The following is a 120790-nucleotide window of genomic DNA, read 5'->3' as shown; positions in this document are numbered from 1 at the left end:
CATTTTGCTGAGTCATTGCCAATGCTTCTTTTCAAAGGTGAATAAAATCTAAGCCATTTGATGCAGCATCACAAACCTCGGCATGCTCCATCTGGCCATGGCCTTGATTCAGCTTTGGCGGAACCACAGCATAGCCAAAAACAGTGCAAAGGGCTGAAATGATCATACCTTTGATGTTAAGGCCTCTCAAGAATGCCTAAGAGTGCTTAGCATGTGGAAGGTCACAACGAGCAGTGGGGTCTATCAGATGTCTATTTTTACAGTGAAATGCACAGTGTCACCCAACCAGCAACTTTAAAGCTAGGGCTTTTAAACTGAATGTCATCCATCTGTCCAATGCCTGGATTAAAGTCCTTGATTTTTGTAAGGCTAGGTCAAATCATTGATGCACATGCATTGTCGGGTTTTATTTTTTAAGTCTGTTTTGCCATGTCATTGCCAGTGTGGTTTTCACAGGCTAAGCAACTCACTGGGCTCTATGAGACTAAGACCTAGTTTATAGCCAGTGAGTTTGCTGGAGAAAGGTTAAAGGGTTGGCATGCAGGCTTCGAGAGTGATTTTTAAAAAGTGCATTTTGCTGAGTTAAAGTATTAGTGCGCTAGACTTAGGAGTGTTTTTTAACAGGCTATTTAAATATGCTGTCTTAACTGTAACAATCAAATTAGATTAGGCTTGCGACTAAACTTTGTAGGGTGGAAAATCTAAGGGACCGGAAATGGCTTGAGCGTCGGTAAATATTAGAGACACATATTTTAGTACCATGTGTGGTGAAGTTGGAAAATCAGCTCTGGCGGAACCACAGCATAGCCAAAAACATTGCAAAGCGCTGAAATGATCATCCGCCAGATCTGATTTTCCAACTTCCCCACATCTGGTACTAAAATATGTTTCTCAAATATTTACCAATTTACTAGAGCTTTCAAACTTAATGTCAACCATCTGTCCAATGCCTGTATTAATGTCCTTGAGATTTGTACGGCTAGGTCAACTCATCGATGCATATGCATTGTGGGGTTTTTTTTTTAAAGTGTGTTTTGCCATGTCATTGCCAGTGTGGTTTTCACAGGCTAAGCAACTCACTGGGCTCTATGAGACTAAGTCCTAGTTTATAGCTAGTGAGTTTGCTGGAGATAGGTTAAAGGGTTGGCACGGAGGCTTCGAGAGTGATTTTTAAAATGTGCATTTTGCTTATTCAAAGTATTAGTGCGCTAGACTTAGGAGTGTTTTTTCACAGGCTATTTAAATATGCTGTCTTAACTGTAACAATCAAATTAGATTAGCCTTGCGACTAAACTTTGTAGGGTGGAAGATTTAAGGGACCAGAACTGGCTTGAGCTTTGGTAAATATTAGAGACACATATTTTAGTACCATGTGTGGTGAAGTTGGAAAATCAGCTCTGGCGGAACCACAGCATAGCCAAAAACATTGCAAAGCGCTGAAATGATCATCCGCCAGAGCTGATTTTCCAACTTCCCCACACATGGTACTAAAATATGTGTCTCTAATATGTACCAAATATTTACCAATTTACTAGAACTTTCAAACTTAATGTCAACCATCTGTCCAATGCCTGTATTAATGTCCTTGAGATTTGTACGGCTAGCTCTACTCATTGATGCACATGCATTGTGGGGTTTTTATTAAGTGTGTTTTCCCATGTCATTGCCAGTGTGGTTTTCACAGGCTAAGCAACTCAGTGGGCTCTATCAGATCAAGGCCTAGTTTATAGCCAGTGAATTTGATAGAGATAGGTTAAAGGGCTGGCGCGCCCCGGCTTCGACAGTGATTTTTAAAAAGTGCATTTTGCTGAGTCATTGCCAATGCTTCTTTTCAAAGGTGAATAAAATCTAAGCCATTTGATGCAGCATCACAAACCTCGGCATGCTCCATCTGGCCATGGCCTTGATTCAGCTTTGGCGGAACCACAGCATAGCCAAAAACAGTGCAAAGGGCTGAAATGATCATACCTTTGATGTTAAGGCCTCTCAAGAATGCCTAAGAGCGCTTAGCATGTGGAAGGTCACAACGAGCAGTGGGGTCTATCAGATGTCTATTTTTACAGTGAAATGCACAGTGTCACCCAACCAGCAACTTTAAAGCTAGGGCTTTTAAACTGAATGTCATCCATCTGTCCAATGCCTGGATTAAAGTCCTTGATTTTTGTAAGGCTAGGTCAAATCATTGATGCACATGCATTGTCGGGTTTTATTTTTTAAGTCTGTTTTGCCATGTCATTGCCAGTGTGGTTTTCACAGGCTAAGCAACTCACTGGGCTCTATGAGACTAAGACTTAGTTTATAGCCAGTGAGTTTGCTGGAGAAAGGTTAAAAGGTTGGCATGCAGGCTTCAAGAGTGATTTTTAAAAAGTGCATTTTGCTGAGTCAAAGTATTAGTGCGCTAGACTTAGGAGTGTTTTTTCACAGGCTATTTAAATATGCTGTCTTAACTGTAACAATCAAATTAGATTAGCCTTGCGACTAAACTTTGTAGGGTGGAAGATTTAAGGGACCAGACCTGGCTTGAGCTTTGGTAAATATTAGAGACACATATTTTAGTACCATGTGTGGTGAAGTTGGAAAATCAGCTCTGGCGGAACCACAGCATAGCCAAAAACATTGCAAAGCGCTGAAATGATCATCCGCCAGAGCTGATTTTCCAACTTCCCCACACATGGTACTAAAATATGTGTCTCTAATATGTACCAAATATTTACCAATTTACTAGAACTTTCAAACTTAATGTCAACCATCTGTCCAATGCCTGTATTAATGTCCTTGAGATTTGTACGGCTAGCTCTACTCATTGATGCACATGCATTGTGGGGTTTTTATTAAGTGTGTTTTCCCATGTCATTGCCAGTGTGGTTTTCACAGGCTAAGCAACTCAGTGGGCTCTATCAGATCAAGGCCTAGTTTATAGCCAGTGAATTTGATAGAGATAGGTTAAAGGGCTGGCGCGCCCCGGCTTCCACAGTGATTTTTAAAAAGTGCATTTTGCTGAGTCATTGCCAATGCTTCTTTTCAAAGGTGAATAAAATCTAAGCCATTTGATGCAGCATCACAAACCTCGGCATGCTCCATCTGGCCATGGCCTTGATTCAGCTTTGGCGGAACCACAGCATAGCCAAAAACAGTGCAAAGGGCTGAAATGATCATACCTTTGATGTTAAGGCCTCTCAAGAATGCCTAAGAGCGCTTAGCATGTGGAAGGTCACAACGAGCAGTGGGGTCTATCAGATGTCTATTTTTACAGTGAAATGCACAGTGTCACCCAACCAGCAACTTTAAAGCTAGGGCTTTTAAACTGAATGTCATCCATCTGTCCAATGCCTGGATTAAAGTCCTTGATTTTTGTAAGGCTAGGTCAAATCATTGATGCACATGCATTGTCGGGTTTTATTTTTTAAGTCTGTTTTGCCATGTCATTGCCAGTGTGGTTTTCACAGGCTAAGCAACTCACTGGGCTCTATGAGACTAAGACCTAGTTTATAGCCAGTGAGTTTGCTGGAGAAAGGTTAAAGGGTTGGCATGCAGGCTTCGAGAGTGATTTTTAAAAAGTGCATTTTGCTGAGTTAAAGTATTAGTGCGCTAGACTTAGGAGTGTTTTTTAACAGGCTATTTAAATATGCTGTCTTAACTGTAACAATCAAATTAGATTAGGCTTGCGACTAAACTTTGTAGGGTGGAAAATCTAAGGGACCGGAAATGGCTTGAGCGTCGGTAAATATTAGAGACACATATTTTAGTACCATGTGTGGTGAAGTTGGAAAATCAGCTCTGGCGGAACCACAGCATAGCCAAAAACATTGCAAAGCGCTGAAATGATCATCCGCCAGATCTGATTTTCCAACTTCCCCACATCTGGTACTAAAATATGTTTCTCAAATATTTACCAATTTACTAGAGCTTTCAAACTTAATGTCAACCATCTGTCCAATGCCTGTATTAATGTCCTTGAGATTTGTACGGCTAGCTCTACTCATTGATGCACATGCATTGTGGGGGGTTTTTTAAGTGTGTTTTCCCATGTCATTGCCAGTGTGGTTTTCACAGGCTAAGCAACTCAGTGGGCTCTATCAGACCAAGGCCTAGTTTATAGCCAGTGAATTTGCTAGAGATAGGTTAAAGGGCTGGCGCGCCCCGGCTTCCACAGCGATTTTTAAAAAGTGCATTTTGATGAGTCATTGCCAATGCTTCTTTTCAAAGGTGAATAAAATCTAAGCCATTTGATGCAGCATCACAAATCTCGGCATGCTCCATCTGGCCATGGCCTTGATTCAGCTTTGGCGGAACCACAGCATAGCCAAAAACAATGCAATGGGCTGAAATTATTATACCTTTGATGTTAAGGCCTCTCAAGAATGCCTAAGGGATATCAGCATATGGAAGGTCACAACGAGCAGATGGCTTGCATTCTTTCGGCCTTCAATGGCGTGCCGGCTAGCAGAAGGTGTCCAAATGTGGACTTCAGCCAGAAATCGAAAAATCAATCAATGGAAACTGCCAACACGGGCTGGTTGGTCTAGGCGTATGATTCTTGGTTAGGGTGCGAGAGGTCCCGGTTTCAAATCCCGGACGAGCCCCATTTCCTTACTTTAGATCCACAGGTGTCTGGCACCATTTATTAGTGGCCCTTTCTGAAAAGTGCTGGGCCCCTGACTTCTGTTTCTTTCAAATGTCTAGTAAAAAGGGGACTATAGGGGGGTGTGAAAATGCTTGTTGGTCTAGAGGTGTGATTCTCGCTTCGGGTGTGAGAGGTCCCGGGTTCAATTCCCGGACAAGCCCGCCTTCACCTCAAATCTCTGACTGATGTTAGAGCGAGGAAACTCCTTTAAGATTATGCTAAGTAGTGTCCAACTTCAGACAATACAAGAGTGCACACTTCCTGTCCTGGTGATCTAAGCCAGAATTTGCTTGTTAGGTTTTAAGGAATTTACTTAGGTAACAATCACCTAAACCTGACGTCTGTTTTTACAGAGAAATGCACAGTGTCACCCAACCAGCAACTTTAAAGCTAGGGATTTCAAACTTAATATCATCCATCTGTCCAATGCCTGGATTAAAGTCCTTGAGTTTTGTACGGCTAGGTCAACTCACTGATGCACATGCATTGTGTGGGGTTTTTTTTAATGTGTGTTTTGCCATGTCATTGCCAGTAAGGTTTTCACAGGCTAAGCAACTCAGTGGGCTCTATGAGACTAAGGACTAGTTTATAGCCAATGAGTTTGCTGGAGATAGGTTAAAGGGTTGGCACGGAGGCTTCGAGAGTGATTTTTAAAAAGTGAATTTTGCTGAGTCAAAGTATTAGTGCGCTAGACTTAGGAGTGTTTTTTAACAGGCTATTTAAATATGCTGTCTTAACTGTAACAATCAAATTAGATTAGCCTTGCGACTAACCTTTGTATGGTGGAAGATCTAAGGGACCGGAACTGGCTTGAGCTTTGGTAAATATTAGAGACACATATTTTAGTACCATGTGTGGTGAAGTTGGAAAATTAGCTCTGGCGGGACCACAACATAGCCAAAAACAGTGCAAAGGGCTGAAATGATCATACCTTTGATGTTAAGGCCTCCCAAGAATGCCTAAGTGAGCTTAACACGTGGAAGGTCACAACGAGCAGTGGGCTGTATCAGACATCTATTTTTATAGAGAAATGCACAGTGTCACCCAACCAGCAACTTTAAAGCTAGGGCTTTCAAACTTAATGTCATCCATCTGTCCAATGCCTGGATTAAAGTCCTTGATTTTTGTACGGCTAGGTCAACTCATCGATGCATATGCATTATGGGTTTTTTTTTTTAAAGTGTGTTTTGCCATGTCATTGCCAGTGTGGTTTTCACAGGCTAAGCAACTCACTGGGCTCTATGAGACTAAGTCCTAGTTTATAGCTAGTGAGTTTGCTGGAGATAGGTTAAAGGGTTGGCACGGAGGCTTCGAGAGTGATTTTTAAAATGTGCATTTTGCTTATTCAAAGTATTAGTGCGCTAGACTTAGGAGTGTTTTTTCACAGGCTATTTAAATATGCTGTCTTAACTGTAACAATCAAATTAGATTAGCCTTGCGACTAAACTTTGTAGGGTGGAAGATTTAAGGGACCAGAACTGGCTTGAGCTTTGGTAAATATTAGAGACACATATTTTAGTACCATGTGTGGTGAAGTTGGAAAATCAGCTCTGGCGGAACCACAGCATAGCCAAAAACATTGCAAAGCGCTGAAATGATCATCCGCCAGAGCTGATTTTCCAACTTCCCCACACATGGTACTAAAATATGTGTCTCTAATATGTACCAAATATTTACCAATTTACTAGAACTTTCAAACTTAATGTCAACCATCTGTCCAATGCCTGTATTAATGTCCTTGAGATTTGTACGGCTAGCTCTACTCATTGATGCGCATGCATTGTGGGGTTTTTATTAAGTGTGTTTTCCCATGTCATTGCCAGTGTGGTTTTCACAGGCTAAGCAACTCAGTGGGCTCTATCAGATCAAGGCCTAGTTTATAGCCAGTGAATTTGATAGAGATAGGTTAAAGGGCTGGCGCGCCCCGGCTTCCACAGTGATTTTTAAAAAGTGCATTTTGCTGAGTCATTGCCAATGCTTCTTTTCAAAGGTGAATAAAATCTAAGCCATTTGATGCAGCATCACAAACCTCGGCATGCTCCATCTGGCCATGGCCTTGATTCAGCTTTGGCGGAACCACAGCATAGCCAAAAACAGTGCAAAGGGCTGAAATGATCATACCTTTGATGTTAAGGCCTCTCAAGAATGCCTAAGAGCGCTTAGCATGTGGAAGGTCACAACGAGCAGTGGGGTCTATCAGATGTCTATTTTTACAGTGAAATGCACAGTGTCACCCAACCAGCAACTTTAAAGCTAGGGCTTTTAAACTGAATGTCATCCATCTGTCCAATGCCTGGATTAAAGTCCTTGATTTTTGTAAGGCTAGGTCAAATCATTGATGCACATGCATTGTCGGGTTTTATTTTTTAAGTCTGTTTTGCCATGTCATTGCCAGTGTGGTTTTCACAGGCTAAGCAACTCACTGGGCTCTATGAGACTAAGACTTAGTTTATAGCCAGTGAGTTTGCTGGAGAAAGGTTAAAAGGTTGGCATGCAGGCTTCAAGAGTGATTTTTAAAAAGTGCATTTTGCTGAGTCAAAGTATTAGTGCGCTAGACTTAGGAGTGTTTTTTCACAGGCTATTTAAATATGCTGTCTTAACTGTAACAATCAAATTAGATTAGCCTTGCGACTAAACTTTGTAGGGTGGAAGATTTAAGGGACCAGACCTGGCTTGAGCTTTGGTAAATATTAGAGACACATATTTTAGTACCATGTGTGGTGAAGTTGGAAAATCAGCTCTGGCGGAACCACAGCATAGCCAAAAACATTGCAAAGCGCTGAAATGATCATCCGCCAGAGCTGATTTTCCAACTTCCCCACACATGGTACTAAAATATGTGTCTCTAATATGTACCAAATATTTACCAATTTACTAGAACTTTCAAACTTAATGTCAACCATCTGTCCAATGCCTGTATTAATGTCCTTGAGATTTGTACGGCTAGCTCTACTCATTGATGCACATGCATTGTGGGGTTTTTATTAAGTGTGTTTTCCCATGTCATTGCCAGTGTGGTTTTCACAGGCTAAGCAACTCAGTGGGCTCTATCAGATCAAGGCCTAGTTTATAGCCAGTGAATTTGATAGAGATAGGTTAAAGGGCTGGCGCGCCCCGGCTTCCACAGTGATTTTTAAAAAGTGCATTTTGCTGAGTCATTGCCAATGCTTCTTTTCAAAGGTGAATAAAATCTAAGCCATTTGATGCAGCATCACAAACCTCGGCATGCTCCATCTGGCCATGGCCTTGATTCAGCTTTGGCGGAACCACAGCATAGCCAAAAACAGTGCAAAGGGCTGAAATGATCATACCTTTGATGTTAAGGCCTCTCAAGAATGCCTAAGAGCGCTTAGCATGTGGAAGGTCACAACGAGCAGTGGGGTCTATCAGATGTCTATTTTTACAGTGAAATGCACAGTGTCACCCAACCAGAAACTTTAAAGCTAGGGCTTTTAAACTGAATGTCATCCATCTGTCCAATGCCTGGATTAAAGTCCTTGATTTTTGTAAGGCTAGGTCAAATCATTGATGCACATGCATTGTCGGGTTTTATTTTTTAAGTCTGTTTTGCCATGTCATTGCCAGTGTGGTTTTCACAGGCTAAGCAACTCACTGGGCTCTATGAGACTAAGACCTAGTTTATAGCCAGTGAGTTTGCTGGAGAAAGGTTAAAGGGTTGGCATGCAGGCTTCGAGAGTGATTTTTAAAAAGTGCATTTTGCTGAGTTAAAGTATTAGTGCGCTAGACTTAGGAGTGTTTTTTAACAGGCTATTTAAATATGCTGTCTTAACTGTAACAATCAAATTAGATTAGGCTTGCGACTAAACTTTGTAGGGTGGAAAATCTAAGGGACCGGAAATGGCTTGAGCGTCGGTAAATATTAGAGACACATATTTTAGTACCATGTGTGGTGAAGTTGGAAAATCAGCTCTGGCGGAACCACAGCATAGCCAAAAACATTGCAAAGCGCTGAAATGATCATCCGCCAGATCTGATTTTCCAACTTCCCCACATCTGGTACTAAAATATGTTTCTCAAATATTTACCAATTTACTAGAGCTTTCAAACTTAATGTCAACCATCTGTCCAATGCCTGTATTAATGTCCTTGAGATTTGTACGGCTAGCTCTACTCATTGATGCACATGCATTGTGGGGGGTTTTTTAAGTGTGTTTTCCCATGTCATTGCCAGTGTGGTTTTCACAGGCTAAGCAACTCAGTGGGCTCCATCAGACCAAGGCCTAGTTTATAGCCAGTGAATTTGCTAGAGATAGGTTAAAGGGCTGGCGCGCCCCGGCTTCCACAGCGATTTTTAAAAAGTGCATTTTGATGAGTCATTGCCAATGCTTCTTTTCAAAGGTGAATAAAATCTAAGCCATTTGATGCAGCATCACAAATCTCGGCATGCTCCATCTGGCCATGGCCTTGATTCAGCTTTGGCGGAACCACAGCATAGCCAAAAACAATGCAATGGGCTGAAATTATTATACCTTTGATGTTAAGGCCTCTCAAGAATGCCTAAGGGATATCAGCATATGGAAGGTCACAACGAGCAGATGGCTTGCATTCTTTCGGCCTTCAATGGCGTGCCGGCTAGCAGAAGGTGTCCAAATGTGGACTTCAGCCAGAAATCGAAAAATCAATCAATGGAAACTGCCAACACGGGCTGGTTGGTCTAGGCGTATGATTCTTGGTTAGGGTGCGAGAGGTCCCGGTTTCAAATCCCGGACGAGCCCCATTTCCTTACTTTAGATCCACAGGTGTCTGGCACCATTTATTAGTGGCCCTTTCTGAAAAGTGCTGGGCCCCTGACTTCTGTTTCTTTCAAATGTCCAGTAAAAAGGGGACTATAGGGGGGTGTGAAAAGGCTTGTTGGTCTAGAGGTATGATTCTCGCTTCGGGTGTGAGAGGTCCCGGGTTCAATTCCCGGACAAGCCCGCCTTCACCTCAAATCTCTGACTGATGTTAGAGCGAGGAAACTCCTTTAAGATTATGCTAAGTAGTGTCCAACTTCAGACAATACAAGAGTGCACACTTCCTGTCCTGGTGATCTAAGCCAGAATTTGCTTGTTAGGTTTTAAGGAATTTACTTAGGTAACAATCACCTAAACCTGACGTCTGTTTTTACAGAGAAATGCACAGTGTCACCCAACCAGCAACTTTAAAGCTAGGGATTTCAAACTTAATATCATCCATCTGTCCAATGCCTGGATTAAAGTCCTTGAGTTTTGTACGGCTAGGTCAACTCACTGATGCACATGCATTGTGTGGGGTTTTTTTTAATGTGTGTTTTGCCATGTCATTGCCAGTAAGGTTTTCACAGGCTAAGCAACTCAGTGGGCTCTATGAGACTAAGGACTAGTTTATAGCCAATGAGTTTGCTGGAGATAGGTTAAAGGGTTGGCACGGAGGCTTCGAGAGTGATTTTTAAAAAGTGAATTTTGCTGAGTCAAAGTATTAGTGCGCTAGACTTAGGAGTGTTTTTTAACAGGCTATTTAAATATGCTGTCTTAACTGTAACAATCAAATTAGATTAGCCTTGCGACTAACCTTTGTATGGTGGAAGATCTAAGGGACCGGAACTGGCTTGAGCTTTGGTAAATATTAGAGACACATATTTTAGTACCATGTGTGGTGAAGTTGGAAAATTAGCTCTGGCGGGACCACAACATAGCCAAAAACAGTGCAAAGGGCTGAAATGATCATACCTTTGATGTTAAGGCCTCCCAAGAATGCCTAAGTGAGCTTAACACGTGGAAGGTCACAACGAGCAGTGGGCTGTATCAGACATCTATTTTTATAGAGAAATGCACAGTGTCACCCAACCAGCAACTTTAAAGCTAGGGCTTTCAAACTTAATGTCATCCATCTGTCCAATGCCTGGATTAAAGTCCTTGATTTTTGTACGGCTAGGTCAACTCATCGATGCATATGCATTGTGGGTTTTTTTTTTTAAAGTGTGTTTTGCCATGTCATTGCCAGTGTGGTTTTCACAGGCTAAGCAACTCACTGGGCTCTATGAGACTAAGTCCTAGTTTATAGCTAGTGAGTTTGCTGGAGATAGGTTAAAGGGTTGGCACGGAGGCTTCGAGAGTGATTTTTAAAATGTGCATTTTGCTTATTCAAAGTATTAGTGCGCTAGACTTAGGAGTGTTTTTTCACAGGCTATTTAAATATGCTGTCTTAACTGTAACAATCAAATTAGATTAGCCTTGCGACTAAACTTTGTAGGGTGGAAGATTTAAGGGACCAGAACTGGCTTGAGCTTTGGTAAATATTAGAGACACATATTTTAGTACCATGTGTGGTGAAGTTGGAAAATCAGCTCTGGCGGAACCACAGCATAGCCAAAAACATTGCAAAGCGCTGAAATGATCATCCGCCAGAGCTGATTTTCCAACTTCCCCACACATGGTACTAAAATATGTGTCTCTAATATGTACCAAATATTTACCAATTTACTAGAACTTTCAAACTTAATGTCAACCATCTGTCCAATGCCTGTATTAATGTCCTTGAGATTTGTACGGCTAGCTCTACTCATTGATGCGCATGCATTGTGGGGTTTTTATTAAGTGTGTTTTCCCATGTCATTGCCAGTGTGGTTTTCACAGGCTAAGCAACTCAGTGGGCTCTATCAGATCAAGGCCTAGTTTATAGCCAGTGAATTTGATAGAGATAGGTTAAAGGGCTGGCGCGCCCCGGCTTCCACAGTGATTTTTAAAAAGTGCATTTTGCTGAGTCATTGCCAATGCTTCTTTTCAAAGGTGAATAAAATCTAAGCCATTTGATGCAGCATCACAAACCTCGGCATGCTCCATCTGGCCATGGCCTTGATTCAGCTTTGGCGGAACCACAGCATAGCCAAAAACAGTGCAAAGGGCTGAAATGATCATACCTTTGATGTTAAGGCCTCTCAAGAATGCCTAAGAGCGCTTAGCATGTGGAAGGTCACAACGAGCAGTGGGGTCTATCAGATGTCTATTTTTACAGTGAAATGCACAGTGTCACCCAACCAGCAACTTTAAAGCTAGGGCTTTTAAACTGAATGTCATCCATCTGTCCAATGCCTGGATTAAAGTCCTTGATTTTTGTAAGGCTAGGTCAAATCATTGATGCACATGCATTGTCGGGTTTTATTTTTTAAGTCTGTTTTGCCATGTCATTGCCAGTGTGGTTTTCACAGGCTAAGCAACTCACTGGGCTCTATGAGACTAAGACTTAGTTTATAGCCAGTGAGTTTGCTGGAGAAAGGTTAAAAGGTTGGCATGCAGGCTTCAAGAGTGATTTTTAAAAAGTGCATTTTGCTGAGTCAAAGTATTAGTGCGCTAGACTTAGGAGTGTTTTTTCACAGGCTATTTAAATATGCTGTCTTAACTGTAACAATCAAATTAGATTAGCCTTGCGACTAAACTTTGTAGGGTGGAAGATTTAAGGGACCAGACCTGGCTTGAGCTTTGGTAAATATTAGAGACACATATTTTAGTACCATGTGTGGTGAAGTTGGAAAATCAGCTCTGGCGGAACCACAGCATAGCCAAAAACATTGCAAAGCGCTGAAATGATCATCCGCCAGAGCTGATTTTCCAACTTCCCCACACATGGTACTAAAATATGTGTCTCTAATATGTACCAAATATTTACCAATTTACTAGAACTTTCAAACTTAATGTCAACCATCTGTCCAATGCCTGTATTAATGTCCTTGAGATTTGTACGGCTAGCTCTACTCATTGATGCACATGCATTGTGGGGTTTTTATTAAGTGTGTTTTCCCATGTCATTGCCAGTGTGGTTTTCACAGGCTAAGCAACTCAGTGGGCTCTATCAGATCAAGGCCTAGTTTATAGCCAGTGAATTTGATAGAGATAGGTTAAAGGGCTGGCGCGCCCCGGCTTCCACAGTGATTTTTAAAAAGTGCATTTTGCTGAGTCATTGCCAATGCTTCTTTTCAAAGGTGAATAAAATCTAAGCCATTTGATGCAGCATCACAAACCTCGGCATGCTCCATCTGGCCATGGCCTTGATTCAGCTTTGGCGGAACCACAGCATAGCCAAAAACAGTGCAAAGGGCTGAAATGATCATACCTTTGATGTTAAGGCCTCTCAAGAATGCCTAAGAGCGCTTAGCATGTGGAAGGTCACAACGAGCAGTGGGGTCTATCAGATGTCTATTTTTACAGTGAAATGCACAGTGTCACCCAACCAGAAACTTTAAAGCTAGGGCTTTTAAACTGAATGTCATCCATCTGTCCAATGCCTGGATTAAAGTCCTTGATTTTTGTAAGGCTAGGTCAAATCATTGATGCACATGCATTGTCGGGTTTTATTTTTTAAGTCTGTTTTGCCATGTCATTGCCAGTGTGGTTTTCACAGGCTAAGCAACTCACTGGGCTCTATGAGACTAAGACCTAGTTTATAGCCAGTGAGTTTGCTGGAGAAAGGTTAAAGGGTTGGCATGCAGGCTTCGAGAGTGATTTTTAAAAAGTGCATTTTGCTGAGTTAAAGTATTAGTGCGCTAGACTTAGGAGTGTTTTTTAACAGGCTATTTAAATATGCTGTCTTAACTGTAACAATCAAATTAGATTAGGCTTGCGACTAAACTTTGTAGGGTGGAAAATCTAAGGGACCGGAAATGGCTTGAGCGTCGGTAAATATTAGAGACACATATTTTAGTACCATGTGTGGTGAAGTTGGAAAATCAGCTCTGGCGGAACCACAGCATAGCCAAAAACATTGCAAAGCGCTGAAATGATCATCCGCCAGATCTGATTTTCCAACTTCCCCACATCTGGTACTAAAATATGTTTCTCAAATATTTACCAATTTACTAGAGCTTTCAAACTTAATGTCAACCATCTGTCCAATGCCTGTATTAATGTCCTTGAGATTTGTACGGCTAGCTCTACTCATTGATGCACATGCATTGTGGGGGGTTTTTTAAGTGTGTTTTCCCATGTCATTGCCAGTGTGGTTTTCACAGGCTAAGCAACTCAGTGGGCTCCATCAGACCAAGGCCTAGTTTATAGCCAGTGAATTTGCTAGAGATAGGTTAAAGGGCTGGCGCGCCCCGGCTTCCACAGCGATTTTTAAAAAGTGCATTTTGATGAGTCATTGCCAATGCTTCTTTTCAAAGGTGAATAAAATCTAAGCCATTTGATGCAGCATCACAAATCTCGGCATGCTCCATCTGGCCATGGCCTTGATTCAGCTTTGGCGGAACCACAGCATAGCCAAAAACAATGCAATGGGCTGAAATTATTATACCTTTGATGTTAAGGCCTCTCAAGAATGCCTAAGGGATATCAGCATATGGAAGGTCACAACGAGCAGATGGCTTGCATTCTTTCGGCCTTCAATGGCGTGCCGGCTAGCAGAAGGTGTCCAAATGTGGACTTCAGCCAGAAATCGAAAAATCAATCAATGGAAACTGCCAACACGGGCTGGTTGGTCTAGGCGTATGATTCTTGGTTAGGGTGCGAGAGGTCCCGGTTTCAAATCCCGGACGAGCCCCATTTCCTTACTTTAGATCCACAGGTGTCTGGCACCATTTATTAGTGGCCCTTTCTGAAAAGTGCTGGGCCCCTGACTTCTGTTTCTTTCAAATGTCCAGTAAAAAGGGGACTATAGGGGGGTGTGAAAAGGCTTGTTGGTCTAGAGGTATGATTCTCGCTTCGGGTGTGAGAGGTCCCGGGTTCAATTCCCGGACAAGCCCGCCTTCACCTCAAATCTCTGACTGATGTTAGAGCGAGGAAACTCCTTTAAGATTATGCTAAGTAGTGTCCAACTTCAGACAATACAAGAGTGCACACTTCCTGTCCTGGTGATCTAAGCCAGAATTTGCTTGTTAGGTTTTAAGGAATTTACTTAGGTAACAATCACCTAAACCTGACGTCTGTTTTTACAGAGAAATGCACAGTGTCACCCAACCAGCAACTTTAAAGCTAGGGATTTCAAACTTAATATCATCCATCTGTCCAATGCCTGGATTAAAGTCCTTGAGTTTTGTACGGCTAGGTCAACTCACTGATGCACATGCATTGTGTGGGGGTTTTTTTAATGTGTGTTTTGCCATGTCATTGCCAGTGAGGTTTTCACAGGCTAAGCAACTCAGTGGGCTCTATGAGACTAAGGACTAGTTTATAGCCAATGAGTTTGCTGGAGATAGGTTAAAGGGTTGGCACGGAGGCTTCGAGGGTGATTTTTAAAAAGTGAATTTTGCTGAGTCAAAGTATTAGTGCGCTAGACTTAGGAGTGTTTTTTAACAGGCTATTTAAATATGCTGTCTTAACTGTAACAATCAAATTAGATTAGCCTTGCGACTAACCTTTGTATGGTGGAAGATCTAAGGGACCGGAACTGGCTTGAGCTTTGGTAAATATTAGAGATACATATTTTAGTACCATGTGTGGTGAAGTTGGAAAATTAGCTCTGGCGGGACCACAACATAGCCAAAAACATTGCAAAGGGCTGAAATGATCATACCTTTGATGTTAAGGCCTCCCAAGAATGCCTAAGTGAGCTTAACACGTGGAAGGTCACAACGAGCAGTGGGCTGTATCAGACATCTATTTTTATAGAGAAATGCACAGTGTCACCCAACCAGCAACTTTAAAGCTAGGGCTTTCAAACTTAATGTCATCCATCTGTCCAATGCCTGGATTAAAGTTTTTGATTTTTGTACGGCTAGGTCAACTCATCGATGCACATGCATTGTGTGGGGTTTTTTTTTAAAGTGTGTTTTGCCATGTCATTGCCAGTGTGGTTTTCACAGGCTAAGCAACTCACTGGGATCTATGAGACAAAGGCCTAGTTTACAGCCAGTGAGTTTGCTGGATATAGGTTAAAGGGTTGGCACGGAGGCTTCGAGAGTGATTTTTAAAAAGTGAATTTTGCTGAGTCAAAGTATTAGTGCGATAGACTTAGGAGTGTTTTTTCACAGGCTATTTAAATATGCTGTCTTAACTGTAACAATCAAATTAGATTAGCCTTGAGACTAACCTTTGTAGGGTGGAAGATCTAAGGGACCGGAACTGGCTTGAGCTTTGGTAAATATTAGAGACACATATTTTAGTACCATGTGTGGTGAAGTTGGAAAATCAGCTCTGGCGGAACGAGAGCATAGCCAAAAACATTGCAAAGGGCTGAAATGATTATACATTTGATGTTAAGGCCTCTCAAGAATGCCTAAGAGAGCTTAGCAGGTGGAAGGTCACAACGAGCAGTGGGCTCTATCAGATGTCTATTTTTACAGTGAAATGCACAGTGACACCCAACCAGCAACTTTAAAGCTAGGGATTTCAAACTTAATATCATCCATCTGTCCAATGCCTGGATTAAAGTCCTTGAGTTTTGTACGGCTAGGTCAACTCACTGATGCACATGCATTGTGTGGGGTTTTTTTTAATGTGTGTTTTGCCATGTCATTGCCAGTGAGGTTTTCACAGGCTAAGCAACTCAGTGGGCTCTATGAGACTAAGGACTAGTTTATAGCCAATGAGTTTGCTGGAGATAGGTTAAAGGGTTGGCACGGAGGCTTCGAGAGTGATTTTTAAAAAGTGAATTTTGCTGAGTCAAAGTATTAGTGCGCTAGACTTAGGAGTGTTTTTTAACAGGCTATTTAAATATGCTGTCTTAACTGTAACAATCAAATTAGATTAGCCTTGCGACTAACCTTTGTATGGTGGAAGATCTAAGGGACCGGAACTGGCTTGAGCTTTGGTAAATATTAGAGACACATATTTTAGTACCATGTGTGGTGAAGTTGGAAAATTAGCTCTGGCGGGACCACAACATAGCCAAAAACAGTGCAAAGGGCTGAAATGATCATACCTTTGATGTTAAGGCCTCCCAAGAATGCCTAAGTGAGCTTAACACGTGGAAGGTCACAACAAGCAGTGGGCTCTATCAGACGTCTATTTTTACAGTGAAATGCACAGTGTCACCCATCCAGCAACTTTAAAGCTAGGGCTTTTAAACTGAATGTCATCCATCTGTCCAATGCCTGGATTAAATCCCTTGAGTTTTGTACGGCTAGGTCAAGTCATTGATGCACATGCATTGTGGGGTTTTTTTTTAAAGTGTGTTTTGCCATGTCATTGCCAGTGTGGTTTTCACAGGCTAAGCAACTCACTGGGCTCTATGAGACTAAGGCCTAGTTTATAGCCAGTGAGTTTGCTGAAGATAGGTTAAAGGGTTGGCACGGAGGCTTAGAGATTGATTTTTAAAAAGTGCATTTTGCTGAGTCAAAGTATTAGTGCGCTAGACTTAGGAGTGTTTTTTCACAGGCTATTTAAATATGCTGTCTTAACTGTAACAATCAAATTAGATTAGCCTTGCGACTACACTTTGTAGAGTGGAAGATCTAAGGGACCAGAACTGCCTTCAGCTTCGGTACATATTACAGACACATTTTTGGCGGAACCACGGACATCCGGAGAATATCTAACAACCAAACAAAGATTCCACATTTTTATACACATTTGGTCAGAAGTGATTATGTATTCACCCCACCTTTTTACACAATAGTGTTTGCATTCACCATCATTTCATCCAAATCTTAAATTATTCAACATATGAAAACTGATATTCAACGCAGCCACCAGTTGCAACCCGTTACCACCACATTCCAAGAGAAGACTTCTCTTAACATTGTCCTAAAGAAGATTGTTTTACTATATAGTCCTGTCTCTGGTGGAGAGGTCATATATCTTATCCTGAGGTCCACCAAAGCTTAACCAGGATCTTTTGCTGAAGCCTGCAGAAGTATCTACAGAGGCCACTGCCTTGTACACAAATCTTCTGAAAGGACATAGAATCTCTATACTCCCTTATGTTTTATGTTATTAATATGTCTAATGCACTATTAGGCCTCTTTTCGCTGTTAACATTCTTTTTATTACCCCAGTATCATAGTTTCCTCCATTGTGTACACTGATGTAACTGTGGAGCCATAATTGTGGACTTATTTGGAAAATGCCAACAGCTGTGCTGGCGTGTTGGATTGTTTTTTGTTTTTTTTTTGGATTTCTGCATTGAAAGCATGTTATGGATATGCAAATTCTGGAAGAATATGGCTCATATGGACTTTTCTTATGCATGTACTGGGCATGTACAGTTATTTACTGTTTTAAAACCTAAACTGCGTCATCAGACGTAGCTCCACTAACAATATCTGATTGTATCAGTTTACAAACGTCCAAATAGTAAGTAGAACAACAAACGTTATACAATGTGTATTTGTCACAGAACGCTCCCCTTCCCACTGTTCAGGTGATACGGCCTGTCGCATGGGAGTCTTATTTGTAACAAAGCCCCTGTTGTTAACATACACCTGCACCTGGTTTATTGTCATTATTTTTGTTTCATTCCTTGCTTTTCCGAAAAAATCAAATTGTTTTGTATAATACACACTAAATAGAAATAAACATGCAGACTCTGGACTTGATTGAAGAGAATAGCTGGTTCAATATTTATTGATGAGCTCAATGTTACACACAAACGAGGCATAGTCCGGAGTTTGTCTAACAGCCTCAGGTGGGGTAAATCTTTAGACATTTTCATCAAGGTCAATTACATTTATTATTTATTATTACACAGTATTCCTCAAATTTTCCACCATTATGTTCAAAATAGATCACAACGCAATAACCCAAGTTGATACTATTATCTCCAAATCAAGTTTGCAGTATTTTTTTTTAAAAACTATGACTTTATTCATTCCACTGGGTACCCATCACAATAATATTGTATCTTTAAGTGTTATCCTGGCCTCAATTCCAGACTAGCCACTAAGGCCTAATTTGGTCATTTATGGTGTTTATCGTTCGTGTTTGTCTAATAAATGTGACAGAATGAGGCTTAAGCAGGATGCAGGTACGAGGCACCTTAAGACAAACGTTTTATTACCACAAAACACCTACATTTAGCACACATGCATCAAACACCGACAAACGCACAACAACACACGAGACATATATATGCATTCAAGACGATCACACACAACAAGGATCAGGTGGACGACACGAGAGGGCGTGGCGTGACCGACTAAAGAACACACACACACGGAGATGTTAATGATTTTAGCCTTTTTCTGTTTGCATATCTGCTTAGACAGCAATCTCATAAAAGGTAGCTGCTTTAGATCATATGAGTGAAAGACAGGAGAGCAGTGGGGCTGGTGTTCTAGCTGCTTACTTGCCATGTTCCCACTCTCCTGCCTATTAGCATATACACACCTCTTTCTTTTTCTCCCTATATATACCCACAGGTTCCTACCATCGACACTGCACAATCTTCACAGAGCTGTTGTCAGTGCCTGATCCAGTGTACACCTCAGTACTATGTTGTGTATTCTTTTATTTTGATGGTACAGCTGATGACTTTTGTTTATGCTTTATATGTGTGTGTGTGTGTGTGTGTGTGTGTGTGTGTGTGTGTGTGTGTGTGTGTAGCTTATAGACTGGAAGCTCTGTAGTTTAAAAGATAATGGGAATGATTCATTTTTCTGTTTTCATGTAAATTTTTTATAGCACCGCCCAAGAGAAAAACATCCTTACAATTACAATTACCAAATGTCTCCCAGCACTTTGTATATGAACCCCTAACACACTGTAACTAAGAGAGTGGGGTTTCTGAGTACTTATGTGATGGTTGTCATGGTGTAGTAGGTAACAATTTACCCTGTGGGGGACTGGGTTTTAAGTGCTCTGTGCTACACCAGTGAGAGTCCTCAGGTAAGACTCCTAACACAACACTTCTGTAACATGATTGAAAACTGTAATTCAATCTGGATAAAAGCCATCTGGCAAATGAAATATATGAAATATAACTTTACACACATTCTGGGATCAAAAGAAAAACATCCTTTCAATTACAACAGTGTCCCATCACTTAGTGGGTGAACCCCTAAAACTCTGTAACTAAGAAAATAGGTTTTGCAGGCACTTGTGTGCTTGAACCCATTAAAAAAAAAAAAACCAACAAAAAAAACATGAGTAGATCCAAGAAGAGTCCTATGTTTTAAAAAAGTAGATAAGAAACTATACAAGTACTCAAATCCCACAGAGGTTTACCAATGTAGGTTTTTTTGTTTGTTTTTTGTCTCGTGACTATTAATATTATCATGAAAAAAGGGCTGGATTACAATTGGCTAATTATGTCAGGAGTTAACCAGTGATTGATTCTGCAGAGTTCTGCAGAAGTGAGCAAATCCAATCAAACTAGAAAGGAGAAGGTGGAGGCACTCACCCTGCAGCACATAGTGTTGTCAGGTTCACTGGAAACACATGCTCTGTTTTTCTGATGGATCTTTTCCCCATAATGAAAATTTGCATAACTCTGAAATTCTTTACTTGGAAACTGAAGAAATGTAGGCCTGTAAACATACTCTGTATCTGTCTAGGGTCATATATTATGAATTAAGGAAATAAGGTAGACACTAACGATTAATTAAATTTAAAAAGTGGCTGCCTTTTTAAGTAATTCTTTTAACAATGCCCATCCTTTGTACCACAGAATGAATGCCCTGCTTTAATCTCTGTCTCTTGGGAATTCATGTTGCTCATGACCTTGTGGGATACTCAGATATGAAGTTCACAACTGATTGTTGGTTAGCAGAATGTGGAAAGCCAATAATGTCATATAATCTACACTGTTTAAAAAAGTAGGTGATTTGTATTATATTTGAGAAAATGATTAATAACTAAGTAAAAAAAAACATTGGAATATGTTACAAAGAAAATCTAAAATAAGCAATTTGTAAGGCCTGGCCAACCTCATGTTTAAAGAGTAATCATAAATAATTAATAATATGATAAATCACACTAATTGTTTTACATGCACAGGTATTACACTGAAAATATAAGCAGTCTGTGCATTACAATCATCCAGTGTTATACTGCTCTCTCTCTCTCTCTCTCTCTCTCTCTATATATATATATATATATATATATATATATATATATATATATATATATATATATATATATATATATATATAGCCCAACCTACATACTGGTGTTGTTATTACATTTACAAGACACTCTTAACCAGAGAATACCATTTCAACATTTCAAGCATGTTACAGAGATAGGAGAATGTTGTTAGGAGTCTAAGTGTTTGTTGGTATGTTGGAAATGGCCTACTACGTACTTTACACTGAGTACTGCACATAAGTACCCATTGTAGTATGAATTATAGTGTCTAATATAAGACAAACGCACACTATACTATGGGGTCATATAACGTATGCCTGTTCAGTCCCCTTGTGAAAGATGTTTTTCGCATTTTAGCGATTCTCCTGAAAACTCTGCACTGTTAAGTACTTCCACAAATAAGCGTGTAGAGAACACGGTTAAAAAAGCCTGGAAAACTGTTAAGATCAGCTGCCATGATACCAGCTGGCACTGTTGAATCAACTGTGTTTTATTCACTGTTGAATCAATGTCATGGATCGAGGTGGAATAATCGTTGAATTTTGTTTCAAGTTCAAAAAGTGAATCGTCATTGATACAGCAACATTGCTTCAGCAACATTGCTTCAGCATCTTGTTTTCAAAGACTGAAAAGCATTTCAAAGTTCCAACGTCACAATTGTATCAACATACCACCGTTTGTTTCCATTTATAAAAGTGAAGCATCATTGATATCGCGTTGTCAGAAGTCTTTTTAAACACTGAATGCACTGCATTTCCTTTCCATTCCACACCACACACAATTGGGCATTCAGTTATTCTATATGCTCATTTGGAATTGAATCATTTATATATTTAATGGTTTCAGTACAATGTTGCTCACGTTTAACTTACTTGCCATAGCATACATACAAGTGAACTTGAATGTAATCAAATGGTACAGTGAAATTTCCAGTTATGATTTTCCACATTGTATGAGAGGGGAAAGAAATCACTGTAAAAGATGCCAGAATGAAAAATTAAAACAGCCCACTTATTAGAATATTTCACTCAGATAACTAGTAGAGTACAACAGGAAACTGAATAAGCCAGGCAATTAAAAAATGCAATTTCTTTCAGCTACCACCACCCGCCCTCTGAGGTATTTTGCCATGGTCTCCATAATCTTTGTGTGTGTGGTTTTACATTTACTGATGACAGCGTCTAAAGAGGAACAAACCACAGGTTAGATTATGGTCTCAAATACTGTACATTTTAGCTAATGTATAACAAATACATTACCAACAATTTTCTAGATTTGTATTTAAGCAGCATCACATTTTGATCACACCTTGCGTGTTAAGACACTTGATTTGTGAAGCCAGAAAATCCACTTTGTTTTTACTATAAAAGCATGTTACATTAAAGTATATCATTTGGCTAACAAAGGATTTATTGTTGATCTGAAACTTGGATAGGCAGAGGACAGTCTCTCTAGGACAGTGTGCAACAAGTTCAAAAGTAATGACTGACTGATAATCAAATGATGTAGGGTGCCTTCTCCAGACTATATGCCAAATTAGGACTAAACTCACTAGTTTAAAAAATTGAGGCTTAAGTGCTTTAACCACTGGGAAAATGGCAGCTTCCCAGCTCTGCCCTTTACACTTATTTTAGACATTATGGCATTTGAGGGAGTTCTGAAAAACACCAACTTATTGAATTTAATATTTTGGTTAAACAATAACAAATGTAGCCCAAGTACAATTTATACAAATACTTACTGTTGTTGAGGCACATTTTGTACAAAGGGTGTGTATTTGACAGTACTTAAACAGTGATTGAGTTTTTTTAATCATGTCCGCTTCTTCTACATCACCCAATCTTTTCAAATGTGCTTGCTGAAAAGGAGAAACTCGCTTCAAAAAAATTCAACTGGTCAGTAAGATGATCTCTGCAATCTGACACAATAGCAGTGCTTACTGGTATAGCGTTTTTTTCTTTTTTTTCTTTCATTACATGCAATTTATTCATTGTAAACTCAAGATTTTAAAGTTGGCAACTCTTTAATCCAAGATATTCCTCTTCTGCTGCTGTTCAACTGGCTGGGAACATGTCAGATGAATACATGTGGTCAGAAAGTGGGACTGTACACTTTGATTGGACGTTTGTGCCTGAAGAAGTTATGTAATCAAAATTGATATGGTCGATCTACTGAAGAGCATATGTTCATTGTAAAATGTAGTGAAAAATAACGGTGTATTTTGCAGCATAAAAACGTCTAAAATGCTGCTTTTTGCCGTTTTACAAATAAAAGGTATTTCGTTTGAGGCAAACTTTGACCACTTCGGCTTTCCATAGTCTATTGATCGTTAAAACCGGTAGGTGGAGCGCGTTATATTACTATAAAGCGGCGCCTTTAGCGCCATTTAAAAACATATAAACGCCTTAAAATACGGCGTTTTTGGTGTGCAGTCCTCAAAGAGCTCCAGGGTGGAGTTTCTCAGCCCAGACTCCAGAGAGCTCCTGAATGGTGTTTCTCAGTTCAGTCCTGAGAGTGTACATTTCTCTCTCCTTCTTAGCTCCCAAAATACCTGAATCACACCATTAAGAACACAGAATAACTGCTACATTTATGGCATTTAGCTGACACTTTCATCCAAAGCAATTTACAATTATGAGTGAGTACAACTTGAGCAACTGAGGGTTAAGGGCCTTGCTCAAAGGCCCAACAGTGGCAAGGTTGAACCAGCAACCTTCCAATTACAAGTCAAGTACCTTAACCACTGAGCTGGATACTGTATCCACAGGTGCTGGATACTGAGACACAGCTAAAGTCAACCATCTACTGGATCCAGAGGACAGATTTGAGAAAACAGCCAGTCAGATTAAAAAAAAAAATAGCATCACCTTTTGTTTGGTAACTGAATGCCTGACATTGTACATACCTGTTGAATGTCTATATTAACCTTTTACAAATTCAGGTTATTTCCTCCAAGTTTAGTGTTTTATACAAAATAGCACAAATACTATATACCATCATATACCATTTATTACTCATATACCATGTATAACCACATTTACAAAAGTACAGATCTCAAAAAGCAAAATAACTGGATTTAAACAGCCAAGATGAAAATAAAGAACCTTCAAGAAGAAAACAACATTCACCCCAAAACCAGAAATACACATATCCACAGCACAGGTAAACTGTTTGGCAATGGATTATAATATACAATAGGATGACACAATGGTTAAAGATCTGAGCAAAGGTCAGAGCTTTAATCTTAAACAAGCGAATCTAATAGCCTGTTGACCTTAATAAGGCACACAAACACAGGGTAGGCTTAATGATTAAAATTTTCTGTAGGTTCACTAGATGATTTAAGTCACCGGTTCACATATCAATGTGGATTTTAGACTGACATACATACAGAGTAAACAGATATACCTCCATATTGAAATTTAAAACACATCACTTGGGTAGACCCACACTCTCCTGAACCCTGCTGCACCCCTGGAGTCCTGTTGTTCTGTACATTATATCTCACAGGGAAGAACTGCATACTGTGTGAAATAGTCAGCCATCTTAATTTCTTCTTATTGCGGAAATTAAGAAAAATCATAGTCCCTGTTGGTTCATAGCCCTCCTATAATAACAATGCTGTACTTCACCCTACAGTATCAACACATATAACAACTTCAGATCTGTAGGTTTCCTAAAAATGTACAAGAAAACAAAGACACCACGAGGAGTCCTTACTGAGCGGCAGGAACTCCAGCTCTCTGTACAATCCCCAAAGCCCATGACAGACAGAACAGCCAACAGAAGCACTGTCCTTTAGGGCAGATTGCGAGAAACCTGCTCTACGGAATGAACAACAACTTGAACTTTGGGTGTTTACCCTTTTTTTTTTTTTTTTAAAGTGTACAGCACTGCAGATCAAGATACACAAGCAACCCAACAAACATACCCACATATGATATACCCATACATAATTAAGGTGAGAAAAGAGAGAGAAAGACATCCGAGGCTGTCAGGCAGGACAATGGCAGCTCAGATGAGTGGTTTTGCAGGAAGAGCATAAGTACTACTCTGAATGCTCTCCACTCCGGGATCATTAACAATTCAAGGCATTAGCATGTTTAGCTGTAATATGCTGGTCTCTCAGCAACAGAACAACCTAATGACCCAGAGCCTTATTCTCCAGCTCCAGATGTATGAATGGTCCTATGAAGAGTGGTGATTAAGGGTTAACTCCTCCCCCTGTCACTTTACTCATTTTCAGGTATGCCAGTAACTCTGAGATTACCATGTGGATTATGATTACTCAATGTGATAAGGTAAATGAAATGTATGTGGTATACAGAATGGATATGTAAAACAAGCATCATACTGCATTTATCTACAGCATGAAACAAAATGACTGACAGCAATACAGTAGAAAAGATAATACAAATGATATACAAGAATAAAAAAAATAAACAAAAAAAGTATAACAGAAATTTTAAAGGCAGTATCATAAGTTTAAAACAAGTGTCTCAAGTTGTAGTAGTGCTTTATATTGATCCATAGCAGTGACTATGGTCCATAGTAGAAAGGGCTTTTCTTTTTCACAGCAAAGCTTATACACTGACTCAACTGAAAACCACTGAAAAGGGCCAATATCATAGCAAAATAATCACCCCACCCCAAACCTTACAAAGATGATGTTAAAAACTGAGCTACATTTATGTGAATGTGACTGATTTCAGTCTCTGATCAAAACCTACATAAAGATTCTCTGTCACAACAGTACTGTTATGATACATCATAGCAGAAATGAAAAATTACTGATTGTCTGTATTGTCTGAAAATATCATCTTGAAAAAAGGCCCTCAGTCTTATACAAGAAGTCAAATTCTGTACCTGGCAGTTTCCCTCCTACAGAGCCTCACCCCAGAGTAAAAAAGAAACAGTACAGGACGGGGGGGGGGCAGGGTGTGGATGACACATCAGGAGAAGTAGGAGTTACAGAGAGCAGGAGGGGCACAAACGGGGTGGAATGGGATGTCCACCGCTCCTTACTGAGTGAAGACCTGTTCGTGCAGGTCAAGCAGGATACGTGTGAAGTTGTTGATTGGTCCAATGGAGCTAAGTGTCATGGCAGCATCCTGACCCCACAGCAGGTTAGGTCCAAACACCACAGCCAGGTTCATGTTGGTCATCTTATTCACCTCGCTCTCTGCTGACACCTACACGAAACTCATGGTTAATAATTTAAAGAGTCACATTTAAGCATAAAAACACTACATTGAAAATGTTGATATTTTGCTTTCAAGGCAAATCTGTAGAACTGCACAACAGTAACAGAAGAAAATAATCAGTGGTATGGCGAGTTTACACATATGATCATCAGTGTGCTATCACAAGCCTGCACTTCCAGACACATCTATGAAGTCAGCACCCTCATCTGGGGAAAACTGCTAATTGTCTTCTAGCAAATCAAATAAATGTGATTATGTGCTAAGACAAGATCAATATGCCTTGTTTCTTCAGGCAGTCACGGTGGTGCTATTTCACAAATAGATTAATGGGATTACACCAAAAATAACTGACCAGCGCATTTTGTTTTTAGCCTGCATGTCTGAAGTTTTCCTCACCTGAGCAAGAAACTGAAACAAGTAGCGCAGTGAAGAGTAGTTCTCCTCAGGAAGGGACAACAGCATGTTCCGGATCGTTATGGCTTGAGACACACTGTCTACATCTGAGGGAAAGCGACACCAGGATAAAGTGTTTAGAGTGACAGTTCATAAACGTGTAGGCGTCAGTGGGGCTTTATCTGAAACCCTTCCATTGTTTCAATACTCAATTCAATACAATATGTTTAAATACAATGTGTACTTCTAAAGGTAATGCTTTTACTGTAGCTATAGCTCACACACAACTGGAAAAGGTAGAAGTAGAAACACAGTTACATTAAACAGCAAAACATATAAACACAGTGTGTGACACCACAATCATAAGTCACCCGTTCTGGTTATTCCTCTATAAATCACTACTGCAGTGTTTATTCCTCCACTAGCAGACAATGACCTGGAACTGCAGCACTTGTATGACACCATTAGCAAACAGGAAACCAGGCATGTGGAGGTTGTTTTTATTGTGCTGGGGGACTTTGATAAAGGCAACCCTGAATACAGTTCTGCTGGAATGCTTCCAGAAAATAACTTGTAGCAGAAGGAAGAGCTGCACATTACTACCAGTGCTTCTCAAACTGGAGGCTACAAGGAGGTGTTGGGGGGGCACAGAAATATATCAGCTGTTGTATATCTTCTGTATAACTTTACTTTTTAAAATTAAATCTGCTTCAGCAATGTCTAAAAAGTGGTACGTGTTTAAACAAAAACTGAATGGGGATTATTAAACATTATTAAAATTTTTAAAAGGGGCCAACTAATCACAGTTCACGGCCATTCTGCGGCAACTTATTAGATCGTCTGTCACCTGAATAGCACTACACCGCTTGTAGCTATGCTTAGGTCAGCAATAGCTGTTTATAAAGCTAGCAATATGGGCAAGTTTATGGTAAGAAAAGGTCTGTTTCATCAAGTGCAAGTAATGATGAAATCCAAAATCTGAAAATAAGATAAAACTTCTGTAAAATATGGTTTGGAAAACAACAATGACATGCTACAATGCTTGATTTCATCTAATAAGGTTCTGAAACAAACCCTCAATGCCATCTTATCACAGTTCATCCTGAACATGCAACTAAAAGTAAAGATTTTTTCTAGAGTGTGTGTGTGTGTGGGGGGGGGGGTGGGGGGGGGGGGGGGCAGTGGTAATTACCATCCACAAAGTTTGAGAACCACTGCACTAGGTCACTGCAACTCTCCCTTCCGAGAAATTTACAAAGCCCCTCCCTGCACCATTCAGCAAATCAGATCACAGCTCCATTCTTCTCCTCTCCTATAGGTAGACATTAAAATAAAAAGCTCCAGTGCCTTCACCCACTGCACACTGCAGTATATGTAAAAATGCTGTTTGTAGACTACAGCTGTGCATTCAACACAATAGTTCCTTCCACACTAGACAAGAAACTACACTAACTGGGTCTAAATCACTCCATATATCACTGGATACTGGGCTTCTTGTCAGAACAATTGCAGATGGTCAGACTGGGCAGTGTTAGCTCCTGACCTCTCACACTAAACAGAGGTGTTCAGACTGTACAGTGTCCAAAGACCTCTCCTGAACAGAGCACTCAGATAAGATACTGTATAAAGTAAAATAACACTGATTCCTTTGCTTCCTCTGCTAATTCTTTACAATACATGATTTACTATGTATCCATTATTAATCAATCAGTCTCATTAAATCAGTCTCAACTTATCAGTCTCATATATTCAAATCAAATCAGAATCAGAATCAGAATCACAATCACACACACACACACGTCACTCTGACATAGTACCACTGGTGTATTTTTCCCCACAGTAGACATTTCCACAATGAAGATAATGTGTGTAGGCTACAGCCCAATAATGGGGAACAAATGAAGCCCTTCTAAAGCTGTAGCCATTACAGTCTTAAGCTGTAGCTATATTTACTAAGGTCATATATACTTTAGTTTTTACAAAAGAAAACAGTATAATGCAGTACAACAGATTTCAGGCAAGTTGCCCAACCTAGCAAAGTAGATGAACACACAGTGCTACTAGTTATTTAGTTAATGAGTGTACTATATCGTTGTTCATATGTGTGCTAAATGGTTGTTAGCAGGCATATTTTAGTCATGTGACTAAGAGCAACAACCAGCCATAAGTAGCCAGGCGAACAGAACTTTATTATGCGAGTCTGTTCAAGTGAATATTTCTGATTAAGTTACTTAAAAGTTGTTTTGGTACTGCAACAGCAGCACCATTGATTACTCCCTGCATTTGTGAACTTACATAATGGTTGATTAGGTTGTTTTGCTTAATATTATAATGTAGCAAATATTGATTTGTAAGTGCAAACATACAGCATTCTGGTGGTTCCAGTGCACATAAAGGATAATAAAGTGAAAATACTGCCCCCTTGTGGAGATTATCATGTTCACCATGGTGCTTCTCATCTAAAGGTGTATTCAGTGTTATTGGTGGTGTGGTGGAGCTGGTAAACGTGGTGTGCTCTCACTCTGAAAGTTTACCACATCGTTGTATAGTTTAAAGGTGAGTAGAGGCTCTGGTAGCTCACGAAGGAACGTCTTCAGGATGACAGCAGCCAAATGCACATCCTCCAGCTGAAAGAAATTCACCTCCTCACCTAGACACACACACTTCACATCAGTATTTATAATAGTCATCTCCTCACCTAGACACCCACACACACCCACTTCACAACAGCAGCTGGCTGCTGAAATCAGGGCAGTAGTTGCTCTGAACTGACAAAGCACAGCCTGAGCAGCAGCTTCTCAAACGTGTCCAGATGGTACCTGAATTGTATTTGTGCTGGATGTTCTTCACCAGGCTCACATTAGCAGAACGCCGGAATATTCCCTCTGTCTGCAGACCTGACAGACAGGGGCAGAGAGAAACCTCATGAGGACAAAGGCCAAATCTTCTGGCTTGGTTACTTGGGAAAGTTTCATTGTGGCTGAAGGTTAACTGTATCACTTAACCTCAAACCTTTCTTTACAAATCACACAGCTGGCTTACCAGAAATGAAGACTAGTATTAGACTAGACTACTACACATTTAAGCCTAAAATTAAACTTAGATATCTGCCTATAGTAAGTCATTTTTAATAGATAATCCTGCCTTTGAAATACAGATATACACTGAATGAATGACCTCCTGAAAACTAACACGAGAAAGTGAATGGACAAATGGTAGAAGAGATGGTGCTCACCCTGCTCCCGGAGGAAACTAATGGTGTCTCGCATCACAAGTGGAACACCCTCAGAGTCAGACCCCTTACCTCTCAGTCTAAACACATAGGGGAACAGTCTCAGAGTCAGACCCCCTACCTCTCAGTCTAAACACACACAGTGGAACACCCTCAGAGTCAGACCCCATACCTGTCAGTCTAAACACACACAGTGGAACACCCTCAGAGTCAGAACCCCTACTTCCATTTTACAAAGTGACTTACAATTATGAGTGAGTACAACTTGAGCAATTGAGGGTTAAGGGTCTTGCTTAGGGACCCAACAGTGGCAACTTGGCAGTGGTGGAGCTTGAACCAGCAACCTTCCGATTATCAGTCAAGTACTTTAACCACTGAGCTCCCACTGCCCACTACTTCTCATCCTAAACACACACAGGGGAATAGTCTCATATTCAGATCCCCTACCTCTCAGCATAAACACACACAATGCACTCACCTTCACACCAGTCAAACTAAAACAACTGCTTATGAAAGCAGAACCTGCCATAAGGGTAACTGGACAGACACACCTTACACCAACAGAGGCACTTACAATGACAGAGGCACTCCAAACTGCTGAGAGGGGAGGGGGGGGCTGTGTGGAGGGTACATGTGTCCAGACACAACAGACGGCTTCAGGTTCAGACGGATCTTATCATCATACCTACAGGCAGATGTGCAGTGGGTTACGCATCATGAACGTTCTTCAGAATATCATTGTAGTTTATGATATGCTTCCTATGCCATTGTGAGTGTGGGTAAAGCTTTGATTTCACTGGGACAAAATTCACTCTTACGCTCGGACTCGACTGGGAATGACCAGCTGGTCACACTTGACAATCTCCTCCAGCTCACTTAGGTAGTTCACATAGTGTAATTTACGGCCAAATTTAAAGCTGTGGATAACACACACACACACATGTAAGAGACATACACTAATTTACTCCCATTTTAATCAGACACATTAAGTATTTCCATAAAGTATATTTAAGATATTTATGTACACATATACACATGTATGCTAAGATAGTACAGAAAAAAAGTATTCTATTGCCTGTGTATAGTGAAATATTATACATTATACACTGCCTGGCCAAAAAAGGTCACCACCTGGATTTACCTATTTGCTTAGTTAAGAGCCTCCCATTGGATAACTACTGCATGGGTGATTATGTTTCAGCTGGTAACAAGTTATTTAACCATAACTGATGCAGTGAGTAGCTTCTCATTTGTTAAACAACCATGTCGAAAGACACATCCTGTGGTCATGGAAAAGATGTTAATTTGTTTCAGAAGGGTCAAATTATTGGCATGCATCAAGCAGAGAAAAAATCTAAGGAGATTGCTGAAACTACTCAAATTGTGTTAAGAACTGTACAACGCATTATTAAAAAATGGAAAGACAGTGGGGAAACATCATCTTCAAGGAAGGAATTTGGTCAGAAAAAATCTTGAATGATCGTGATCGGTGATCACTTAAACATGTGGTGAAATCAAATTGTAGTAAAACAACAGTAGAACACAGGGATATGTTTAATAGTGAAAGTAAGAGCATTTCCACACATACAATGCGAAGGGAACTCAAGGGATTGGGACTAAACAGCTGTGTAGCCTTAAGAAAACCACTTGTCAGTGAGGCTAACCAGCAAAAACGGCTTCAATTTGCTAGGGAGCATAAAAATTGGACTCTGGAGCAATGAAAGAAGGTCATGTGTTCTGATGAGTCCAGATTTACCCTGTTCCAGAGTGATGGGTGCATCAGGGTAAGAAAAGAGGCGGCTGAAGCGATGCAACCCATCATGCCTAGTGCCTACCGTACAAGCCTGTGGGGGCAGTGCTATGATCTGGGGTTGCTGCAGTTGGTCAGGTCTAGGTTCATCAACGTTATGTGCCCAAAGAATGAGCTCAGCTGACTACCTGAATATACTGAACGACCAGGCTATTCCATCAATGGATCTTTTCTTCCCTGATGGCATGGGCATATTCCAAGATGACAATGCCAGGATTCATCGGGCTCAAATTGTGAAAGAGTGGTTCAGGGAGCATGAGACATCATTTTCACACATGGATTGGCCACCACAGAGTCCAGGCCTGAACCCTCTGAGAATCTTTGTGCTAGAGAAGAGTTTGCACAGTGGTCCAAATTCCCCATCATCAATACAAGATTTTGGGGAAAAATTAATGCAACTCTGGACAGAAATAAATGTTGTGACATTGCAGAAGCTTGTGGAAACAATGCCACAGTGAATGCGTGCTGTAATCAAAGCTAAAGGCGGTCCAACAAAATATTAGTGTGTGTGACCTTTTTTTGGCCAGGCAGTGTATTAATATAATCAATATAATGATATTTAGTGTCAACCTGATAAGTGGTTTAAAGAAGATGAGAACCGTTCTGATAAACATGGTGGGATGGACAATGTAAAAGGCTTTTATGTTCTTCTTATACCTGACAAGAACACACAAAAACAGGAAAGTTCACAATGCATTTCTGTAGATATCTTTCAAAAAGATGTAGAGAGTTTGGAACATTAGAGTATGGTTTTATGGTCCTTTTTCTCATGGTCAAACAATCATTGCTACATACTTCCTCTCAAACTCGCGGTAGGCATCTCGCAGCCAACTGAGGGAGAGCTTGTTCTCGCTGGTCATGCCGTGGTGGAAGTAGATTAGCGTGTAGTCACTCTCCACATAATTATCTAAGGTCTGCTTCAGGTACCTGCAATGTCATAGTTAACTGATGTACACAGCTGAATGATAAATGCACACTTCACAATCAGCCACACAAACTCAGATGGTTGCAGTGCCCATTTAAACACATTCTCAGAGAGCCCTCAGGACTGTGGTCCTCCCTTTTAGTTCTGCTGCTACAGATAAACCTGCCAGAGCTGCGTGGTATTCACTGGCACATCTACTGTATATGGATGGTTCACTAACTGTTTATGAACTGTATATGGCCATGCATTGTTCATCTTTAGTGATCTAATGATACCTTCTGTTTTATTTGCATGTTACTGTGGAGATGATGCCAACACTGTACTAGTACTGCTCATCACTGACTAAGCATCTATGATGACACCAGAAAATGTCCCAGTACTGCCAGTAGATGAACTGATGCTGCCATATCAATCCACCCACTCCATCAACTCCAATGGATGTAGAACCAGCTCACCCACCCTAGACCCACTGGAGTAGCTGAGACTCCCACATCTTTACTGGCTACTTGGATTAAACATAATGTAATAAATCATTCCAAAGGTTTCTTCCTAAATCCCATGTTTTTTCACTGCCACTGTCATCTCTGGCTTGTGCATTATGGATCTGAACCCTTACATTTATAAAGCTGTTTTGTGACGTGTTGTAAAAAGTCCTATATAAATAAATTTGACTTGACGCAAGTCAACATTAGATTAATAGCAAAAACTGGCTGTCATACATTCATATCAGGAAACCTGTTAAGCTCCTTCGTGTCAACAACGAGCAATAATCATCAATGATCATTAACAAACTTCAACATCAACTTTACATACGAGTACAGAACATCATCGTCTTTACATATATCAGTACAGGAACACTTGCAGTGTTGCTTGCTAAGAGCTGCTATCTGGCATTTCTTCCTCCTAAGAAGAAAGAACTGCAGTGTAATTAAACTTTCTGTATGCAGAAAACATGAGTGGCTTGGATGAAGTGGTGTTTCCGCAAAACACTTAAGTAAGTCTCAGAAGCAAAACCAAAACTAGCTGACTTTGCTCAGAGTGGCTGAAGTGCTGGTTTAGGAAAAACAGATATTTACATGAGTAGCTTGTGGTGGTCCAGCTGATGTGAAGGGGGCATGCGACACGCGCTAAACACTATCACCTTTCGGCCAAAGTTATCATCGCCTGCAGTGAGAATGCACAGGAGGGAGGGAGAGTTCAGACTTTACTGTTTAAAATATCCTTGTTTACTGCCTGTATCAATTTTAGGTAATAAACATACCAGAGAGCTTACCTGCCACTTCCACTATCTGATGCCTTGCTATGTCGTAAAATGGGTCATCCCATGCCAAGTGAAAACCTTGACTGAGGCTCTTAATGTCTGTAGCTACAGAGCAGTTAATAATATAATAGGTTAATTTGTGCTAGAAATTAACTGTAAGTAAACAGGTCAGGAGAGAGAATTTTGCAATAATTAATTTAAGGGACACACCCTGCATGTATCCTGACCCATATCCTCTTATTGTAGCCTCACAAAACGATGTGACTTTTCATGACACACATGTAATGACCTTATTGTTAACAACACCTTGGCTGAATTTCTTCAGATTAACAGACCACACCAGCCTACCCTGATTAATCAATAGAATAAAAGTGTGAAGCAAATGTGAAGCAATACAAATGAATGTTATACCAACAGTCTACATAACAGACACATTTGCATGGAAATTAAAACTTTTGAAGTTCTGGCTGTGCATGTCTGAATGACATCTGGCAAACTATGAAGAACTATAGCAACCCATGGTAATGGATAAGCCTCAATAAAGCCTGACAGGTAAGTAGCATGGAAGTGATAAAAGCTGTGTATGTGTACAAGCTAATCTTTCCCAGTGCATTTCTCTCCACATACCAACTGATTCACCAATAGACTGGACCAGTGCTTCTGATTCACCAATACAGTGGACCAGTGCTTCTGCCAATTTCTGCAGCCCCATAAGCATTGATCTGCCCTTCCATTCAAACAACTAATTAAAGTAGCCAAATCACACACACCCATACCCACCCATGAACACACTTACAGCTCCCTACTGAATGCTGCTCACCTGACTTGCTGACGCTCACTGGGTCATCCGGTGGCCACTGCTTGTCGGGCACCAATTTGAGCTGGTCCAGGGCGGCACTGGGCGAGTCGTCCCCACCCAACTCATCGTGGAGGTCCACCAGCAGATCTGAGGACATGATGGTCCTCTACACCAGCACTGCTACACACAAGATCCTGCCAAAGATGCACTGTAAGATACATGCAGGCATTTCCATGCTCACACAAGCACACACATCTCTCAGTCACATTAGATGAATATCAAACCATTGGCTATGCTTATAAACACACCAAAACATGTGCATACTACCTCTGTATGAAGCACACCCCCTTTCAGCAAAAGGGGGAGGAGGCATTTTCCACACAACATTCATGAATGGTGGCTTGGCTAAGTACTTCCCATGTCTTATACCAGTAGTCTCTTTGCTGCCTGGATGCCTGCCAACCCAGCCAAGCCCCACCCCCCTCACTCCCCATAAAGGATGACAACAGGGAACAGCTTCACTGAGCTTTTTCTAAATCTGGTAGCAATATACACTTAATGTATAAGAAATGCCAACATTTAGTACAAATACCTTCAACAGTATAATAACTTCTTATACTGTTAAAGCGCAATATGAAATAATCATAAATAAAATCAGCAGAGAACCCATCTTCAAGAATATGAGCCAATGTAAACGTGAGTGTGCAGAGTGAGTGGAGGCACCTTTAAATCCGTAAGGATAACTGCACGAGCGCTTGCTTTGTGCAGATGCTCATCTGCAATGACGTTTCTTTAAATACAGGGCTCGAGCTACAGAGCGGCATGGCAGCATGGCACGCTACTGCTCCGCTACCTCGCGAAGCCAGTCCCACTTAAGCACAGTCCATAGCGCTTCACATGATGCTTATCAAAGGTGCTCATCAAAGCTGATACCATCATGTGTCATCCGGCAGTGGATGTAAATAAACAGAAGGGCGGTGGACGTGCTGTAGCTGCGTGTCGTGCACACCTCAGAAGCGGAAATCTGACTCCGCAGTGGTTGGGCCTGCACTTTGCTGGCCATCTAAAGCAAGATAAGAAGAAACCGGGAGCCGCTGAAACCACGTCCCCCTCGAGTCAACAAGCGTGTCACTGAGCAGTTACCAAACAGGACGGCTAAAATGTAACAGGCCTGTCAGCAAGCTCTTTTTACTACCGCCTGCTTCCTTAATCAACAGTAATCTAAGATCATATACAGATATATTAAGTTAAATTAGCTCTATTTAACGTGAGTAATGTGAAATATGCAGCTATTGTTTCAGGTGTGCTATAGACTTAAGGCAATATTAATTAATGTCGTAGACACCTAGCAATATTTCCATCAACACATGACCTGTTATTTACGATTTAACCGTGTACTCTTAAATACTGCGTTTAAATAAACAAAACCATTAAACTTCAGAACTGGCTGCAACTGCAAAGCATTGCGTCAACAAAACCTTAGTACTGGTGCCACCTTAAACTTTAAGTAACATTGGCCAGCTTCTAAAAGTAAAGCCTTTTGACTCTTACGTTGCTAACCAGACATTTAACTAATGCAGATAAGTGAGTTTTAGACGTCTGTCCGTCAGAATATTATCACTACCTACATTATACTAAACTGTCGTTATCTAGCTATTTGTTTTAAATCAATGCCATTACGCCGCAGGAAGATAATTCTCTGTTTGCTAACCGCTAGCTATCGTGACACTTATAGCTAACATTAGCTATCGCTCACCAGAGGTAACCAAGGCTAACGTTAGCTAACCTAGATACTGGACAGAGAGCTAGGAACCAGTTTTGCTTTAACTTCAAGTTGGCTCAAATGCATCCAACAATAGTTTTTCACTGCACTAGAAATAGCTCCGAGGTGAAATAGTAAACGCTGAACTCAAAACTTATTCGTAATTGTAAAATCAAAAGGAAAAACCTTAACCTTACCTGACGTTCGATGCTGTTTACTGAAGATTTCGTAACTGTGACTAACTAGCTAATTCAGTGCAGCACTTCCGGTTAACAACCGTTCAACACTTATTTCATCATAAAAGTCTGAGTTAAAGATAATAAATGGTTATTTTTATTGCGCATGTATATTAAGAAACTACTCACACAGACGGTTGCGTTTGTAGGGGTTGAGGGGTAACACTGCAGAATTGAAAAAGATACACCAGCCAAAAGCAGCAGTACTGTCGTGAGTTGCGGTTGGTTCATGTTTAATTGCTCCCATGTCTTCTTTCCTCTAGTTTCCCAGCCAACACAAGTTGTTCTAAGCTATATAATAAAGGTGTCCCTTCCTCTTTCCACAAAATGTACTGAATTCACTGCTTCTCAGGCTTTCAAAATGCATCATAAATTTTCTTAAAAAGATCCATCTTTAGACCTATTGTACATGATGACTCCCGTATTCTTATCTTTCATACTCTTATAATGAGCTTTGTCAAGCCACTGCACAGTTTGTTCACAAACTTTATACTGTAGTTTAATCCTATTTTTACAATTAGGAACAATGTTGCATCAAGAAATAATGTAAATAAATAAATAAATCTCCAAGGTAAACATGAAATAGTCAAAGTTTATTTGTACTTTAGAGAGAGAGAGAGAGAGAGATCTTTAATTCTTGTGAAAACACAAGTATATCAATCATCATTACTCATCATCAGCCCCATCTGATTTTTCAATAATCTTCCTCATCCAGCGACGCATGCGGAACAGGTGAGTGTAGAATCCATATTTGCCGTCCCGATCGCAGCCCTCGCCCCAAGACACAATACCGAGCTGATACCAGCGCTGATCAAGAGGGCTCTGCAGAGGGTAAGAGGTTACAGCTCAGAATACATATATACAGACCTGAATGAAACAGTGAATAAAAGCAAAAACAATAAGCCTGCCTTCATTACAAAAGGTCCCCCGCTGTCTCCTTCACAGGCGTCGCCTCTTTGCGTATCATCTGGGCTGTAACCTAAGAGAATCACACACGATTACCTTTCTTTCTCTGCAGAAAATAAACTCTCTGGGAGTTTGGGAGTGGTTTCTAGTTTGGGATCCTACCAACAGTCAGGTGTAGCAGTGGAGCAGTGAGCAGCAGTGCTCATATCTAAAGAGTGAGCACTGCACTATCCTACTGTCCTAAGGAGTGAGCACTGCACTGTCCTATTGTCCTAAGGAGTGAGCACTTCACTGTCCTATTGTCCTAAGGAGTGAGCACTTCACTGTCCTACTGTCCTAAGGAGTGAGCACTTCACTGCCCTATTGTCCTAAGGAGTGAGCACTACACTGTCCTACTGTCCTAAGGCGTGAACACTACATTATCCTACTGTCCCCTCACCTGCACAGAACATGTTGTCAGTGATACGGATGGATGTGGATTTGCGACACTCTTCCTGCTTGACGATGGGCAGGTGGATCTGCTGCAGTACTGATGGCAGGTTCTGAGGATTCGACGTCCATGACTCCTTCAGGAGGCCCCAGCCGGTCACACGACCTTTGAACCCTTCAGTCATCAAGCTACACAGAGTAAGGGAGGCTCTTACTTTCTGCATGTTATGTATTAGTTATACATATGGTAAACAATAAATGGATTTCAATACATAACTCTGAATAGTCTAAACTTTTGAAGATCGTTTGAGTATGAAAGGAATAGTATAATAGGCTATATTAAGATTGTAACATTACAAAAGCTCCATTTATTAGAACTTAGAACAGCGTCACGCTAAGCTATTGTAATAGCCTAGCTTACGTATTTGCAATACTCTTGGTCGGCATGCAGATGGGATGGATCTCATCAGTGAAGCTGATGGGTTTTTTCATGTGGAGCAGAGCAATGTCCCTATTCAGATTTTCTTTCCAGTTGTACTTCGGATGAACAATGATCTCATCAATTGCCACAATCTTCTCAGTGCCCTTTTCATACCTGCCACAGAGAGAACAATCAAGGGCTTGTACACACATTGAGCCCACCATCACAACCAATCAAGGGCTGTACCCACAATCTGACCCCACCATCCCACCTAATCAGGTATTATTACAAAAAAAGACCTCTAAGACATTCCATGTTAGTATAGCACCTTTACTTTTAAACTCATTTAACTCAATATTTTAACTTGCTGCCAATGTTGTTGACAAATGCTGGTGCCTTGTATGGTTGGTAAGCACTTTGTGTTATATGACACTCACTTGGCACGATAGTGTTTTCCAAGACGCACAAGGATGTCGTCGATGGTGAAATTTTTGTTCCATGGTGGGTACAGGATGCAGTGAGCAGCAGTGAGGATCCACTCATCACTGATCAAACTGGCCCCACACAACAGCTCCTGAGGACTACGCTTGTATAGCATCACCTGCCTGCAACAGCCGAGTATGAACATCAATAACACAAACACTACATGTTTGCAAATCAGATGTGGGACTGAGTGTCATGACTGTGAACAAGGTTTATGAGGTGCAGTAAAGTGCTGTAATTACCATGGTGCACTTCCTACTTCAGCAGAGACCCCTCCTACAATTCTCTTTGAATATGACTCAGTTAGATCTTGCTCTGTTGAATCAGTTTTGTGTATTTTCTCGAACAGGGGACGTACTCCACATTCTGACAGCCAAAAAAAGCATTAAAACGTTAGATTTTTTTTTTTAAGTTGAATGCATTACCAGACTTTTAACGGTGTGGTACAGCATTGAGTATAGGTTCGCTATTCTGTAGTTATGTACTGTATAAATGCATGGAATATGTTCAGATCATACAGTACAGTTATGTTATTTGTTTTAACTAAATTTGTATTTTCACTGTAATTTTAGTCTCTACAGAGGGTTATTCAATGACTGAGGCTGCCTCAATACCAGAATTATCCTTTAAAGTAAAGAGAAACAGTCTTTAAAGTAAAGATTGTATAATATATGTATTATACAACATGGGTATTATAGACTATAGGTATTATAAAATATATGCATTATAGAATATAGTTATTATAGAACATAGGTATTATAGAATATATACATACATACATTTAGTATCCTTTGGCTCTGAGTTTACTATCTTTTGCATTAGATTCTGTTAAATTCGAGGCTTCTTGTCTCAACCTAGTTGCTTGTTTGCTCACTTCTAGGTATCAGCATTGATTCCTATATTGATTCCAGGCCATACAGCCTGGCCGTACAACCTGGAATACATTAATTCCAGCATTGATTCCAGGCCATACAGCCTCAGTCATTGCGTAACCCTCTGGAGAGACTAACATTACAGCCCCAGTCATTGCATAACCCTCAGGAAAGAATAACATTACTTTGTCGGTCATTGAATAACCCTCTGGAGAGACTAACATTACAGTGAAAATGCACATTTAGTTAAAACAAGTAACATAACTGTACAGTATGATCTGAACATATTCCATGTATTTACACAGTACAGCATTCTAGTTCATTGATAAGAGTGTCTGCCAAATGCAGTAAATGTAAATGTATAGGTATTATAAAACATAGGTATTATAGAATATAAGTATTATAGAATAGCTGTATTATAGACTAGAGATAATATATAACATGGGTATTATAGAAAATAGGTAATATACAACATAGGTATTATAGAATAACTGTATTATAGAGATATTATAGAACATGGGTATTATAGAAAATAGGTATTATAGAATATAGGTATTATAGAACATAAGTATTAAGAATATATGTATTAAAGAACATAGATATAGAATATAGGTATTATAGAATATATGTATTAGAGAATAGGTATTATAGAACATAGGTATTAGAGGACAAATGTATTATAGAATATAGGTGTTAAAGAACATAGGTATTAATAGAATATAGTTATTACAGAACATAGGTATTAATAGAACGGATATATTAAAGAACATAGGTATTATAGAATAGGTGTATTAAAGAACAGGTATTAATAAACAGGTATTAATGGAATATAGGTATTACAGAACATAGCTATTATAGAATAAATGTATTAAACACAGATATTACAGAACATAGGTATTAATAGAATATATGTATTATAGAATATAGGTATTATAAAAATTCTATACATAGACATTCTATATAATACATATATTTTATACATATATTTTATGTTCTATAATACCTAGGTATTATACCTAGGTAGAACATAGGTAATATAGAACATATGTAATATAAAACATAGGTATTATAGAATATAGGTATTAAATAATATATGCATTAGTAGAACATAGGTATTAATAGAATACAGATATTATAGAATATACGGATTACATTTACCTGACACTTTTATCCAAAGCAACTTACAGTTATGACTGATTACAACTGAGGGTTAAGGGCTTTGCTCAAGGACCCAACAGTAGCACCTTGGCAGTATTAGGGACTGAACCCACAATCTTCCAATTACAAGTCAAGTGCCTTAACCACTGAGCTACCACTGTATTATAGAATTACCTTACCTAAGCTACCACTGTGTTATAGATTATAGGTATTATAAAACAGGCATGATAGAACATAGGTATTGTAGTATATACATATTCTAGAATATAGATATTCTAGAATATAGTTATTATAGAACATAGGTATTATAGAATATATGTATTATAGAACATATAGAATATGTGTGTATAGGTTGGCACCAGGCCAAGGCCTCCTCCGGCCACCAGAGGGAGGCCTCATGTCAACCACACTACTAATCAGGCTTGATGCCCAACAGCAGGGCTAGACCTTATATAAGCCCAGTGACCCAGTCATTCAGTGCTGGGTCTTTGCTAAAGTTTCAAGCCAAGTTCCTAGCCGGTAACTTCAGGTATTGAGGTCTGTGAGCCCTCATGGTACACCTCATTTCTACCCTGCAAGGGTGTCTGTGTTTTTACACATCCCCTCCCCTCTCCAGTTTTCCCCTCTCGAGTCTGTCTCTCTCCTAAGGCTTCCCTTAGCCATTAAAGTTCCTCCTCATTTTCTGGTTTGGTTTGGGAAGTTTTCATTTGGTTTTCCCCAGTGCACTGGGGTTGCCGTTCTTCTGTGGCATCCTCCGTTCTCCCTTTTTTCACGCTCGGTGTGGTGGTTAGTTTTTCCTCTTATTTTACCTGATCCAAGATCTAACTGTTCTGCACATGGGCCCACCATCATTAGAGTGTGGTTGCTCACCCAGTAGGCTCTCCGTGTCATTACCTGGGTTCAAGCCCACCTTACAATATGTACTACAGTATATAAGTATTATACAAATATGTATTATAGAATATAGGTATTATACAACAGGCATGATAGAACATAGGTATTGTAGTATATATGTATTATAGAACATGGGTATTATAGAATGTATGTATTATAGAACATGGGTATTAGAATGTATGTATTATAGAACATGGGTATTATAGAATATATGCATACATAAATTTAGTGTCCTTTGTTTGTTTTTTTCTCTTAGATTATCCTCTGATTAGTTAAGGTAATGTATTATACAATATAGGTATTATACAAAAGATGCATTATAGAATATAGGTTTTATAGAATATATGTATTTTAGAGTATAGGGATTATCAAATATAGGTATTATGGAACATGGGTATTATAGAACATGGGTATTAATAGAATATATGTATTATAGAACATAGGCATTATGAAATATAGCTATTATAAAATATAGGTATTCCTTGCGTTTATCACTCAAATCAGCCAGCAATTTTCATGCAGGACAATGCCCCCTGTCACACAGCAAAATGGGTAAAGCAGTTCCTTGAAACTGAAAACATTGAAACAAAGAAATGGCCAGCTCAGAATCCTGATCTAAACCCAATAGAAAACCTCTGGAAAATCCTTGGTGACAAAGTTATGGCCAAGAAACCCACAACAGTCACCACCGAACTGTGGAAGAGACTGTAAGAAGAGTGGACCAAAATCACACCAGAGCAGTGTGAGAGACTAGTGATGTCCTGTGGTTGCAGATGTGCTGAAGTCATTCAAAGCAACAGCCTGTACACTTCCTACTGATTGGTGACTGTTGTAACCTTCAGAAAATTTAGTTGTAATCTGTCTCTGTGCTACAGTCATTGTTCTCTAATTTTGATCATTGTGTTTTTTGCAAAATAAAGGTTTTATGTTGAAATACCTTGGTTATTTTGTAAAACACTGTTCTAGTGGCATGGTTTACCCCCAACAAAAAATCCTTCAAATGTTGACCAATGAAGATTACATTATTTCTGGAAAAATCAAGGGTTCATAAATTGTTCTCTAATTTTGATCTCCAGTGTACATACATACATATATACATACATGAGAGAGAGTAAATTGTAATTAATGTGCTTGCTTCATGCTTGCATTACTTGTTTAAAAATATCAACATATGTAGGTGGACATGTCTTACCCAGTTCTCCATGGCCGAAGCTGCGTGGGCTAAAGAAAGTCGTCCTTTTTCCCAGATCTGCTCTTTGGTGTATCTCACCTGTCTCCTCCACTTTCCCGTCCAGCGGATCATCTTATAGACAGAGGGGACACATTTCAGAGGGCCACTAATTTAAGTTTTCTAATGTTCATTAGGCATCTGCAGTCATTTTAGGGCAACATAATCCTTCATAAATGACAGAAGGACATGCATGGCATGGTTGCACTCACCACACAGCTCAAGGTTACAGTAGTCCATGGTTATGTTTCCAGCCTTGTTCTTCACATAGCACCACGGACCCTCTAGATCACCATCTGGGTTCCTGCAGTGGTTCTTCACCAGTGACACTTCAGGTATAAACTCCTTCCCCACACTCAGGGCCTTTACTTTGGACAGGCTCCACTCTAGGCAGGTGTAGCCAAGCAGACTCACAGACAGATTTCCAGTATACGTCTCCCCTTGGTCAGTCAGGCAGTCGGTCTTAGTGTAGTGCTCAGCTATAGTCTGTGCCGGCGGAGTAGGGAGAGGTCCTAAGACCTGACCTGTGTGGACAGGAAAACACAGCTGTTCAAATATATCTGCACCTCTAGTTGCATTAAAGAAAGTTAAGGCATTAAAAAAGATTTTTAAAAAACATTAGCACTACTACTGCTATTATAGAATAACGTTAGTAATCTAATCACTTGTCTCTCTCTTTGGTAGTGCAGTTTTGATGAATAAACTTTAGAAATTACTGTTTCTCTGATTTCACAAGAACAAACTCTAAATATCTCAGCCTATTCAGCCTACAGGAGTTTAGCACTTACATTGCAGTTCAATGAGACTTTTAGGACCTGAATATAGAATTCTTTAGTGCTTTACGACCTGACTAGTATTTAGTGTTTTAAGGGAAATACCGCATTTTGCCACCCAGCACTTCTCTCTCCTGACTGTGGGGTCCCGGGTGAAACACCAAGGCCCATTGGGACTCTTATCTGGGTTCCTGCAGAAATTCTTCGGCAATTTCAGCACTGTAGTATTGAACTCACTGGAAACAAATAACAGAATTAATTAAATTAAAGACAAAAAAAGTACCACGACTAAAGAAGCGCAGAGGAAGTTGTACATACGTGATTTTGTGAGGGAAGTTGCTTTTCCAGTACTGACATTGCTTTCCAGAAATAGTAATGCTAACATTACCAGAATAGTCTTCACCAATGCCATGGTAGCACAGATCTGTCAAGCACAAAAAGGCCAAGCTGTAACATAAAAACATTGCTTTTCCATCTTAAATGATCTAAATTATTTAACTTGAGAGGGGTGTTATAATTTTTCAGTCTTTATCAATACATTTTCACATTTGACAGATGCTTTCATGTGGAGTGGCACATTTATTTATCAGTCTGACAGTGTTTGCACCCTGTAACTCAATACCTATGGTGTTGGTGTAATTAACACCAACCTGATCTACCAGGTAAGCTACAGGAACCGGTTTATTTCACATTTCAAATACATTTTAAGTTGTATTCTGCAACTTGCCAAGGATCTGACTAAAAGTGAACTGGCTGCTCAGAAACTAAGTCATAACAGTAATTTCTTCTTTTTTTTTTTTTTACAACCAATATTCATGTCTGTCTCTGAATCAGTGTTATTCACCATACATCAGAAACACCTATAGAATTCTCTGAACATTAAAATAGCCTATATGAACCTTACCTTTTCTTTCTACACAAGTTCTAACTTTGCCCACACTGTCCAGAGTCCTCTTTAATGTGTTGCCTTCACAACCTGTGTGGGAGAATGTGATATATCATACATCATACATCCTATGAGAGAACAATCAGGAAAAGAATGCTCAGCTTAGTCCCAGTTTGCTGGACTGTTTAAAACCACGTCTCCACCGAGACAGATTAAGCCCACGTCTCCACTGAGACAGATTAAGCCCACGTCTTCAGTGAGACAGATTAAGCCCACGTCTTCACTGAGACAAATTAAGACCACGTCTTCACTGAGACAAATTAAGACCACGTCTTCACTGAGACAGATTAAGACCATGTCTTCATTGAGACAGATTAAGCCCACATCTCCACTGAGACAGATTAAACCCACGTCTCCACTGAGACAGATTAAGACCACGTCTCCACTGAGACAGATTAAGACCACGTATTCACTGAGACAGATTAAGACCACGTATTCACTGAGACAGATTTTAAATGGAGATGCTACAGTGATAGTGCTGCTGGGTCCAAGGCTTGAGTTGTGTCCTGGACACCGAGCATGCAGAATTAGCTGGACAGTATCCTGGTTCTTTTATAAAGGTGTTTTGGCCATGTTGACTTTTAAAGCAGAAGAGACGTATTCAGCAGTCAGTTTCCTTTGGACTATCACTATAGGTCTTACAAAGCTTATGTTCCATTTGATCATTTTTTCCACTGCTGACCAGTGACTGCAGTCTCACACCATGTATTGGGCAGTGGTAGCTCAGTGGTTAAGGCACTTGACTTGTAATTGGAAGGTTGCTGATTTAAGCCCTAAGACTGCCAAGTTGCCACTGTTGGACCCCTGAGCAAGGCCCTTAACCCTCAATTGCGCAAGTTGTACTGAGTCATAATTGTAAGTCTTTGGATAAAAGCATCAGCTAAATACCGTAAATGTGTATTTCACACAGATTACATCCTGAATGGTTATGCTGCTGTTAGTATAAATAAAAATGACTTCTGACTTGATATCCTAACCTAAATGTCTTGTACACATGTACAGACACGATATATGTGCTATATATGTAAAAATCATGACTAAAAATTAGTATGGGCTTGTTATCATTCTGAAAATTAAATGATAGCTAGTTTTCTCTCATTTTTGTTCATCATTAGTAATCTTAGCATTTAATGATGTATTCATTAAAATTGTTGGCAGTTTTTAAGAACCCAAATTAGCATGTCTTCAGACTTAACTGGCATTGACTAATGTTAATGAAACGTTGAGCAGGGATGAACCATTTTGAAGTAGAAGGACCCAGGCACTGAAACTGGCTGTCTGACTTTGTCAGACTTTGATGTGGTGATTACTCAGGAAAGTCTGGGGGTGATTTGCACTTTGGCTCCCCGTTCAATATCACATATTTACATAAAATAAGGTCAACGCTGACTTGGCAGTCTTAATTCAAACCCTAGTGCACTTAACTTTTTTGAGCCTTACCTAAGTATTTCTCCCAAAATTGATTCTAAAAGAAAGAGAAACAAATTGCCATAAAACACAAAATAACCCAAAGTTATGATGATGAAATGATAAAGTCCACTTTCCTTTTAAGAGAGACGCATTCACAAATCCAACTCTACTGGAACTATCCTTTACTAAAGCTATGGCAGTGTTCATAGAAAACGGTTACATAGTAAACAGTAAACAGTTACATAGTGTCCTATGCTTTAGGTATTCAGGTGTAAGATCTTCTCTGTGGTAGTGTTGCTGTCCCCACCGTTGCATCGGTCTTCTCAAACACCTCGCGAGCCTCCTCATGACTGCAGATCTCCTCCATACATTCCCTCTCTAGATTTCCCTGCTTCATTTCTTCAAAGTGCCAGTTCGCTCTCCTTGCTCGGATAACCTGAGCAGCCCGCGGACCGTCGATAAAAACTGAGCAAAAAAAACAGCAACTGTCTCCCATCCCTTATCGATAGACTACATCAGACATTGTGGATTAATTTAAAAATGAATGACACAAGCAACCATTTGATGTTGAATGTAACCAGAAAAGGTAGCTTACCATCATAGCAGAGTGTCAACTGAAGGGCTTGGCTGAGGAGAAGAGTTATGAGGAAAGACACTGGTGCGGCTCCCATTCTATAAAGTGACTACAACTGAAAAGACCTAGAACACACAGGCTGCTAGCAAACCTCCAAAACCTACTACTGCAGCTCCTGAGTTAATATTGAACTACTGGAGTTCAAACAGAGCACAGATTGTGCCTGATCCAACCTTGCATAGTCCTCATAATGCATATCAGTCCGGACAGTGATTCACCCGTGTTCTTCCAAAACAGGCTTAGGACATTCCAGAACATTCTTCATAGACTCTTATTATGATATGCTGGTGGATGTGAATTACTTGTTTAGTCATCACTTTTTTGTCATATCTTGTAAAGCAATAGAGGGCGTGTTGTAACTTTTTAATGTTGAAATGAAATTGAAAATATCAGATTGTAGATCCCTGGGAGCTTACTTGGAAGAGTAGGGAATGAGGGAAAAGTTTCTGCATACTCTCAGAACTGAAAATAGCTAAAATATCTGGGAGTTAAAAATATAATACTTTGTATGCAAAGACTTAAAAGAATAACAGGGTTAGTTATTATTAGTTATTCATAGGTTATTGTTTTATTAGTAGACAGGGTAATAGTTAAATCTAAGACAGAGAGCAAAGGAGTGACACTATATATATATATATATATATATATATATATATATATATATATATATATATATATATATATATATATATTCAAAATTGTAGTAAAGTACAAAGTACATATTCCAGAGAAACAGAACATTGTGGACAGAGGTCCTTCATCAGCTGTACACTGTAGTTACTCACCTAGAATCTTTTTTGGATTTATATAAATTCCCCACTCACTTTCCTGTGGTTTCCTTCTTCAAGCTTGTGCCCTCTACCAGAGGCCTGGGATCTTGAGAGTCCTGCGTAATATCTTATTAATAAGATATTATTAGTAATATATTTTCCAAGGACTACACTCTTCTGGACTGAGATCTCAGATATTGTTCTTGGGATCTGCTGAAGCAATTCTAAGGGTTACAACCCCTAGTGCACTGATGACTACAGGAACCATGGTTGCCTTCACCTTCCACATCTTTTCTAGCTCTTCCTCCAGCCCTTGGTATTTCTCAAGCTTCTCGTGTTCCTTGTTCCTGACATTATTACTTGGGTTTGCTACATCTACCTCTATGGCCCTCTTCTGCTGTTTATCCACCATTACCACCTTGTCTGTCAGTATCTGGAAGTCCCAAAGGAGCTTAGCATGGTTATTTTTCACCACCTTTAGAGGTATATCAGACTTAAACCTTGGAACTTCCAGCCCATAATCAGCACGGATGTTTAACCCTGATTTAACCTGTGGTCTCAGGATAGAATCAAGGTTACACTACCACAGGCCAGAATCAGGGTCACACGACCACAGGCCAGAATCAGAGTTAAACGACCACAGGGTTCTTCAGCATGCAGGAGGGAGTGGAGCACGGGACAATATTAGGAATGAAGAAAAATTGTGTGTATTGGTTCCAAAACACAAATCAGTACTGGGAAGCCTGGGAGGAGAAATTCCACTATGATAAAAGACTGATTATCATGAAACAAAAAAAGAACCACTGTAATTGATGGTGTGACACAGCGTGGCATTTACTCTTGTATGAAGGCCTCTATCTAGAAAAGTGAGGAAAGCAAAATAAATGTCCAGCCTCTCTTAGTAAATCATGTGACTTTTTCTAAAATTAGAGTGGACCTTTAAATAGTACATGCTGCTGTTTCTGAATAAGTCGGACTTGTATAGCGCCTTTCATAATGCCACAAGGTCACTTTACAAACACAGTGAGTGGAAGTACTGGGAGAAAAGATTTTTAAAGGTAGAAAAAAGGGGAACAGGCCCGAACAGGTGTAGGGAGGGAGTTCCAGAGAGAAGGCGTAGCAACACTAAATGACCTGCCACCTTTGGTGGACAGTCTAAACCTGGGGACAGTGAGGAGACCTGAATCAGAGGACCTTAATGTTCGAGATGGTAAGTACAGATGGAGTAAGTTAGTATGAGACCATGAAGTGATTTAAAAGTTAGGATAAAAAGAAACCCACACAAAAATAGCGAATGGCTGTTATTAGACAAAGTACTTAACCTCATCAGGAACTGAGGTCGGCTCTTTCTGTCTGTTTTTGGTGAAGTAACGTTGAATATCATATTGTGATAATGACTAACAAAACTACGTCTTCTAGTTATGTTTTGAATAATAAATCACACAACATGGATGCAGATTTGCTTAAAGGATTTACAGATTAGATCATTTCCCAGCAGTTCTGTTTTGTACAAGAGCCTGAACAGATCTGGTACAAACAGTGATGACACACAGGTCAAAATGGAGGTGAATCAATATTTACCACTGCATTTAACTCTGCTATGACAAAAAAAGCCTACAGCTTACAAAAAGTCTATTACATTTTTAATAGCAATAATAAACATTTTCTTTTAATAATAAGCATTTTCTTTTAATTATTATTGCTAATTTTCATTTCTTACTTAAGCAGTTATACTGTATTATGTTCCAAATCTTGATAAGCATATAAACATATTCAGTCCTGCATACCTGACTCTATTTCAATGGTCTGTGCCACCGAATGTAGTCCATCCTGACTCTGTAGTATGACCACTCTGCTGTTCACAACCTCCTCTTCTACTACAATGCATTCAGCATTCTCAGCCTGTTCCTGCACTGCCAGACCTTTTTCATTAGCAATGTGGTCCTGGAAAATTATACATTTATCATTACCATCCTGTTCTTGAACCACAATGCACTTAGCAGTGCCATCTGACACAATGATCTCTATAACATCTTCGCTGAGCTCGACCCGTTCTGTAATTTCTTCAGCCTCTTCCATAACGTCGGTGGGGACTACTGCCAAGGAGCATGCTGTGACATCCTCGGAGTGAGGCACCATGCTGATATCCTCCATGGCCTGAACATAAACCACAGCTCGCTCCTCCTCATCTTCGCCATGGTCATCCTTCCACCTCGCACTCTCTCTCTGCATCTCCTTCCTGGGCCGGCCTCTGGCCGGTGGCGGGTGTCCACTCTGCGTGCGTACCGCGTGCGACTGCAGATGTCGCTGGAGGCTCTGCATCAGCGTGTACCTGGCGCCACATGTCTCACACCTGTGTGGCTTCTCATCCAGGTGAGACTTCATGTGGCGGCGTAGCTTGGTTGCCATGGTGTACCCTTTGCCACAGCGCTCGCACTTGTAGGGCCTGTCTCCCGTGTGGAGGCGCTCATGTGCTCGCAGTGTGTGGGGGTCCCGCAGGGCCTTGCCGCACACGGGGCACAGGTACGCCTCACCCGTGTGTGCGATCAGGTGGCGGCGAAGGTCAGGCGCCTGCGCAAAGCACCGGCCGCAGTGCTCGCACACATGTGGCCGTTCGCCTGTGTGCAGACGCAGGTGGCCCTGCAGGTTGCCGCGCTGACGAAAGCGCCGGCCACAGTGCTCGCACGCGTACGGCCGCTCACCCGTGTGCAGCCGCAAGTGGTTCCTCAGCGACCCTGCGCTGGCCAGCTCCCTGCCACATTCAGGGCATTTGATCCTGGTCGGCTCTGCACCCTGGGCCTCGTGGGACTCCCTGTGGACACGCAACGAGGGTCGGCGGGCAAACGCTTTGCCACACACATCACAGACAAAGGGCTTCTCGCCCGTGTGGAGCACCATGTGCTCCTTAAGGTCCCGCTTGAGGCCATAGCTCTTGTCGCACTGTGGGCACTTGAAGGGCCGCTGTCCCCGATGCATGAGCGCGTGGGCACGGTAGCTCTCCTGCGAGCTGTAGCGCTTGCCACATTCCATGCAGGCGTACGGCTTCAGCTCCAAGTGCGTGAAGTTGTGCTTCTTCAGGTGGCACAGCTGGAAGAAGCTTTTGCCACACTTGTCACACTTGTATTTCCGCTCTCGCAGGCTGAACTGAAAGGAGTCGAGAGAATCCTTTCCTCCTCTCTGCTCCTCACGGGGCAGTTCCTTTGGCTTATTATCTGATGTAGTGTCCTTGCTGTGCAGTGAGCTCTCTTTATTCTCTTGGCTGGTCTCTGTTCTCACAGACTTTTGCATAAGACATGCTGCAGTACTAATTCTTGGCTCTTGCGGTCGCCGATGGATGTGGCTGCGTAGTGAGTGTACCTTGCGAGGTTTGGCTGCCAAGCGAGAGCTTGCTCGCTTGCTCACTGCTCCTCTGAGCTCTTCACACAAGTTTGGGAGCTCTTGCACTAAGTCTCCACTGACATTAGCCATCTCTTGAGTACTTGACACTTCCACAGCCTCCTGAGCTTGCTCTTCACAGCCCCCATACAAACCCCTCTGCTCAAGGTCGCCAGTCTTCTGGGTTTGAGAACTGTCTGCAGGACTCTTCTCCACCCTGTGAGGTCTGCTTGCTTCCTGACCTCCTAGGTTGTTAACCGGGAATTTATCCTTCAGGTGTTTTGCTATGAGATACAAATACCACACATTAAATATAAACTGTTAACGATGCACAAGAATACAGATACAAAAATGCACATGGCTATAACATTCTTAGCCATGGAAACACTGTACACTGCACATTGCTGTGTTTTCCTTACTATACCATAACAGGTCAGAGTAAGTAAACAAAAACAACACAACAAACAAAAAAACACACACAAAATCTGGGGACCCCAGTAAATGGAGGATTACTAGAGTATAATTTTGTTTTAAAAAACTTTCCATTGTCATTAACAATGAATAATACAATAGGAAAGATATCTAAACGTGTCCAGGCATCCAGAGCATAATCTGGTCACAGAATTAAACACTGCACTTCACAGGCCATTTCCACAAGTCTTTTTATGCCATGGGGTCAGCGGCTTTCTTTAATATTTTCAGTGCTGAGGGAAGGGTAGGCAGAGGATGATGACATGCCAGGCAGCACCTGGCTCCTGGCACTCCTAATGCAGAGCATGAGCAGTGAAAATGAGCCTACCTGACTCTCCAGAACCCTGTTCAGTCTGGTCAGGCTGAATAGAGTCCTTGTCTTTTACTTTGAATGGTGTGTCCAGTTTGAGGGGTTTTCCAGAATCAGTCACATCTATCTGGTCAAGCTCCACAGGTACAGGAAGAATGTCCCACTGTTCTTCCAAGACCAGGAGCTCTGTTCCTGGACTGATGTCCCTACAGGTCCTGAGACACAGCTTTCCATCCACCTCATGCACAGTAACATTCCTCTCAACTTCACACGGAGCAGTGCAGGCAAACCTGGAGAGACCGAGAAGAGACAAAGAGACAGACAGAAACAGAGCACTTAAACACCCGGATGGGCATGTCTTCATACATTTAGTGACTTAGTGGTTGTTATCTTGTAGTGTAACTCCAGTTCAAAGGCTTCTGTTGTTATAGAACTGAATTGGCTGTTACTATGTTATCATTTCTTTATTATCTACTAACCTTTATCCAGGGCACCAAAATAGGGAACTATATCATATCCCTTATCAGATATCATACCTCATCCAGTACTTTTTGACTGATGTTTCTTTGGCTGTTTTTTGGCATGTTTCCATTCCCTGAATCATAAGAAAGTATGTTTAAGAAACCAGGTGTTATGCTGTTATATCCTAAAAATGTTTGGTCAGAAAGTAGCAAATGCAATCATGTACTCCACCTCTTCTACTTTCCCATAGCTAGGCACTCTGTCTGAGTCCTCCATGCCCAGAAAGGTGCCATTCTTTAATGTCCGTCCTACGCACCACAACCCTGTCTGCCCATCTTTAGCCAGGGACGGTCCCAGGGTCAACCCACGAGGCAGCAGTCTGAGCACACTATTGAAAGACTCCTTCACATTCTCCAGGGAGCCCTCGTTTCTATTTTGTGTAGCCACTAAATGAAGAAAGAACATTCAGACTTAAAGTTAATAGCAACGCTGAATGAGTAACAAAACAAATTCTAATCCCAAATCTCCACTGTATGATCGTTTAGGAATTATAGACCTCCCCGAGCAAGCGTACACCACTCGCGCATGCGCGCCTGGGATTCTGTGGCTCCCACTAATTTAGTGTGAAGCTTCACTACAGACCGCTTTCGCCTCCATAGCTAGAATTTATCAAAACAGGTGAGCCGAGATACGTTTGTTTTGTTTTTTTGTCACAGAAGATAAATCAAGTTAGTCAGTCTAACATTATATTGATAAACGCAAAGGTATAACTACCATAAAAGCAGAACAGATTGACGTTAGCAATACTATACCCTTTAGTATCCCACGGTTACTACCAACCATTAATACTCTGGCAATTCAGACAATAGTAAAACATAAATGGCTATGTATTAATCTTTTTCTTTAAATTACGTAAATAATGTAGGAAAATGTGGGTTATAAGGTACACTTGTAACTATAGCTACGATAGTTAACGCGCACTGTCTTCACTATTCGGTCCGTTTTTGCAGAGTAGTTCACATATATAGCGTGATTACAAATTCAACCAACTCAGGGCTGTGGTTCCTTTGCGTATTGGCCACTCGAGTGTTTTCCTTGTCCAGCCAAAACTCCGGGAAAATCATCGTTCTCCAACTAACAAGCCTACAATACGGAAGTCAACAGAAACGGTTGTTACCGTCTAACCCGTCCGTCCAGAAACATTCACTACGTAACCTCCAAGAAACATACACCAGCGATTGCCTCTTACTTGAATTAATGTTGGTTCTGTGACTCAAAATACACTGCCTGGCCAAAAACAAAGTCACATTCTAATATTTCGTTGGACCACCTTCAGCTTTGATTACAGCACGCATTTGCTGTGGCATTGTTTCCACAAGCTTCTGCAATGTCACATCATTTATTTCTGTCCAGAGTTGCATTAATTTTTCACCAAGATCTTGTATTGATGATGGGATATTTAGACCACTGCGTAGTCTTCTCCAGCACATCCCAAAGATTCTCAATTGGGTTGAAGTCTGGACTCTGTGGTGGCCAGTCCATGTGTGAAAATGTCTCATGCTCCCTGAACCACTCTTTCACAATTTGAGCCCGATGAATTCTGCATTGTCATCTTGGAATATGCATTGATGGAATAACCTGGTCATTCAGTATATTCAGGTAGTCAGCTGACCTCATTCTTTGGGCACATAACGTTGCTGAACCTAGACCTGACCAACTGCAGCAATCCCAGATCATAGCACTGCCCCCACAGGCTTGTACGGGAGGCACTAGGCATGATGGGTGCATCGCTTCAGCTGCCTCTCTTCTTACCCTGATGCACCCATCACTCTGAAACAGGGTAAATCTGGACACATCAGACCACATGACCTTCTTCCATTGCTCCAGAGTCCAATCTTTATGCTTCCAGCAAATTGAAGCTGCTTTTGCGGGTTAGCTTCACTGACAAGTGGTTTTCTTAAGGCTACACAGCTGTTTAGTCCCAATCCCTTGAGTTCCCTTCACATTGTGTGTGTGTGGAAATTATCTTTCACTATTAAACATATCCCTGAGTTTTACTGTTGTTTTTCTATGATTTGATTTCACCACATGTTTAAGTGATCGCCAGTCACAATCATTCATGATTTTTTTCCAACCACATTCCTTCCTCAAAGATGATGTTTCCCCACTGTCCTTCCACTTTTTAATAATGCGTTGGACAGTTCTTAACACAATTTGAGAAGTTTCAGCAATCTCCTTAGATGTTTTCTCTGCTTGATGCATGGCAATAATTTGACCCTTCTGAAACAGATGTACATCTTTTCCATGACCACAGGATGTGTCTTTCAACATGGTTGTTTAACAAATGAGAAGCTACTCACTGCATCAGTTATGGTTAAATAACTTGTTACCAGCTGAAACATAATCACCCATGCAGTAATTATCCAATGGGAGGCTCTTACCTATTTGCTTAGTTAAATCCAGGTGGTGACCATTTTTTTTTTGGCCAGGCAGTGTATGTATGAACAAAGTATTTTTAAAAAGACTTTGCAGTTTCTACATGTACTCCATCTTTCCCTTTCCGATGCCCCCTGTATCTAAATTGCGTTCCCTCTTGAATTGGTGTTTCGACTTTGAGCAGCCTAACTACCGATCGTGTCTTAATCACAACACAACTGAGTGAGTCTCTTAGTCCTAATTCTTTTTCCCGATCTGTCTGTTGCTGTTGCTGTTGTATAGCCAGCCATGCCAGCTTTTCGGGTGTGTGAGTTCCCAGGATGCACATCCAGTAACGTTAGTAAAGTGAATGAGAACCTTTTTTTTATGGGCTTGTCACATAAAAGCTGGATAAGGTTTTAGTGGCACATGGCCACAGCGAAATACTGTACAACATGACATGCATTTGTAGCATCCATTTCACTACTGGTTGCAATAAAAACAAACTTGATGGTGATGGTGCTGAACCAACTCTCTCTCACGATTTCAAATGAAGAAAATAGCCTGCAGCCACAATATTCAAGTAGATAAAGTCCAAGGCAAATTTAGGCGCAAATCATACTAGCGATAGCTAGGCTGTAAAATGTGAATGGCTGCTAGCTAGTGGTGTACTGGTAATGGATGAAGTGGCAAGGAAAAACTCTAAAGTCTGAAGACGAAACCTTGAGAGAAACCAAGACTCAAAGAGGGGTCCATACAGTGTAACCTCACACTCACACTGTCCTTCCCTCATATTGGGTTTACAGTGTAACCTGTCCTCACACTCTCCTTCCCTCACCTTGGGTTTACAGTGTAACCTCACACTCTCCTTCCCTCACATTGGGTTTACAGTATAACTAGTCCTCACAGTCTCCTTCCCTCATATTGGGTTTACAGTATAACTAGTCCTCACACTCTCCTTCCCTCACATTGGGTTTACAGTATAACTAGTCCTCACAGTCTCCTTTCCTCACATTGGGTTTACAGTATAACTAGTCCTCACACTCTCCTTCCCTCATATTGGGTTTACAGTATAACTAGGCCTCACACTCTCCTTCCCTCACATTGGGTTTATAGTATAACTAATCCTCTCTATAAGACAAACTTTATGTCTTATAGACCACTCCAAGAGAGGCTGTAACAGCTGTTAAGGCTTAATGAGTTTCCCTGCAAACTGGAGGAATTCCATCCAGAACTGGGAGAAGCCAATCCAGAAATGGAGAAAATTCGCTCTGGAATGACACTTTGATGAATTGTCTGTGCTGCTCCATCCATAGTTCTCACTGGAATATTACGGACTCTCCCAGACAGTGCTTAGATCTGGTAAACAATTTCAGCTGGATTTTGATACATTTTTTGGCAACACTTTAAGAGTTTCAACATATTTTTTATTAAAATGTGCTGAATATTTAATATAAGTTTGTTTGGCATAATTATATATATATATATATATATATATATATATATATATATATATATATATATATATATATATATATATATATATATAACACAGTAATTTTTTTTTTTACACAGTATACAATGGAACTCTAACTTTTACCCAATTTACATAATATATAGTCCAGTGATTTGATTGTGAAGTGAGTGACATGTAAATGGGCTTTGAAGTACATCACTAGAGAGAGAAACAGTTGTCATTATATTTAAAATGACTATAAGGATCCAACACCAAGATATTAGTTACATGGTGTCCTCAGAGTACGTATATGTGCATTAATTCTTGAGTACAACTCTGATTAAAACTCTACACTTAATACAGCACACCTTTTTCTTTAGCTAGAAATGTCTGCATTTAGCAGCTTTTCATAAGACAGCAAGAGGAAAGTAAGACGTGCCTTTTTCTCTCACCCAGAGCAAGAAGAATTTACTGTTCAGATGAACTGGCTTGGATCAAACGAGCTCTACCACCAGGTGGACCTATAGCGACATACACACACTTACTGCAGTGACACTGCCAAGCCCCAAATGATCTTGAATTGCGACAGTAGACGAGCTACAAGTTCAGCACTTAACAAAAACATTTTAATTTGATGGTAATGTGTACCAGACACTCTCATATCAAGATAAAAATTATGTTGTTTGCAACAGTACTTGTGTGTTAGATATTCCTTTCTTTTTTGGTAATTTTAACATGAGAAGCGGTTCCTGTCAGTCTCAGTGCACGTAAGGAGAAGAAAGGATTATAGAAATGACTTCAATCTAATCACACTAATCCCCTCACTTGCCCTTCGTCTCCAAGTGTGACTCACCAGGCTGAGGTCATTCTGCAAAAAATTATGCCATCAGATCACGATGGCATAATACAAGTGACTGTGTCTCTGTATTTGTGTGTGAGAGACTTAAAATCTATCTTGTATTTGGGGGTGCATATTTTGAGCTTGTATTTGCCAGTAACAAGGGTTTATTGTCTATGCTGTGTGATCCTAGACAATAAAAGGGATCTCTAACCTGATGACACGATACCTAACAAAGGCCTTTTCATCTAGAGCACGAGAAAACACTAACTGAAGTAGTGTGACTTTGCTTGTGCAACACCTCACCGTTAACTGAACGCCGGTGTTGTGCAGAATTCAGCACCTCCGCCGCGAGACGCATGCCACTCTCGGGAGCGGCACGACTTTAAAGCGGATGCAATCCCCGTTTAATTTAGTCCTCTCTCGCTCAAATGAGTAAGGCAAAGATCGCACATTTCAGTCAACAGTGATGGAAATCGCCGCGTTACAGAGCAGAACTAAAGGTACGGCTTTCAGTCGAAAGCGGATGTAATCTATGTAAGTTTTATACTGATCAAAACAATTAGCGTACGTTTCACTGAGAGCAGTTTATATACGGCTACGATCATTTTGAGCTAGGTTCAACAGAATGAACGTTACAATGGGATGAATTTTTATGGCAGACCAAATGCTATCAAACGCATTTCCTTAATTCCGGTCCTGTGTCTTCAGGTCTTCATGTCTTCATGTAACCTGGAATGTCTTAGAACTTTAGAACCCCATGGAAAGAAGGATACTGTAACAGACATCACCTCCAGGTTCAGGGTAAACTACGGGTTTATTAATACAATTTAAAAATAATCAAATACAATGAGTGGGGAATATTGTTCGAGTTTAAATTGCGGAAGGCTTCATCGACACTTAACGTAGTCACCAACATGTGCATAAAGCACTTCATCAATACAATTCATAAACCTTTTAAAAAATTCCCACACCCCGCCTTTTCCATAAAACTCTACGTCACAGAAACTACTAGAATCACAAAGCACTCATAGCGGAAACAAAAAATGTGACTGGCCCCCTGCGCACAAAAATAAAAATCAGGTTATCCCACACATCATAAAAGTTAAACACAATCAATTAACACATCAAATTTCCAGAAATTTCGCTTGCCCACTTAAAAATGTTTTTAGTTCCCAATCTCTCTCCTCTCATCCTGGACGCGACATGCTCCTGAATTACATCATAAACAAATACATCAGCATTTAAAAACACTTAGCCCCACGATCAGGTCACATAAAAAAACTCCATACCACATTATCATTTAAACATCTACTTTTTCATATATATTTTTTCTGTTTGTGTAGATAAACACGGTGGGAGTACTGTCCATTGTCTGTCAGGTTGCTGCGTCCAGGATCTGAGTTTGGTGCTCTGCTAAGGCAGTCATGGCTGTGTCAAGTTCCATATTCCAGAGCAGGCTACATGCATCTGATCAGTTAAATGTAAGTAATGAATATTGCATTTATTATACAACAGATTTTATTTAAATTAGTAGGAAATTGTTTGTTTGTTTTAACAAACAACAGAAACATTCAACAGAAATAGCCCTCATAGCAGTGACAGAAATACTCCATGCTGCCAAAGCTGCCAAACTATCATCCATCTTGATTCTCCTGGACCTTTTGGCAGCTTTGGACACAGTAAACCGCAACATCCTCCTCTCTGTTCTTTCCAGTCTCAGTGTGACTGGCTCTGCATAGAAATGGATCAGTCCTATCTGGAGGGACGGTCCTATCAGGTAACATGAAGAGGATCCACATCGACTCTCCACCAGTGTCCCCCAGTGCTCAGTACTGGGCCCTGTTATATTTGTATAGAACTCCAGGACTCCAGATGCAGGCTGTGCAAAGATGCCCCTGAGACAATCCAGCACATAACAGCATATGCAAGATGCTCACAGGCAGATTGTACATGGAACACCATAACCAAGTGGCTGGCATAGTATACAGAAACATCTGTGCTGAGTACAGGCTGGAAGTGCCAAGGTCTAAGTTGGATACATCCCCAAAGGTGGTGGAGAATGACAGTGCTAAGATCCTGTGGGACTTCCAGATACACACAGACAAGATGGTAATGGCTAACCAACTGGACATAGTAGTGGTAGACAAACAGCAGAAGAGGGCCATAATGATAGATGTAGCAAGCCCAAGTGATATGTAACATTTGTATTCATTATTTATATTTGTAATGTTTGAAAATATTTGTCCAAATATTTGGATATTTGTAAGTTTTTCAAAACTCTACAGTGATATAAACACTGTCTAAATGTACAGGATAGATAGATAGATAGATAGATAGATAGATAGATAGATAGATAGATAGATAGATAGATAGATAGATAGATAGATAGATAGATAGATAGATAGATAGATAGATAGATAGATAGATAGATAGATAGATAGATAGATAGATATCCTTGATGTCCACATACATTTCTGTGGCCTTATGTTTATGTCATAATTCATTTTTTTGTGACCTTTTTTCTTATCCTTTATAATGAAACAGGCCGTTTCCGTTATTGCACCTTTAAGACAATAACAGATAATAAGATAATATATGAGCTCTGTTCTGATTGGCTGCCCTGTATTGTGCTTCTTTCACAAAGCACTCTGAGTTGAAACACACCTGTGAAATATAGTGTAAATGGGCATGGCTAAACTGCTGTTGGCTGAAGAGGCAAAGATATGTAAATGAGTCTGTTCTTGTGACATCAAAAACACTGATTTCAAAATGGAGTGTTTTTGCAATTTAGATTCCATATATGAACTGTATGACTGGGGTATTGAACAACGTGCTTTGAAACAATTTTTAACAATATTTACATATTATTATTTATTTCAATAAAGCAAGGAAAGTTCAGTTTTCCATAATAAGGGCCCTTTAAGGAAACACAACACAAATATGTAACACTGTTTATTAAACAGAACTCACACATTTTCAACACTATAAATACCTTCAATAACAACATATACACAGCACTACTATTAACAGTTAATATGAATATTATGGCTATAAGTAATTCCATTAAACATATGTCATACAATTGGAATGGCTAGTTTATGCCTTTTTTTTTTAAATTACATTTGTTACCTTAACATGAATAAATGAACTCACTGCAAGAGTTCAGAGCTTTAGTAAAACCTGCTTGAATTGGGTGATCTGCACTATCACTTATTCTGCCCTATCTGAGCACTGTGTGTGATGGAGGAAGTTAACCAGAATGACTAACTCTAGTTTTTTAATCATGAGCACGACAGATGGGAGAGAAGTGTTATTACTGAGAAAGAGAGAGTGTGTGACAGATGTCACCTAAGACAGAATGTGTTGTGAGAGACGTCACCTGAAACAGAGAGAGTGTGTATGACAGACATCTCTTAGTTATTGTCCAGTGGTTTAAGACTCTGTGGATGTAGCCCTCACAAAGCAAGAGGTGCCAGACTTGAACATGACTCAGAATGACTCAACATATATAATACCACACAAGAGTGCGCAAACTAAGATAAACTCCAGTGCCAAACTCAAGTACAAACTGTTTATCCCATTGCAGTCAAGGAAGAGGGACAACGCAATGTTTTCATAGCTTTAATAGATGCGAAATAACTGTTACCTAAAGGCACAGAATTTGCAGGCAGGACTCCATTCGTTGCTCCATGATAGTTGCAGCTGTCACACTTATTAAACCTACTTAGCACTCATTAATACGAATGATAATATGAATGATATTAATGAAGACTTCAGTACTACGGTGAGGTGTCAGTACTATGATGAGGTTTGTGTACTACAATGAAGTGTCAGTGCTATGATAAGGTGTCAGTACTACAGTCAGAGCAGGGGAGATGGAAGAGAGGAGGCAGAAGTTATACAGAGAGCAGTGGAATAATAAGGTATAAGTAGAATAATAATAAAATGCAGATTTGCAGGTGAGGTTTTGTTTTACAGTAAATATCACTTTAACTGCATACATATTCTGTACCTCTACACACATCCATTTCATATTCAGCACTATTCAACAGGGTTTTTTCATGCATTTATCCCATTTATATACATATATTATTCAAATAGATTTCCATTGTTTTTGAAAGAAATCCATGGCCTTCCATGGTGTTAACAGGTTGCTTCTAAACAGAAGCAAAATTGAGATATGAATATTGTGGTAAGGTTTAGTGTGAAGCTTTAATGCTTTTTAATTTTTCAAATATAAAAATGATATTCAAATATATTTGATAATGTTTATTTTCTCTCTCTCCTGCGCCCTCTCTTTCACTCTCATGCTCTCTCTCTCTCTCTCTCTCTCTCTCTCTCTCTCTCTCTCTCTCTCTCTCTCTCTCTCTCTCTCTGTCTGTCTCTCTCCTTTTGTAAGAGACAATCAGGAACATCACCCAGTTTGGACTACAGAATGAAGGAGTAGACCTTCTGTTCATGTTTGAGCTGGGATCATCATCAACAGTTCATATTTAGCATCACTTTCATTCTGATCAGCAGGATCACAGCTGTTTTTCACTGAAACGTTTGTTATGCCAAAGGGAGGAAAAGCACAGATATGCTTATGGAATGGGAGAGAAAACAGCAGTGCTAGGAAGTCAGCAAAATAAATATCATAAATTAAACAGAGTGTCAACAACATATGCAGGAGTGAAAAAGAGGAATAGTGACAAATGATATGTATGGGATATAAATTAGTATTATTTACTTAGTACCTTTCTCAGACTCAAGGACACTTTACAGACAGATGTCAGCTTTTACAATCACTCACACACCAGTGAGAAACAGCTGCCAATTTGCACACAGCATACTCTCTATCAGAAACCACAGGCCCTGAGGGATTGCACCAGGTGCAGGGGAGAATATTAAGACCAGGACAGAGAAGCAACCATCACTGGACAAACATACACATATAGAGGTCACATTCATACAGGACAATTTACAGTATCCAGTCATCCTAACTTCCATGTTTTTGGACTATGGGAGGAAAGCAAAGACCCCAAAGGAAACCCACAGAGAGACAGGGAGAACATGGAAACACCACCTAGATAAGGACTCAAACCCAAGACCCTACATGCAAACATGCTAACCAGCAAGCCACTGTGCTGCCCATGATAAAATACATATGGCATATAAATGAGAGAATACACATGGGATATAAAACCTGGACCAGAGGCAGAGAAGCCTCCTGTGTGCCGCATGCCCCCTTTAGATGAAATATGTTTTTATAAAAGTCCAACATACAAAACTCAGTAGCATCTTTCTGTGAGTGACATTGAAATGTTAAAACCGGGTTACATCCAAAGTATTCAATAAACATTATGCAGAATGTTAGTTTCATTCGCTCACAGATCTTTTCAGATGTCTAGATTTGTTAGTGTCACGGATGAATAGACATGGAACTCAGCCAAGCTGTGAGCAGTCTCATTTAATCTTTAATCTATAATGTTTTATAAATGCGTTCATCAGTAATGAAAGTCCAGCCTGGTCTGCTCTGTCAGTAATACACTATGTGCTGCTCAGTGTGCATGCTCAGGTCTGAGTAGTATGGCCCTAATTTTGTAAATATGTTGTGGAAATGTGCAAACTATGGCTGGTGAAACTATCCCTGCCATGCTCAGCTTTCTACTGACACCAGAAAATGAACAAATGACATTAAAAAGGTTCAAGTTCTCATTGAAGAATGACTGAAATGAAACTTAAAAAACCTTGCATGAGAAGGTATTTGCACTGTATTACTCTGCATTTTCTGCATGTTAGCACATTTTAAAACAATGTTATGCCCTCACATTGTTTTGTAGACTACGTACATGATATACTGGTGGAGTCTGTTTTGTTTCCCATGTTTCCTGACCCACGCATGTAACAACATGAAGGAGATAAGTTGAGAAAACCAGTGAGACTCACTTAGGGCTATGGCAAACAGTAAATTAAACAGTTCTTACTGAGTAAGCCCATTTTAAAAATAAAACCTTGAAATGCAACGTCAGCACCATCAGATATAAACTATCAATAGATAGACTATCAACTATCAGTAGATAGACTGTCAACTATCTATTGACTATCTATCGAATATCGACTATCAACTATCCATCTATCAACCCTTCTAAAGTGAGGTAATATATGCTCTTTGGTGTATAATGAATACGCAAAAACATCACGTTTAGTAATATATTCTATTCACTTTATAATGAATACACGAAAACCTCATGTTTAGTAATATATGCTCTTTGGTTTATAATAAATACACATAAGCAGCACATCCATATCATCACGGTGTTAACTACAGTTTAGCCCAAATTATTTGATCATTATTATTAAGTAGGTTGTGGCAGTAAGTAATAGCCTATATAGAATGACACTGATCCAGCAGTACAACATGGATAATTACTAACGATCATGAATATTCATGAATGGTCATATGAACATAAAACAAACCCACAGTCCACTTGAACCACACATCATATTGTTATAACTGTCCATCTACATTTATAAAGAGAGATTATTAAAGCAATTTACAATGCTTTAGAATTTCACCTATTTAAATATGTGCAGTGTATAAACTGCTCTGTTGCATTAAACAAGTGAAATAAAATAGCATAACAGGATTACACAAAACAAAAGCCTTGTTCTTATCCAACAAAGAATCTGTATTCTTCTAGAACCAATCTCATTAATCATGCCTCACGTTTAGTTTCATTATGTCGGGGAGCTAAATGGTTGAGCTCTAGAAACATTTTCTGGAAGTGTCCATGGGGCATTTTGTTTGCTTAATGAAGCATACCATAGTTTAAAAACAGAATGGCAGTCAAAACTAGTGGAGGTTTATGACATGTATTGCTGATGCATGTGTATATCAGTTACATTTGTGTCTGATTTGTATGCACTACACATAATACGCTTTGTTGAGTACATTACTATACTCATGTTCAGAGTAATGATGTGTGATGTGATGTTCAAAGTATAGCATGCAGAGTGATGTAATTCAAGAATACTGAACATAGTAGGTGGATTCCATTAGGCCTAATTTGGGCTATTCTGTATTAATATATGAAGGATTGGCTGTAGGTCATGAGGCAAAATAGCAGAGAGAAGTTTTAACCTCAGCTGTAAATTCATAGTTTGCAGAAATGTTACATGTTGATGTAATTCAAGAATACTGAACATAGCAGGTGGATTCCATTAGGCCTAATTTGGGCCATTCTGTATTAAAATATGAAGGATTGGCTGTAGGTCATGAAGCAAAATAGCAGAGAGAAGTTTTAACCTCAGCTGTAAATTCATAGTTTGCAGAAATTTTACATGTTGACATTGTTCTGGATCTACAGTAGCAAATGATTACCCTGGATCAAGAGACAGATCAAGAGACATCCGCTCAAGCAAATGAAAGTCCGGTTAAGTCTTAATGATCCATTTAACCCTCTACATGCATAGTGGTGTGTAGTAACATCTCTCTGTCTGGGCTGTGCATGAGGAACTATGAGCTTGACACTTCCCATTAAGAGTTCCTTTGACACATTCACATCACCAAGGCTAAATATGGCTAAATAAGTGCTCTAATCAGTATGTAATAATATGTACCAGAAACAAACAGTATGTATTCTCTGATTACACTCACAGAGTCCTGTAGGAGGTATTAGTATTCAAACTGAACTACAATCAACATGATCCCACAATAGCGAATTTATTTGTGCAGCACAACTAATTCACAGGTCACAAAGGGCTGAAACTATGGCTAGTGCAGCATTTCACATTTATACCTATTCATTTGATTACACATATATATACCGTTTCATTTCACATTTATACCATTTCATTTCACATTTATACTGTTTCATTTAACATTTATACTGTTTCATTTCATTTCACATTTGTACCATTTCATTTGTGTAGAATCCAGGTTCATCCCTTTTGCTCACTGTTATTCATATCCATCAAACAGTGCTGTAATTGTCAATGGCCATTTTTGAAATTCTTATTTACCTTGGCACAGATAATTATACATGATTAAAGCAGCACTCTGGCCAGGCATTAAAGTAATTATCTGGTGCTTTTGGCTTATGTTAGTCACGTTGGCATTGTGAGAGTAGTTGGCAAACGTTAGTAGCGTTGGTGTTGTGAGTGTGCATTGTTGTGTCGGTGTTGTGGGTGAGGTTGGCATACATTAGTCACGTCGGCATTGTGGGCGTGGTTGGCGTACATTAGTGGCGTCAATGTTGTGTGTGTGTGTTAGTCGCGTCGGCGTTGTGGGTGCAGTTGGTATATGTTAGTCCTGTCGGCATTGTAGGTGCAGTTGGCATATGTTAGTCACATTGCTGTTGTGAGCATGTGTTCCCTCAGGCATGCAGTAAATGCCACATGGCAGTCTGCTTGCGAGGGTTCTCTAACATCTGCTGCCAGTGCTGCAGGCCTGTGCCAGATGCCTGGAGCCCCAGGAGGCAGCAGCCCAGCGGGAGATGGTTAGTGGGTGTGGCCTGGTTGAGCACCTCCAGCTGCAGGCTGGACCTGGGCAGCAGCTCCCTGGGCAGCGCCAGCATCATCATCTCGTTCCATACAGCATTGATCTTGTGCTTGACCCGCCGCGTGTGTTTCTTCTTCAGCGTGGCACTCTGGTGCTTCAGTGTCAGCTTCACTGACAGGTCTGAGAAACAACACCAAAATACTTCAATTATATAACATTTTGAGCTTTAATGTGTCTGTTTAGGGTAGTGATGCAAAGTGGCCCTGATTAAATACTATTGTTTTATTAGAGACAACATGCCTCTTGGTTTGAAACTCACACAGTTTTAGCATCTGCACGCTTAAGAATCTGCACATGAAGGATCTATGTAACAACAATGCTCTTCTCCCATGATACTGTGTCCTTGATCAGAAATCAAAGAAATGTTTAGCTCAGCTCAGACCATACACCCGTATCACTGCTCCAAAACACATTGGATTCACCTGATGAAGTTATCAAATTAGCTGTTGACTTGGGTCAGGTGAACTAGAGCAGTAGAAAATACCCACAGACCCATGCTCGCTGATCTTGAGCATCACCATTCTGCTGGGAATGCAGTACCTATGTTGTCTTTGAGTTTGTCAGACTGCAGACCTCGAGCTTTCATCACCACCACCCCCAGCCTGTTAGCTGCCGGCAGGTAGCTCAGTGACAGCAGCAGCTCCCCCATCGAAGACGTCACCTCCATCTGTGTGGAAATGGGATATTAGTAATATTCTGGGCACTTCAGGAGGCACTAGGACATTGGATTAACTCACCAAGGGTTCAGCACCAGGTCAAACTGGCTCAGACCACTTCTCTTGGTAAAAAAATCAATCCTTTTGACATGAAAGAGAAGCCATATTGATTAAGCCATACGTGGAGTACATTGTGTATTTGTACAGATTTTTATGTTGTATCCTTGTTAAGTATTGGGGATAGTGTTAAAATGATCTTAGTGTAGTTCAGTAGTGTGAGTGCTGTAGGGACATATACAGTGTGGGTGAAATTAAAAATGAACGGAATGGAAATATTTGATTTAAAATAACACCAATAAAACACAGTGGAAGAAGCATTATGCCTTTCTTTGTCATCCTCAGTGATGATGTATCTAAGAATGGCTGCACCATGATGATGTCAGATGACAACAGAGCACTGTGATTTCAGGTGAAAACAGAGCACTGTGATGATGATGTCAGATGACAACAGGGCACTGTGATGATTTCAGGTGAAAACAGAGCACTGTGATGATGTCAGATGACAACAGAGCACTGTGATGATTTCAGGTGAAAACAGAGCACTGTGATGATGATGTCAGATGAATACAGCAATGTGATAATCAATTCAGATGAATGTTGTAGGTATCTTGTCTATTTTCTACTTTTAAAAGGTTCACACTGTCATAGCAAGAAACAAAAACTAATGTGGACATGGACTGAAGGGGAAAAGGATGTTTCATTAGGGGTTCCTTGTACAGCTCTGGAAACAAATAAGAGACCACTCCATTTTTTTTCTTAAATCAGCATCTCCACATGTACAGCAGCCATTCTATTCAAGTGTTTGTTGAATTCCTTCAAAGACACACCTCATTCTACTTAATGAGATGCTGAATAGGTTAACAAAATCTTATTCTAACAAGCAACGGTATATAACCACTGCTGATGTCATCACTGTTCTCTAGTTAAAGAACCAGCTGGATGGGAAAAGCAGTGCTAGGACTACCCAAAAAGTAAGTGTAGTCAAAATACAGCAACAGATCATTGCCAAAAGAGTTGAAAAAAAAAAAGGTTTTTAATGAGGAAAAGAAGGGTTCAATTGTAGCTTTACTGACACAGTGAGCATCAGGTTACTTCTGTCTTGAAATTTAAAAAAACTACAGTTCATAAGAACAAGGTCAAGCAGCAAACACATGGGACAACAACAGCTACAGACTGGCAGAGGTAGAAAACGACTCTATCGACAGTGATGATCGCCACCTCATTCGAATGTCAATTAAACAACCATAAGAAAAAAGCCCTTCGTCAATGAGAAGCAAAGAACCAGACTGAAGTTTGCAAAAGATCATAAGTATTGGACCATACAGGACTAGAGTAAGGTCATCTTCTCTGATGAGTGCAATGTTCAGCTTTGTCCATCACCTGGCCATGTAATGGTTAGACAGAGACCTGGAGAGGTCTACAAGTCAGAGTGTCTCGCACCCACTGTGAAATTTGGTGCAGGATCAGGGATGATTGATTCCTGCAAGAATGATTGATTCCAGATTGATTCCAGCAAATGATGACTGATTCCAGCAAGGCAGATTTGTCTTTGTGAAAGATGCATGAATCAAGCCACTTACAAAACTGTGCTGAAAGAAAACTTGCTTTCTTCTGCTCTGACAATGTTCCCCAACTATGATGATTGTTTTTTTCAACAGGACAATGCTCCATGTCACACAGCCAAGTCAGTCAAAGTGTGGATGAGGGACCACCAGATCAAGACCCCATCATGGCCAGCCCAATCTCCAGACCTGAACCCCATTGAAAACCTCTGGAATATGATCAAAAGGAAGATGGATGGTCACAAGCCATCAAACATAGCTGAGCTCCTGAAATTTCTGTGCCAGGAGTGGCATAATGTTACCCAGCAGCAATATGAAAGACTGGTGGAAAGCATGCCAAGACACATGAAATCCCACCAAATATTGATTTCTTGACTCGTCCTAAGTTGAAATATTAGTACTGCGTTGTTTATAAATGTTTTCATTGCATTATTTGTGGTCCGAAAAATTTCTGTAACTGTTTTATTATTTTGACCATTAGTCATTTTCATTAAAAAACATGCTCTAAAATTTTATCTGGAATTTGGAGGAAATGTCGCCAGTAGTTTATAGAATAAAACAAAACTGCTCAGCCTGGTCAAACATACCCATCAATTGTAAAACTATAAATTCTGATCATTTTGAAGTGGTCTCTTTTTTTCTGAAGCTATATATATATATATATATACTGCTCCAGAAAATAAGTATATATATTATAATATTATTATTTATATAATTATATTATATATCATATATATAATTACAAATTTTATATAAAGGCATAAACAATTACTAAACACCACTACATCATACTCACCTGAATAATGGTCAATTTAAAATTTTAATAATAATAACCATTCCTTTAGGTAAGATGATTGATCAGACTCTAAAGCAGCATTTTCCATTACTTTTAACCAACTATGTTAAGAATTTAGTGACACTGGTGGTGTGCATACAGAAGGAAATAACTAGATCTGTTCTGCTTACTGGATCAACATTTGATGATTTTCAGTGCTGTCACTAGGTGTGAGCAATCTTCCAAAATATTCCCAACAGTTAACACTATTGATATTTCTGTGAAATTATAATTTGTCAATTTCTTTGATAGATCATCTTATGATCCATGATCACCTTTGATTAAAATGTCTGGTTCTGTTCTGTTCTGTTCTGTTGTGGTAGCAGCTTTGATAGGACCAACAGTGATGGGCTTGGTATGCCTGAGCTTGAATAATTAATCTGAACCATAACCACACATTACCATAATCATGATCATGTTGCAATAATAATCAGGAATAATGTTTTACAGAGGATGTGTGGGTAAATGGGCCACAACAGAGAGACACTAGCTGACAAATCTAATCAATGATGTCTATCTAATCAATGACATAGCTAATCAATGCTGCCTATCTCTGCATCTTTCTCTAAAGACTATTTTGGTGTATTCATAAACCACTGTCTGGTGACTGTGACAAAATATGAATCATTTCACACCATGGGTTGACAAAGAGCCAGATCAGTATTACTGTATATGCTGGGGCATGTGTATGAGTGTCTGCCTGTATATGACTGCATGATCTATTACCTCCTCTTTCCCATCTGTTAGAGTGTCTACAACTGTGCTCGTGTGCAAGTGTCATTTTGCATGAACAAATAAATCATTTAGAGAGGTGCTCATACAGCACAGTGCAAACTGCGTCATACATGTAGTCACACACTCACGCACATATATGCATGCACACGCAGTCTGCACCTTCAGACCACACTTATTTTATTCCATTTCTTCCATCTCCTCTATATTTCTCTTACATGTCCTCATTGCCTTCCAGGTTCCCTATTGTTTTGCTAATATAAGTATATAAGTATAATGAAACGAACATTAAATAAATATGTAACATTAATACAATACATAACATTAAAAGTCATAATCACAATTATTAAAATAATAATCACAATATTCCTGGCAGGTCTTTCTGTGTGTGTGTGTGTGTGTGTGTGTGTGTGTGTGTGTGTGTGTGTGTGTGTGTGTGTGTGTGTGTGTGTACTCACTGTAGCTAAAGCTCCTCTAGGGTATGTGATGACGCAGATAGAGATCTCTTGCCCTTCCCATCCAGCTTGTGTGTGTGTGTGTGTGTGTGTGTGTGTGTGTGTGTGTGTGTGTGTGTGTGTGTGCGTGTGTGCACTGACACTATTTATTCATCTAAAGCAAACTGTAGACATCAGGAAGGTGTTGGAGGAAGAGTATTTATACCGTACTCAAAATGACACATGGTACCTTCTTCCTTATTCATATGAAAATATAACTGTTATGAGAGACATTAATTTCCACACCTATGCTGATGAAGACACCTCCTCTCCAACACAACAGGAAGTTGCACAGGTGACGTTAAACTTATCCATTACTGACACCTTACAGCCAATGAACATTACCATTAAAATGACAGTAAATTTATACATACCTAGCCCTTACAAACATTCTTCTACTAAAGCCATACAAAACAGAGGTCCTTTTACCGAAAGCTTCCAGAAACAAGCTGATTTAATGGTAAATCCTTTTGTTGCACCTGAACCTTGCCATCAGAATCTGACTTGCTTACCTGATGTTTCATGCACATATAGGTAATATTACAAAACTAGTCTTCTCTCATCTTTGAACTCAGGATTGGACTCCTGCAGTGATCTACTTTAGCAGTCTTATCAGACTGTTACCAGACGATGCCAGTAAAATCTTGACAATTTTATGTCCAACTGTGCAATATCTTGTGTTTTTAGACCTTACGATAAAGATTCTTTAATAATAGATGTGTGATTATAGGAAATGATTACACTTGGCCTATATGATCAGTGAGAGCGATCTGGACACCAGCAGAACATAGGATCACGAAAACAAAAACAAGCATAGTAGTGGCAATATTATGCCTCACGAAACCACACTTCAAGAAGCAAAAATTAGAATTCTACAAACCACTCATCTTTAACTTATGTTTCATTTATGTCTGGCCACAGCCAATATTTGTAGAGGTTTTGTGAGTTCCACAACACCCAATGACATCCTGTAACTGTCCCGTGAGTTTCACATCAAGTCATGACGTCCTATCATTGGTGGCTTGTTGATCAGTCTTGTAAGAGCAGTCACACTGTGATTTTGATCTAAATTTTCCCAGCACTAGCTGTGTTCCAAACCCTAGGCTGCATTTCTCAGTGGCTACATCACAGAAGTCTGTTCCAAAGTGAAGGAGCCTTCGAATACAGTATAGAAATGCAGCCTACATTTAGAGCAATCTCCAACCTGTGTTTGTCTGTATAAGGTGTTCCGCGCACACTGAGAGAAGTGAAATATGAACTTGTACCTCTTACCTGTTTTGGTAGCTGCAGGTCGACACTGCAGTCAGCATCTGCCATCATGCCCACGTCAGCCAGTTTGAACCTCATATTGCCCAAAGTTGTGTTTCGGGAGAATCGGTCACAGCTGTGCAGGGTCAGTGCCACCTCTCCATCCATGCCCTCTGTACCAGCGCTGACACAGGCAGTGGGCAGGGCGAACACAAGGCCTTCACCCCAGTGGACCCGTGATGCCAGCTTACGCACTGCCGTCTGCGAGAGCTTCCGCTCGCCATGCACGGTCACGCACCCCGACACGTACCCCTCGCTGCCTGCCTCCACACAAACGTGCTCCGCTACACCCATGAGGAGCAGTGAAGAAGAGAAATAGGAATTAGTTAATAAACCTTCCCAATGACTTCACATCATATCCTCCCTTACCCCTCCTCTGTGTCTCCTTTAAGATAAAAGAGCTCATCCCTGCTCAGCACATATAGGATACCTGGAGCTAATGAACTGATGAGGATTATCTCCAACCAGAGCAAATGTAACCTAGGCTTTTTCAAATCTTTAAAGCATGTAAATTATTATATTTTCCTTTCAAAATACTGAATAAAATGCCAATCACCCACACCTTCAGAGGTGAAATTCTCCTTCACAGCTACTGCAATAACACACTAGTGTATATATAGAAAGGGCTTTTCTACTGGCAGCAGCAGACCGGAGATGAGTGCTCTGGCTCACACAACAGGAAATGACAGGAATACAGTGAATATGCGCCAAGCATCCCATAATTATGTCTTAACCTCAGTAACCACAACAACAAGTGTGTGTGCATGTATGTGAGTGTGTATGCGTGTGCCTGTGTGTGTGTGTTTGTGTGTGCATATGTATGTGCCTGTGTGTGTGTATGCATGTGTGTGTGTGTTTGTGTGTGCGTATGTATGTGCCTGTGTGTGTGTGTGTGTGTGTGTCTGTGTGTGTGTCTGTGTGTGTGCATGTATGTGCCTGTCTGTGTGTGTGTGTGTGTGCTGGTGTTTGTGTACCTGTGTGTGTGTGTGTGTGTGTGTGTGTGCATGTGCCGGTGTTTGTGTACCTGTGTGTGTGTGTGCCAGTGTTTACGTACCTGTGCGTGTGTGTGTGTGCCTGTGTGTGTGTGTGTGTGTGTGTGCCTGTGTGTATGTAAGCATGTGTTTAAGCATGTGTGTGTATGTGTGTGTGTGTGGCTATGTGTATGTGTGTATGTGTGTGTTTACCCTCTATGATGGTGATGTGTAGCTCTCTGCTCTCACTGTGCAGGCAAACAGAGAAGTGAAGTTTTGGGTGCAGGACAGTGCTGCTGCTGGAGAAACCACTGGATTGGTCTGTGACACAGGGGGTCTCATCTGCAGAGCATGAGAGAAATCAGTACTCACACTACATGGACATCATAGATATAACTGGGGAGATAACTGCTTGTTTTGGGAATGAGAAATAATCAAAGTGAATTTTTCACTTCATACTTACAAAGACTTCATCTAAAGTCACAAGACAATATGGAATGAGAGAATGGAGTGCAAGATGTAGGGAGTGATACTGTTGAGAGAATACCATTATTGAAATTGCATCTCTCTCTCTCTCTCTCTCTCACACACACACACACAGTACAGAGGTATGCTCTGACTGACATCAGGGTATTTCCATGATATTTTATGCCCATATTCATACAAGCTATGCTTTTATATTATAAATGTTTTCAGTTTCTCTCTCTGTCTTCTACCACTGTTGGATTAGCATGAACTCTCTCTCTCTCTCTCTCTCTCTCTCTCTCTCTCTCTCTCTTTCTCCCCAGCCATCTCTCTACTACAGTCTATGATGAGATGGAATATGCAGATGAGATAGAATATGCAGATGATGGTTGGACAAAAGCAAACACTCATGTGTCCAGTTAACCCATCGCTGCAGCACAAGATAACAGTTCCTTCGGAAAGGTTAGCCCATGCCTGGGGGAAAGATATAAATAACTAAAGTGAATGTTAATGATTTGTTAAAGGTTATCTCTCATGTCGCAGAGCTGAATACAGGGAATTATCGTCTGGTGCTCAGTGGAACACAGGAATGCGTAAATGAGACATGTGACGTCTCTCAGTGAGTTAAGAATGGTGAAGATTACACATGGTGACAGTAATGTAAGGGTTTTCACCTTGCCGTGAGGAGGTGAAGGCCTCATCTCCCTCCGCTCCTGGATTGCAGCAGCCAGGCTCAGCGGCTGGGTGTTCTGAAGTAACTGCACACTCGCCATAGTTGATGATCTCGGGCGACCTGACAACCTCGGGCGACCTGACAACCTCGTGCGACCTGACAACTTCGGGTGACGTGATGACTTCAGGTGATTTGGCTCTTGGCTTAGGTTTGTAGTTGATCACCTCAGGTGATGTGGTGCATGGTTTAGAGTTGTAGCTGATGACCTCAGGTGACGTGGCGCATGGTTTAGGTTTGTAGATTTTGGGGAACTTCAGTGAAGTTTGAGGCTGAATAGGCTCTGTAGATTTCTGCACGCTGAACTTAATTATGACCATGGAAAAAGAAGAAAGAGAAAAAGAGAAAGAGATGACATGAGCCATTACATAATGTACATGTACATAATGAAGCCACAATCCAAAATGTCATTACATTTGTATGCTTTGTTTCAGAAATGTAACGTTGGCCACATCTCTGTAAACTGAATGTAAACAGAATACGGAAATACAGAACACAGAAATACAGAACACACATACAGAACACATATATACAGGACGCACATACAGAACACACATACAGGACGCACATACAGAGCACACACATACAGAATACACACATACACAACACACACACAGAACGCACACACAGAACACACACATACAGAACACACGCACACACACACACATACACAGAGAACACACACATACTGAACACACACATACAGAACACACACAAATACACACAGAACACATACACACAGAACACACATACAGAACACACATGCAGAACACACATACACAGAACACACACATCCAGAACACACACACACATACACAGAACACACATATATACACAGAGAACACATATGACTATGTATGACATATGTATGACATATGACATATGGCATATGTATGACATATGACTGTGTATGACAATGTATGTGACAAATAAACCAAACTTGAACTTGAACATACATACTGAACACACACATACAGAACACACACAAATACACACAGAACACACACATACAGAACACACACACACAGAATACACACATATAGAACACAGAAATTCATAATAGGAAGGAAATGTATGTAACCACAGGCCTGTGATTCTACAGCAAAAACAACACACAAGCTAAGAAGGGGCAGCTTGCCATGGTCACGATTTTATACTTTCATAATCCACACAGTCCACATCACCCTTCAGTAGATATTCATACAAGATATGTGTTTTAAAATCTCCTCTACAGTTTCAAACGAGATGGAATATGTAGATGACGGTAGGATGATTTTGCATTTTAGGCTTTCTAGTGCATACCTCACTACAGGAGACATCTGTCCCCGATTTTGTCAAATCTCTTAAATATAGAGATATACAGTGTGAAGAGCACTGAATGAATTATACTGTGAATTATACTGAAGAATTATTTCTCTCTCTCCCCCTCTCTCCCTCTGTCTCTCTCTCTCTCTCTCTCTTTCTCTTGTGTCATACACAAAGACCTCCTTTCCACTCTCACATCCATCTGTGACTTCAGCATGTAATGAATATTCATGACTGCACATAGAATATAATCACCTTACAAAGGGACTGAAATAATTATGTCTGCATATGTGTGAGTGTATGAATGTCTCAGAGTAAGGTGTGCACCTATACTGTGTGTGTGTGTGTGTGTGTGTGTGTGTGTGTGTGAGAGAGAGAGAGAGAGAGAGAGAGAGAGAGAGAGAGAGAGAGAGAGAGAGTCAGAAAGAGTCGTGACTGTATGTTGACAGCCTCAGTGAATCTGGCATGCACTCATACTCAGCACTAGCACAGGCACTGAAATAGCACCAAGATCAAATCACTGGGATCTTTGTGTGTCTGCGTAGGCTGTGAGGTGTGTGATGAGTGTGTGTGAATGCAAAAGATTTGTAATATATGAGTAAGAGTATGTGTGTATGGTGGCGGGGTAATGTGTTAATATGTGCTGTTTAGCATTGGAGGGGTGAGAGGGAGAAAATGACTGTAGAATCCATTGATGAATTCAAGACCAGTGTCCTCCAGACTAGGTCTAATTATAGACCTATGCATCTGTGTTCTCCTACATATGGATACACAGACACAGCCACACACACACACACATTCTGCAGGGCTGCTTGTTGCTCAGTTATTTCTTAACCCATTGCCTCACAGAGGAAACAACAAAAGATACACTGGCTTATCAAATAAGCTATGAGGTCTCATTTGCTCCAAAGGTGAGACATTTAATCATGAAGTCATTTCAGATGCAGGGGCCAGTGTAATTCTATCATAACTATAATAAAGATTACTTTTTTTCCAGGCCACGGACCAGCCCTTGTGGATGGGATCTCTATGAAACAGGTTATTCCAACACATTATGGCAGAGCTTTTGAAATAGTGAAATGGATGTATAAAGTAAGGAGGAAAACAGATACTCCAAGCCTTGTGGTGTGTACTGGTGTGTAAGAGAAAATCAGACTGGGGAAAATCAGACTGGGGAAAAGAATGCAGACTGTTTCCTGCTCATCATTATCTTTGACACTGCAGCTCAATAACAGAGCAAATAGAGGGTTTGTACATCCCCTGCTAAGCAAAGAGCTAATTTAAGTGTAACAGAGCGAGATGGCCACAAAGTGGAAATAGAGAAACAGCTATGGAACAGAGAGACAGTTATGGGAAAGAGAGACAGTTATGGAACAGAGAGACAGCTATGGAACAGAGAGACAATTTTGGGAAAGAGAGACAGTTATGGAACAGAGAGACAGCTATGGAACAGAGAGACAGCTATGGAACAGAGAGAGGCATAAAATAACAGAACAGCTCTACTTGTGCTTGCTAGGCAATTATGTCCAGATGATGCTTTCAGGATGGTGTAAAGAGGAGACCCGTTAAGCTTACTTGTTCTAAAAAATAGAACAATTTGAACTTTGTCCCTAAGCAAGACTTTCTTTGTGCCAAAAATTGAACACTTAACAATAACCTTAGCCTGGAGAGACAACATGAACTTGAATGAATAAACAATTCACCCTACTAGGTACCATAAGCTAGCCTTAGCTTCAGTATGTACAGTATAGTAGTAGAGTGTACAGTATGTACAGTATAGTAGTAGAGTGTCTGCATGTCTTTTAGGTGTTCCAATAAACCAGCCTGTTCTGTTTCCTTCCTGTACAGGGGTGAAGCAATTACAGCCAACAGCAAATACTGAATGTGAAAGCCAGCAATAAGAAATTTATAAACAGCACATGAAGCAAGCGAGGACAATGTAATGAGTGGTTTCTCATGCAAAATCACCACAAGCTTTCAAGGAATCTAATTACCTTAGTCTCAAAGGTTATTCAACACAGCAAACATTACTAATCTAAATCTGATTGCTTATTGCTGTCTCTCCCTTCATGTTTCAACTATTTAAAGGGCAACACATGTCCATAGTCACATAGAAACACATAAAAAGAGTTTTAGAAGTGTCCTTGATCAAAAGAAGACAGAGAACACTGATCAGTCAGCTGTCTGATTTGCTAGAGCATCAGCTAACTAATCTGTTTCACCCTGTTTATTCGTCCTGTTCATCTAGATCCACACTGTTCCTCATTAATGATATCCTCTGTATGTGCACATATACTGTATGTATGTGTCCCTTACCTAGAGGTTATTTAGCATACTAATCTGCATTTGTTCTGGTGTCTGACCACATTAGTGTGTGTCTGTTCCTCTTACCTGTGTGAGCGTGTGCAGGATGCTGGCTTTGGCTTTCTCAGGTTCTGTATCATCCTCTCGTTCTAGCTGGCCCTTCTTGCAGTTCCTGCAAAGCAGGGAGAGACCGCAAAGTGTGATCGCTCCGGACACTGTGCCCAGGGTGGCTCCCAGGAGCGTTGCCGCGGAGATGAACATCCGTTCAAGCCTTGGTGCAGATCCGTTTGAGAAAACGGGAGAAGAGAGACAAGCTGAGCTATATCACGTCTCTCTTTTCATAGAGAGAGACCAAGACCAGAGAGAGAAGGGACGGGCAGAGTGAGAGGGGACAGACGAGGAGAGAGAGGACAGGCAGAGTGAGAGGGGACAGACGAGGAGAGAGAGACCGAGACCAGAGGAGAGAGAGGACAGGCAGAGTGAGAGAGGACAGACGAGGAGAGAGAGGACAGGCAGAGTGAGAGGGGACAGACGAGGAGAGAGAGACCGAGACCAGAGGAGAGAGAGGACAGGCAGAGTGAGAGAGGACAGGTAGAGAGCTCAACAGCTGTAAGAGAGAGGAGGAGATAAGGAAGCACCACATGCATGCATGTGTGATGTGCTGCCCTCTGTGTGATATGCACTCAGCCAAGCAGATGGCACTGGAGGGTGAGGACGGGGGTGTGATGAAGAGGGAGGGTTTTGACGACTGGCTATCCATACTCAATAAGAGTGAGTCTGCTACTACCACCCCCACTCTCTCGAACATATGACAGAGTGAGTGTGTGTGTGTGTGTGTGTGTGTGTGTGTGTGTGTGTGTGTGTGTGTGTGTGTGTGTGTGTGTGTGTGTGTGTTGACGTCAGAGCTGCATGTCAGAGCTATCACCTTCACAGAGTTCCGCCCCTACAGGTCCTATGAAACCACACACTTTAAAACATTTATGCAGTGCTAGCCAAAAATATAGACATAATCTGCATGATTTATTCTACTCGTTTCATTTATTTTATTTAAACATGTTATATTAGACGTTAGTTTATTGGTTAAAATGTTGTTCATTTTAAAATTATTTTAAGAAATAATTTATCACTTTCAATCTTAGATCCTTTCCACTAGAGAATCGATAGTATGTTACCATGGAAACAGCCCCTTGCCCCATACACTCCTCGTGCCTCCTGCTCCTTTTATGAGTATAAACACATGCCTCAGGTCAGAGAGCACTGAAAATAACCAGGAAGAGGAGTACTGAATATGACCAGAAGAGGAGTACTGAATATAAACAGGAAGAAGAGTACTGAAAATAACCAGGAAGAGGACTACTTAATATGACCAGGAAGAGGAGCACTGAATATGACTCACAGCACCTGGAAATCCCTCAGTGGGGAGTTGCTGAGGCTGTCTGATTTAGTTACTCTTTAATACAACAGCCACACACAAATACATACATTATGAAACTTAACTCAGTTTGTTGGGTATGTGTGAAAATTATGTAAATAAATTGAATATGCATTGGAGCCCATAATTACTGGGTCTCACTGTATAATTTCACTTAATCTCTGGAGATTGTATCACCTTAAATTGAAGTATTGGGCTGCATGACATATTCACGTGGATTAAAGTATCACTCTCAATTTCCATGATGGCAGGTTTCTTTAAGATTTAATGAAATAACTATCAAGCTTTACCTCATACAAGAGCAGTCTCACACACATTCATTCTTCTACATGAGCTCCTGACTGTATAGAACCACAATCAGAAGCACCTAGATGAAGCAATTTTTAATATATATATTTTTTTGTAAAAATAAAATAAAATAATATAAAAAGGTCACTTAAAAAAAATGTAAGTAATTTTTTTTCTTGTCAACTGTTTTCTGATACCGGAAGAATACACTGCCCCCTTGAGGTGTTAAAAAAAATTCAAACACTTCTCGCATCAACTTGATTTGTACTAAAAATGCCCTCATAATGACTTTAATTTCAAATATAGTTTTAACTTTGTGTACTGCACAGCACGTATAAGTAACATTTTTCGTTTAGTAGATTAATGAACAATGTGCGTATATTAGTTGAATAAGAAACATTGATTTTTTTTTATATTTCGTAGTTGACGTGACAATGTTTACGTAAACGTGTCATTTACGTCACGGTGATGCAATTTACGTCAGACACGGTGAGGTGGGCGGGGCTTCGCCGATGGTGTGAAGATGGCGGCGTCCATAGTGCTAAACTTGGACAGTTTACCTTCGGATCCTTTACTGTTGATTTTGTCATTTCTTGACTTCAGAGATTTGGTCAGGTGAATGTTCATCACATCATTACCAACGTCACATTATTTACGAGTAGGCACATCTAAGCATATGTCCTCCCACATATTTATATAAAATAATACACAAGTTTCGTGTTGTTGTACAGCTATCGCTAGCTGTGCTAACTAGGTTAGTGTGTTATGTTAGTTACCTAGCGGGATATGTCAGTAAACCACTATACCGTAACAATGTTAAACATTTTCACTTAATTTAAAGTGCTGAATAGTAGATGCGTGTGTGTTTACTGCAGTCATGGCTGTGTCACTGTCGGCAGAAACATCCTCTTCTGTGTATAAGGTGCTACTGCCAGTATCTAGCAGGCTAGCTAACCTACAGTCTGATTATCCAGCCAGAGGGGAGATGGAATCAATCAATACATAACTGACTACTTAATGTCGAAAAGAATACTTTGGTGTTACGGCACTTAAAAGAGGGCTGCGTTGAGCCACAGGCAAACAGCCGCTTATTTCAGAATAAGAGCGGATTCAATTGGAATATATTTGATAATTTAGCTGCGCTGGGATTCAGCTGAGGCTGATGAATATGAGACAGCTAGGTAAACTGTGTTGATGAATGTAGGACAGCTAGGTTAACTGTGTTGATGAATGTGAGACAGCTAGGCTAAATGTGTTGATGAATGTGAGACAGCTAGGTTAACTAGGCTAACTGTTGATTATGGAGCAGTGGTACGTGCTGTCCTACTTCAGTACCTAATTAAAGTACTTTTTAAAGCACTTTTAATTGTCTAATGTAGCAAGCTAGTAGTGTACTTTCTAATCATTTATAATTTCTTTTTATTCTGTATTCATTTATATATTTTATGAAGTAATACCTCTGTCATGAAAAGTAGCTAAGTTGTTGCTGCTCTTCTGCCTAATTCAATCTCAGCTGCAGCCTTGTAAGTCGACGTCTGAATGAGCTTACAGGCCACAATCCTTTATGGAAGGTGCTTTGCAAGAAGCACTGGCTTCTCGCAGAGTAAGTTTACCAAGAGGCTTCGCTGTGTAGCACCCGTTAAGCCATTCATATTCAAACATGTTAATTTTGCATGTCTTTTAGAATGTGTGTGATGGTTATGGTGCTGGTTTACTGATACAGGGCGGATAAGTCTCATAGAGGGCAGAGCTGGAAGGAGCTATTCCGGGAGTTTTATATCGATCTGGGTCGATACATTGATCACTACAGCATGCTGAAAGAATCCTGGGAAAATTTGAAATCCTATCTGGGCCAGAAATGTCCACGAATGATCGCCTCCCTCAAAGGTGTGTCCAAGCATTCCTGCAATGCAAATGTTTCCCCAGGTGACCTGCATGTAAGCAGCATAACCCTGCATGCTAACAGCAGTTTACAGCTGAATAGTTTTCATGAGATTTTGACTGTTTTTCTGATAAGGAAAAAGACAGAAAAAATCCTCTATACAGTGACTGCCCACACAATGAATGTCATTAAACCAAAATGGAAGAAAAATAGCTGAAACCATTTCCTCTTGTCTGTCAATAGATGGCGCTAAAGAGGAGGAACTGGATGCCATTGAGGCTCAGATTGGCTGTAAGCTTCCCAACGACTACCGTTGCTCGTACAGGATACACAATGGACAGAAACTTGTGGTACCCGGGTGAGGCACTGCTTACTGAGGCCTTCAGAACTGACCACTGTTAAAAACCCTGGTCCTGTTAATATAGCAGAACTGACCACTGTTAAAAACTGGTCCTATTAATATAACACCTGAGCAAACCATACACATCACAGAGCCTTCGTATTAAACACGTGTAGTGTGTGTATGTAAAGCCTTTCCCACTTAACCCGCATGAACAGTTGACCCTATATTATCTTCTGTTATGGAGCCATAAGTGTATATTTACTAAATGTGGACTTTAATGTCTGGGTTTGGCCTTGCCTCCCAGGTTGATGGGCAGTATGGCTCTGTCCAATCACTACCGCTCTGAGGACCTGCTGGACATTGAGACAGCAGCAGGGGGGTTCCAGCAGAGGAAGGGCATGCGGCAGTGTCTCCCACTGACCTTCTGCTTCCACACGGGCCTTAGCCAGTACATGGCCCTTGAGAGTGTAGAGGGACGGGTCCACAGTGAGATTTTCTACCACTGTCCGGTTAGCATGTACTCTCTCTCTTTTTTTCTCTCTCTCTCTCTCTACCCCCCATACCCACCCACACTCAGTCACACACATGCACTATAAAAACTAATCAGTGTTTGTGCACACAGTAAGATCTTCTACTGTTGCCCAGTCTGCTCTAACATGGTACCACACACACACACAAACAGAGGTTTACTCTGATTATATGCTGCATAGTGTATATACAGCGTAGTGTTGATGGCTCTGCAGTTCACATGTTGTTCTGTTGGCCACTACACTACAGGCTTATCACATCATACTGCACGCTCATTACACTACACTACAGGCTTATTACACTACATTACAGGTTTAGTACATCACACTACTGTCTTATTACACCACAATACAGGGTTATTACACTACAGGATTATTACATCACAATACAGACTTATTACCCTACAGGCCTATTACACTATAGGCTTATTATGCCACACTACAGGCTTATTGTTTTTTGTGATGTTTTTCTCTTCACAGGATCAACTTGCACAAGATCCGTCCGCTATTGATATGTTCATCACAGGTAGAGTATAGACCTTACAGTGGAAAATAGAATGAGTTCCTCTAAATTTATTAGACTGTAACACACATAATGTAATACTTCAGGTCACTCGGTGCCCTATTTATACTAGAGCAGTGACAGCACTGCACTGTGCCTGGGCCTTTTAGGACTGTAGTTGGAACAGTTCCTGACTTATCTGGGTTTTATGAGTTCCTGCACAGAGATTATCTTTCATTAGTGCCTTCTTGGTTTGAGAGGTTTTTAAAATGGCTCTGAGTTAAAGCACTGGGACCGAGCTTGGCTTGGTAGCTCAGTCAGAAAATGCCACAGAAAACTGTTACAGCCCTGGGTGGTGTTACAGAAAGTACCTGGCGGGTAATATAACTAGATTTGTTAAATTCACTTAAGCATAATTGATCTCTCTCACACTTGCAGGATCTAACTTTACTGAATGGTTTACCTCATATGTCCAAAACGTAGTCACTGGCGAATACCCCATCATTCGAGACCAGATCTTCAGGTACCTGAGTGTGTGTGTACAGAAGTGTGCATGTGTAAGTGTGCTTGTACGCATTCATAAGTGGCTGTGGTTTCACACTTCCGGGTGTGTTACAATCCCAGACAGATATTTATTTATTTTATCCTGTGGCACATATGTGTTAAAGTGGGAAGACAGGTTTAACAACTTTCTTAATGGTTAAATGTGTCCCACTGTGCAAAGATAACTGAGTGCATGAATTTATTGTAAGGTCCAGATTCATGAATTAAAACAACCTTTCAGAAGCAGGGGTCAGCAGCATACTAACAGGTGAATGATGAGTGATAGAAGTTTTAACAGTTATTACTACACGCTGATGTTTTGTTTGTTAGGTATGTTTGGTATGATTGTTAGGTATGTTTATGTTGTTTGTTTGTTAGGTATGTTAGCTATGTTTCTTTGTTAGCTATGTTTGTTAGGTATGTTTATGTTGATGTTTATGTTGATGTTTGTTGGGTATGTTTATGTTGATGTTTATATTTATATTGTTTAGGTATGTCCATGATAAGAAGTGCGTGGCCACCACTGGCGACATCACTGTGTCCGTGTCCACCTCCTTTCTGCCTGAACTCAGCTCTGTCCATCCACCACACTTCTTCTTCACATACAGAATCAGGTAAAACACAGTTAATTCTTTATTTTTACATTGAGTTATTTTAACAAATATATTAACAAATATGAATCTCAATTAGACAGTCAAATCTGAACCCTGCATTGCAATATGCACCCAAATTGATTGAGAGCTTGACCTATAAACAAATCAAAACAAACGTTACTTAGCAAGGTGGGTGTGTGTGGTCAGGGATGAGGGTGGAAGTTGCATGTAGGCGGTGAGGGTGGGCGGTGCAGGTGGATACTTCAGTATCTTCTCTTGTGACTCTTTTAAGTCGGCTGCCTGTCTCATTTTTGAAACACATCCGTCAGACTCATTACACTATGACTGAAATGTTGCTTGGTCATCCAATGTTGTGTTTTCGATGACATGCCAAAATTAAAAAGTTTGCAAGTTAAGTGGTGGAGAGGATTTTGAACCTACAGTAGTTAAGTTTTTGGATAGGTCTCTGAATACTGACCTTTGACCCTCACCTGCTCACACCGTGTCAGAATCGAGATGGCGCGGTCGGCACTGCCGGAAAGTGCATGCCAGTTGGACAGCCGCTACTGGAAGATCACCAATGCCAATGGGAATGTGGAGGAGGTCCGAGGCCCCGGGGTTGTGGGTGAGGCACCCAGAGCGGACCGTAACAGACCCAGAGTAGCCGTAACAGGCTCTTAACAGACCCTGAGTGGGCCATAATAGACCAAATTAATTTATTACGAGTCCAGTCTTAGGAAACGTATGATAGGTGAATACATATTACCCTAAAATATTAAGAGTGTATGTGTGTGTAGGTGAGTTTCCAGTGATGACCCCTGGTAAAGTGCATGAGTACGCTAGCTGCACCACCTTCTCCACCACCTCTGAGCACATGGAGGGTCACTACACTTTTCACCAGCTCAAAAACAAGGAGGAGATCTTTGATGTGTCTATTCCCCGATTCTACATGGTCTGCCCACCATTCCGTGAGTCTGCAGTACGATCGGTATGTCAGCACTTTCTCTAATTTTTTTTTACTTTATTTTATTGTTTATTATATTAATCTTTTAGGGGGGTTGCATGTCCTTACAGATTGTGAGTCAGTAAGAAAGTTTTTTGTCTTGATTTATGCAGGCACTTTTCCTATCTTTACTAAAAACCTCAGGCTTGAGGTGTGTCGGAAACATTGCTTGGCTGGCTTCTCTGGAGAAAAAAATAGAATTGATTTGTCATATCTTTAAGATATTTTGTGTATGATTCTCTTGCCTTACTCTCCCAGGGTGCTCTCTCTCCCCTGAGGTCCACCTCCCCTCACAACGCTGTGAGTGAGGCACCTGTTGGCCTCTTCAACAATGACAACTCTGCAGATACTGATGACTTCGAGGAGGAAGGGCAGCTCGACATGAATGTGGCCGGCCACGGGGGCCGCTCTCACACACGCACACACACACAGGCACGCGCACAGAAGCCCAAGAGCAAATGAGAGCAACAGATTTAGACTTCCATTGTTTATTATACGGAAGGCTTTGTGTCTGCCCCCTCATGAACCTTCCAGCGTGTGTGTGTGTGTGTGTGTGTGTATGTGTGTGTGTGTGTGTGTGTGCGTATGTGTGTGTGTGCGTATGTGTGTGTGTGCGTATGTGTGTGTGTGCGTATGTGTGTGTGTGCGTATGTGTGTGCGTGCGTATGTGTGTGCGTATGTATGTGTGTGCGTATGTATGTGTGTGCGTGTGTATGTGTGTGCGTGTGTATGTGTGTGCGTGTGCGTGTGTGTGTGTGTGTGTGTGTGTGTGTGTGTGTGTGTGTGTGTTATCACAGTAACGTCCTGCAAAGAGAGAAAGAGTGGCAGTGTGATACTATAGTTGCAGTGTTCACTTTCAAAGAAAAGTAATGACCTGAAAACACGCACGCATTGAGCTGTTCATTGAGCTTTTGTTTTGTATATGCTGGTCTCAGCTAGGAGCTTTACACTTAACCAAAAACAAAAAGACTGCCACTATTTATAAAAATGTTTAAACACTCAAACCAGCCCTCTCAAATATTGTAGGAAAGTGTGGGGTATGTGTATACATTTTTGGTTTAATCAGAAAGAAAGTACACCAGTCAGAATCAACCATTTATTTGCAGATCTTCATTGCGTAGCGCTAGCTCTGCCGGGATAACACTAGCTATACCAGTCATGTCTCCTCCGCCAATGACAGGAATCCTTGGGGAAAAAAAAGACTTTCTATAGGAATGATAATAAAATGACAGCAACTAAACTTACCGTAATATACTGCTATAGACATTACTGGGGGTTAGTGACTCAAAAACATGTGGCACATGTGAACTCTATTAGACAGTCTTAGACATTGGTACACTACATTAAACTATTCTGACAATTAAAACATTTGGCAACTCTCAGGATTATGGAAATAATACAACATACTACATAAGCTGCAACAAGTCAAGTGTATGTCTATTTCTAGTGGTATTGCCACCATGCAGTAATGTTTCCAAGTAACATAACAGGGTTTACACACACACACAAATGTTAAACTGGACTCAAGTATGCCCCGACAGGTGTGTAGATAAGGCTCTGCTGTGTCTGTAACCATCTGTGAATCTTCTCATGAAGGCAATGTGAGTGAATAGTTGCTTAAAGGTGTATAGATTTTTGATCTTTGTTAGTAATTAATAGTTATTTTACTCTTGTAATATGCAGTGCAATAGGACTTTCGGGCTGTCTGCTATTCTGATTTGTTCAGATTAGTTCAGTACCTTTGTTTTTGTTCATCGAGGCTTTTTTGTACATGTGTGTTTTTTTTAAGTTTGGGTAAATAAACAGGACGTTATGTATATTTCTTTACAAATGATGCTTATGTTGTTGACTCTCAGACATAAAAAGATGCTTTATTCTCTCTACAAAAGAATGTCTGAGTTATTTGGATATTTTTAGAAGGCCAGGCACAATCCAATGGTGTGGAACACTTAAGTTTCAAAAGAGGATTGTTCTCAACACAGAATGTAGGAGACACAGGCCCTCGTCTCCTCCCAGCTTTCTCCAGCTTTCTCTAGCTTTCTCTTTGCTCTCTGTTGGTGCCAGTTTCTGTGCTGTAATGGATGAGAGATAAAGAGCGCTTTGTTCTGATTTGTCTGACATCGCTTTGTATTGCTGCTTGTTTTGGACTGAAGCGCCTCCCACTTCTCCCCAGCCCACACTTTCCATACTATGAGGAGCAGCCACTTAATTCTCTGGCTGAAGTCACGTGTTGAACACCTGCTCACACAGCCTATGTTATAAATATTTAGCACTCCATATGGAGGTAACTCAGTAGTTAAGGTACTTGACTAGTAATCAGAAGGTTGCCAGTTCAAGCCCTACTACAACCATGTGTTGGGTCCCTGAGCAAGGCCCTTAACCCTCAATTGTTCCAATTGTATTCAGACATAAATGTAAGCTGCTTTTGATAAAAGTGTCTACTAAATGCTGTAAATGTAACTCCCCCTGCTTGTGTTGATTATGGTATGAATAGTCTGCCAGTTTAAATTAAGTTTCTAATATTACAGCAATGGAGAGGTGAACTTTTGATAATTAACTTTATAAGAAAATTCCAACATGTGTATGTGACAGTTGTATTATTCATTATAGCATAAAAGCAGTTTGCATTCACTGGTCTTGCCACTCTGTAGAGAAGTGAGTGAAGCTTGTTTTAAGTAATGTCTAAGTGTCATGTGAATATGTTATGTGAGAGTTATGATCTGTCCCAAACACAGTTGTGTTGGGATATAACTCCATGGATTCATGTTCAAACAGATTAGAGGTTTCCTGCTTCACAATGAAGCAGGATGTGATATGTATGTCATCCCACTACCCTAGTAAATATGAGTGCAATTTAATTCTTTCCAAACATGGTACAAAAGGAAGACTCAAACTTGCCTCAAGACTCTGGATCATTGTACTAAGTCATTAAACATTTTGTGTAATGGGATTAACATTTATTGCTGTAGATGTCTGTGCAAATCAGCAAATTTCTTCCTAAAGCTGTGTTGGTTTTGGAGACTCTCTGCACTGCACATTTCAGCATTTCCACTACACCGTGAACAAGCCCTTCATATGCGGAATTTGGCTGGATGGACCAGGGTAGACACTAACATATAGTGCAGATGTACTTCCGAACTAGGATTGGGAAACACTGAAAGAAAATGAATGATTTTCTTTCTTAAATGCATTGGTTGTAATGGCTCTATTTTACAATTATTGGTACCTCCCAAAATAATTCTGAATAAAATAAGAACTTCTTGACAATAATTCTTAAGCACATTCCATGGTGTCTTGTTTTACTTGGTAATAAAAGAGTTAACACACCACGATTTTTTTTTTTGTCTCTTTTATTTGTCAACATCAGGGAACCCAATATAATTTTGCTGAAATTGGTAAATCAGCCAATGTCTATTTGAAATAACCGCCTTTGTCCACTAGTGCAGGTCAGGTTAGTAATGACTAGAGATACGTGATTAATGGCGATTACTCTTCCTGGAAAATAGATCATTGATTCTGCAGTGTGCATGAGTCAACACGCAAACGTGGTGTGACTTCGGCTTATCGGGTGCAGAAAGATGACAAAAAATTGGAGACATTTAAAAAACAAAACATCTGTTCATTCATTCAGCGTTGTGTGTTCACAATATCAGTCACAGTACTCGTCTCTACTTTGTAATTTCGTCTTTGTTGGTACGTAGGGCGTATAAATCCCAATCCTTTACACCTATAGGCTAAGTATAAACAGAGCACAGCTCATCAAAAAACATTAGTACATCTCAGTGATTCCGCTGTAACTAATATGACATGTAAGGCCAAACGGGCATGGACCCCGATAAACGCCAGTGAGGAGACGTAAACCTAATCTGATCTGCACACTACAGACAGACCCCCCTCGTCCTTGTTTGTGGGTGGTGACCTTCAGTAGACAATCCCCTGCCAGGCTGAGCTCCGTTAGACTGGTCAAGGCGTGTCAAGTGGATGGTCAGGCTGCTGGACTCTCTCGCGTAACGGGTAAGTGGAAACGGTTCATAAAATATGTGGGATATTCCTTTAAACGCCGAGCTGCTAGTGCTGCAAGGCTCCGACAGCTGTGTGTTGACACAAGGTAGGTTAGTTAGCCAGCTAGTAATAGGGTAGTTACCGATTATCGTCCCCCCAAATTATTTAATTGTGCGGTGAAATTTGACATATAACACCTAACGTTAACTAAGAAACATACTGGACCAGATTCATCAACTTGACGTTAGCCACAAAATGTGCGAGACAGTAGCCTATGCGGTAAATTAGACTGTGTCCAAGTTGCGATGATGACTTTTGTTTTTCTGTTGGATCTCATCAGTCTAGATTTGTCTGTAGTTTTTATCCCCTCTGTAATAAATAAACGTGCATTTTCTAGGTGACGTATATGAGAAGCCTCACTCTGTACCTGTTCTAGGTGACGCATATGAACAGCGTCACTATATTTCTCCTAGGTGACGTGTATAACCAGAATCACTCTACATTATTTAGATGACGTGTATGAGTAGCGTCACTCTACATCGTGTAGGTAATGCGGATGAGCGAAGTCACGCTACATCTTTTAGGTGACGTCTATGACCGGTATCACTCTGTACGTCTTCTAGGTGATGCATATGAGCAGTGTACAGTGTCTGTCTTGGTTATCGGGATTGCCCTGTGACATGGTCCTCTGTCATGCTGGAAAAAGCATTGTTCGTCACCACATTGCTCCTAGATCATTTGGAGAAGTTGCACTTAAAGGATGTTTTGATACAATTCCTTATTCATGGCAGTGTTCTTAGGCAAAACTTTGAGCAAACCCCTTGGATGAGAAGAAACCTCACACATGAATGGTCTCAGGATGCCTCCCTGTTGGCATGACACAGGACTCATGGTAGCACACACCTTTACTTCCCTGGACAATCATTTGTCCAGATGTCCCAAATAGTCTGAAGGGGGCTTCATCAGAGAAAATAACTTTACCCCAGTCCTCTGCAGTCCAATTTCTATATTTCCAGCAGAATGTCAGTCTGTGCTTGATGTTTTTCTTGGAGAAACGTGGACTCTTCACAGTCTAGAGATAATGCAAATCGCCACCGTAAAAACTGAAGCAGCAAACTTTGTGAAAACCAAAATTTATGCTAGTCTCAAAACTTTTGGCCATGACTGTATGTCTAGGTCCTGTATTGGTGAGTAATGTGCAGCACTGGAGGAGAGTGGTTCATGATTGTTGTATTTGTGTTTTGTTTTTTGTTGTTTTTCAACTGGGCCAAATAAAGGATCCTATGCTCTGTAATGTTTTACAGTTTGAATTTCTCTGCAAGGATTTATATATTTTAATAATAAAGATATATGCTGTGGACAAATTCTTATCCTTCTATACTTCTGTATACTAATGATATTTACATTTACATTTACGGCATTTAGCAGACGCTCTTATCCAGAGCGACTTACAAAAGTGCTTTGTCATTTACTCATAGAATACATCCTAGTACAGTACAGTAGGTTAGAGTCCAATATGGTATATGTGACATGGTATTTGAATAGCAGTTGTCAAAATCATTTAACTTTAAAGTGAGTGGGTGTTATGTTATTACTTTATCTACTTTATAAAAGTAACTGTCTCTTTGTCTTTCCTTTCAGTTTGGAAGGTCCACAGGGAGCAATATGAAAGTCTTTATGGGAGTTGGTGTGGTGTTTGGCCTGACCCTGCTTGGCCTGGGTATGTACAGCCCCAGGGCTTCTGCTGTCCTCACAGGAGTGAAAGGATGGGAGGTGTTTTTTCTGCGATCTGTGTGATAATTCTCTCTCTCTCTCTCATTTTATCTGCTCTACCAATCCCAAAGGCTCTGCAATTAAGTGCTACAAGTGTAAGGACTACACCGGCAGCTGCAGTAAAACCCAGGACTGCAGATTTGAGGACGCCTGCCTGTCGCTTTATGAGAGAGGTGATTCACACACACTCACACACACTCCCCTTATACTTATCCAGATACACTTTCAAACACACATACCTGCTTGAATGACTCAGAATTGTCTGTTGACACACACTGTCTGTCCTAGGTGGTTCTACATACCGACAGTGTATAAAGTATTCGGACTGTGACCAGAGTATGCTGGCACAGATGTTTCCCCACGTCTCCAGCTTCAGATACTCCTGCTGCATGTCCGACCTGTGTAACAGCGCACCCGTGAACATGGCCAAGAGCTCTGTGCTGGGCTTACTGGCCTCGTTGGCAGTGTTCTGGTGGTGTGTGCTCTAAGCGTATTCTAGCCCATACAAACCAAAGTCTGCCCTCTGCCCTTTCTGTGCTGCTGCAGATACTGTCTATAAGCCTGAGTGTCTCTCTGTAAGGGAGCTGATGATGAACCAAACCTTTTCAGCTAAACTTTAATTTCGGCAATGGCCATGTGTTTATTTAATTATACATTTCCTTGTGAAAGGATCCTCTATCTGTGGTCATGTCTCTGTTTTGCTGCATTACAAACTGTAATTAAATTGGATTTTTGTACCATTTGATTTTCACAAAGTGCCTACCACTTTGAAGGTGCAGAACAGTTTTTGTGTATTGTGACAATAATACAAAAACCAGAAATACTTACTGTGCATAATTATTTAACCCTTAGTGCTTAGGGGTGTTACAGACTCAGGGGCTTTTAAAGCAGATTTATTTATACAGACATCATGTGACAGAACATGTGATTCCACAGGTGGGCCTTAATTAACTGATCATGTGACTTCAGAAGTTAATTGGAACAGCTGTTATTTAGGGTTTTCATAGCAAAGGGGGATGAATACATATATTCTCACAACTTTTCTGCTTTTAATTCTTTTTTAAACAAGGTGTTTTTTTTTCATTCCCCTTCAACAATTTGGATTTTGTTAGGTCTATTAAGATCCACTTTAATTCTAGTCTGTAATATACCAAAACAGGAAAAATGTCAAGAGGGGACAATACTTTTGCAAGCTACTGTATATGTGGGTTGTACAACAACAGCACTTCCTCAATATACGTGTGTGTGTGCAATAAAGGGACAGGCAGTGGGAAGTGACTGTATTGTGAGCATGGTAACCAGAATGGAGCACTAGTTTCACAGCACGTTTAACCAAGTTTAACAGCCACTGCTTATAGCCACTTCTTACAAAACCCCACAAAACCCATCTGTCTAACCTGCAGCCGCGTGCTCATGTATGCGCGCTAACGGGTAGAGCATGAGGTTTCTACATTTTAGTTCATTTACTTTGAGACAGTATTATGGGTGAAGCACTTTTTTTTTTTCTTTTTTCTTTTTTTCTGGCTAGAGACATGCAGGTTGGTCTCAAACATGTGGACTTTGTCACCAGAGCTTCCAACAGAAGAGTTTGGTAGTCCTTTAAGAGTGCAGAAAAGGATTTTTGTTTAGCATGGTGTTTTGTATTAATACATTTGAGTGTAATGTAATAGTTTTAATAAGCTTTATAGAAATTAGGCAGAGGTGCAGAGGCCTGTTTTATATAACGTTTGATTGAGGTTTTGTATATATAATTCTCTTAATACTCATTAGGTGTGTGTGAATCGAATAAAGAACGATTTTAAAAACCAAAAGCTCTTTGTTTTTTTCAGTCACTCCTAAAGGGGAAGTCAGTCCAGCAAAAGTTGGAACAGGGAAAAAACACAACTTTATGTAACTGTTGGATGTTTTCCTAGTTAAATAATCCTACCTGGTATTGAAACAAATGTTCAAAGGGGTCTGTATATAATCTTTTATGTAATCTTGGTTATGGGTTTTGTTCATTAAATTTTACTTCCTGATTATTTAGGTTAAAAGGAGTAAAACTAGTAGAAGATAAATATTATACAAGATGGTATTTTTAGTCTATTTCATTGATTTCCATTATGCCTGGACATTGTGTCATAGTCTAGACCGTCACTAGAGAGAAATGGAGGGCTTAATTTGTCAACTAGCCATCAAATGTCCCTTTAGCCCACTTCTCACCACTTTAGCCATTCGGAAGGGAGGATTTTACTCTGTCCCTCCCAGAATTCCCACCCTGTTTTTGATTATATGTGTATTTCCTGCAAACCACACCCTCAATCGTTTTCCTGGAAATTCCACCCTCAGCAGCTTTGAAAAGTTATCTGTCCATGTTCTGTCATTTGTGTTAGTATAGTTGGATGCTCATACTCTAACACACACATCTGCACACACTATGTAACGCACACACTGTAACACTATGTAACACATCTGCACACACTAACACACTGTAACACATCACACACTAACACACTAACACACATCTGCACACAATATGTAATACACTATGTAACACACTATGTAATCAGCTACATGTATATTTGCTTAGTAATTCAAGTATTCAAACTCCTTTCTTTTTTTGCCATTTTTATGTAGTTACTAAAACAATATTGGGCCTTAAAAAGTTGACATTCCTTACACCTTCCTATGAATGCTGGGGTATTTTATTGTTTTGGTTTATGAATATAAACTCAATTGTGTGGGGTTTTTTTGTTGTTGTTTTTTTGCTGGAGATCTGACCTTTTGTGTGTTACATTTTGTTATAATTTCATATCATATGTACACTGTCAATTAGATTTTTTTTTTTTTTACAAAGTTGTTTGAACTACTTTTTCTAAGTTGCTTTGGGCAGTTTTGCTGTACTTAAACTTTTTCCAGTGTGAAGTAACTGGTAGCTTGCAATGCTATGCTTTAAAAGGTACTTCTGCAACGCTGCACACACACACCCCTTCAGACATCCAGAATGGTGAACAAGGTCATATGTCTAACTCCTGTCTCTATCCCTGCAAGGTTAGAAATCTCATTCTGCTAATATGAAGCCCTTAGTGGTTTCATCTATCATTTGCATTGATAGACTCTCTTCCACAACAGCAGTACTATGCTGAGAATGGACCCCACCCAAACATATCTGCTCAGTGGTTGTTCTATGGTTCACTCTTACTACTGACTCACAGGTTATAGGGGGGTTGTAATTTAATCAGCAACACATGGTATCCATTCAGAAACTGAAGTTAAGGCATCGGTTATGAAGCACATACCTAGTGTGTACCTTGATGTCTTGTTCAGCACAAGAGAATAAATGTGGTAAGCAGTCTTGACATCGTAGGATCTTGACATCGTAAATCTGCACTCTTGACAGGTGTATGATGCCACATTTTCCTCAGACAGCACGCTGTTCACTAGACATGGTCTTTCTTCCCTCCTGAATTTTGAGAATAAACTGTTACGTGTGCTCCAGTCTGAGGAAGCTAGAAGATGTCAGCTGTGGTACTTCTTAATACCCAAATCATCACTACTAGGTGGGTACTGAAGGTCTGGAAGAAACATTCCTGATTAAGCTATAGTGCAAGCAAAAGAGTGTAAATTGTATTTTGGGGATATAAAACAATCAGTTCACTGCCAAGTAAACTGTGTGACAGAAAATGATATTTTAATGTAAATATGTCACAAGAGTGATGTGTGCATCTCCTGAAAGTCATTCAGACTCTTCAATTCAGAGATTGCAGGGCCATCATGACAGCTTAGCTCATTCACCCATTACAACCCATACCTACTGTGACATCACACGTAATGATACAGTCCATCAAGGACTCATACCTACTGTGATACAGCTGGGGGATTTACTGACAGAACTGGTAAGTTTAACTCTTTCTGTGCTCCCTACACAATAATCAAGAGAAAACAGAACTATTGCCGTGTAACAAGTTAAATTTAGTTAATAAGCTTGACATTTCACTGATAGCTAGCTAATTACATGTACATGAGTTAGCTAGCTAGCTACTAAACTGATGTGCTTGGCTAATGAGATGGCTTTTCTATACTGGGCAATCAACATTCATTGCATAACAACGTCAGAAGAAGTCGTGCATAATATGAGAATTGTAAGACATTAAGGTTCTTATTTATGAAAAGTGCAATTATCACTATGATTATATCCAATAACAAACAAACAAAGAAATAAATAAATAGTATGGCTGCTGTATTCAGCCGCTCCTGGTTACATCATACAATTAGAAATGTTTGATATCCAACACTTTGCATACATATGTCTGAAGTCGAAAGATAAATAGTTCTAAAGCACCATTATTAAATTCGGTCAAGTTCAGGATCTCCGAGTTTAGGAGTTATCGGCAGCTCCTGGAGGCATGGAGGGACAAGGTCTCTGCACACTGAACTAACGGCTCTGGAACACAGGGTCATTCTGCTTTTGGAAATGGGGCTAAATCAGTACATTTTACAGTCAAAAAAAGTAGTCCTTTAGCTTACTCAAAGCCAAAAACTGCATTTGATCCCGATAGAAACTCATTGGTGGAGGCATTGTATTTTTTGACCATTCACCTGGTCAAATACGCCATGAAAGAAAAACTGTGTTTACTGGTTTCTCTTCAGCTTGCAGATAAACAGACCATTTCATGTGAAGTTAGTGGGTGGCAGGTAAAATTTGTGTCAGCATCTGGGCTGATCTTTAAACATTTACATTGTATCACACTGAAGTCTTGTAAAAGGCAGTCCTGTTTGGCTCTGCCTACCATAGTCCTTATACTTTATCCCTCCTTGTTTCAGAAGTTTACTGATGGAAATGGAAAACGCAACTCAAACTGTCATTTATTTAATAGTTAGATGCTGAAATATAATATGATTTAAGAAAAAGACCATGTAAATAATTAGATGCAGAAGATAAGATGGCCATTGTTTTAATTTGTAGAATGGGTGGCGTTTTTCATTGATTAGAGTTTGACTGTTCACTGATTACACATAGAAAATACAAATGTGCGCTGGATCCATCTCAGATGTTGGGGTCCTATTTTGGAGTCAGTCGGATTATATAAACCAAAAATAATTAGAAGAAGCAACTGCAATTTGGATGTTATGATCATCGACATTGTGTAGAATAAATGATGGGTAAGATAGTAACTACTGGTGATGTCTGCAAATAGAAAGGCTGATTAAGCAAAATTACTTTAAATAAAAAAATTGTTCAAATCACTCAAAGTGACCAATGATTTAACAGTTATCATTTACTGTGTGCATTTTCAAACACTGCACAATGAGATATGAAACCTCTCCTCATATCCAAAACAAAGTACCATGGACTCAAAACAAACACACAACATGACAACATTATTGTCGATTTGGAATATGTTTATATTTGCATGTAATATTTGTAATCTAATATTGCTTCAGAAGGATTGGATATATAATTTTTGCCATTTACACATGAACACCAGGTGAAGTCCAAATGTGTTTTGGGCAGGGAGTGGGCCGCTTGGTTTATTTTTTATAAATTTAAATTCATCAGTAATCTACTGAAATATAAAGAACATAAACATGTTGAAGTTTTACTCGTACAAGCCTTTAAGGATTGCCTGTAACCACCATGTAATCCATAATAATAAAGACAACACACCTTAGTTTGAAAAATACATTGTATTAAAATATCAGGTAAAATGCTAATAAAAACATGACAATCTATAGCAGAGTGACTCCAGTAGCATGATGAACGACTGGAAAAGAATGATTTCAGAAGTACATGAATGTATTGGTGTACAAGTGTACAAAAACTTGATTCCATTACATTGTGCATCATTGTCCATCAAATGTGCAAAAATACACCAGCAGTGCAAACAGAGTTTATTAGGGGAAATAAGTACACGGTTTGAGAGGACCTCCACATTCACCTGTCATACATCACGATTGATTGTATGAATGGTTTTCTCTGTTATGAGCCACTTCCCTAAAGTTCCCCTACCATTTCTTAGAATTGGTGGCAGCACAGCTGTGTGTTGCATTCACAAACTTAGACTGGTATGTTGCTTGAGAGAAGTGATTGTGTAAGAATGTTTGTCTGTGGCACCGTTAAAGGCTTTGTTATGTGTGCACACAGTCCCTTTCATGGCTAAGGTGTACAGAGCAGTGACTATCACTGCGACCAGTTTACTTACCCTGTAAACCCAGGGCTCCTGTTTGGGGATCTCACAAAACTCCAGTGGGGTGGTCCAACAGCAGGGGGGTGGGGGCAGGGAGGGTCCAATAGCCATGCAGATTAGGGGATGAATAGAGTGAGAGAAGGGGTCTTAAGGAAGAGTGGCGGGATTCCCATTCGTTATCTCCAAGGGCTCTTTATGTGGGGAAGTGTAGAAAAGGCTAGATATATACAGTGTGGAATTTTGGAAAAACTGAAAGATATTTTTAATAGACACTTGATTTAGGCAAGACAGGTGTTTTACTGCCCATAGCGTTTCTGAAGGAAAGGAGATTCACTGAGGACAATCTCTCAGCATGCAACAGACCTGACATTCTTAATCTGAGAGTCAGCTGACAGAGAAAAAATAACACAGGTAGGATTTGGTGAGTTTTGTATAATCTCTTCATGAAATATCAGAGCAGAAAATTATATACAGCGATATATATTACTTCTCTGATCAAGATGTGGTTCAAAAATGCTGATAAAGTAAAAGATTGTGTGTCATTTTTCTAATGCTTCATTTATAATGATAATACATTGTTTTATTTATAAAGTGCATTATCAATTAAAAATAATATAACTTCATAACAGTCAGAGTTTAGACTCCTAATAGGTAGACTGAAGGAAAAACGTAACTGATCAATAAATGCAGTAAACTCAGTAAATGCATTAAGTATTAAGTGCAAAAAGGCAATACATAATTTAAAGGATTTTTAAAGGATATAATTAAATATTCAGTATTATCTTAAATATGAGTTCCTACATTTCACACCTCTTCATATCCTGTTTTTTGCAGGAAGCTTGGCTGAGATTTTAGATAAAATGATCTGAAACAGGATGTATGCCTTATCAGTTTGTTGACAGTGAGAAAAAAGAAGGAAGCAATTTGATCATCTTGGAGACAATCACTGGAAGACAAAGTCAAGATGTGCTTCTTTAATGACACCAAATTGTGAACACCTAGAAGCCTATTACTGTGCCTGCATAAGCCTCTACTCTTGGTTGTTTCTCCATGTCTGAGCTGGAGTGGTCTGCTGCCTCTCCCTCCCCCCTCTCCCAGTGCGACTACAGCGAGTGGCGTGCCACGCGGGTGCTGATTCCAGCTGTTTACCTCCTCGCCTTCGTGGCTGGAACACTGGGTAATGGTCTAGTGCTGTGGGCGTACCTGGACCGTCGTGCCAGAGGCCGCATGAGAAAAGGCAGCTGCTCCAACTCTGAGCAGACCCAGGAAGCGTCTCACAGCACCTCTCGATCCTCCCGCTCCGTTACGGAGTCACTGATCGCCAGCCTGGCCTTGGCTGACCTTGTGTTTGTCACGACACTCCCGCTGTGGGCAGTGTACACGGCGCTGGACTACCACTGGCCCTTCGGCAGTGTGCTCTGTCGCATCAGCAGCTATCTGGTGGCTCTGAACATGTATGCCAGCGTGTTCTCTCTGACCAGCCTCAGTGTGGAGCGCTACTGCGTGATCGTACAGGGCCGCAACAGCAACGGTGCACGTAGCAGAGCTGCTGCCAGGGCACGGCAGGTCGTAGGAGGCGTGTGGACAGCAGCCTGTGTCCTGGCACTTCCTGCACTGCTTCTACGAACCGTGCGAGAGGTGCACTTGGAGGGTGGCTCCGACGGTGACTGGCCAGAGGAGGGTGAGGCTGGTGCCACACATTGCTTATGTGACATGGACTACTCCAGTGTGGTGTCTGCTGACCTCGACCCTGCCACACGGGAGCAGGCAGAGCTGCTGTGGTCCACGGTGCTGGGCTTGAAGTCAACCCTACTGGGCTTCCTGCTTCCTCTCACTGTGCTGCTGCTATGTTACTGCTCGCTGGGGAGGCTCCTCTCCCAGCACTTCAGCCTGGGTCCCCGGCCCGACCGGCCTCGGCAGCGCAGGCTCCTGCGTGTCATCACCTCCCTTGTCCTGGCCTTCTTCCTCTGCTGGCTGCCCTTTCACACCAACAAAACCCTCTCAGCACTGGTGGAACTGGGCTTCCTGCCCTACTCCTGTGACTTTGACCAGTGGCTGATGGGAGCACACCCATACGCCATCTGTCTGGGCTACGCCAACAGCTGCCTCAACCCTCTGCTCTACACTTGCTGTGACCCAGCCTTCCGGCGCTACTGCCGCGCCGTTGCCCATCGCATCTGCAGGCGGCAGGGGAGAGAGTCCCCCAGCAAAAGCTCCGTCATACAGTCAGGGACAAAGGGAGAGACAGAAGAGGAGGTAGTGCGAGACAGAGTTATGGAGGGACAGGGAGACACAGCTCCAGCATAGTAAAAGAGCACCAAAGTGTATTGTTTGGAGGGACTTTAAATGACTTTAGTCCACATTTTGGACTACATGAAAAAAAACAACAGCAAGTAATGCTGATTAATTCTGTATTTCTATATTCAGAACATAGCAATTGGGACTAGACACCGAGGTGATGGGTTACTGTGTTTAAGATGAAGGAAACTGTGGGCCAAGATCTAGACCTGTGTTTGTTCCTTTTGTGCACCTCTACAGAAAGATGAGTAGATACATAGAACATATCTTATTCTCAACATCTCTTAAGTAGTATTTTGTATAAGTAAATTTCACATTTTGCTTGAGACAAATTCATGTTTAAATAAAGGGGATTTCCACATTTCCAAAGCTTGACCTTTTTTAACCACTGTAGCATATGTGAAGACATTTGTTGCAACAGTCATAAAATATATATGCTATATGCTTAATGTGCTTGTTCGTCATTGTTTGATAACGGACATTCAACTGTGCTTGAAAATCAGATTTACATGTGAAATAAATCATGAAGTGCATCCATGGAAAAAAGTAACTTTTTAATGGATTTTCACAAACAGCTAACTGAAAAACACCAGGTGGTCATTACTAGCCAATCGATTCCAATAGGCTGAAGACATGGTTTATCTGGACACTCAGCAGTGTATTATTTTTTCTCACACACACACACACACACACACACACACACACACACACACACACACACACACACACACACACACACACACACACACACACGTTTAAGCATAGTACTGCAGGTTCGCCTTCTTCTTAGCCTGTACCTCCAGAATACCCTCCATGTAGTCTTCATGATTTAGCTCTGTGGCACCGCGACGCAGTGCAATCATGCCCTAGAAAACAATGTACGCGCACACATTAAAAACCTGCTATGACACACAAACACATGACAAATACTGATGAGAATGATGATACAAGACTGATGTAATGGAAATCTTTCACAGATGACCAAGAGGCTGGCTGTTTCACACCAAAACATTCAATAAGCAAAATAAATGTATGTCCATTTCAAAAACACTTTTATTTAAAGCCCATTGATCTGATGGCACAGCAGTTACTGAAAAACATTAATAAAAAGTGATAACTATACCTTTGGCCAACCTTTTTATTCAAATAAGAATATTTTCAATTACTGAATGACTACTTAAGTGGGGTGTCAGCTACACTGTAGGTTTAATCCAAATCTGAAGAGTACTTACTGCCTCCACACATACTGCTTTACACTGGGCTCCATTAAAGTCATCTGTGCAGCGGGCCAGTTCCTCATAGTTTACATCAGGGCTGGACACACACACACACACACACACGCACGCACGCACGCACGCACGCACGCACGCAGAGAGAGCGGGGGGGGGGGAGAGAGAGAGAGAGAGAGAGAGAGAATTCTGAATGAAAACATTTGCTGAGTTTCTCAGAAACTGCTGATTTAGGCAATATTGATGTCTTTTATAGCTAAACATATCTGATTAATACTGTCGGCGGGCCCCATTCTGGTGTTCTTGCCCCACTGAATCATCACCATGTACCTGACGTTCATTTTGCGTGAGTGGATCTGCATGATGCGAGCGCGGGCCTCTTCGTTCGGCATTGGGAACTCGATCTTGCGGTCCAGCCGGCCAGAGCGCAGCAGTGCAGGGTCCAGAATGTCAACCCTGTTAGTGGCAGCGATGACCTGAAATGACAAACTTGCAGGATGTGCAATCAGGACCAAAATCTACATGAGCTATGGACCCCAAACAGAGTGTGTGATGGTACGCAAGCCGTGGAAACCATTTATCTGTGTTGCACTGATGTTCTTTGAAATTTGCTGACAAATGACAAGCCTTTGAAATGGTTTGATTCCTAAAGTAATGATACTGATTCAGGCTAAATTACTTAAATTAACAAAATTACATCTTTAAATTTGCCAGTTGGCTAATCAATCACTCAATCAATTAAAATATGGATCAGAAATGCACAAAACAGTATAAATGAACCTCACAACTCCTAAACACCAAATAGCAGATGATGCCAACATCTAGACATTTATGAGGTACTTATATCAACACACAGCTGGTGTGAGTGCTTAACCATGTGCCTGTACCTTGACTTGCATGTTGGGCTGGAAGCCATCTAGCTGGTTCAGTAGCTCCAGCATGGTCCTCTGCACCTCTCTGTCTCCAGCCTTCTCGCTGTCAAAGCGCTTCGTGCCGATGGCATCCAGCTCATCGATAAAGATGATGGAAGGGGCTTTCTCCTTAGCCAGTGCAAAGGCGTCACGCACCAGCTTTGCGCCGTCTCCTATGAACATCTGCACCAGCTGAGGGCCTGCCAGCTTCAGGAATGTTGCCTAATACAGGGAACAGCAAAGACAGAAGGACCACAATGAGACAGTTAAAGACAGGCCAGCAGTTCTCCAGCATGATGTACAGTTATATGAATTCATCTGAACAATAATAACAACAACATCAAAGCCTTATGTTTAAACAGAGACATAGTTTTGAATGGTACATCACATACAACACCTTCTCATAAGAGTCAGCACAAGACGTTTTCTCTCTCGACTGCATGAAGGTTTGCAACTCTATGGCCTGCATTAGCCTACCTGAGCGAGAAAGGTTACAGTGGCAGCCTGTATTGTTGGCCACTGATCTTAAAGGGAAATATAATCTTATAGGGAAAACACTAATTGCACTTTGGATTTGAGGTTGATGACAAAAAAAAAAAAAAGGATTATCTACATGAAGCAATACGCCAAGTTTGGGAAGATAAGATTTTATATATATATATATATATATATATATATATATATATATATATATATATATATATATATATATATATATATATATATATATATATATATATATATATATATATATATGGACAAAAATACTGGGACACGCCTCTTAATCATTGAATTCTGGTGTTTCATTCAGTCCCACTGATATCAAGCACCTATGCATGCAGCCTGCTTTACAAACATTTATAAATGAATGGGTCATTCTAAAGAGGACACTGAATAGAATACCACCATTGCAACATGTCAGTTCATGAAATTTCTTTCCTCCTAGAAATTCCAGTCTGTGGACTGTGGCTCACACTTCTCCTTCTGGCAGTCTGATGGATGAGTCTGGGTTTTAAATTCCAGAATAGAGTTACCTGCCTGATTGTTTTGTGCCAACTGAAAGGTTTGGTGGAGGAGGGATAATGCTATGGGGTTGTTTGTGGCCAAAGATGGCCAAGGCCCCATAGTTCAGTGAAGAGAAATATTAATGCTTTAGCACACCTAAACAATTTGGACAAATATATGCTCCTAACTGTGGGAGCATAGTTTGGGGAAGGTCCTCTTCTGTTCCAGCATGACTGTGCCCCATGAAGGCATGGTTGGGTGAGTCTGGTGTAAAAGAACTTGACTGGCCCACACAGAGTCCTGACTTCAACCCCATCAAACACCTTTGAGATGAACCAGAATGGAGATTGCGATTTCGTCCAACATCAGTATCTGACCTCACCAATGCTCTTCAAAATGAATGGGCAAAAGATTCGACACTCAAATCTTGTAGAAAGCCTTCTCAGAAGATTGGAAACTTTAATAGCTGCAAAGGAAGGGATGACACCAACTCCATATTCGTACTGACAACACTTTATCCATATTGGGCAAGTGTAAATATAATTCACACAAACCATGCCAAGCTTGTGGAAAGTATGTCTGCCCTCACACACATATGTGAGCCAATCAACACTTGATGGCACTTCCATGGTATTTGTAGGTTAATGACAGACTCTTGCTATGTGTAAAACTATAATAAAAATTTTTTTAAAATCTGAAATAAAAAAGATATTGAATAACAAACACATAATAAGATGTCCTATCATCTTCCAGTGACACACTGCCTGGCCACTGCATCAGTACTGTGTTGGACCCTCTTTTACCTTCAGAACTGACTTAATTCTTTACAACAAAGATTCAACAAGGTTCTGGAAACATTCCTCAGAGATTTTGATCCATATTGATATCATCATAGTTGATGCAGATTTATCAGCTAAACATCCATGATGTGAATCTCCCATTCCACCACATCCCAGAAGGTGCTCTACTGGACTGAGTATCTGGCATTTAGCTGAGACTTATCCAAAGTAACTTACAATTAGGACTGAATTTTATGAGCAATTGGGGGTTAAGGGTCTTATTCAGGGGCCCAACAGCAGTAACCCATCAGTGGTGGGACTTGAAACTGGCAACCTCCTGATTACTAGGCAAATACCTTAAGCACAGAGTTACCACTGCCCTTGTACAGTGCCACATTACCTGTCTGGAAATCGCCAGGTACACTGCAGTCATAAAGGGATGGACATGGTCAGGAATTATCAGGTAGGCTGTAGTGTTTAAATGATGCTCAACTGGCATTAAGGGGCTCAACGTTTGACGAGAAAATTTCCCCGACATCCTTTCATCACCACCAGCAGTCTGAACCATTGATACAAGGGAGGATGGATCCATTCTTTTATGTTGTTTAGACCAAATTCTCACCCTACCATCCAGATGAAGTTTTTCCAATCTTCTGTTGTCCTATTTGGTGAGCCTGTGTGAACTGTAGCCTCAGTTGCCTGTACTTAGCTGACAGGAGTGGTACCTGGTGTGGTCTTCTGCTGCAGTAGCTTGTCTGCTATGTGTTGTGTGTTCAGAGATGCTAATCTGCACACCTCAGTTGTAATAAGTGGTTATTTGAGTAACTGTTGCCTTTCTATCAGCTCAAACCAGTCTGGCCATTCTCCTCCAACCTCTGGCATCAACAAGGCATTTTTGACCAGAGAACTGCCGCTCACTGGATACTTGAATTTTCAGACCTTTCTCTGTAAACCCTAGGGATGGTTTTGCATGAAAATCCCAGATGATCACCAGTTTCTGAAATACTCAGTCCAGCCCGTCCATCACCACCATTAAACATTCAAAGTCACTGAATGTCCCCATTCTGATGCTCAGCTTGAATATCAGCAGCTCATCTTGACCATGGCTACACGCCTAAAAGCACTGAGTTGCTCACATGATTAACTGCATCAACGGGCAGTTGAACAGGTGTACCTAGGAGGATGCCGTCAACACTATTAAAAAGCTTGAGATCTGTTAATGGGATTGCTTGCACATGGCTGTCTTCTGCAATTTCAGTATTTTAGATAGCAATACTGGCTTTCTCAGCCTGAACCAGATGAATGTATGTGCTTGAGTCCCCAAATTAAACACAGCCCTACCCCAGTCCGTTCCAACACAGCCCTACCTTGGTCTGTGCAGCGCAGGCTCTGGCCAGCAGGGTTTTTCCCGTGCCTGGTGGTCCGTACATCAGAACACCCTTTGGGGGCTGGATGCCCAGATTCTCAAACTTTTCCTTGTGGTTCATGGGTAGGACAATCGCCTCCACCAACTACACCCACACACGATACATACACAGTGCGCGTGCGCACACACGCACAGAGACAGTATCAATTCAACCAACTATACACACAGTAATCATTTTCACTATTATAGTCCTGGAATTTTATGGAAGCCCTTCCATTACATTTTTTCTCAAAAACAAATGGGACAGAACTGACTGATATAATCACAGGGTATTCATTTCATAACATATAGGTGAAGAACCAATCAATGCTAATGCTCTTGTACCTCCTGAATCTGTTTGTCCAAGCCACCAATATCACTGTACTGCTCAGTAGGCCTCTCATCTACCTCCATGGCCTTCACTCTAGAGTCATATTCAGTGGGCAGTGTCTCCAGAATCAAGTATGAGTCCTTATTGACACCCTGCAAGCACATATATGCACATAAACACACACACAAACAAGTTTGACCTGTAACAAAACCAAGAACTCTTCCAGTCTTTATCCAAAGATCCTTTCCTGTTGAGGGAGCTGCTGGATATGGTCACTCACCACAAGATCTCCAGGCTTCAGCTTCTCAGCATCCACCAAGCCGATCACAGGAAGGAAATACGTCTGCAGGCATTCCAGCAACATACATCAGTACATGTCAATAACAAAAAGAGCCAAATGAACAAGGAAATAGCCAGCATATTAATGATCTAGTAAAAATACTCTTGCATTAAAATGAATCAGTCCCTTATTGTGCTGTGAGGGAAGAGGATGTCACCACTGTTGGACCCACCTGCCTCGTGGACGTTTTTATGACAGCACACTTTCCCTTCCTCTGGGAGTCCAGATCGATATTGGCCCCATCCTCCTCCTGGTCATTTGGGTCCACATCCAGCAGCTGGAAATCACAAAGACAAGGTCAAGACACACATCCCGCATCACTTCCACAAGACAGGTCGCCTCAGTGCACAACACAAACCCAACGTTTATTTTTAAAAGAAACAATTGCACACTGCAGTATGACTCTCAATGAATGACTGTACACCGGCCATTTAAGCTACAGGTGAGAGTATTAACTCATGTACAAATGTGGTGCAGGTTTGTACAATTAAGCAATACCAGTCTGACAGGGTAGTTATAAGTATGTGATAAAGTAATGTGAAGTGTTATCTGCTGCATGTACATGAATTGGTCTGACAACAATAACAACAATATTATTATTATTATTATTATTAGTTGCATTTATATAGCGCCTTTCTCAAACTCGGACGCTTTACAAATAACGCCTTTTTAAATTTTAAATTCCAACTCCTTTCCGTTTGCTGATTTTTAAAAACTAACCTGTTTAAAAGTATCAGACCTTAAAAAACCCATACAAATTTACTGTTAAATTATTAGACACAAAAACGGTTAAGAAGACTGAATCAAAATCTGCTCTCTCATGTTGTTCAGAAAAACCTACTGAATGTCCTGCAGACAGAGATCAGCTTATTCGCAAGACTGTCAAAGGAGAATTTAATCACAAATTCTTTTCCAAAGATTTGGTCTAACCTGTGAGGAGAAATCCAGAATCCTCAAGATAGGCTTGTCAAATTTGCTTAGGTGCCTTACCTCTATGACATTGGAGACGAGGTAGGGTAGAGTCTTATTCACTTTAATTTTCTCTGTGTTTTCTTTAATCTTGTCTTTCATAGCTTGCAACTCGTGGGTGACTCGCAGCACTTCACTCTTCATGATCTGATACCAAACAAAGGACGTTGAGCGCTCAGTAATAGTAATTTTCACTTAGCTAGGTAACCAGCCCACTTTTTCCATTACCAACATTAAAAACCCGTACCTTTATTTCACTATCCAGGAGTCGTGTCCGCTGCACGATTTCCTCAGTAGACATCTTTAAGACTTCCTCACCAATCCCATCCTGTGAACAGCCACAGGTTCGGTTCTGATTTATTCAGCTGTGGTGGGGTTTTTTTGCTTGTTTTTTATTACACTTAGCTAGTTAGATTCCTTTCTCAGTTCTTTCACTGATTTTCTAAGCTCACCTCATGTGAATACACTCTTTATTCCTTAGCAGATAAAAGCTTCAACTACAGCCACTGTTAAAAACCTAGCTAGCGTTAGTCACCTAGCAACCATGCTGACTATAGCTAGGTTCATCAAACGGTTTTGTTTTGCAAACAGCCGTACGTAATTACATTTACCGTTATCTTACCAATACTAAGTCCACGAAGCTACAAGTTTTTGTTTTTATATTCTCTAGCTACATTGTTCTGCACGGATTTGTGTTCCAAACGTGAACCACCTCAAAAATTTCACTGTGTCATGCTAGAGGACTGAACAGTTAGCATGCTAAGATCTGGGTTAACTAACTAGCTTAGAGTCCTCGGAAGCTAGGATTTTCTCTGACGGACGCTGCTACGGCATTCTTTTAAAAACTTCCATCTACAAACAATATAATTACAGAAAGTTAAAACAAACCTCCACTTCGTCCCAAACTGATCTGTCATTCAGAGACGACATCTTGAAGCGACTGACCGCTTCCTCGCTTGCTGGTGTTCACAGCTTTAACCTCCACCGTTAAGGACGCCTGCCACCTTCTGGGTCGGAGGCGCAGTACGGACCTCTCAAAAACATTTTGGCATGCTTTCTCCGGAGCAGTTTCTTCATATATTTTTGTTTTAATACACAATCGTGTAATACCCTCATATGATAACAATCGAGAAATCCTGTATTTGAGTGCATATGATACAAAGTTATTATAATTAAAGCAACAAGATTGGTTGGAAAACACATGAAGTATCACAGTTTTCTAAGTGCACAACTTATTGATTTGTTCTTAAAATTGAAAAACGTTGACACTATTCTACTCACTGGTGTGTTGACTTGATGTCAAAAAGCTGAGTTTATTGCAAACCACCTTTTCTTCTAAGAAGGGTGCTATATAAGTAACTTCATTCATACTGCAGTCTTATTTATGCTTTCAATATCAGTACATTTCAGATTTCTGGCTAATTACATTTAAATATATAATTTGCTTGTTCCTTACCAAGAGAAATACTAACCCACTTTCTGGATGACATTTTTTCCACCAACTATTGTTCAGTGGGTATGTCCAGTTGGTTAGCCATCATTACCATCTGATCCGGAAGTCCCACAGCATCTTAGCATGGTCATTTTTCACCACCTTTGAGGGTGTATCCCACTTTAACTTCCAGCCCATACTTGGCAGATGTTTCTGTACAACTACCTGGTTATGGTGTTCCAGTATCTTGCACCTCACTCTTATGTGCTTTCTGCATCAGTCTGCATCCAGGGTCCTGCCTGGTATAGATCCCAATCACCATTGATCTTATATTCAGCACTTGTTCCCGTGGTGCCATGATGACTGCCTCTTTGCTGTCTTTCAATAGTTATGAGTGTCTTGTATTTATTCCAGTAGCCCACTGACAGACCTTGTTGACCCAGGTGACGTCTGAGCCGGTATGACACGCTTACTGCAATCTCTCACTGTTAATGAGGTAGGTGGGCAAGGTTAAGGCCTTTGTCTAAGGGACCACACTGGAGATGCACTGATTAGGATTCAAACCCCCAACCTCCTGTACAAAAGTCAGCCAACTGTCCAGCCATCAAGGTCAAACGAATTCCATCTAAAACCTCAGAACATACCAGACATCTTCATGTAACAATTATGTGACAATTTAAATAAAAATCAAATACCTTACATACATGTAAACATCCATGTGACAACATGATGGAAGTAACATACAAACATGGTCAACAGATCAAGAAAAGGCAAACTAAGATTTATTTGGATCAATGACGACGTTAATACAAATATACAACGGAAAACCCGCCTGACCACAAGGGGAGCTGTGGAGAGCAGAGAGGGTGCGAGAGCACAAGCCCCCACATGGCGCACTGAGAAAACACACACACACACAGAGAGAGAGAGCGCGAGAGAGCGAGCGAGAGAGAGAGAGAGAGAAAGAGAGAGAGAGAGAGAGAATATGAATATGGGTGCTCTCTCCAAGGGCTCAACAGCTGCTTGTCCCACAGCTGGTATGCCAGGCAGAAGATATTTAAACACAACTCATTTCAAGAGCTACATGCACAGCTCTGGCACAGAAAGTTCTCTATACTATCCATCACTCAGTCAACGTGAATGAAAGCTGGGAGACGAAAACATCTTGATCGATAAGTACTTTCCAATGAAACTCCAAAGCAAAAGGTAATGCTTAGAACTGTTCCTCTGTACTACCATTGTAATATTATTGAAATTTTAAGATGATCTGTATAAGAACATCTGACAAAATGTCTAAAATGTAAATGTAAACTGTTCACCCCATCTCCCCTGCCCCAGGGCTAGGAAAAATATCAGATTGGCTGACTTTAAAACACCAGTATTGAGGTTGGTTTCCTTGTGGCATGTATACAAATTATTACACATATTAAAATAAAGCTTTTTATGTTTCTAAATCAAAACAACTCCATGTGAAAACAATGGAAATTTAATTTTTTGGAAGCTGACAGACAGGGGAAAAAAAAAAAAATCAAAAAATCAAACAAGTACATATAAAGAATTAGGAGTTCCCCCACCCCTACTCAACCCCGACTCTCAGACCACCTGGTTTATATTATCATAATTAAAGACTATGGTGTTGGTGATCCATTCAGTAAAATCGCTTCTGGGCAGAGGCATATGTCTTCCCCACTGGTAACTTCCTGAAGAATAAACTGTTACCTCTGCTCATATTGCACTGAGAGAGAGAGAGAGAGAGAGAGAGAGAGAGAGAGAGAGAGAGAGAGAGAGAACACATCAGTCTTATTCTTTCAGAGCAGACCTAAAGCCAGGTTCTGGGCATGTCATTTTTAGCTGTTTAGCTCTATTCACCCCATGAACCAATAACTAGTAGAACCACCTTTAGCAGCAACACCATGGCTCTTTTTCGCAGTCTCTCTGAGCATTGCCTGATCTGACCTTGGGGTGAAATCTGCTGAGATATTCACTCCTGGGAAGATTGGCAACTGTCTTGAATGTTTTCCACTTGTGATTAATCTTGCTCACTGCAGAATGAAGAACTTTGTTTGGAAATAGCCTTTTTACCCATGACAGATTGACTGGTAGCAATAATTGCTTCTCTAAGACAATTGCTGATGTCTTTCCTCCTTGGCATTGTGTAAACACAGACCTGAATGCAAACTTCCAAAACATTTGCATATAGAGGTGATCACACTTGCTTATGATTGCTTAAATCAAGGGCAGAACCTGGCTGCTGTTTACCCTCTTAATTCATATGGAAGCCATAAGGGTGTACTTACTGCATTTTGGCCTTGATTTTTGTTAAATAATGACATGGTGTAATTTGTCATGTGTTGTTCTAAGGATGTATTTGCCTAATTTTAAGACTAAGGACCAGATGGTTTTTATTAATGTCCTTATACGTAAAACTACAGATTTTTGTGCTCCAACTGTAGGAGTATAATTGAAGCATGGGCAAATGAAGATATGCTGGTTGAACAGATAAGTGGAACTGAAACGAAGGGTAACTGCTTTTGGAATTTTGGAACTTGTTCAGAACCAATACCAGACTTCACTAACACAACATTACTAGTGTCATGCACATGAGAGGTGGGGCCTGAAACAGTGCGGGTGTGTCTGCGTGCTGACCTCTCTGCTCAGGTGTCTCCAGCAGTCGACCCAGGTGGGGTAGACTGCAGCATAGGGTGGGAGACCCCCAGCCAACCTAAAACACAGAAAATGGTACTGGTCTTGACCTTTGTCAAGGCATTTCTTCCTACTAAGAAAAGACAGGGAAGCACCTAGAGCTAGTCTTACAAAAAGTAGCCCATTAAAGCACTGCAAACAGGAACCCAGGCACTAACCTTGCTTAAACTGGGTCACAGCCCAATAACAAAATAGAGTTTCAAAAAATTAATTGCATAAACTATTTTGAAAACTATATATATACACACACACACACACACACACACACACACACACACACACACACACTACATATTCAAAACTACATCTGCAGTCTAAGGTCAAGATACCACTCACCCACAGTTATTGACCGCCATTAGGTTGGACACCAACACAAAGGGATATGTGAGCATACTGGCAAAAAACTAGAGAGCAACAGAGACAGAAAGACATCAGACTCTCAAAGAACCCTGCAGGTGGAATCCTCAAACGATTCCAGCCTGAGCTACTCACCCCCTCCCCAGTCACAGCCAGTGTTACTCACCCCAGTCATAGCCTGAGAGCAGTTCTTAATCTCCCCTGTGTGACTCATCTACAAGGGACAATAAAACCAGGAATTGCTGGGATTGCTGTAAAACCCATGAAAATGACTCCACATCACTACACTTAGCATTTTGGTGGTTTCTATTACAGAAGTACTGAGTTCCGCCGTGTCCTGGGTTATCATCGGGCACACAGCCCAACAGCACGCAGACTTACTGAGTCATCGATTGCGTATGTGTTGATAAGGTGAGCAAGTATGTTGCAAATCCAGAGAGAGATGATGTCACCGAGAAGACGTGGGATGAGACCACTGTGGGACAGATACACCCACACACACACACGTTACTGACTTGACGTCTAACACCCTTATGATCAATAAAGCCAATGTTACTACGTACGCAAAGAATCCAAGGATTCCTTCTTCTCTGTAGATCGTAACAATTGAATCAAAGACACCGCTGAAAATGCCAAAAACAGTGTCAGCAAAATGGAGACATATGTAGAGGACAAGAGGGGTATTGTGCAGGAGACGCAGACTGACCTGTATTTGGCTTCTCTTCCAATAAACTGGACCATACACCGAAGGGTGATCACTGGAAGGATCCATAAAAACATATCACTGATGCAAACACGCACTGTGGTTTGTACAAACTCAGTCAAACTGAAATTCAAATCCAAGAGCAATACCATGGAATGGGTGTGTGAGGATTGTGGCACAGGAGCGTGCTATGACCTCTCTTGTTGTCTGTGACAAGGAGAAAAATCACAGCATGAGTGGATAACACAGCTGACTTGTACAAGCACACAATTGTCAGTATAACCATGAGCTCGTCTGGCTGTAGAAATGATGAAATTAGAGTTGCTAGAAATTCATTCAGTTTAACAAAAATTCAACGATTCACACAGAATCTATACTCACCAGCCACTCCTTGAACATTCTATTTTCTGTCTTTTGGAAGGGGACTGCTCTCAACCCAAGTGTCAAGGATTAATCTAAGAACTACAGCCTCAATCCGCCTGATATATGCTCAACACTCAACCATGACTCTGCCATTTCAGGCAAAGCGTTGTGCTGCTGATCATCTTATACCCGTCTGATAACCATCCTGGTGCTCCACTGAGATAATGACCAGAGACCAATAGAATCCAGGGTGGCTGAAGCCATGCAGGCCACCAGATGCTAAAAGCCATTATGGTACAATACAAACCCCCAGAAACCCAAAACACCTGTATGATAGGTACTTAAAACAATTGCTTGTGAATGTAGATATAAAGTATGTCCTAGGAACAGTTGGTAAGTGCACATACTATAACCAGCAACACCAAGAAGCATCCAAAATTGTGTGAAATTAAACATAAAAAAAACCCAATAAAATGTCAATACACTAATTTGAAAGAGCAATATCAAAAACCAATAAAACAAATGGATAGTTAAACAAATGCCATCAAACAAGTGTTAATATTGTTTTTGTTGTTTATCCAGTAGAAACAACAGCAAATGTCTTCATGCAGTAGTTAAATGTTTGTGGCAGGCAACAGAAGGAAAACTATCTATAGCCATTTCTATTAAGCTTCTGGATGAAACACGCACCTCATTGACTACATGCTCCAGAGAGCCCTCCTCCACTTTCTGGCCACTGCACATAACCTGGGAGAGGAAGAGAGAACTCTGGATAACCAGCCTGACTCAGCTCTTCCTCAATACACTCAAAACACCCTTTTATTATGTTAAAATAAACCAGATGTACATTAAAAAAACAGGGCACTACTAGTGACTTCTGCAGCTCTTATAAATCTTTAGGACTCAAAGAGAACATTACCTCAAAGTTGCTTTCCTGGCATTTCTGGGGAGGACAAAAATATAAGAGTTAGTAAAACTGTTTAAAAAAGGCTTCTCAGCTGTCCGATAGGCACATGTGCTGAACCAGAGCCAAGGTGAGAACAAAGCACCCTGCAGGAGGACAGCAAAACACAACAGACGAACCCTAACTGCATCCCATCACCAGTGCGTGCTCTCATCCGCGGCATGCTGGGCCAAGATACAGCACTGCTTCTAACTCAGGGACTTCAAGGTAAGGACTGATGGAGCCCTATGCTACTGGTACAAAAGGTCCGTCGAGCATACCATACAAAGACAGCTGAAGCCAGTCTTACCTGCAACACTTTACTATGAACAATAGTGCCAACAGTGCCGGCACAGAGTCTGGGGACGAGACCGTTGAACAGGCCCAACTTCCCATCGATCTTTATTATGTGTTTAGCTATTTAAATAAATAAAACATTAAAATAAGAAATGAGTTCAAGCCTAATAATTCAACACACGTAACACTTAACACCAGCCACTGCTAAATGATAGACTACTTCATCACTCTTTGCACTCAGGCAGACAGCAAGCAACCTTTTAGTCACTAAACAAGAAATCACCACACAGCCCTTTTGACGTAACCCAAAGATTCTTTCAAACAACTCGGTTCCTGTCTCATGGGTAGATCAGACAGGTCTCAAGAAGCAGGATACATTCGAATTCAACAATGCTTATGCCAGAACACCAACTTCACTACTTTTTAATAAAATGTACCCACTGTTTCTTTTTACTATATGAAACTAAAATAAGGATTTAATTAATCTTACCATATGCAAATAATCCTGGAAGCTGATAAACCTGTCTGCCAAACACATTCCTGCCTAGAGTGGGTGGAAGAGGTTCATGTCCAACCTAAGAGTGAGGAGAATAGCATTATAAATGTAGACATTATTCCGGCATGACATTACTACCTCTAAGTGAGGGGCTGGGATTGGAGGCCAAAGGTACTTCACAAGCACCATCCTCACTTTTGAGAAGTGATGTGAAAGTACAGGAGGAGCTCACCCCCCCTTAAACATTGAAATGTAACAAATAAAGGGTTAAACTAGACTTCCAATTACACTAGCCTTACGGATATTTTTATCACAATGTACAAAGTGTGGTCTGAAAGTCATCCAGAATGTGTGGCAACTCCCTTTTTGTCGAAAAGGGAAGCAAACAGGAAGCAGGGTAAAACGCGCAATAGCACAGCTATATGCAAAGACAGACGGTATGTTAAATGTGTGTCTACATAAGCACTTGTGTGGTGGGGTATAAAGCCAAAATACGCAGCAAAGAACTATGACAAGTTCAATAACCTGCGAAACTCTAGGGGGAAAAAAACGAACGCTAAATCACACTAACCCGAACATATGAATTTTCCGTTTAACTAACATTACGGCTAACTCTAATTCTGGCCGTGGTTCGCCTTGGGACGTCTGGTTTTGTGCGGAGGAGTTTATACTGAATGTACTGATCTGCTGAGGAGGATCCGACATGCGGACCGTGACCTGACCTTTAGAACGACAACAAGTCCATGTCAACAGCAGCCCAATTAGCTGATTAAGCTACCTAGCATATATACTGCACTGATAGATAAAATAAAAACTCAGCAACGGCACTGTCACATACAGAGGAGTCAAATTACACTGGACACTTCGGACATAAGAGACCGGGCGACACAATCAGTCAGTCAGTAAGTCAGTCAGTCTCTGACTGCCATGTAAAAGCTAGCGAGCTAACGAGGTATCCGAGCTGACTAGCACAGCTTTAATGATCAAACTCTACCTGGGCGGCCCTTTTTCTTGCGTGTATGTCCTAAATATCCGCACTAGCATCCTTACCTGGACTAAAACCTTGATGTACATAAGAGGGTGGGACAGGACGGTCAGCCCGGACCCCAGAACTATTTGGCCACATGTATCCGCCATTATCGCCGTCCCCCACCAAACAGGACCAGGACTGAGCGCGCGGCCTGCGCACGCAAGAAAGGTTTGACTGCGTGCCCACGTCACGTGACCAGTTCAAGTTGTGGGCGTCAAACACGAAACGAGCGAAGTTAGTGATTCTAGCCACAACAGCGAACGCGAAAATAAAAGTCTCCGTTAAAAACGTTGTTGTATACTTTAAAAGAGAAAGCAGATTTAAATACAAATAATAAGGAGGAATAACATTTAATTAATATTTAATTCGTTTAAAATGTAACAAACAAATTGATAAAATACTGACCAAAAATCCATCCATGAACAAACTGTAGGAAGTTAGTTAACTGTAAAAGCTAGAACCTCAGATTAGTGTGGCTGGGAAATTATTTGGCACTCGCACTTTATTGATCCTGTCACAATCAGGACATATGACGCTGAGAAAAATTTAATTTGTTAAGTAAAATATAGGTCTTCGGACAACTGAGAACACATCTAGTACTAGTTGTGGATTCAAAACTGAAGAAGAGTGAAAAACAGGTCATTCTTTAATTTTGGTTACATAGCCTGTAGTCAAACTAATTTGGCTGGAAAATGCAGTTTTGCGGTGGAACTTTATTTACATTTTCAGCTATTTGCAGATGCTCTTTGTCATCTACTCATCGAATACATTTACATTTATGGCATTTAGCCGATGCTTTTATCCAAAGCAATTTATGTAAATGACATAACAGTGCAATATGTTCAGACATGACATGATATGCTATGCGATGTCTAGACAGACAATAACTCCAGACCATTTGATATAGCCTTACACCTATCATAGGTGTAACACGGCATAGGACAGCATGATATGAGAAAGAGAGAGAACTATTTACAGAAAAGGGAGTCACATTGTAGAGAATTCTAACAATAGTTAACAACTTTAACTTTCATTTTTTCTGCACTTATCCCAGCATGCACTCATACACTGAGCACATAGCTAAATGTTTCACTCACATCAGTTGGACTATAGGGGCATTCTGAGAGGACAGCATCTGGATGTATTCATCAGGTTCACAAACCTTATTTTAAGTGTGTCCAAGTGTCTAAATACTGACATGTCTGGTACTCACACTTACAGGAGGTAATTACCTCAGGAGTGCCGGTATTTACATATACATGGCTGTTATTTTCATCCTAAATCATAAACAGCATTGATAAATTTACCCATTTGTGTCAACTACAGTATTTCCATTATTCCTGAAATAAGTTCATAAAATGATGAGGCTTACCACTTGGCCTGTAAGGTGGAAAGAAATATTACATTTACATCAGTTAGCTAACACTTTTATCCAAAGCAACTTACAGTTAGGAATGAATACAACTTGAGCAATTGACACTTAGGGTCTTGCTCAGGGGTCCAACAGTGGCAACTTAGTAGTGGTGAGACTTGAACTGGCAAACACTGCCCCAACAACAGCCAGTAACATTACTTACCACCGAGTCCATTAGGTCAGTAACATTCCTTTTTACCTAGTCTGTCAAGTCACACAACTGTTGAAACCGGTTGAAACATATTTGCAAATTACCAAGAATACATTAGCTACAACATGGGTTAGAGAAAGAAAATTAGTGAATTGTAAATGCTGTGGACCTCAACAATTTGGGTTACCTTCTACCTAGCACAACTACATTAATACAAGATTGCTTCTTAACACAGCTGCTGAACTATCACTTGATCTTCAAACATGGCTCTCAATGGATTTTGTAGCCTGCATAAACATTTTCAGTATTCTTATAACTAAATTACCTGTTTCATTAAATTTTTCTTAAATGTTCAGAGACCACCTCTTATACATTTAGTCAAAAATAACAAGTTAATGATCTCAAAGAATTAAACCATTAAGAGGTTCCATGTATACTGATTATGTCAGTACTTGTTATGTTCTTGGGACATTACAAGTTTGTTTCTTTCTACTGTGGCGTTAAGATTTGTTTTCCAGGTTAGCCACATGAGGGTGCACTAAGAAAACCAGTGAGCTGCAGACATGACTCGTCACAACGGACAACTTGATTGGCCAACGGGATAATCAACCTCTCCTTAAATACCTGTGTAAGGTATGTGCTGGTGCACCGTGGTGTCTTGTCAGTAGTCACCATGTGTAGTACGGTAGATGCATCTCTGAGTTTGTAATATCACTGTCAGTCATAGATTGCCTTTGAGATCGAGGTGTCTCCTTTTTCTGCCCAGGTTCTTTGAATAGGCCCTTAGAAGTTAGTACTTTGCTGTCTAACAAGCTTCTTAGATAGAGCCTTATGAGTGTACTTGATCTTTAAAGGTGTTATGCACAGGGCCTCGAGTGGTTAGATGTAATGCTTCTCCATTAGGAGTGTTGTGTTGATATAGCCAGTTTCAAAAAGGACTACTGAGAGTCATATACAGATTTTCAGTTGCCAGAAACCTTGAGATTTGTTATTGTTTGGAGTCGTAGGGGTGGATGCTGTGTTCTTTTTGCCTTGCTGCTGTATTTCTGTTTTGTAATAAGGAGTTGAGGTAAGAATGATTGTATTTTATTTTCTTTTGATTCAGGGAAGTTACTGGTAGAATTGCTTTATTAATTTTTGTTTGTTGTATTGGAGTAAAGCCCACCATAAAGAAACTCTTTAGATTCGGTTTATGTTGCTGTTGTTGTATATATTTTGTATGTGGTTTTTTTTACCATATATAAAAAAAACCCCAATAACAATGCATCACTGAAAACGCTGTACAGAGTGCGTCTCCATGTTTTTTATGTTGTACCCTTTTTGGTCCTAGAACTTGAGCATACAAAAGGTGCAGTTATAGGGTCGTAACAGTACTGTATACTGATTACGTTAGTACTGTATACTAATTATGTCCATACTATAAACTGAATATCATGAATTTTGTCATGCCAGTCATCTTCCTCTTTTTGTTGCTAAGTAGATGTGAGACTTTAAAAGAGTAGCTAGCATATAGAAATGACTGAAACAGGAAATCGTCTAACCCTTTTTACTTAGGGACATTCGTTGTTAACAGTTGTTAATACACCCCTGTTTTTTTCTCCTCAGTTTGGACAGTTTATGTCAATACTGTTCACTGAGTGTCATACAAATACCTGGATTTACATAATAATGCATTCACCTTAAGCAATAACAAACTATTATATATATATATATATATATATATATATATATATATATATAATGTGTATATATATATATATATATATATATATATATATATATATATATATATATATATATAATGTATATATATTTAGAATGTTGTGCCAGCACAAGGGTGTACATAAGCCTGATGCAGAGCAAAACAAAACAGATCACTGGCTCATATATGTAAATGCAAAGTTACAGATTACAAAGGTTTGCTTAACAAAGCTTCACTGTAATAAATAATTTAATGATGTAATCAACCGTAACCGTAATCTCATCACCCAAGTCATTGTTTACTCTTACTCCAATCATCAGTTTAGTAAAGAGAAATGACACCAGTGAGTAAAGTAACAGACTAAACTCCTTTAACATTTCATGTAATTGCAGCCTCTACTCCTTTTTGTCACGTTCGCATACCGGAGCGTCCCCCATCTCCCTGACTACATGAATCACTTCCTGGTTTTCCTGCTATCATCTGTTTCTATGATTCCCTGTTTCCTCCCCTTTAGCTCCAGCTGTTCCTTGTTTGTCCTTCATTAGTGTTTCTATTTAAACCTTGGTCTCTTGTCTGCTGGTCATCCTCTCCTGCTTAGTCTGTTGTGCTCTCTCGCTTTTACAGTTGTACTTTTGCACTTCTCTTCCATACAGATCACACTCTTCCATTTCCTGTATGCAAGTATTGTCTGGTTTTCCCTTTAGTCTTGTTTCATTTTATTATTGTCTAGATTATTTATTATTTTAGTCTAGCGGTCTTGGCTTTAGCCAGGAATCCCAGTTCTGTGTATTCCCCTTCCTGTCTCCAGTTATAATCACTCACACATCGAAGGTGAAGTTACTTTGGGCATGTGTTCACCCTCAACATCCCAAGCATTGCAGAATTATATCAGATGGATGCAGAATTAACACTCGGCTTTTAGGATTACACTTTATATGTACTTCCAGCCTGTTTTGTAAATTTGGAATAAAATGAATAAAACATGATAGAAAGGAAGAACAAATCTTTACAGTGCTGTCACTTTCTTGGAATTAAGTTGCCAGTTACAAAATTATGTTGGGATCGCCCTCTGCAGTTTCCTGCTTGAACATTTATTACATTTTTCATCAAATTATTAAACCCTTCATGAACTGACTGTGTCCTTGTAGGTCATGAAGAACTATTCAGTGCAGTAAGTCAGCCTGGAATTGAAAGCAAAATTAATAACTAAAGCAAATCATGATGGAACTTCAAAGCACCAGTGTACCAATAAATATTGGTGATAATCAAAATCAATCAATCAATCAAGCTAGCAAACAAAAAACTCCACATAATATTGTACCTAAGCATGACTGGTCAAGTTACTCTGAATGCTGTAAATTGGGTGGTTTGGTTAGGATCCTGTAACAAGAAAATCTTCAGATGTCATTTAAACCCAGGCTCTCTCCCATGTTCTCATTTAAGCTCAGGCTTTTTCCCATGCCCACATCTTTTGCCTGTTGTAATAACAAAAAATATTGGTGAACATGACACATCATCACACATTGTCACATTTGGCCCCTCCTAGAGCCCTTATTGTTATGGATACCCTGTCTCCTGTATTTGTTTTGCTTCTGTGTTTCATTTTCTCTGCCCTTCATTTGTAGCCCCCTGTGTCTTGTTACATTCTGATTAGTCTGTGTATTTAAACCCTGTCTTGTTCCCAGTTTTCTTTGCTGGCCATTTTGTCAATCTTAGCCACTGTTTGTGTGATTCCTAGCCTCTGTGTGTTATTCCAAGCCTTGTGGCTTTTTGTTTGTTATCATTAGTGTTAGTTATTTGTTATTATCATTGCTTGTGTCTTTGTTATAGTATGCTTCATCTATTTTCATCTTGTCTTTTTTTTCTTTGATTATCATATATTCCCAGTCTCTCCACATTGGTTCTATGACCCTGGACTGTTCCAATGATTGAGATTTATTATGAATAAATCCAGAATCATATTCTTCTCTACAAATGCATCCACCTCCTAACCACTTAATATTACACACATCAACTGTATTCGGCATGTTTGTAATAATTTCAACACAAATAATATAGTAAATTTCACTACTGAGTAACTATTTTATTGAGCTAACTGTTTTACTCACTAGCCACAGATCATAGTTAAGGACCAAGCTGTATCCATTTGTCTAGCTATGTATGTTAGATATTGTATATCAATATACCTGTATTTACTGGCTTTATTTAAACATAGAGAACAAAGCTAATACTGCCAAGAATGAACTTGATGGGTATCTATTTAAATAGCTAATTAGAGATCATTCTTGGCTTCGTATATAAAAACACATCTAGATTAGTGGTAACTAGCTAATACATCTGGATTCGTGGAATTGTGCGAACATATTGACAGAATGAGCACAGCACACATTTGATTCTGTGCTTGTGATTCTCTGCTTGTGGTGTGCCTGAGGAATGTCTTCTATCTGCCACAACAGCGCTATACTTTTGAAAAATCTTCTGTGTTGGAATCTTCTGTGTTGTGTTTTATCTCCACCTGACTTGATGCAAAATGAATAACTATGGACATAGTTTGTGGTTTAGGGGCTACACATTAAAACAGGGGTTTGCATGTTTGATTTGCACAGGTATGGTTTCCCTTTATGAAAATCTTCCTCTTTTTGTTGCTAAGTAGATGTGAGACTTTAAAAGAGTAGCTAGCATATAGAAATTACTGAAACAGGAAATCCTCTAACCCTTTTAACTTGGGAACATTCGTTATTAACAGTTGTTAATACACCCCTGTTTTTTTCTCCTCAGTTTGGATAGAGCACTCTCAAACCATTTCACTGCGAGTTATACTGTGTATGACTATGTATGTGACAAATAAACCAAACTTGAAAGTAATGTGGAGAAAATATTGTTTTGTGACTGGTCACATTTTGGATGTTGAGGTTTATTACTTTTTTTTTTAGATCATGAGTGAAAATGAATAGTGCCTAACAAATTTTGTTCCTATGCTGGATACTCTACGATGCTCTATAAATGGCTAATTTCAGTAGTTTTTGATTTGCTATTTTTGTTCTACTAAACTTGTTTTTGAGAAGGTATGCTGTCCTTTTCTATGTCTAAACACCGATAAATCAAAAACTGGTTTTATTGTCAGAGCTGAGAGCACTGTTATACTGAATGTTATACTGAATGTTTCCAAATAGTTTCCAACTATGGAAGTAGTATTTAACCACCTCCTAAATCCAAGTTTAGTCTCTGCCTACAGCACATGATACTGCACAAGCCTGAGACTCAGTCACATGACCTGTTGTAGCATTTCACAGAACATTGCTGTTGGTACATTGTGCAGCATGGCAACATGGGGGCTGTTGCTTATGTGGTAACTCCATATCCATCATCTGTATTTTTAATTGATTAAAATAATGTTAAATTGATTGTAAATTAATTTTAAAAATGATGTTTCTATAACAAATTTACTAAAGTTTTGTTATCATCTATTAGTTTTTCTTTGTATTTTCTTAGTTTTCAAAACTGCTTGTGGAGCACCCCAGTGTACATTAATACATCATATTACACTCATCAGATAACTGTCATGCCTTCCTGCACTGGTGTGGATGTGTTAGAGTGGAGAAAAAACTTTGCAGAAGGCATATGTATTACCAGGGTTGACAACCTCTAATGGTTTAAGCTTATCCTAATGTGAATAAAGTGTTACAGAATGTCTCTATCTGAAAATGTTCCAGATCAGACATGGTTTCACTGATAGCTATGAAACACAGGTGAGTGGTTGTGAATCATTGACTATATGTATAGTAGGTTCCCTTCCCAACTGATGTCTTATACCTGTGACGTTTGCGGGATCGAGGAAGTGAGAGGCGAGGTTACAACAAAATTATCCATCGTTCCACAGCGATGGACGCACCAAACAAAAGCTCTCAAAAAGTAGTGTGAATGTAGACATGGCTGGCGTCTTATGTCCGCTAATGTGCAGCGTCGTCTCTTGGTTTCTGCGGGTTTAAATAGGCAGAGTCTGAGTAACGCACAGGTGAACACAATTAGTATTCTGCTGATTGTGAGAGGGACAGGTAAGGGGTGTGATCCCTAGCACGAGTGGGCGTGTTCCTCCCGCTAGCCGGCTGCCCAACCGTGACAATACCATATATAGCATATGATATGATAACAGCACCATTAACAGCAGAAGTTGGCAAAGCTACAAGCTGAACAGTAACTTTGTTTTGCAAACATTTACACACCGGCATACTATTATGTTACTCAACATTAACCTTAAATACCAGTTGTCAGTCATGCAGAATGGAGCAATTCTTGCACTTGGCCGAATGTATGTTCTTTGACCTCAGACATACGTGTGCAAATGGATGTTTTATAATTTTACAACATGACTAGGAGTGGTTGAATGCAGCAGACATCCATCCTGTGATCTTTCCGCCAGCTTTTTATTAATTGCAATAAAGGTTCGAGGGTTTAAAAAGAGGAAAATAAAGATATAA

At 40.4% G+C, this 120790-nt stretch overlaps 9 protein-coding genes, 1 long non-coding RNA gene and 2 other non-coding genes across 17 annotated transcripts; 6 read left to right on the top strand and 6 right to left on the bottom strand.

Annotated features, from left to right (window-relative positions):
• Nucleotides 1–9490: 9490 nt before the first annotated feature.
• On the top strand, nt 9491–9562 carry trnas-cga (transfer RNA serine (anticodon CGA)). The gene has a single exon. It is a non-coding gene; the product is annotated as a tRNA-Pro (tRNA).
• Nucleotides 9563–14267: 4705 nt separating this feature from the next.
• Nucleotides 14268–14339, top strand: trnap-cgg (transfer RNA proline (anticodon CGG)). The gene has a single exon. It is a non-coding gene; the product is annotated as a tRNA-Pro (tRNA).
• A 9211-nt stretch (nt 14340–23550) lies between these two features.
• arhgap1 (Rho GTPase activating protein 1) lies at nt 23551–36136 on the bottom strand. Its single transcript, XM_027033156.3, has 12 exons — nt 34205–36136; nt 33397–33489; nt 33200–33287; nt 31994–32125; nt 31769–31855; nt 30207–30305; nt 29963–30073; nt 29392–29468; nt 28976–29053; nt 28678–28806; nt 26160–26263; nt 23551–25751 (listed from the first exon to the last, which is right to left on the bottom strand). Exons 1-12 carry the CDS (start codon nt 34338–34340, stop codon nt 25581–25583), a joined length of 1305 nt encoding a protein of 434 aa, XP_026888957.2. The 5' UTR covers nt 34341–36136; the 3' UTR covers nt 23551–25580.
• Nucleotides 36137–36753: 617 nt separating this feature from the next.
• f2 (coagulation factor II (thrombin)) lies at nt 36754–46505 on the bottom strand. The gene is made up of 14 exons (XM_027033158.3): nt 46297–46505; nt 46009–46166; nt 45732–45756; nt 44250–44321; nt 43664–43769; nt 43451–43581; nt 42785–43096; nt 42537–42647; nt 38663–38786; nt 38375–38542; nt 37938–38111; nt 37527–37705; nt 37090–37160; nt 36754–37003 (listed from the first exon to the last, which is right to left on the bottom strand). Exons 1-14 carry the CDS (start codon nt 46370–46372, stop codon nt 36848–36850), a joined length of 1863 nt encoding a protein of 620 aa, XP_026888959.2. The 5' UTR covers nt 46373–46505; the 3' UTR covers nt 36754–36847.
• Nucleotides 46506–47044: 539 nt separating this feature from the next.
• On the top strand, nt 47045–59548 carry LOC145653193 (uncharacterized). The gene is made up of 4 exons (XR_014119546.1): nt 47045–48315; nt 56051–56109; nt 57779–57916; nt 58150–59548. It is a non-coding gene; the product is annotated as an uncharacterized LOC145653193 (long non-coding RNA).
• On the bottom strand, nt 48564–52910 carry znf408 (zinc finger protein 408). Of its 2 annotated transcripts, none has more exons than XM_027033161.3 (5): nt 52774–52910; nt 51955–52169; nt 51798–51856; nt 51280–51551; nt 48564–50764 (listed from the first exon to the last, which is right to left on the bottom strand). In XM_027033161.3, coding segments are annotated over exons 1-5 (2433 nt in total). In that variant the 5' UTR covers nt 52775–52910; the 3' UTR covers nt 48564–48878. The 2 variants fall into 2 exon arrangements, with proteins under 2 accessions (XP_026888962.2, XP_026888961.2); XM_027033160.3 differs by lacking the exon at nt 52774–52910 and adding an exon at nt 52536–52767.
• Nucleotides 59549–62618: 3070 nt separating the features above from the next.
• syt13 (synaptotagmin XIII) lies at nt 62619–77091 on the bottom strand. The gene is made up of 6 exons (XM_035521123.2): nt 76487–77091; nt 72735–73095; nt 71809–71937; nt 70589–70908; nt 65518–65644; nt 62619–65097 (listed from the first exon to the last, which is right to left on the bottom strand). The coding sequence occupies exons 1-6, from the start codon at nt 76658–76660 to the stop codon at nt 64793–64795; spliced, it is 1416 nt and encodes a 471-aa protein (XP_035377016.2). The 5' UTR covers nt 76661–77091; the 3' UTR covers nt 62619–64792.
• A 1507-nt stretch (nt 77092–78598) lies between these two features.
• On the top strand, nt 78599–85630 carry fbxo3 (F-box protein 3). 3 transcript variants are annotated; one of them, XM_081706426.1, is made up of 11 exons: nt 78599–78734; nt 79633–79722; nt 79843–80006; nt 80245–80359; nt 80649–80853; nt 81352–81397; nt 81857–81896; nt 82408–82530; nt 83019–83134; nt 83307–83497; nt 83771–85630. In XM_081706426.1, exons 1-11 carry the CDS (start codon nt 78643–78645, stop codon nt 83972–83974), a joined length of 1386 nt encoding a protein of 461 aa, XP_081562552.1. In that variant the 5' UTR covers nt 78599–78642; the 3' UTR covers nt 83975–85630. The 3 variants fall into 3 exon arrangements, with proteins under 3 accessions (XP_081562552.1, XP_026884095.2, XP_026884096.2); XM_027028294.3 differs by having other exon boundaries at nt 81812–81896; XM_027028295.3 differs by lacking the exon at nt 79633–79722 and having other exon boundaries at nt 78608–78734; nt 81812–81896.
• Nucleotides 85631–87370: 1740 nt separating this feature from the next.
• On the top strand, nt 87371–91098 carry cd59a (CD59 molecule (CD59 blood group) a). The gene is made up of 4 exons (XM_027028310.3): nt 87371–87526; nt 89156–89234; nt 89359–89460; nt 89576–91098. The coding sequence occupies exons 2-4, from the start codon at nt 89180–89182 to the stop codon at nt 89773–89775; spliced, it is 357 nt and encodes a 118-aa protein (XP_026884111.2). The 5' UTR covers nt 87371–87526; nt 89156–89179; the 3' UTR covers nt 89776–91098.
• A 4423-nt stretch (nt 91099–95521) lies between these two features.
• On the top strand, nt 95522–98043 carry aplnr2 (apelin receptor 2). The gene is made up of 2 exons (XM_035521096.2): nt 95522–95865; nt 96289–98043. The coding sequence occupies exon 2, from the start codon at nt 96505–96507 to the stop codon at nt 97759–97761; it is 1257 nt and encodes a 418-aa protein (XP_035376989.2). The 5' UTR covers nt 95522–95865; nt 96289–96504; the 3' UTR covers nt 97762–98043.
• A 242-nt stretch (nt 98044–98285) lies between these two features.
• On the bottom strand, nt 98286–105767 carry psmc3 (proteasome 26S subunit, ATPase 3). Of its 2 annotated transcripts, XM_027028311.3 has the most exons (11): nt 105610–105767; nt 104969–105049; nt 104743–104868; nt 103925–104029; nt 103693–103755; nt 103427–103564; nt 103044–103187; nt 99869–100114; nt 99312–99457; nt 98985–99066; nt 98286–98618 (listed from the first exon to the last, which is right to left on the bottom strand). In XM_027028311.3, exons 1-11 carry the CDS (start codon nt 105649–105651, stop codon nt 98508–98510), a joined length of 1284 nt encoding a protein of 427 aa, XP_026884112.1. In that variant the 5' UTR covers nt 105652–105767; the 3' UTR covers nt 98286–98507. The 2 variants fall into 2 exon arrangements, with proteins under 2 accessions (XP_026884112.1, XP_081562306.1); XM_081706180.1 differs by lacking the exon at nt 103044–103187.
• A 1146-nt stretch (nt 105768–106913) lies between these two features.
• On the bottom strand, nt 106914–113220 carry mtch2 (mitochondrial carrier homolog 2). Of its 2 annotated transcripts, XM_027028296.3 has the most exons (13): nt 113066–113220; nt 112010–112094; nt 111533–111639; nt 111199–111222; nt 110970–111026; nt 110066–110123; nt 109920–109971; nt 109777–109836; nt 109595–109688; nt 109380–109427; nt 109193–109260; nt 108800–108875; nt 106914–107888 (listed from the first exon to the last, which is right to left on the bottom strand). In XM_027028296.3, exons 1-13 carry the CDS (start codon nt 113150–113152, stop codon nt 107802–107804), a joined length of 903 nt encoding a protein of 300 aa, XP_026884097.1. In that variant the 5' UTR covers nt 113153–113220; the 3' UTR covers nt 106914–107801. The 2 variants fall into 2 exon arrangements, with proteins under 2 accessions (XP_026884097.1, XP_026884099.1); XM_027028298.3 differs by lacking the exon at nt 111533–111639 and having other exon boundaries at nt 113066–113201.
• Nucleotides 113221–120790: the final 7570 nt, after the last annotated feature.

The sequence above is a fragment of the Electrophorus electricus genome, chromosome 23 (genome assembly GCF_041902795.1).
Source record: "Electrophorus electricus isolate QZ-2024a chromosome 23, ASM4190279v1, whole genome shotgun sequence".
Lineage (NCBI taxonomy): Eukaryota > Metazoa > Chordata > Actinopteri > Gymnotiformes > Gymnotidae > Electrophorus > Electrophorus electricus.
This window is presented reverse-complemented; position numbering and strand designations above follow the sequence as displayed.

Excerpts from the sequence above, each read along its gene's own strand:
- arhgap1 (XM_027033156.3), bottom strand. The coding sequence starts at position 34,340 with ATGTCCTCAGATCTGCTGGTGGACCTCCACGATGAGTTGGGTGGGGAC. Across the intron at positions 26,264-28,677 it reads CGATGTGGTAAACTTTCAGA|ATGTAGACAGTGTGTCTCAA; the intron begins GTGAGAGCACAC and ends GCTTTCCCTCAG. Across the intron at positions 25,752-26,159 it reads TGTTTCAGTTTCTTGCTCAG|GTGTCAGCAGAGAGCGAGGT; the intron begins GTGAGGAAAACT and ends AGTTTCGTGTAG.
- f2 (XM_027033158.3), bottom strand. The coding sequence starts at position 46,372 with ATGGGAGCCGCACCAGTGTCTTTCCTCATAACTCTTCTCCTCAGCCAA. Across the intron at positions 43,582-43,663 it reads AACTTCCCTCACAAAATCAC|TGAGTTCAATACTACAGTGC; the intron begins GTATGTACAACT and ends ATTTGTTTCCAG. Across the intron at positions 43,097-43,450 it reads GTGCTGGGTGGCAAAATGCG|GTCAGGTCTTAGGACCTCTC; the intron begins GTATTTCCCTTA and ends CTGTCCACACAG.
- znf408 (XM_027033160.3), bottom strand. The coding sequence starts at position 52,566 with ATGGTTGGTAGTAACCGTGGGATACTAAAGG. Across the intron at positions 52,170-52,535 it reads TAACCGTGGGATACTAAAGG|TGGCTACACAAAATAGAAAC; the intron begins GTATAGTATTGC and ends TTCTTCATTTAG. Across the intron at positions 51,857-51,954 it reads GCTATGGGAAAGTAGAAGAG|GGAATGGAAACATGCCAAAA; the intron begins GTGGAGTACATG and ends CTTATGATTCAG.
- syt13 (XM_035521123.2), bottom strand. The coding sequence starts at position 76,660 with ATGTTCATCTCCGCGGCAACGCTCCTGGGAGCCACCCTGGGCACAGTG. Across the intron at positions 70,909-71,808 it reads ACACATCACCATCATAGAGG|CGGAGCACGTTTGTGTGGAG; the intron begins GTAAACACACAC and ends TCATGGGTGTAG. Across the intron at positions 65,098-65,517 it reads CAAACTCAAAGACAACATAG|ACCTGTCAGTGAAGCTGACA; the intron begins GTACTGCATTCC and ends GTTGTTTCTCAG.
- fbxo3 (XM_027028294.3), top strand. The coding sequence starts at position 78,643 with ATGGCGGCGTCCATAGTGCTAAACTTGGACAGTTTACCTTCGGATCCT. Across the intron at positions 80,360-80,648 it reads CAGAAACTTGTGGTACCCGG|GTTGATGGGCAGTATGGCTC; the intron begins GTGAGGCACTGC and ends CTTGCCTCCCAG. Across the intron at positions 81,398-81,811 it reads TATTGATATGTTCATCACAG|GATCTAACTTTACTGAATGG; the intron begins GTAGAGTATAGA and ends TCACACTTGCAG.
- cd59a (XM_027028310.3), top strand. The coding sequence starts at position 89,180 with ATGAAAGTCTTTATGGGAGTTGGTGTGGTGTTTGGCCTGACCCTGCTT. Across the intron at positions 89,235-89,358 it reads CCTGACCCTGCTTGGCCTGG|GCTCTGCAATTAAGTGCTAC; the intron begins GTATGTACAGCC and ends CCAATCCCAAAG. Across the intron at positions 89,461-89,575 it reads CCTGTCGCTTTATGAGAGAG|GTGGTTCTACATACCGACAG; the intron begins GTGATTCACACA and ends TGTCTGTCCTAG.
- aplnr2 (XM_035521096.2), top strand. The coding sequence starts at position 96,505 with ATGTCTGAGCTGGAGTGGTCTGCTGCCTCTCCCTCCCCCCTCTCCCAG.
- psmc3 (XM_027028311.3), bottom strand. The coding sequence starts at position 105,651 with ATGTCGTCTCTGAATGACAGATCAGTTTGGGACGAAGTGGAG. Across the intron at positions 99,458-99,868 it reads AGCCCAACATGCAAGTCAAG|GTCATCGCTGCCACTAACAG; the intron begins GTACAGGCACAT and ends TTGTCATTTCAG. Across the intron at positions 98,619-98,984 it reads AAGCAGTATGTGTGGAGGCA|GGCATGATTGCACTGCGTCG; the intron begins GTAAGTACTCTT and ends ATTGTTTTCTAG.
- mtch2 (XM_027028296.3), bottom strand. The coding sequence starts at position 113,152 with ATGGCGGATACATGTGGCCAAATAGTTCTGGGGTCCGGGCTGACCGTC. Across the intron at positions 109,972-110,065 it reads CCTCACACACCCATTCCATG|TGATCACCCTTCGGTGTATG; the intron begins GTATTGCTCTTG and ends GGATCCTTCCAG. Across the intron at positions 109,428-109,594 it reads CATACGCAATCGATGACTCA|ATGAGTCACACAGGGGAGAT; the intron begins GTAAGTCTGCGT and ends TGTCCCTTGTAG.